We start from the raw sequence: 132,740 nt of genomic DNA, 5'->3' as shown, positions 1-132,740 counted from the left end.
GACCCTTAATAAGTATTTATTGAATTGATGTATGTATAGACTTTTTTTTTTAACCAAGAAATTATCATACCCTTTGTAATGAATATCCCTAGCATTTGCAGCTTTGCTGATATTCTCACAAGTTACTAAGATTCCTGCTGCCATTGTACTGTTTTGTTTTTTTAACTAGCATGTGGATGGCCCAGATATATATGTCTTGACCACATGTTAAGAAGTCCTATCCCCTCTATGCATTAAAGTCGCTTCAGTCGTGTCTGACTTTTTGCCACCCCCATGGACTGTAGCCCATCAGGCTCCTCTGTCCAAGGGATTCTCCAGGCAAGAATACTGGGGTGGGTTGCCATGCCCTCCTCCAGGGGATCTTCCTGAGTTAGAGATAGAACCCATGTCTCTTTACACGCCCATGGCAGGCTGGTTTCTTTACCACTAGCGTCATCTGGGAAGGGATTTTGTTTCATTCCACAGGTCCATATACCTGAAAAGATGCATAAGAAACTGGAAAGAGAGGCTGTTTTTAGGAAGAGAGGGAGTATGATGGCTTGAGCACAGCAGTGAGAAGGAGACTTCCTTTTCACCATATACTCTTGTACCACTTACATTTTCTGTCATATATATATGGAGCCCTATACCAAAGTCAGTTCAGTTCAGTTCAGTTGCTCAGTCACATCCGATTCTCTGTGACCCCATGGACTGCAACATGCCAGGGTCACAGAACAAAAATCTCTGGAAGTGACCAAGCCCCATAGCAGCTGTTGCCATGAGCCTTAGTATCTAAACCAGCCGGTTCCCTAACCCCATAGTAGGTAAAATTCCCACCCTCTAGCATCCTAGCCAATCACCTAATGTCTCCCTTCCAGTAGGAATTTTCTGTCTTGAGGCTATAAAAATGACCTGTGAAAGGGGTGGGCTTTCCCTTGAGCCAGCCTGCTGTCCTAACAGTGTCTCTCACTCGTACATTTGGTTTTCCTCTCATTCTGCCTCATGACTGCAAATTCTTTTCCAACCCCCACACAGACCCCGACAACAGACATTAAGATTCAAAATACAAATCATAAAAAATGCTGAATTACTCCCCTCTTAATAAGTATTCATACTAATAGATGGTTAATAAAATATATCATTTTCTTTAGGTTCTAAGGTTTGTAAACAGTATAACGTGGGACTAAAGGAAGAAATATTTAACCAACTGTCATGTTTTTTATTTATTTTTTATTATTTTTTGGTCACACCATGCAGCATACAGATCTTAGTTCCCTGACTAGGGATAGAACCTGCCCCCACTGCTGTGGAAGCATAGAGTCTTAACCATTGGACAGCCCGGGAAGTTCCCCAGTTGTCATGTTTTTTATCTTAAAATTTATGTTTTTTACAAATTATGCTTATTAGCTTGAAATTCATTTTACCTGGCTAGAAAATAGCAGTAGAACTTAATTTTTAAAGTTCATTCCCATTTCTATAATTGCATGAAGACTCTAGAATCAATATTAGAAGTTTTCAATATTTCTTGTCACCCTTAACCAAAAGTCCCCCAAAAAATTAAAGCAAAAGTGGAAATTCCCTGGTGGTCCACTAGTTAGGACTGAACTGAGTGCTTTCACTGCGGGTCCCAGCTCAGTCCCTGGTCAGGGAACTAAGATCCCATAAGCTGAGTGGCAAGGCAAAAGCAAAAATAAAAATAATGTATCACTGAAGGGCATTAACAATGGAAAACAATGTCCAATTCCAGGCAACCCTGATGATAACAAAGTATTCTTGGTAAAAATTTGGAAATTTCAACAACCTGCATATGAGCTCTTAGAGTAGACACTATGTACTTGCAGCAATAGCCAGATTCAGCAGAATTCTGGAGAGAGCACTGTAAATGAGAGCAAGGCAGTAATTCTTAATAGCTCTCTTAGGAGGTTGGGGTAAATAATTCTTACCCCTGGCTGAAAATTACTATTTGACATGTTATTATGTTAAAAACAACTTTCCAATTTAGATCATAGGGTCACCTCTCTAGTTGCCTCTATAAGTGGGAAAGGTATCAATTGGGTTCTAATTAATAGTTACCTACTAATAGATTCTGCTAGCTTTAGAAAACCAAGTAATTTTTTTTTACAAATGAATCCTCACTTGAATTTTCAGTTGAATCCTCACTTATTATTTTTTCTATAAAACTGCTCCAGCCCCTTTCACTGCAGAGAAATAAAACAGACAAATGGAAGGGCCAAGTCCTCTCCAAACATCTCTCAAAGAATTCTAGTACTCATTATCCCCACTGCCAACAACTCAATTGGACTCAATTTAATTCACCTGTACTGTAACAGACTTTTAGTTGGCCTTCCAGATGTTAATGTCACTATCAATTCCCCTTCCACATCATTTGCCAGTGATCTTTCTAAGATGAAAATCTGATCATGCAAATTCAAGTGTTTAAAAAAAAAACCTTTAATAGCACCAAATTTGTTTAAGAACTGTCTAGTTTCCTTAATGTGGTTTTCTAGTCCCTGTTCCTAACTCCCCTATGCCATGTGCCCAGTCATGTCCAACTCTTTGTGACTCCATGGACTGTAGCCTGCCAGACTCTTGTCCACAAGATTTTCCAGGCAAGAATACTGGAGTGAGTATTTCTCAGTATTTCTCCCTCCAGGGGATCTTTTCAACCCAGGAATCAAATCCGTCTCTCCTGTGTCTCCTGTATTGCAGGCAGATTGCTTACCCTCTGAGACATCTGGAAGCCCCCTTTCTAACTTAATTTCCCATTATTTTCCTCTCCTTCATTCCTGCCCCTTACACTCTTCCTAAGAAGCTCTTCTGTGCACAGGCCCACAGTTCACACTCAGCCATCCCCTACATACCCTTCAAATGTCAGTTTAGGTGTCACTGGAATGGAAAGAGATAAATGTGGAAAGAACAAATACTATTCCTTTACAGAGTTCCGTTACAAAAGGAAGGAGAGAAACGGGTCAAGAAATAAGTTTGGAATGGGAGTAGGGTATTGACAAGGGGAGAAATATCAGCATTTTTGAATGTTGATGTTCAATTCAGTCGTGTCTGACTCTCTGCGACCCCATGAACCGCAGCATGCCAGGCCTCCCTGTCCATCACCAACTCCTGGAGTCCACCCAAATCCATGTCTATTGAGTCGGTGATGCCATCCAGCCATCTCATCCTCCGTCATCCTCATCTCCTCCTGCCTTCGATCTTTCCCAGCATCAGGGTCTTTTCAAATGAGTCAGATCTTCACATCAGGTGACCAAAGTATTGGAGTTTCAGCTTCAACATCAGTCCTTCCAACAAACACCAGGACTGATCTCCTTTAGGATGGACTGGTTGGATCTCCTTGCAGTCCAAGGGACTCTCAAGAGTCTTCTCCAACACTACAGTTCAAAAGCATCAATTCTTCAGCGCTCAGCCTTCTTCACAGTCCAACTCTCACATCCATACATGACCACAGGAAAAACCATAGCCTTGACGGACCTTTGTTGACAAAGTAATGTCTCTGCTTTTTAATATGCTGTCTAGGTGGGTCATAACTTTCCTTCCAAGGAGCAAGCATCTTTTAACTTCATGGCTGCAATCACCATCTGCAGTGATTTTGGAGCCCCCAAAAATAAAGTCAGCCACTGTTTCCACTGTTTCCCCATCTATTTGCCATGAAGTGATGGGACCAGATGCCATCATCTTAGTTTTCTGTATGTTGAGCTTTAAGCTAACTTTTCACTCTCCTCTTTCATTTTCATCAAGAGGCTCTTTAGTTCTTCACTTTCTGCCATAAGGGTGGTTTCATCAGCATATCTGAGGTTATTGATATTTCTCCTGGCAATCTTGATTCCAGCTTGTGCTGCTTTCAGCCCAGCGTTTCTCATGATGTACTCTGCATAGAAGTTAAATAAGCAGGGTGACAATATACAGCCTTGACGCACTCCTTTTCCTATTTGGAACCAGTCTGTTGTTCCATGTCCCATTCTAACTGTTGCTTCCTGACCTGCATGCAGATTTCTCTAAGAGGCAGATCAGGTGGTCTGGTATTCCCATCTCTTTCAGAATTTCCCACAGTTTATTGTGATCCACTCAGTCAAAGGCTTTGGCATAGTCAATAAAGCAGAAATAGATGTTTTTCTGGAACTCTCTTGCTTTTTCAATGATCCGGTGGATGTTGGCAATTTGATCTCTGGTTCCTCTGCCTTTTCTAAATCCAGCTTGAACATCTGGAAGTTCATGGTTCACATATTGCTGAAGCCTGGCTTGGAGAATTTTAAGCATTACTTTACTAGCATGTTCTATTGCTAAGTCACTTCAGTTGTGTCCAACTCTTTGTGACCCCACAGACAGCAGCCCACCAGGCTCCCCCGTCCCTGGGATTCTCCAGGCAAGAACACTGGAGTGGGTTGCCATTTCCTTCTCCAATGCATGAAAGTAAAAAGTGAAAGTGAAGTCGCTCAGTTGTGTCCAACCCTCAGTGACCCCATGGACTGCAGCCTACCAGGCTCCTCCATCCATGGGATTTTCCAGGCAAGAGTAGTGGAGTGGGGTGCCATTGCCTTCTCTGACTAGCATGTGAGATGAGTGCAATCGTGCGGTAGTTTGAGCATTCTTTGGCATTGCCTTTTCTTTGGGAGAATGTTGATGGGGATCCAATAAAAGGAGATATTTTGATGATGTTGGAAAGAGATTGGAGAATTAACTAAGTTTATATACGTAAGTAGGCCAGAGGTGATGGAACCTAGTGTCCAAGTAGAAGGGCTTGCATTAAATAAGATTATGGAGGGTTCGTCCCCAGTAACTGAAGATAAGGTGTAACATTGAATAGAACCAGGGCTGTGATTTAGTCAAGCAAATTCCTGAAAGCAAAAGAGGAACAAGGAATGAATTTAGGATGTGTGTTAAGGAGTGAATATAACTTATTAACCATGAATTTTAACTGGGTAAAGAAGAACATGAAGATTTGAGGCACAGTGCAGGTGGTGGGGTGGTGGTAATGGTTGTAAATGATAGTGCAAAGGTGTTAGGTTAAATGCAGGTCCCTATAATAATCGTACGTCCCTATAGTGTTGAATGATTGTTGAGTTTGAGATAGCAGAAAAAGTTGAATAGATGGCAGTGGTAGTCCAGGTAAATTGATAGAAATGGAAATTATGGTAATGGTAAGGTCAATATTGGTAATGGTAACGTCAATGTAGATTTCCCAGATAAAATACTGGGTGCCCATTTAAATTTAAATTTTAGATAAAAAGTAGATGCTTTAATGGCACCTCACTCCAGTACTCTTGCCTGGAAAATCCCATGGACAGAGGAGCCTGGTAGGCTGCAGTCCATGGGGTCACTAAGAGTAGGACACGACTGAGCGGCTTCACTTTCACTTTTCATTTTCATGGATTGGAGAAGGAAATGGCAACCCACTCCAGTGTTCTTGCCTGGAGAATCCCAGGGACGGTGGAGCCTGGTGGGCTGCCGTCTATGGGGTCGCACAGAGTCGGACACGACTGAAGCGACTTAGCAGCAGCATGTTCCAAAGTATGCTTAGAATGGGTTTATTTTCATCCATTATGCTGATCTTGCCATGGGTCCCTTCAGCCTAGTAACCTCTGTTTTTCAATTGGGGGATATTTTCTTAAATTAGTTGGTTATTCCTTCCCTTCATTTTCTCTGCTTTTTTCTTTCTGGAATCCATAATTATATTGATTTTGTACCTCCTGTCTTACTTTTCTTCTCAAATATTCTACCTTTTGTCTTTTTGCCCTGTTATCTGAAAGATTTCCTTAACATCTAATCCTTTTATTGAATTTATTTCTGCTATCAGGTTAAAATTTCCAAGAGATCATTATTTGTTTTTTGCTCTCTGACATTTTATTTTTTATTGTATCTTACTGCTGTTTCATTAGTGCTGTATATTCTGTTAATGCTCTGAAAATATTAATAGGGTTTTTGTTTGTTTGTTTTTGAAATTGTCCCTTGTATAAATAAAAACACCATTTATTTTTTTCCAATTCCATTTTTGTGTGTTATATCTTAGAAGCTTTCTTCAAAGAGAAGATAATCATTAGTTTTCTGCTCATGTTTAATAGTATGATACTAAAAATACAGTTGGACACTCTGAGCACATAACTGGATTTATTAAATGACAGTTGCATTGTAGGATAATCTGGCTCTGCTATCAGGAAACCCCAACACCAGTATATTTGAATGTTTTCTCTTGGGGCTGATCAGATTGCTCAGAAAAGTGTCTTCCAGTCTCCTGGAATCATGTGGTAGGGAAAGTGTTGACAGTCTCAGCATTTTACTTGCAAACATTCACTCAAACACCATTTTCAGTGTGTTACTGATACACATCCTCTATTTTAACGGGTATCATCCAAGTCAGAGACCTCTGTTTTACTCTCTCCAAAGAATACATCTTGTTTTTCTTCCAGAGCCAGGGAAAAAAAAATTGCCCAGCTACATGAAATAGAGGAGATGTGTGACTCTTCATGAATGATAGGATTAGAAAATAACAATTTTGTAATTCCAAATGAAATAATTGGTTTAGGCAATGATTATCAGTGTATAAAACCATTAGATGAGAGGAGGGCTTAAGGTGTCAGCACCTGAAATCATTGATAAATGTTAGCATTACTAAAAGGGCTTCCCTGTCGGTAAAGAATTTGCCTGCCAATGCAGAAGACACAGGTTTGATCCCTGGATTGCCAAAATCCCTGGAGAAGGAAATGGTAACCCACTCCAGTATTCTTGCCTGGAGAATCCCATGGACGGAGGAGCCTGGTGGGCTACAGTCCGTGGGGTCACAGAGTCAGACACGACTGAGTGCAGCATGGCAGCAGTAAGCAGCAGCATTACTAAAAGTGCGACAACGAGACATCACAGGCCTTTCAACATGGTGCAGTGTGAAGCACAAAGCACCATGAAGTGTTCTTGAAAAAAAGATTACCTGAAATCTCATCAAATCTAGAGTATGAACTTCTTACAATGGGAAATATGAAGGATGAAGAACTTCAATGATGCTCGAGGGAGGAAACTTACAGAATATGCAACATTCTCAAGGACAATTGAATTGCTCTTGTAATAAATCAATAGCATAGGGGAGAAAAGTGTGAAACAAAGAGCTGCTCTAAATTAGAAGAAACTTCTGTAATGTGACACCCAAATCTCACATTTATTGAATTGGGATCCAACTTATTTGGATCCCAATTCGATAAACCAACTAAATAGGACATTTGTGAGTCAGTTGTGAACCAGATATAAAATGATATCAAATAATTATTGTGTTTTTTTCAATGTGATAATGGCATTATGTCCATAGCATATATGCACATGCTCTAATTGAAGAAGCCTGATTTTCACCATCTCAATTATTCAAGAACTATTTATTAAATACCTATGATATGCCAGGCACTGTAATAAGCTATTGGGGTTAAAGATTAATATTTGAAACATTCCCGGTATTTTTGGTGCCATTTTATAAGCTTTCCTCTTACAAAACAAGTTAATTATTTTGAAAGAATGTCTAAGAAAGAAAATCCATTAATCCTCAATTCAAAGTACAACAAAATTTCTTGGAACTGGTTTAATCACTCTGCTTATACAAACAAAGGATTTGCCAAACATTTATGAGGGTCTAATTTAAATGACAGGGAAATTGTACATAAAGTAAACATTTCATGTATTGGCTCTCTTTTTAATTGTTTTAATACTTTAATCAATGTTAATTGTTTTAATTCATATGTTGCCCATGTTCTTCAACTTTGAGTCACACTGTTCCCTTCTCAGTTGCCCAGGGACTTAAAGCTGGTGGCAAAACCGTTCAGGGAGAAGTCAGAGTGTGGTTAATGTGAGAACAATTACGTAAGCCAAATATTCGGACCTAGTGAAGTAAACAAAGAATCTTGATTAGCTGATTAATTAGTTTGAGGAAGAGATTTTGTGAAAGACTGAATCATATATAACTGATCTCTATTATTAGTGACAGATTTCTCAGTTGTGTTTTACTGCCACAAGAGGTAATACAGCATAAGGGTTAAAGACATAAACTCTGGAATTAGACTGCCTTGGTTGGAACCCTTACTCTGCCTTGTGCCTCAGTTTCCTCCTCTGTACAGTAAGGATGAAAATAACAGTATCCAGTTCATAGAGTTCAGAGGACTTAATACACATTGAGTGAATAGAGCAATACCTGAGAGATAGAAACCACCCAACAAATGCTCACTATTCAATGTTCAGAAGTAAGGACTCCTGATGCTTTCCAATTGTTTTACTATGGAGCTTACTTTTACTTATCTGCATATAAACCTCTATACTTATTTGTGTCGATGTCAAGGTGAAACATGTTTAAAATAATTGTAGGAAATCATAAAACCTGGTTAGTGTCAGAGATAGTCGTCATTTATAAACTGTACTACTTATTGGTCGCTTTAGATGTAACTTACAGTAAACTTACAGCATTCCAAAAATATATTTTTCTAGGTTAAAATTAAGCCTCTTTACTATTAAATACCCAAAAGCCACAAAGAATTTGCTAATGTTTAAATAGTTGCTTTACAATTGCCACATCCCTACTGTAGCTGTTGATGAGTTTAAATCAACAAAATGTGCTTCTGAAAATTTCCAAATGTAAATGGAACACCAAATATTGTATATATTTGTTAACAAATTTAAATTACAAAACAAATAAGAAATTGTGGGCTAATCATTGACATTATTTTGATTGACTGAGCTTTTGTTTTTGTTTTAATCCATTTCTCCTCTTCACAGTTTGGGAGCTATATAATCTATTTTTTTTCTCTCGGTTCTTAATTTTTTTAATGTACTTATGAAACTGGAAGTCTAAAAACAGAATGGCTGTCTCTATTTCCTTCCAAAACAATGAAAGAGCTTTGAAATAATGGTCTTCAGATACTTTTGTTTGCGTATCACTTAAAATAAATTTGAAAAGCTACTAGGGATGAATGGGTTAACTATACTTATTGCAGTAAACATTCTGTAACATATACATATATTAAATCATTATGTTGTACTCCTGAAACTAATAAAACCTTACACGTCAATTATATCTCAATAAAATATGTTTCAGTGTAAAAAAGCACTATGTAACTCACGCATTTTATCATAATTTAAAATATTTGCAATAAATGTAATTAACAAAAGAAAATTTAGAAACTTTTAAATATAAACTTTATCACTTGGATTTTAAATATTATTTGATACTCATCGCCATTCACTTAAAAAAAGTAAACTCTTCTTCAAAATTAGAAAAAAAAATTTTTTTTGGCCTTGCATGCAGCATGTGGAATCTTATTTGCCCGACCAGAAATTGCACCCATGCCTCTTGCATTGGAAGTATGGAGCTTACACACTGGACTGTCAGGGAAGTCTCCCAAGTAGGAAATTTTATGTTATTCTTTTTCTGTCCTTGACTTGTGTTTCTATTCTACTTTCCCCATATGATTTTTTAAAAAATTAATATATTTTATCTTTAGTTTTACATTTATAGAAAAATTGAGTGAGAAAGTATAGAGAGTTCTCCTACACCCCTTTCAGAACCCTCCCCCTCTCCCGAGTCTCCCCTACTATTAACATCTTGCATTAGTGTTGTACATTAGTCACAATTGATAAGCCAACGTTGATACCTTATTATTAATTAAAGCTCATTATTTACATTGAGATTCACTCTGTGCTGTATATTCTACGGTTTTGACAAATGTATAATGACATGTATCCACATTACTCTATCATACAGACTAGTTTATTGCTTAAACATGCCCTATCCTCCATCTATACATCCCTCCCTCTCTCCTTTCAAACCTCTGGCAATCACTAACTTTTAAACATTTCCCTAATTTTGCCTTTTCCAGAATGACACGGAATTGGAATCATACAGTTTTTAGCCTTTCAGACTGGCTTCTTTCTCTTAAAAAATATTTGTTTCCTCTATGTCTTTTCATGGCATGATAATTCATTTATCACAGAATAATATTCTACTGTGTGGATGTACCACAGTTAGTTTCTCTATCCGTTTAATGAAACACATCTCGATTTCTTTGATTATTTGGCAATCATGAATAAGGCTGTTGTTAAAACTATTTGCATGTTTTTACGTGGACAAAAGTTTTTACCTCATTTGGGTAAATACCAAAGATCACAATTGCTGGATCCTATCAAAAGAGTATGTTTAGTTTTTGTCATACTATCTTCCAAAGTGTCAGTACTATTTTCCATTCCTGCAGCTACACATTTTTTGCCAGTAAGTGGTATTGGTTGTTGGGAGGTCTCAGTCCCTTGTCACATGTTCCACTTCAGAGGCTGCTTGAGTGTCTTCATGACATGGCAGCTGGTTTTCCCCAGAATTAGTGATCTAAAAGAGTCAGGGGGAAGCCAAAAATGTCTCTTATGGCCAAGCTTAGAAGTCACACATTGCCATTTTCACAGTATCCCATTGATTACACTGATGAGCCCTATTCATTGTGGGAGGAAACTACACAAGAGTGAGAATACCAGGAAATGAGGAACATTGAGGGTCCTACGGGAGGTTGACTAACACAGCTACTAAGACATTTATCTTTAGTATGAGTTAGGCTTGTATCCATCTCTAGTCCCACTAGACCAGCGTTTCTCGTCCTTTTTTTCATGATCACTCCACTATAGAGTCTTTTTAGAGATGTTTTTCCTAATTCCATGCTCCCTTCATGAAATGTTAATGTTTCTTTATGTACTGTGTGTATATCTGTGCTAGATATATGTGTGTGTATATGTGTGTACACATATATAAAGTAATATTTTTCCCCACTCCCCCAAGAAGCAATTTTCATTACCTTGAAGGAGGTGATGTCATCCCCTCTGAGGTGGAGAATGTATACACTAGACTGAAAGCGAGAAATCCAAGAGTTGGTACAATACCAAACCTTTACATCTTTTTATATTTCATGAACTTCACTTGATGTTTTAAATAGAGTATAGTAGTAAATGTTTAATTGTTGCAAATAACTGGGCAAAGGTAGGGAGGAGAATGAGTATGGGATCCAGTGAGAGTGGAAAATAAAGATGCCATTGACCAAAATGGAAACAGAGCCTCTATGAGAAAGAAGTGAGAGAAGAGAGCATTTAATGAACTTTTTCTGAAATATTGCATTTCTCCATCTTGTTCAGCATTGAATATTGAATAGGACTGTTCTTGATATATTCTTAGGAATTCAACACTTTTTTTTGGAATGAATAAATTCATCCAGCAGAACTGACAGCTCATTGAAGGTCAGCATATGTGAACTTCAGGGCTGTCTGGTCACCTGTAAACTACAGAATTTATTTTCAGTAGTTCAATTAAGGTATTGGCTGGAAAAAAAAAGCACAACATAAAAGTTGAGAATCGGGTTTAATTTGAGGACATTACTGAGTACTATAGCCTGGAAACAGCCTCTTTGACAGTTCTGAGAAACTGTTCCAAAAAGGTAAGGGAGGAGTCAGGTTATATTGGAGTTTTGCTGAAAAAAAAAATAAGTAACTGAACATCAAAATATTACTGCTAATTACAAAAAACAGACATCTTAAGTTAAGGATCCTATGTATGGGAATATGCAAGAGTCTGGGCTCATTGAAATAATTCCTTTGATCTGCATCTTAGCTATCTGGAGCCAACATCCTGTCCTTCTCTGTCCTGAATTCCCCTCAGACCACAAGGTGGTAGTGGCTGATGGCCTGATCATGGGCAATATTTGTTGTTTACTGATATGGAAGGCAAAATTTCTAACTCTAGACTAAATGTTCCAATTTTCCAAAAAGTTTTGGATATCAAGTATCATGGGGCGATTCTTATTTCCTTTCTTAAAAAATTCTTATTTATTTGGCTGAGCCAGGTCTTAGTTGTGGTGTGCAGGGTCTTTGATCTTCATTGTGGCACTCAGGATCTTTAGTGGTGGCATGGTCAGCATGTGGGATCTAGCTCCCTGATCAGGATTGAACCTGGGCCCCCTGTATCGGGAGCACAGTCTTAGCCCAACTTTCTACACCAGCCAAGCAAGGGGACCTTGGTGTACAAAAAGGCCAGAGACACAAAGACCATGGAGAACAAAGCATTCTTTTCTGGGTTTTTTTTTTTTTTTGATCTTCTGCTTTGTTTCTACTTTTCAGATTATAAACTCCCGAAAGGCAGGAAGTATATAGGCCCTGCTGAGATCTAGATGATAAACATTTAGATCCCTTCCCCAAGAGGCTGACAATCTAGTAGCAAGGATATGACACATTTTAAAACATTTTTTTACCTTTGGTCCCACTCAATAAGGTATCTCAGATGGTTAAGAGAGGGATGGTATGGGGAGGGAGGAGGGAGGAGGGTCCAGGATGGGGAACACATGTATACCCGTGGCGGATTCATTTTGATATTTGGCAAAACTAATACAATTTTGTAAAGTTTAAAAATAAAATAAAATTAAAAAAATAAATAAATAAAAGAAAATGAAAAAAAAAAAAAAAAGAATCTGCCTATAATGCAGGAGACCTCGATCTGATTCGATCCCTAGGTCAGAAAGATCCCCTGGAGAAGGGAATGGCAACCTCTCCAGTATTCTTGCCTAGAGAATCCCATGGACAGACCATGGGGTCACAAAGAGTCAGATACAACTGAGCAACTAACACTTTGTACTTTATTTTTCTACTTGATGAGGCATACCTTGTTTTATTGCATTTAAAAATACTTTTCTTTTTTAACAAATCAAAGGTTTGTGGCAACACTGTGTTGTCAGATTGTCAGATGCTTAATATTTTTTAAGGAATAAAGTATTTTTAAATTAAAGTATTTGCTTTTTAAAGACATAATGCTATTGTATACTTAACAGATCATCAGATCAGATCAGTCGCTCAGTCGTGTTCAACTCTTTGCGACCCCATGAATCGCAGCACACCAGGCCTCCCTGTTCATCACCAACTCCTGGAGTTCACTCAGACTCATGTCCATCGAGTCAGTGATACCATCCAGCCATCTCATCCTCTGGCGTCCCCTTCTCCTCCTGCCCCCAATCCCTCCCAGCATCAGAGTCTTTTCCAATGAGTCAACTCTTCACATGAGGTGGCCAAAGTACTGGAGTTTCAGCTTTAGCATCATTCCTTCCAAAGAAATCCCAGGGCTGATCTCCTTCAGAATGGGCTGGTTGGATCTCCTTGCAGGCCAAGGGACTCTCAAGAGTCTTCTCCAACACCACAGTTCAAAAGCATCAATTCTTCAGTGCTCAGCCTTCTTCACAGTCCAACTCTCACATCCATACATGACCACTGGAAAAACCATAGCCTTGACTAGACGGACCTTTGTTGGCAAAGTAATGTCTCTGCTTTTGAATATGCTATCTAGGTTGGTCATAACTTTTCTTCCAAGGAGTAAGCGTCTTTTAATTTCATGGCTGCGGTCACCATCTGCAGTGATTTTGGAGCCCCAAAAAATAAAGTCTGACACTGCTTCCACTATTTCCCCATCTATTTCCCATGAAGTGGTGGGACCGGATGCCATGATCTTCGTTTTCTGAATGTTGAGCTTTAAGCCAACTTTTTCCCTCTCCACTTTCACTTTCATCAAGAGGCTTTTGAGTTCCTCTTCACTTTCTGCCATAAGGGTGGTGTCATCTGCATATCTGACGTTATTGATATTTCTCCTGGCAATCTTGATTCCAGCTTGTGTTTCTTCCAGTCCACCGTTTCTCATGATGTACTCTGCATATAAGTTAAATAAACAGGGTGACAATATACAGCCTTGACGAACTCCTTTTCCTATTTGGAACCAGACTGTTGTTCCATGTCCAGTTCTAACTGTTGCTTCAGATCATAGTATAGGGTAAATACATCTTTTATATGCTCTGGATAACAAAAAAATTGTTTGACACAGATTATTGCAATATTCACTTTATTGCAGCAATCTGGAATGGAACTTGAAATATCTCCAGGGTACATTTGTACTTAAAGCTTGTTCACAAGTATAGTGAAAGCCTGTTAGGAAAAACAATGGGTGGATCAATTTTGTTGACGAGAAATGCCTACTTCAGGGACTTCCCTGGTGGTCCAGCGGCTAAGACTCCAAGGTCCCAATGCAGGGGTGCCCACGTTCCAGTCTTCTTTGGGGAACTAGATCTCATGTGCTGCAACTAACAGATCACACGTTGCAACTAACAGTTCACATGCAGCAACTAAAGATCCTGCATACTGCAACTTAAGTTTCCATATGCCACACTAAGACCTGGTACAGTCAAAGAAATAAATTTTTAAAAATATTTAAGAAAATAATATTCTACTTCAGTGAATTGAAAGTTATAGCTATGCTGGCTGAAAGAAGCCAGATTCCCCTTGTCCCTCAAAAGTATATAGCGCATAATTTCATTACATAAAACTCTATGCTGGAGAAGGGCTTCCCAGGTGGCGCTAGCAGTAAAGAAGTGAAAGTCACTCAGTCGTGTCCGGCCCTTTGAGACCCAATGCACTATACAGTTCATGGAATTCTCCAGGCCAGAATACTGGAGTGTGTAGCCTTCCCCTTCTCCAGGGGATCTTCCCAACCCAGGGATCAAACCCCCGTCTCCCGTATTGCAGGCGGATTCTTTACCAGCTGAGCCACAAGGGAAGCCCAAGTGGTAAAGAACCTGCATGTTAACACCAGTGATACAAAAGATGCAAGGTTCGATCTCTGAGTGAGGAAGATCCCCTGGACAAGGGCACGGCAACCCACCTCAGTATTATTGCCTGGAGAATCCCATGGGCAAAAGAGCCTGGTGAGCTACCGTCCTTCATGGGCTCACAAATAGTCGGACATGATTTAGTGACTGAGCACTAGAATGTGCAAACTGATCTATAGTGACTGAAAGCACATTAGTGGTTGTTAAGAGGGCTTCCCCAGTGGCTCAGGTGGTAAAGAATCAGCCTGCAATGCAGGAGACCCTGGTTCCATTTCTGGTTCGGGAAGATCCCCTGCAGAAAGGGAAAGGCTACCCATTCCAGTATTCTGGCCCGGAGAATTCCATGGTCTGTATAGTTCATGGGGTCGCAAACACACAAACGACTGACTGCCTTTCACTTAAGAGGTGGTGATGGGGAGGGACAAGATGGAGGAATTAAAGAGTGGAAGGAAATTTGGGGGTAATGAATACGTTCACAATCTTGAGTGTGATGATATCCTGGATATATCAATATGTCAACACTCGTCAAATTGTATATTTAACTACGCATAGGTTATTGGAGGTCAATTATTCCTCAAGAAAGCAGTTTTTAAAAGATTTAACAAAGAAGCACATCACACAGGATCAGACAGAGGAACTCCTGACGCTTTTCTGGAGTATGAAAAGCAACATTTAATAAATTATCCCTAATTGTCAAACCTGGGCTGGTGCAAGAGCAAAAGACAGACAGAAAACCTGCACTCTGGTTTAGGTGTGTGGTGTATACGTGCCTGTGGGTGATTTCTGAGGAAGGCAAGGCTAGTGCCCACAGTTAAAGACAGAAGAATTTTTGCTAGCAGAAACAGAGGAAGCTAGAGGAAGAACATGATTTGGGGTAAGACAATTTTGCATTTTGGACGAGGAGAGAATAACTTCTAAGGCCTCCACCCTCGCTGAGGCACAGCCAAAGGCTAGGGAAAGCTGCTCAGAATGCAGACAGAGGCCAGGCCGAGTAAGCAGAGATGAGACCATATCGCAACTCCCGCCAGGGTCCCAGAGGTCTGGAACCTTAACCCTCAGCTATCGCTTCCTTAAGTTCCACTCCCCAAGCTGAGACAGACGTTTGTAGAAGATCGGCCTACGTAGTCCACGCAGACCTGGGGAGAACAACCTACCCAACTCGGCTAACACGGGGCGGTGCGGGTAGGGCGCTCGTGCCCGGCGCGTGCGCGCGCGGCGCGCTGAGACGCGGCCTGGAAACGAGGGAGCGCGCGCCCTCCACGTGACCCGGCCCGCGGGCGGTGACGCACACGACGCGCCCCTCACGTGGTCTGTCTCCAGCCCCGTCGCCGGCGGAGGCGGGCGCGGGCGCGTCCCTGTGGCCAGTCACCCGGAGGAGTTGGTCGCACAATTATGAAAGACTCGGTTTCTGCTGCTAGCGCCGGAGCTGAGTTAGTTCTGAGAAGGTTTCCCTGGGCTGTCCTTGTCCGGCGGCCTCTGCTGCCGCCTCCGGAGACGCTTCCCGATAGATGGCTACAGGCCGCGGAGGAGGAGGAGGTGGAGTTGCTGCCCTTCCGGAGTCCGCCCCGTGAGGAGAATGGTACTTGACCCACTCAGGCCCCGGTGGGGGAATGGCCCGGGGGTTGCGATCAGGGAAGCGGGAGGACTCAGCTGGCAAGTGTGTGAGCGGGGCCGCTCTTCCTGGGGCGAAGGATCTCGGATTTGCGTTGAGGCTTCCGGGCTTGCCGTGACGGGACAGGAGTGCGGATCTTTTCGCGCGTGAGGGGCAGGAAGCAGGTAGCAAATCTGGCGCCACAGCTTGTTGCGGGAATCCCCTGAGCGGAGCCTGGGCTCCGGGGAGGGCCCCTCGAGGCGGCAGAGGCGCGAGCCGGGGAGGACCTGGCGGAGCTGAGCGGCCGCAGCGCGCCAGACGCAGCGCTCAGCCTCCAAGCTCCGCATCTCCCGGGAACGTGTTCCTCCTGGCGCTTGTTGCTGGCTGATAAGGGAGCCAAATGCTCTGTTCAAGTTCCGCAAGGAAGGGGAGGGAGGGCTGAGAAGGGAACAAAAAAGGGATAGAGGATACGGGTTTGGAACTGTGCCTTGTTTGCTGCGCAACGTGTACTCCACAGGTACATTTTCTTTTAGAGCCAAAGAGGAGGGATTTGACGATATTGACGCTAGCTCTGATTTGGAATTTTCTTTAGCAAGAATTAAGGGTTTTTATTGGGCTTCCCAGGTGGCTCAGTAGTAAAAAAAAATCCGCTTGCCAACGCAGGAGACGCGGGTTCGATTCTTGGGGTCGGGAAGATTCCCTGGAGGAGGAAATGGCAACCCACTCAAGTAGTCTTGCCTGGGAAATGCTATGGACCGAGGAGCTTGGCGGGCTACAGTTTATAGGATCGCAAAGAGTGCGACACGACTGACCGACTAAAACAATAATAAGGGTTTTATTGGGGCGCTGCTGTAGGTACGCGAGACGATGCGTTGTCTGGGTTTGTGTCGAACCACCTCATCCGTTGCCGTAGAGAAGGGTTGGTCGTGTTTTAAACCAAAGGTGCGGAGACGGATGCGGCGCATTGCAGCTTTTTGATAGAAGTTTTTGTTAAGGCCAGGAATAAATTAGAAAATTTCTTACAAAAAAAGTCATTTAGATCAGGGACTTGAAAGAGCGGGTAGGTGTTCCTGGTCTAGATAGGCTTCAGGCGAACAACTCTCCCTCTGCTGGAATCTGGCAGGTATACTTTTCTCTAGAAACTAATTCAAATGCCATACAAAACTGAAACTACGAATATAGTTACACTTTGACTAAATAGTACATCTTTCCATTATTTTCCACCTTTTTGGGTAAATGTAAAGTCAATAAAAATGCCATTTTACCTTTTTTCATGAATTTTAAAAAGGATATAAGTTCATCTACCAACACTAAACTTTAACATTTATTAGTTTAGTGGATTTTAAGGGAAGCTTTTTTTTTTTTTTTGGTGGTGGTGAGGGGTTGAATCAAAGTGGTTTTTATTAAAAAAAAAAAAAAAAAAACAGCAAAGCATTAATAATGACTCTTCAGTGATGTCTCATTTTCTTAGATGGTAAATAGCATACATTGAACATACTATTTAAGTATTTAGAAAAAATTTAGATACATTAGAAAATGGAAATGGAGGTGATTCATCATCTTCAAAACCATTGCTTCCTACTGTTTTGTTAAAGCAACCAGATGAATTTATTTCTAGTGACTTTCTAGTGAAAGTCAATTGCTTAGTCTTACCTCAGGTGCTGTTCTTAAGTCCAGTCTCTTAATGTCTTGCTGTTTACATACGTTGAAATGCAGCTTTCAAAATTTAAGATGTGTTTTTCTTGTGTTTGCTGTGTTCCCACTTTGTCCTGTCTTTTATATATGTGTATATAGCAAATGCACTCTCCCAGACAACATGTTTGTATACAACATTGTTGTTTCTACAGGGAGAAATTCTCACTGTAAAATTTGACAAGAAGAATCTGGTTTTATTTTTTATGTTTCTTGAGTCCTGACTGCTGTTGAGTCTTGTGATTTTCCCTACAATTTACAATTATAGTGAAACCTTAGGATAACCTAAGACTGAGGTTCTCCGATAATGATAATTTGTTGAGCCTCCTGCACTTTAAAGTCAACATTGTGACCTGAAAGTTTTCCGAAGTATGCTGTAGTTATAATTCCTACTGTAAAATCTTCTGTTTCTGGTAGTCATTTTCTTCTTTGACACTAAAAGAAAGTGTACAAGAATGTTCTGTACTGCTTTGAAACTAATCAGCCAAATGACCAAAAAAAAACAAAACCAAGAAATACAAGTTAATCTGGCATGGAATAAAATTTCTTACAAAATTAAAAACTATGGCTATTAGAAGTATTTGTTTTATTCATTTGGTTAACACTTAGTATTTACTAAGGAGAAGGAAATGGCAACTCACTCCAGTATTGCCTGGAGAATCCCATGGACGGAGGAGTTTGGTGGGCTACAGTCCACGGGTCGCAAAGAGTTGGACACGACTGAGCAACTTCACTTCACTTTAGTATTTACTATATTCTAAGTACAAAGAGTAGGACATGACTTGAAATGACTTAGCATGCAGCACGCACAAGCACTGGAGTGGCAGAGATGTGATAGACAAGTTTCCTACTTTCAAACCACTTACATTCTGGTTATTTATATAAGAACTAACTATCTGTCTGTTGTCAAAGGAAGATGCCTACCTTACTTCACAAAACAAATACTTAAGTGTCTACTGTGTTGCAGATTCTATGATACTCTGTCTTGAAGGGCAGTATTGATATGCAGAAAAGCAAGAGAGTTCAGTTGCTCAACCATGTCTGACCCTTTGCTATCCCATGGACTGTGACACACCAGGCTTCCCTGTCCATCACCAACTCTCAGCACGTGCTCAAACGCATGTCCATTGAGTCGGCGATGCCATCCAGCCATCTCATCCTGTCCTCCCTTTCTCCTCCTGCCTTCAGTCTTTCCCACCATCGGGGTCTTTTCCAGTGAGTCAGTTCTTCGCATCAGGAGGCCAAAGTATTCAAGGTTCAGCTTCAGCATCAGTCCTTCCAATGAATATTCAGGACTGATTTCCCTTAGAATTGACTGGTTTGATTATTGCATAGATTACTGTGAAAGGGTTTAGGGTAATAGATTGCATAGATTACTGTTTAGGGTAATCAGACAGAAAAGAAAGTCTGGGTAGGCTTGCAAAGGAGCTGATATTAAAGGTGAGTCTTGTACCGTGTGTGCTTGCTTCAGTCGTGTCCAACTTTTTGTAACCCCTCGGACTGTAACCTGCCAGACTCCTCTTTCCATGGGATTCTCCAGGCAAGAATACTGGAGTGGATCGTCATGCCCTCATCCAGGGGATCTTCCTTACCCAGCGATCGAACCAGTGTCTCTTATATCTGCATTGACTGACAGGTTCTTTACCAGTAGGGCCACCAGAGAAAAGGCAATACTAATTAATTAACCTGGAAGTAGAAGAGATGTAGAATTGGTGGTTTTAGTTTGAGGGAACTGAGCTTTAGAAGAGGAGCATGCATAGTTCATCTGAGATCTATTATACAAGTACTGTACATAGTTTAGAATGAATAGAGTATGAGATGATATAGTGTACTAGTGCGAGTGTTATAAAGATAGGCAGGGACCAGTTTTCTGAGGGCAATGTATGTCAGAAAGAGAAGTCTTGATTTTGTTCTGGAGATTAAGGATCCACTGAAGGAACAGTATGGAAGGTGAATTGCTGTGTGTTTAAACTAAAAATGGAGATCATAAGAAGTCTTGAGCAAGACTGAGCAAAATATTTAGGACTTGAAATAAAGAAGATGGAAAGAAGGAACCAACTGAGGTGTTTAGTAGAAGTTAGAATATTTAGTACTTGGCTCCTTCGGGGAAGGGTGTTTGTGTGTGTGTCGGCAAATGTCAGTAGTAAGAACCAGATGTAAAATGAAAACATGAAATAGTTGAAGCCATTACTTTAATACGTGCACAATGTAGTGTTTAAAGGCAGTACTTAAAATATGTATTTTCAATTTTGATTTTTAAATGAAGATCTATTGATGCAAAAACCTCTTAAGAGTTAATTTTGAGAATTTTGCCAGTCATAGATATTTTTGATACAGTGCTCTGACATTCTCTTTCTTTAACATTCTAATGTGGGAAATTTGAAACATAAAGGTGTAATAGTAAAATGAATCACCATATACCCATGACCCGTTTCAACAGTTTGAAACATGTGAATATTGTTTCTTCTATTAACTCTCTCATTCTCCATCAACTGGATAATTTAAAAACAAATCCCAGACATGTTCCATCTATAAATACTTCATTATGTCTATCTGTAAATCCACAGTATTGTTGTGCTCAGTCGTGTTCCATTCTTAGCTTCCCCATGGACTGTATCCCACTAGGCTCCTTGTCCATGGGTTTTTGCAGGCAAGAACACTGGAGTGGGTTGCCATTTCCTATTTGCAGGGATCCTCCCAACCCAGGGATCAAACCTGAGTCTCTTGCGTCTCCTGCATTGGCAGGCGGGTTCTTTACCACTGTACTTCCTGGGAATCTCTTACAGTACTATTAGCACACTCAAAATTAATAATTCTTTAATATCATTAAATATTCAGGATAATGCCTTAATTCTTTTTTTTTTTCCCAATTGATTTGTTTGAATCAGGATCCAAAGAAGTCTACATAGCATTTGGTTTGATAAATAATTCTCAGTCTTTGTACCCCCCTGCCCACTGCTTTTTTTCCAGTCTTGTGATTTACCATTTCATGGGGAAATGCATTCCCTTTGCCCTGCAGAATTTCTCACAGTTGGGACTTCGTTGCATGTGTCCGTGTGGCGTCGTGTAGCATGTTCCTTTCTCTGTATTTCCTGTGAAGTTGTGGTCGATCTTAAGACGCTTAGATTCTTGTTTGATTTTTGGTAAGACTACTTGACAGGTAATGAAGTACTTTGTATTGAATTACATTAATAGGCACATACCGTGTGGCGGTTTTTCTCTTTTAGGTGTTAAAGATTATCTAGTGGGTTGCTTGAAGAAGGCAATGGCACCCCACTCCAGTACTCTTGCCTGGAGAATCCCATGGACAGAGGAGCCTGGTAGGCTACAGTCCATGGGGTCACTAAGAGTCAGACATGACTGAGCGACTTAACTTTCACTTTTCACTTTCATGCATTGGAGAAGGAAATGGCAACCCACTCCAGTGTTCTTGCCTGGAGAATCCCAGGGACAGAGGAGCCTGTTGGGCTGCCGTCTAGGGGGTCGCACAGAGTCGGACACGACTGACGCGACTTAGCAGCAGCAGCAGTGGGTTGCTGTTGTCAGCTGCCTGATCTTTTAATCGTGAAGTTTCCCATCATATGTTCACATAATAGTAGCAATTGGTGATTATTGCCATTGCTTAGTTATTTCATTCTAGATATCTCTTTCTCCTTTTTGGCAGGGGTGATGGGGGGAGCCTTTCAGCATGTGATTAAATTGTACAGTTTTTTGGGGGGTGGGTAACAGCTTTTTAAATGCCTGTTTTAAGTTTGGTGCCTGGAGACAAACTTCAGAGTAGTTGAGATTTGTTTAGAATATGAGCAACATTTGGCTGTCTATGGGAATTTGAACTGAGTCATTTATGTGAGTTAGTATTAAAAAAAACTTAGATGTGTGTCACTTTTATAGCATACTTTGCAAATTATTAGATTAGTTTGAATATGAGTAAAAAGTGTGACTTGGAGAATTGGACCTCTTCTAGTTTATCTTTATAAAAACAATTGGTTTAAAAAAACAACAACAACAATTGGTTTAATTTGGTTTAAGTTCATACATTTAGATATTTTGTTCACCCTTTGGTTTGGTTCACCTTGGATTTAGAAAATTATTCTGAATCTTTTGGGGGAACATGTATTTAGTTTCCTGACCATTTAAAGGTTTTAGAACCCTGTTAAAGAAATTTTAGATATGGAGGTAAGCAGTTCTTTGAAACTGATAGACATGCCTATTCACTGAAGCATTTTTTGCCAAGTCACACTCTTTTACGAGCATCACTGTTACTGTGTCTGTGAAAGGCAGATGATAATCTTTTTTCTACTTGACCCCAGGAGCAGTACTCGGATTAAAGTCTGTGAAACACTGTCCTTCCTTGCGTCATGAAAACATGTTCGTAACACCTCAACTATCCCAGCTACCACACTTCTGGAAACCTCAACCTTTGGAAACCCAACTCCTCATAGAAGGGAAAAAAAGATTTTGAGCCAAGCCATTATCAGAAATATGGCAACCTTGAGCCCAGAGTTCACTGGTGGAAAAATATGTGCAAAGTGAAATTTAATAGGCTTACTTACCTACTTTGCTCTGACAGTTTGGTAGTTCACTAGAAACGATAGAAGTTATTTGGGAAGCAGACTGCTTCTGCAAGGAGGAGACTGGAGAAACATTCACTAGAATAGAAAAATAGGACTGTAAATTACCCTTTAGTATGTGAACCAGTTCTTCCTTGTTTTTGAGTATTTTACCATACCCAATACCTGGAAGGGCTTCCCTGTAGCTCAGGTAGTAAAGAATCTGCCTGCAGTGCAGGAGACCCCGGTTTGATTTCTGGGTTGGAAAGATCCTCTGAAAAAGAGATAGGCTTCCCACTCCAGTATTCCTGGGCTTCCCTTGTGGCTTAGCTGGTAAAGAATCTGCCTGCAATGTGGGAGACCTAGGATTGATCCCTGGGTTGGGAAGATCCCTTGGAGAAGGGAAAGGCTACCCACTCCAGTATTCTGGCCTGGAATATTCCATGGACTGTATAGTCCATGGGATTGCAAGGAGTTGGACATGAATGAGCCACTTTCACTGTCTTTCACATTTTCAGTACCTGGAAGATACTCTACCCAGAAGGTATTCCTGACTAAAAAAACTGTGATAGGCTTTAGACAAATTTTCACAATATTAGCTAACGTGTATTAGCATATAGCATTTTGGAGAAGGAAATGGCAACCCACTCCAGTATTCTTGGCTAGAGAATCCCATGGACAGAAATTCTGGCGGGCTATAGTCCATGGTGTCACAAAGAGTTGGACACAACTAAGGGACTAATATTAGCATTTAGCTGTCATTGTTCTAAGTGCTTTGAAAAAGTAAAAGTATTAAAGTTGTACCTGACTCTTTGTGACCTCATGGACTGTCGCCCACCGGGCTCCTCTGTCCATGGAGTTGTCCAGGCAAGCAAACTGGAGTATGCCTTTGGTTGCTTTTGTAGTGTTGCTACATAGAGTATATATACTATGTTGTGGTCCTTTGGTGTTCCTAAGTTTGATATATATAGAATTATGTACATCTTTTTATGGATCTTGGTTTTTTATTGAAGTATAGTTGATTTAAAATACTGTACTAGTTTCAGGTGTACAACATAGTGATGCAATATTTTTATAGATTATACTCCATTTAAAGTTATTATAAAATACAGGATATAGTCCCTATGCGCCACAATATATCCTTATAGCTTACTGTTTTTGTTTTTTTTTTCATTTTAATGAAATTAGATTTTGGAGATTGTCATGTTGATACATGTAAGGTTTAGTTTATCCCTTTGAGCTGCTATATATTATTCCATTGTAGGAATAAAAATAAATAAATATAAAATGTTATCCATTTTACTGTTATTGGGCATTTAGGTTGTTTCCAGTTTTTTATTAATGATGTAACATTCTTGTGTATATCATGAGAATTTTTCTAGGAAGTATATAAATAGAATTGCTGGGTCACAGGGTAGGTGCATCTTGAACTTTGTAGGTATTGCTGGAGTGTTGAGTAAAGTAGTTCTGCAGTTTCCACTCCCTCTAGAACTGTGTAAAAATTCCCTTTCTTTTTTCCAACATCTTTGCCAACATTTAATTGCTTAGGTTCTTCTGTTTTGCCCGACCCATGAATGTAAAGTAGTTCCTCATTGTTCTAATTTGCATGTCCCTGGCCATGAATAATGTTGTGTGTCATTTCAGGTTAAAAGTTTTTGGCTATGGTTACTTTCCTTCTGGTGAATTCCCTTTGCTCAGTTTTCTAATGAATTACATTTTTCTTCTTTACTTACTTGTAGAAGTTCTGTATGTAGTCTGGACAGTATTTTTTGTTGTTTGTTTTTTGTTTTATGAGCTACAAATATCTTCTCCAGTCTCTAATTTGTTAAGTTTTTATTTTGTTAATGGTGGACTATTTACTTATTTTTAGATTGTTGATGTATATTGGTTTTTAGTGTAATAAGTTATCAGTATTTGAGCGACTGATCTGATCTGATCTGATCTGATCTGATTTTCTTTATAGCCTGAACTTTCTCTTATCTTGAAGTCATAAAGCTATTTATTTATTTTTGGTTTTGCTTTTTCACATTATGACTTAACCCATCTAGTATTCATTTTGGATTCTAGTGTAGTGGTTCGTATACATATAATAATCATACTGTCTCCTGATTTGTACTGCTCTCTCTGAAATCGCTGGGTCGTGTCCAACTATTTGCAACCCCATAGGCTGTAGCCTACCAGGGTCCTCTGTCCATGGGATTGGCCAGGCAAGAATACTGGACTGGATTGCCATTTCTTCCTCCAGGGGATCTTCCCACCCAGGGATCAAACCCAGGTCTCCTGAATTGCAGGCAGATGCTTTACCCTCCGAGCCATCAGGGAAGCCCATTGCTCTCTCTAGCACTCACCAACTTTTCTTAAGTGCAAGTTCCTGTTTCCAAGTGATTTATTCCATTGTTCTGTTTGTCTTTTTTGTCAATGTATTTATTTGGATTTTTTAGTAATCTTTAGGTGTCTACATAAAATTTCTTGACTTTGTATAAGAAATTAAATTTTTTGCCAACATATGTATCATCCTTTTTCTCATAAAACAATAAGTTTTGATCCCTTTTCATTTTAATAAAACTTCTTTATGGTAAAATGATAAATTATTCTGAGTTAGACTTTATTTAGAATACCTGAGAAATAAATTACTGCTGTTTGAGCTAAATTAAAGTTGGTCACTTTTTAGACTCAGTGTCTGAGCTTCAGTTATTTAATATGTTGGACTCCATGGAATGACACAGTGGCAACTGCTCATACTTAGCTTTATCAGACATTTTCTATCTTTTAAATTGGAGCAGTACTGTAGTGGTAAGCAGGCAGGGTAGCAATCTCCCATGAGGTCAGCAGGGCAGCAAAACCAACAGAAAATAAGATTAAATGTAGAAGTTGGACTCTCTTTGCAGACATAGTCATGGTGTGAATCTGATTCTTTTTATTTATTTTTGGCAAAAGTCTAACAGTTTATTGGAGCAGACTAGAAAAGTAGTCACTAAAATGACAAAAACAATTTTTTAAAAAACTTTTAATTTTATATTGAAAACAATTAACCAAGTTTTATTTTTTAATGTGTAAAACTTTGCCAACTATTTATTACTCCACAGAAGCTTTTCAGCAGTGTCTTTAAAACCTGTTCGGAGAGTTCACATCTGAATTATCAGTAATATCTAATTAGTTAAGTGATTGGCAGCCTTTTAAGCATAAGAGCAGAACTCTATAGAGTAGGGGCCTGAGTGCCAGGTCTCCTACAGAGGAAATCAAAGAATGCCAGCCATTTTCAACATTTGCTTCAAGCTAGCCTTAAGTTTTCTTTGTCATTATGCCTTTGCTGACGGACATGTTGTCCAATGTACAAAATTACCACAGAACTCAGAATTTCTAGATCTGTAGTTTCACTTAACTTTTGTAAGCTATTGCAGTTTATTAGTAGGCAAGCTTCCTTTTAATTTGATTGGCTTTTCTTTTGAATATGGTCACATTTTCCTGTTTCTTCTTATATCTAGTAATTTTTTATTATATCATAGATGTTGTGAATGTTATCTTGGAGAGACTGTGAGTTCTGTTTTAGTCCTCTGAAGATTATTGATTTTCTCTTTTAAAATAGTTGCTACCGATTGAATGTTTGTGTCTTCCCAAAATTCAGTGTTGATGTTATTTAAAGACAGGGCTTTGGGAAAGTAGTTAGAATTAGAGGAGGTCATGAAGGTGGGGTCATTATACAGAGACCAGAGAGCTTGCTCCCTATTCCCACCTTGTGAGGACACAGTGAAAAGACAGCTGTCTGCAATCCAGGGAGGGGGCTCTCAGATGCAGACCTTACTGGCCCCTTAATCTTGGATTCCAGTTTCTAGAACTTGGAGAAAATGAGTTTTGGTTGTTGAAACCAAAGTTGTCTTACGGTATTTGTATGGCAGTCAGGCTTCCCCACTGCAGTACTCTTGCCTGGATGGAGGAGCCTGGTAGGCTACAGTCCATGGGGTCGCTTAAGAGTCGGACACGACTGAGCGACTTCACATTCACTCTTCACTTTCATGCATTGGAGAAGGAAATGGCAACCCACTCCAGTGTTCTTGCCTTGAGAATCCCAGGGACGGGGAAGCCTGGTTGGGCTGCTGTCTATGGGGTCGCACAGAGTCGGACATGACTGATGCGACGCAGCAGCAGCAACAGGCTTCCCTGGTGGCTGAGGTTAAAGCGTCTGCCTCCAGTGTGGGAGACCCAGGTTCAATCCCTGGGTCGGGAAGATCCCCTGGAGAAGGAAATGTTAACCCACTCCAGTGTTCTTGCTTGGAGAATCCCATGGACGGAGGATCCTGGTAGGCTACAGTCCACGGGATCTCAAAGAGTCAGACACGACTGAGCGACTTCACTTCACTTCACTTTTCACTTCATTGCAGTCAGAGCACATTAGGATAGTAGTTGATTAACCTGACTGTACTCAAATTCCAAACTCTGACTCCTTCAATGGGCAGTAAAAATATCTGTTCAGTTAGTTACTCTATTCTTAACTGACCTGCTTGGAATCTGCCCCATGTATGCATGCTTCATGGGTCAGCTAGATTTCAGCAGTGTTAATATGCAGCATTTAGGGTTCCCTTTTTTTGTGACTCTGTCCTGTGCAGGACTTTTCCCATCACTTTCCAGCTGCTGTTGTCACCTTGAAGTTTGTATTCTGGTTCTTCAAGCCAGTAAAACTATGGAATTTCTATTGGAGTTTTAGCTACTTAGTAGGTATGCAGTGGTGCCTCTCTTAGCCATAAAATAGGAAACTCACTCAGTACTGTTCCTTTATCCTGAGTACAAACTTCATCTGATTCCTTCCTGCTTTTTGTTGCCTGTTCAGTGCTGCTAAGTAGTTTTCTTTTTTTTAATTTTTATTTTATCCTGAGTTTATGGTTATTACCTTTGGAGCTTTAGTCCAATAAAAGCTCCATAGCTGGAGGCTCCTTTCTAATATTAATATATAGAATTGTTGGGTGTATTTAGTTGTAAAAATAGATTGATTTTCAATGTTACCTTGAAGTAGAACTTTTAAAGCAGTCCTTTTTTTCCCCCCTCAATTTTCACTATCAGTATCTAGTCAAGAAGGATGTGCTGGTACTGATTTGTTTGAAGAGTAGAATGTGGTTAGTAGACTTCTTTGTAGCATATATGCCCCTTATTGCTAGGAGACAGATAGGAGGAATTTATAATTGAATTTTGAAGCATTGTTGAGATATGACTGTGTGGGGGGCATTTTGCTAAAAACATGGATCATAATCTTCAGAGCAACTTTGTGAGTTAGGTATGTTATTCTGTTTTATGGGTGAGGAAACAGAAGTTCAGACACTTAAGGTTGCATTAATAGAATAACCAACAATGAACAGGTTATTTTGAACTCCAGAATCTGATCTCTTTTACCGCTGAAGATCACGTTTCCCTCTTTTGCTAACATTCTGTGGTTATAGTTTTTACTTTACCTAGAACATTTAAGTTTAGGAATTTTCAGATTTGTGTCTGTAGTGTGCCATCTTTTGGTATAATACAGTAATGCAGTCTAGCAAAAGGAGTATAAAATTAGGAATTTTTATATGTATTTATAATCCAGGGCACATTTTATTGGATTCTTGATCGTAGACCAGAAGCTCAGAATTTCAAAAATTGTAGAAACCTATTATTGGGAATGATTTGCCATTATCAGCTGGGGTATGTCACTGTCAGGCATAGGAAGCCAATCCCTAATGTAATCAATGAATGCCATAAATGACAAAACTGCTGTGTATGGGGAGAATACATTTATATTTGGTGTTTACACAAACAGGAGAGGTGGTAAACCCTTGAAATAAACTTGGTGAATAATGAAGATAGGGGAAACTGTGATAGTCTTGAAGCGTGGTAATGTTTTTGTATGTTTCTGTAGGCACAAAATTTGATAAAAATTTGTGAGCATCAGAGTGACACTATTTAAGTGACTTACCCAGTTCAGTTCAGTCGCTCAGTCGTGTCCGACTCTGCGTGCGACCCCATGAATTGCAACACGCCAGGCCTCCCTGTCCATCACCATCTCCCGGAGTTCACTTAAACTCACGTCCATCGAGTCGGTGATGCCATCCAGCCATCTCATCCTCTGTCGTCCCCTTCTCCTCCTGCCCCCAATCCCTCCCAGCATCAGAGTCTTTTCCAATGAGTCAACTCTTCGCATGAGGTGCCCAAAGTACTGGAGTTTCAGCTTTAGCATCATTCCTTCCCAAGAAATCCCAGGGCTGGTCTCCTTCAGAATGGACTGGTTGGATCTCCTCGCAGTCCAAGGGACTCTCAAGAGTCTTCTCCAACACCACAGTTCAAAAGCATCAATTCTTCGGCGCTCAGCTTTCTTCACAGTCCAACTCTCACATCCATACATGACCACTGGAAAAACCATAGCCTTGACTAGACAGACCTTTGTTGGCAAGGGTTTACTAAAGTTTTGGATGGATTTGTCAGTTAGAGACTACTATGAAAGATTTGAAGTTGTGAAGAGATAGTACTGGCTGTTTATTATTTTTAATAAGAATGATAAAATGAAACTAATTATGAGTACATTTGTACCAGGTCCTGCAATTTAACAATGTACCTGTTTGGGTAGTTTTATATTTTATCATAACAGACAAATGAGTACCGAAAGAAAGTGAAAGTGTTAGCCGCTCAGTTGTGTCCCACTCATTGCCACCTCATGGACTGTTGCCCGCCAGGCTCCTCTGTCCATGGAATTCTCCAGACAAGAATACTGGAGTAGTTAGCCATTCTCTTCTCCAGGGGATCTTCCTAACACAGGCATTGAACCCATGTCTCTGCATTGCAGACAGATCCTTTACCGTCTGAGCCACCAGGGAAGCCCCAAATGAGTACTAGAAGGGACTCAAGTGTTTCAAGTTGTTGGTGATTGAAAGTGACCATTTCTGGGGAAAGAAGCTAGGTATATGTACTCGAACGCTAGATATTTTTATCCTCAGTAATGTTTACATTTCATGTTTACATCTATTTAATGCCTTTTCTATTGAAATTCCTGTGGAAAAAAATAACTTTGTTCATGTACATCTAAGACTCTTTAGCCTCATCTTGTTTTTCCTGTCTTTAGAAAGCAACTCTTAATACAAGGGTCTACTGGGATTGTAGGCCTGGTAGAAGGGACACTAATAATATCCAAGAAACAGTGCAGGGGAAGACTCTGAAGGACGTGGCATAGACTTGTTAGATGGAATTGGCTCAGTGGAATTGTGAGATTTTTTGTGGGACGCTTTTGTGAGATTTAGAGCATGGGTTGGCAAACTATGCCATGTATACCAACTCTGGCCAAGGCCTGTTCTGGCCAGGGCCTGAGCTCAGAATGGTTCCTATATTTTTTAGTGGTTGAAAAACAAAACAGTAGGTGATAGAGGCAGTAAGTGGTCCAAAAAGCCTAAAATATTTACCGTTTGGCTCTTAATAGAAAAAATTTGTTTATTGCCCATATAGAGTATAGCCATAGTTCTCTAAGTGCAAGTCGCTCAGTCGTGTCCGACTCTTTGCGACCCTATGCCTAAATACTGGGGTGGGTGGCTATGTCCTCTTCCAGGGGATCTTCCTGAACCAGCATCTCTTACTTCTACTGCGTTGGCAGGGAGGTTTTTTACCACTAGTGTGCCACTTGGAAACCCCACTGTTGTGAATGGAGTATTCCATGAGTTCCATCAGGTAAAACTGACTGATAGTGTTTAAGTCTACTCTGTTCTTTCTAGTTTTCTGCCTAGTTATCCAATCAAGAAAAAGAGGAGGGGGGAAAACGGGGCTGTGAATTGTACAAGATTGCATTTCTTAACCCTTATCTAAGCCGTGTATTTTCAAGTTCTCCCTAAGATGTTTTCCTCTTGACAAAACTCCTTAAAAAGGTCCACTGTATTGTTAATTAATAAATTTGCTCATGTTGTGTTCACTTTTCACCCATCTTTCATTCATGCTGTAGGCTTTAGGCCTATGCTCATGAATTGCAAATAATTTAGTTTTTAAAAAATCGTATAGTTCATACTGAAGCAATCTGAGTACGTCTCATGCTTGTATATTGCCACTGTTTTAGTGTGTTATTTGCATATGTTAAATGTTTAGTTCTAGAATCTGATTTTGATGGACTTCATTACTGTATCATGGGACTGAGCTGCCTTTTTGTTTGCAAATAAGCTCACAGAGAGAAATTCCAAACAAATCTTTTGTCTTGCTTTAACAACCAGTAAAAATATAGCAGTAAGTACAATCACTGAGCTGTTCTCCCCCACCCCAGCACAGTTCCAGTTTTTCTAAAAGAGAGAAGCAACCCTTTAAAAGATAAATCACAGTATAATTTTTGTTATTATAAACCCATTTTTATAATTTAAAATTTTATTTATTAATTTGGCCATGCCAGGTCTTAGTTGCAGCACTCAGAATCTTTAGGTGCAACGTGTGAAGAAATCTAGTTTTCTTGGCCAGGGGTTAAACCCAGGCCCCCTACATTGGGACATGGAGTCTTTAGCCACTGGACCACCAGGGAAGTCCCTGCATTTAAAAAAAATATATTTATTTATTTTTGGCTCTGGTGCATCTTTGTTGCTGAGAGGGCTTTTCTTGAGTTGTGGCGAGCAGGGGCTACTCTCTAGTTGCGGCTTCTCATTGTGGCTGCCTCTCTTGTTGAGGGCACAGGCTCTAGGGCACATGGGCTTTAGTAGTGGCAGCACGCGGGCTCATCCTCTGTGGCACCCGGGCTCTCGCGCACTGGCTCAGTAGTTGTGGCGCACCGGCTTAGTTGCTCTGTGGCATATGGGATCTTCCCAGACCATGGAGAGAACCTGTGTCTTTGGCACTGGCAGGCAGATTCTTTACCACTGAGCCACCAGGGAAGCCCCCTGTGATTTTTAATAATAGAAGAGGAGCATAATAAAAATTTCATGAGTTTAAAGTGTAAGTTAGTTTTAGTAAAAATTCAACCTCACATCATCATGTATTAGAATAGCCTACCAAATGATTATTTTTAAAGTTACAAACAGAAGTCACATGAATAAATGTCTCCCAGTCCAGATGTGCTGCCTGCCTTCAGTGTACTATGGTTCTGGAGTGGGAGGAGGGTGTAGGATAGCAGTAATATCAGCAATCTGACTGACATGGCCAGATCTTTTGGTTGTCAGGACAGTGCTCTCACTGTGATCCTGGGCATGGTTCCATTGTTCTGTAGTTGCATAAGCAGTAGAGGGAATCGTGATTGCATATCCTAAATAGTGTAAGCCTCTTTGGTGGGCAGATTTGCTTCAATTTTCTGACTGAAATGAGAAGTAGGTCATCAGTTGAGAATAAGAATGGTGAATGAGGGTTGGAGGTTTGAGAAGAGGAGGAGATAGTGTGAAATCGTATAGGAGAATGAGAAAATGGACCAGGGAAATGCGGTGTGACTATTGGACATCATTAAGGGATGTTTGCGGTTTTAAAGTGAAATCAAAAGGTGTTGTTTTGTTTGTTTTTTCCTGTAGTCATATTAACATAGGCAGTTATGGAATGGATGAGGAATTGGATTGAATCAGGATTGGGTTTGCTGGGTGTATTCCTACTACAGTAAAAATGAAGAGAGTCCTATTTTTTTTTTTTTTCCCCATGAGAGGTATGTAGGTAAAGCAGATTCTTCAAAGGAATACCAGATTTTAGTTAGAATAAGAAGGTGGTGGAGGGACTGTGTTAATTGAGCTTTAGGGTGTAGGACATTTTCCTGATGAAGGGTCATGGGTTCTAGAGGGCATTCTGTGAGTTTTAAAAAATTTGTTTATTTACTTTTGACTGTACTGGGTCTTCAGTCACTGTGTGCAGGGTTTCTTTAGTTGTGGCAAGTGGGGGCTACTCTTCTTTGAATTGCATGACTTCTCATTGCACAATGGGCTCTAGGCACATGGGCTTCAGTAGTTGGAGCTGCCAAGCTCTAGAGCATAGGCTCAATAGTTGTGGCACACTGGCTTAATTGCTCTATAGCATGTGGGATCTTCCCAGATCAGGAATCAGACGTGTGTCCCCTGCATTGGCAGATGGATTCTTAACCATTGGACCACCAGGGAAGTCCCATCCTGTGATTTTTGTAACTAGGGGATCATGGTACACTGCTTAAGTGTACCATTCACTTAAGCATGGATCACTGCTTTAGTGAATGTATTTAAAGGAGAACCACTGACCTAGAAAATGGACATTTTGAATGAAGAGACAGAATTTTGAAACCAGAATTAGATTAAAGGATATACTAAGGTTTATGATTAGAATATCTAAAGGATTTGAGAGGAACCTGCAAACTTCACCATCATAATTCTGTTTAGAATATCTCTTCTCCTAGGGGCTTCTTTTTTTGTTGTTTTTGATTTGGCCCCCCGGTTGGCTTATGGGATCTAATTTTTCCAACTAGGCTTGTACCCTTTGCAGTGGAAACTCCCCTGCCTAACCACTGAACTGTAGAGGTTTCATTAAGGAATATAGGCTCTTCCTTTTTGTATTGTCCTGGTAAGAAAGAGGCAGGTAGAGAAGGGAAAAGAGATTCTGATAGAGAGCATGCTAATATCTATATTTAATATATAGTAATATCTATAGACATATTAGATATACAATATTTAATATTTTCTATATATCTAACATATATGTTATATGGAGGATGAAGCTCAAGATCTTTAATCTACTCAGTCCTAATTTGTGGAGTTTCACCTTTTTCAATATATAATGCCCCATCTCTTTCTAATCAGTCACCAGTAGTAGGGTACAGAGGCTAGGGATCCAAGCAAAAACTTAAGTAGTGGTATAAACAGTAATTTTTAAAAACCTTTTAAACTTGAAATTGTTTCAGATTTACAGTAATTGAAGGAAATGTGTTAATCTTCCACTGTGATCCTAGATTTGTCTTATTCTCCCTATTAATTTTTGTTCTGTATTCATTTTAGGACTGTCATATATAAGATTGTTCTAACAATCTGGTGAATCATACATTTGAAATCATGTAGTAACCTATTGATGTCTAGCATCTCTTTTTTTCTAGTATTGTTTTTCTTTTGATTAGAATTTGCTTGATGCATTTTTGGGTGCCTGTGCCATTAGCCATTCCATGCCCCTGTACTTTAGGTATTTATCTTAGAAATAGAACAGAATATATCTAGGGGTTTTTTTTGGCTGTGTCATGCGGCCTGTGGGATCTTAGTTCCCAGACCAGGGCTCAGGGGACCCAACTTGCGCCCCCTTCAGTGGAAGCACAAAGTCTTAGCTACGGCTTTGTAGTAGAGCCATACACCATACACAAAAATAAACTCAAAATGGATTAAAGATCTCAACGTAAGACCAGAAACTATAAAACTCCTAGAGGAGAACATAGGCAAAACACTCTGACATACATCACAGCAGGATCCTCTATGACCCACCTCCCAGAATATTGGAAATAAAAGCAAAAATAAACAAGTGGGACCTAATTAACCTTAAAAGCTTCTGCACATCAAAGGAAACTATTAGCAAGGTGAAAAGACAGCCTTCAGAATGGGAGAAGATAATAGCAAATGAAGCAACTGACAAACAACTAATCTCGAGAATATACAAGCAACTCCTACAGCTCAACTCCAGAAAAATAAATGACCCAATCAAAAAATGGGCCAAAGAACTAAATAGACATTTCTCCAAAGAAGACATACAGATGGCTCACAAACACATGAAAAGATGCTCAACATCACTCATTATCAGAGAAATGCAAATCAAAACCACTATGAGGTACCATTTCACACCAGTCAGAATGGCTGCGATCCAAAAGTCTACAAGTAATAAATGCTGGAGAGGGTGTGGAGAAAAGGGAACCCTCTTACACTGTTGGTGGGAATGCAAACTAGTACAGCCACTATGGAGAACACTGTGGAGATTCCTTAAAAAACTGGAAATAGACCTGCCTTATGATCCAGCAATCCCACTGCTGGGCATACACACTGAGGAATCCAGAAGGGAAAGAGACACGAGTACCCCAATGTTCATCGCAGCACTGTTTATAATAGCCAGGACATGGAAGCAACCTAGATGTCCATCAGCAGATGAATGGATAAGAAAGCTGTGGTACATATACACAATGGAGTATTACTCAGCCATTAAAAATAATACATTTGAATCAGTTCTAATGAGGTGGATGAAACTGGAGCCTATTATACAGAGTGAAGTAAGCCAGAAAGAAAAACACCAATACAGTATACTAACGCATATATATGGAATTTAGAAAGATGGTAACAATAACCCTGTGTACGAGACAGCAAAAGAGACACTGATGTATAGAACAGTCTTATGGACTCTGTGGGAGAGGGCGAGGGTGGGATGATTTGGGAGAATGGCATTGAAACATGTAAAATATCATGTATGAAATGAGTTGCCAGTCCAGGTTCGATGCACGATACTGGATGCTTGGGGCTGATGCACTGGGACGACCCAGAGGGATGGAATGGGGAGGGAGGAGGGAGGAGGGTTCAGGATGGGGAACACATGTATACCTGTGGCGGATTCATTTTGATATTTGGCAAAACTAATACAGTTATGTAAAGTTTAAAAATAAAATAAAATTTAAATTTAAAAAAAAAAAAAAAAAAGTCTTAGCTACGGGAATGCTTGGCAGGTCTCGGACAGTCACTTCTAATTGGCTGTAAAATGATCCACTTCCCAGGCTCGTACCAGCCCCTCTTGAGGTTTTTGGCTCTGCATAGCACTGTTGATTTAGTATCTGCATAGTACTATTGATTAGTAGTCTCAAACTCAGTGGATTTAAATGGAGTGATTCTCATATTTTAGGTGTGCTGTCATCAATAAACATGTTATATGTAATAAACAGTGAACTAAAAATGGAATTTTTTATGTATTTTTTATTAAATTTTTCTTTGTAATATTAATTGGTTAATTTATAAACAGTCTTTTTAAACTTTCTGTTTTAGTCCCAGAAATCCTGGATAGAAAGCACTTTGACCAAGAGGGAATGTGTATATATCATACCAAGTTCCAAAGACCCTCACAGGTACGTATACTTCTCTTTATTCTGAATTCTTATAGAAATTTAGATGTAAATTACATTGCTATTTATTTATTAAAAACTAAAGTTATTAATTATTTGTAGTTACTGTTGGGTGAAGGAAATGGCAACCCACTTCAGTATCCTTGCCTAGAGAATCCCGTGGACAGAGGAGCTTGGTGGGCTTCTGTCCATAGAGTCGCAAAGAGTCGGACACAACTGAAGCAACTTAGCATGCCTGCATGCATTGGAGAAGGAAATGGCGACCCACTCCAGTATTCTTGCCTGGAAAATCCCAGGAACAGAGGGGCCTGGTGGGCTGCTGTCTGTGGGGTTGCACAGAGTTGGATATGACTGAAGCAACTTAGCAGCAGCAGCAGTTACTGTTAATTTTTGTGTTTACTGTTAATCTTTTAGGATTAGGAGGAGATAGTAGTAGCAAGATATCAGCATTCTGCAGTTCTTAATTGGAGAAGGCAATGGCACCCCACTCCAGTACTCTTGCCTGGAAAACCCCATGGACAGAGGAGCCTGGCATGCTGCAGTCCATGGGGTCGCTAAGAGTCGGGAACTACTGAGCGACTTCACTTTCACTTTTCACTTCCATGCATTGGAGAGGGAAATGGCAACCCACTCCAGTGTTCTTGCCTGGAGAATCCCATGGACAGGGGAGCCTGATGGGCTGCCGTCTATGGGCTCGCACAGAGTCGGACACGACTGAAGTGACTTAGCAGTAGCAGCAGTTCTTAATGACATTTCACAACATGAAACCTCTCATTCAGAGTATTCTTCCTTCCCTGATCTTCCCCCATATCATACTAGTGTATTACAAAAGATCAGACAGTTAAGTCTCTTTTTTAAAAATTTGATTTATTGATACTGAGAACTTAAAATGTTTATGTATCTGTTTAAGGGGCGTCTATTGAGTACCTAACACTATAGTTACGCTGAAGAAACCAGTATGAACCTAATGGTTGCTGTTTTTGTTTGCCAATATGTAGCTGCAGATGAGCACCTATTGGAAAACCCATCACCAGAAATTTGTTGGCATCTCTGATTGTCCTTTGGTCTTAAAAATGGCATTGATAATAGAAAAAAAAAATTTAAGTAAAGGACATGAGTTAGAATTCAAGAAAAAGATCTCTTGAGGTATTTATTGAAGAAACATTTTTCCTAATTTTTTTCTTTTTTCTGAGACCTAAAAATAGCAAAAAGCTTAAAAGGGTACCTCAAAGATGTACTTACTTTCTGGACTACAAAGCACTTTTCTTCACAGGCACTTAGGACAAATTAATTGAAAAAGGTGTTTACTGGAGTTTTTAGTCATCTTACCGTTCCTGTCTCCTGTTAAACCTTGTCTTCTATGCAGTTATCTTCTCTACAGCTTTTACTTCCATTTGATATATGGTTCTTATGCCAAGTAAGCAATCTTTTATTAACTATTTTAAGTTACAGTATGTGTGTGTTCAGTCGCTCAGTCGTGTCTGACTCTTTGCTGCCCTATGGACTGTAGCCCGCCAGGCTCCTCTGTCCATGGGATTCTCCAGGCCAGGAGTACTAGAGTGGGTTGCCATTTCCTTCTTTAGGGGATCTTCTCGACCCAGGGATCAAACTGGTGTTTCCTGCGTTGGCAGGCAGGTTCTTTTACCACTGAGCCACCTGGGAAGCCCAGTCTTTTATTAATTGATATATTAAGTTATAGTACCTGTCCCTATTATTGTGACATCATAGTGAATTCTTGGTAAATATTTATTGAATAGAATTTCTAAATATTTTGTTTGTATATTACATAAACCTTCTGTTTGAAATTCAACATTTCTTTTTATATTAATGGCAAAAAATTTTTAGTATCTGTCTCATTTATACAAATTTTCATTATAAGAGAAATGTGCATGATTTTGCAAACTTGAGATGTAGAAAGTTGGCTCAATATTCAGAGTATCAAAACATGAAGACAGTCATTAATAACATTTATTGCACCTATTTTTAATCTTTATTCAGTGCATAGCTTTTGTTTTTAAAATATTGCTAAATTCAGTCTATATGTAAAACATTGTATCTGTTTTTTTTTTAACAAAATGTTATAGTAACTTTATTTTTCCATAATATCCCTTTAAGAGTAGTAGTTAATACTCTGTTGGTATATATACAGTTCATGTACATATCCTGCTATTGGGCACTTGAGTTGTTTTCAATTTTGAGCCTATTTTAAATTAAAATTAGGTCGTAATGGAGGTTTTAGTGGATAAAAACTATTTTTGTGTTTCAAGTTTTATTCCCCCTTAATATATGTAATGTCAAAAAACTTTCTAAAAGATTAAAGAATATGATGTACATTGTCACCAGTAGTGACGAGAATGCCTGAATATTGATTAATGTTAGCCCTCATCTTCAAGAAAGTGATTAACAGAAAATTATGTATTAAATTTGCATTTATTTGATCACCATTAAGAAAACATTTTTTGTATTCTTTAATATTCCCCCAATTTTTAGTAATTTCTGTAAATGTCTTTTTAGATCATTAAAATAGATAACCTTAGTGTCTCTTTCAATCATTACTCTGTGATTTATCTGAATTTCATACTAGTTATTAAAGATGGGTTTTGTTATAAGATCATGTTTTTTAATCAGAGAGCACCAATGACATTTCCCAGGTCACATTGTTCTTTGTTCTTAATTGTTGCATCCTTACTAATTATATATCTGGATCATAATTTTAATATTCCCTGATTGATGGACGTTTTAGCTAACCTGTTTTCTTTTTTGCTATTAGACAAAAGTATTCTGTAGTGAATAACTTTATTTTACACATATTCTATAGATATTTTTAACCTTTACTCTTAAGTACTGGAATTAAAGTTTGAGAGTACATTTTTCGTTTTGATGAGTATTGCCAAATTGCCCTCCATTTGTACTCCTACCAGCAGATATAAGACTACTTTCTTCTATATTCATACCAAGATATTGTCTTAAAGGATTAAATAATTTTCTTCCAATCAAATATCTTTTCATATTTATGTTTTTACTGTGAATTATCTGTTCATATGGACTTCCTAGGTGGCTCTGTGGTAAAGAGTCCACCTGCCAATGCAGGAGATGCAGGGGACATTGGTTCGATTCCTGGGTCAGGAAGATCCCCTGGAACAGGAAATGACAGCCCACTCCAGTATTCTTGCCTGAGAAATACCATGGACAGAGAAGCCTGGTGGGCCACAGTCCAGGGGTTGCAGAGTGTACACGACTGAGTGACTGAGCACACATGCATACATCTGTTCATATATTTTCCCATTTTATATTGATTTGATAAATATATTAGGGAAGTGAATACACTTTTTATATTATATATTCAGTTCAGTCGCTCAGTTGTGTCCAACTCTTTGTGACCCCATGAACTGGAGCACGCCAGGCCTCCCTGTCCATCACCAACTCAACGGAGTTCACTCAAACTCCTGTCCATCGAGTCGGTGATGCCATCCAGCCATCTCATCCTCTGTCGTCCCCTTCTCCTGCTGCCCCCAATCCCTCCCAGCATCAGAGTCTTTTCCAATGAGTCAACTCTTTGCATGAGGTGGCCAAAGTGCTGGAGTTTCAGCTTTAGCATCATTCCTTCCAAAGAACACCCAGGACTGATCTCCTTTAGAATGGACTGGTTGGATCTCCTTGCAGTCCAAAGGACTCTCAGGAGTCTTCTCCAACGCCATAGTTCAAAAGCATCAATTCTTTGGCGCTCAGCTTTCTTCACAGTCCAACTCTCACGTCCATACATGACCACTGGAAAAACCATAGCCATTAGGGAAACTTTATATATTATATTTATATTTAATATATTATATTATTAGGGAAGCTAAACTTTTTTCTATAAATATTTTTTCTCAGTTTATCTTTGGACTTTTATTAGTGATGTGTTTTTGCCATATAAATTTTTTTTTTTTTTAATGTAGTTAAATCTGTCTTTTGTGGTTTCTGGGTTTTATGACACAACTAATTGTATTTAAAAAATGAAAACTGAGTTTTTAAAAAAGGTACAAATGACCTAAGATATCTCTTGAAAAATATATAATATTCCTTTGTTTTGTACTTTTTTTTAATGGATTATTATAGTTTAGTTCAAATAAGAAGAAAAATGATTTTCCCTTTAAGTAATAGATTTACCTTGTTTTATAGATGCCTTCCAGGATGTCAGATTTGTCAGCAACTTGTCAGGTAAGTATCATAACAATAACAGTATCGCACACATTTTGGAAAATAAAACTAGTATATGAAAAAAGTCAGAATACACTGGGATAAAATTCACAGGCCATTATGTTTAAGCATTACTTAACTCACACTTGGGAGGTAAAGGATTAGGCAGAGTTCCTTGAAACTCAAGTGCAGGTGCCTGAGCAGAGAGCTAAAGTTGAATATGAATTAGCTGGTTAAAGATTGAGGAAAGGGATTTGAAGCAGAGAGAACAGTTTGTGGGAAGGCCTGGCAGTGAAAGAGATTATGGTTATGTCAGGAAACTGCAAGCTGTAGAAGGAATTAATATGATGGATATTGAAAAGATCTGAGTCTTGAGAAATAAATAGGGCCAGATCATTTTAACTTTTTGTATACTATGCCACACAGTTTTGATTTCATGTTAAAAAGATACTATATAGGGAAGTAGATTTTCTTTTTTTTCCCCTCAATAAAAGCAGTTGGCATTTTGAGGAGATTGGATTGAGAGGAAAAAATAGTTTGGAAGTTTTTAGAGTAATTCTGGCAAAAAATAAGAGCCTGAATTAAGATACTACCTATGGTAATGAAGAGAAATAGGCATATTTGAAAAGGGTGATCAATCAGATAAACTCAGTAGGATTGGTGGTGTGTGGGGAAAGGGAACATTTGAGGATGGCACCTAAGTTTCTTACTCGGGCAACTAATTAAAGAGTAATGTTGTTCTTTAAGATGTGATGAAGGAATGTAAGAGAAAGAAGAGAAGGTCTCCGGTTGGCAGGCTAAAAACAGAAGTGTATAGAATGAGTTCATTTACATATATTGAATTGTTGTACCATTTCCAGGCCTATTCATTCCTTCCTCTAGATGGGTAGTTCGATCTGGTGGCTGTCTTCAGGCTGAAGAGCTTCCTTTAGCTTTTGGTATAATGCTGGTATACTCGATGGACATGGGTTTGGGTGGACTCTGGGAGTTGGTGACGGACAGGGATGCCTGGCATGCTGCGGTTCATGGGGTTGCAAAGAGTCGGACACGACTGAGTGACTGAACTGAACTGGTATACTGGAGATGAGTTTTCTCAGCTTGGTTTATCTGAAAATATATTTATTTTACTCATTTTTGAAGGATGTTTTCCATGACTATGGAATTTTGAGTTTCCTCATTCCAATGATTTGAAGATACCATTCTGTTGTCTTCTGGCTCTTGTTTCTAGTGGGAAGTCAGCTGTCATTAGTGCAGTGGTTCGTCTGTGTGTAATGGGTCTTTTTTCCCTCTGGCTGTTTTAAGGATTTTTCCCCCTATAATTTTGGTTTTTAACAGCAGGCCTGTGATGTGCCTGAGAATGGTTCTCTTTTTCCTTCTTTTTGAATAAATCTTGAATCAATTCAGTTCAGTTCAGTCGCTCAGTTGTGTCCGACTCTTTGCGACCCCATGAATCACAGCATGCCAGGCCTCCCTGTCCATCACCAACTCACGGAGTTCACTCAAACTCCTGTCCATCCAGTCAGTGATGCCATCCAGCCATCTCATCCTCTGTCATCCCCTTCTCCTCCTGCCCCCAATCCCTCCCAGCATCAGGGTCTTTTCCAATGAGTCAGCTCTTCGCATGAGGTGGCCAAAGTGCTGGAGTTTCAGCTTTAGCCTCATTCCTTCCAAAGAACACCCAGGACTGATCTCCTTTAGAATGGACTGGTTGGATCTCCTTGCAGTCCAAGGGACTCTCAAGAGTCTTCTCCAACACCACAGTTCAAAAGCATCAATTCTTCGGCGCTCAGCTTTCTTCACAGTCCAACTGTCACATCCATACATGACCACTGGAAAAACCATATGGACCTTTGTTGGCGAAGTAATGTCTCTGCTTTTCAATATGCTATCTAGTTTGGTCATAACTTTCCTTCCAAGGAGTAAGCGTCTTTTAATTTCATGGCTGCAATCACCATCTGCAGTGATTTTGGAGCCCAGAAAAATAAAGCCTGACACTGTTTCCACTGTTTCCCCATCTATTTCCCATGAAGTGATGGGACCGGATGCCATGATCTTAGTTTTCTGAATGTTGAGCTGTAAGCCAACTTTTTCACTCTCCTCTTTCACTTTCATCAAGAGGCTTTCTAGTTCCTCTTCACTTTCTGCCATAAGGGTGGTGTCATCTACATATCTGAGGTTATTGATATTTCTCCCGGAAAACTTGATTCCAGCTTGTGCTTCTTCCAGCCCAGCATTTCTTATGATGTACTCTGCATATAAGTTAACCAAGCAGGGTGACAGTATACAGCCTTGACGTACTCCTTTTCCTATTTGGAACCAGTCTGTTGTTCCGTGTCCAGTTCTAACTGTTGCTTCCTGACCTGCATATAGGTTTCTCAAGAGCCGGATAAAGTGGTCTGGTATTCCCATCTCTTTCAGAATTTTCCACAGTTAATTGTGATCCACACAGCCAAAGGCTTTGGCATAGTCAGTAAAGCAGAAATCTTGAATAAATATCTGCAAGTTCATGTTTTTCACCAAATTTTAGCCACTGTTTCTTAAGATCCTTTTCTGCCCCTTCTCTGACTCCAATACTCTTCCCTGGAAAATCCCATGGATGAAGGAGCCTGATAGGCTGCAGTCCATGGGGTTGCTAAGAGTTGGACACGACTGAGCGACTGCACTTTCACTTCTCACTTTCATGCACTGGAGAAGGAAATAGCAACCCACTCCAGTGTTCTTGCCTGTAGAATCCCAGGGATGGGGGAGCTTGGTGGCTGGCGTCTGTGGGGTCGTACAGAGTCGGACACGACTGAAGCGACTTAGCAGCAGCAGCAGCAGCCCCTTCTCTGTCTCTCCTCCCTCTGGAACTCTGGGTATATTACGTTGCTTGATATTTCCTGCAGGTCACTGAGGCCCTGTTTTATTTTTGTTTAATTAAAATAATTTTTTCCCATTTATCAAATTATATCATTTGTATTGATCTGTCTTCAGGTTCACTAACATTTATACATTCTCCAAAGCTGTAGATGGGGAAACAGTGGAAACAGTGTCAGACTTTATTTTTTTGGGTTCTAAAATCACTGCAGATGGTGACTGCAGCCATGAAATTTAAAGATGCTTACTCCTTGGAAGAAAAGTTATGACCAACCTAGATAGCATATTGAAAAGCAGAGACATTACTTTGCCAACAAAGGTCCGTCTAGTCAAGGCTATGGTTTTTCCAGTGGTCATGTATGGATGTGAGAGTTGAACTGTGAAGAAAGCTGAGCACCGAAGAATTGATGCTTTTGAGCTGTGGTGTTGGAGAAGACTCTTGAGAGTCCCTTGGACTGCAAGGAGATCCAACCAGTCCATTCTGAAGGAGATCAGCCCTGGGATTTCTTTGGAAGGAATGATGCTAAAGCTGAAACTCCAGTACTTTGGCCACCTCATGGAAGAGTTGACTCATTGGAAAAGTCTTTGATGCTGGGAGGGATTGGGGGCAGGAGGAGAAGGGGACGAGAGAGGGTGAGATGGCTGGATGGCATCACTGACTCAATGGACGTGAGTCGGAGTGAACTCTGGGAGTTGGTGATGGACAGGGAGGCCTGGCGTGCTGCGATTCGTGGAGTCACAAAGAGTCGTACACGACTGAGCGACTGAACTGAACTGAAGTAGATGCCTCAAACTAAGTTTATTAATAGAAGCCTGTATCATCAAATATTAATGTATTTATAGTATTTTAATGCTATGGTTAACAGATTAACTTACTGATATCCTAAAATCAAAAAGTCAGAGTATTTTCATATTCTTCAAAAGTTCCTTTATTTTCAAACAGTTTTTCATTGACTGACTTTTTTAAAAGGTCTTTTAAAAGTTTTATTATTTTTTTCCCTTAGGTGTTTTTGTGGTCGCTTGGTCAAGCAACATGCTTGTTTTACTGCAAGTCTTGCCATGAAATACTCAGATGTGAAATTGGGTGACCATTTTAATCAGACATTAGAAGAGTGGTCTGTGGAAAAACATACAGAACAGAGCCCAACGGATGCTTATGGAGTCATAAATTTTCAAGGGGGTTCTCATTCCTACAGAGCTAAGGTATATTGTGTATTAGAGTGTCTTACTTCATTTACCTTTTAATTAATTCCAGCTCTTTGCAACTCCATGGACTGGAGCCCAACAGGCTCCTCTGTCTGTGGAATTCTCCAGGTAAGAATACTAGAGTGGGTTGCCGTGCCCTTCTCCAAGGGATCTTCCCGACCCAGGGATCAAACCCAGGTGTCCCGCATTGCAGGAAGATTCTTTACCATTTGAGCTACCCAGGAAGCCAGTTAATTAAATAATGTATGTTTATTATCTGACAGCTTATATAATAGTGTGTCAGAAAATCAGTTTTAGTCATTTCTTTATTTTGAAGTTCTTGTATTGGTACACACAAATACAGAATTACTGTGTTTTGGTGCATTGAACCTTTTTTAGTTTCATTTACTATTTCACTTTCTCTTTGTTCCCTTTTTTTATCTTTTTGGTTAACGTATTTTTAATTATTGCTTTTCTTTATAGCATCTTATTTATATATTTTTCTGTTCTGCAGGTTAATTTTATAAATACTATAAAATACATCTTTAACTGGTTACTGTTACAGATTAGTACTTTTACTACTTCCTGGTCAATGCAAGAACCTTTAGAATACTTGTGACTGCATTTATTTCCCTCATGACTTACGTGCTTTTGTTGGCATAAATTTTGTGTGTGTGTGTGTGTGTGTGTTTTGAAAACTCCCAAATTGATCCTCCTTGGTGGATCAGTGGTAAAGAATCTGCCCGCCAATGCAGGAGACACAGATTCGATTCCTGTTCCTGGAAGATCCCACATGCCACGGAGCAGCTAAGCCCATGTGCCACAACTATTGAGCTTGTGCTTCAGTGCCCAGGAACCACAAGCGCTGCACCCACATGCTGCAGCTACTGAAGCCTACATGCCCTAGAGCCAGTGCTCAGCAACAAAAGAAGGTACCACAGTGAGAAGCCCAGAGCACTGCAGGGAAGAGTAGCCCCCGCTCGCTTCAACTAGAGAAAGCCTACGCAGAACAAAGACCTGGCACAGCCAAATATAAATAAATAAAAATGTTTAAATCCCCAAATAATAATTTATGATTCATTTAGACTTGTCTACATTTTACCTTTTAAGTTGCTGTCCCTGGCTCCCTCCCTGTCTTGATTTGCTAAGCAGTGTCATATGATGGGCCTGTCTCTCCGGGTTTTTCTGTTCTCTTGGATCCTGACACCACAAGTTGTCACAACTTTGGTAGCTTACTGATGTCTTAATAACAGGGGTCGTTAATCTAGTTTGTCTAGTTCCTAGGGGCAGAGTTGGTCCAAAACAACATAGTCCATCATTGTTGAAAATGGAATTCCTCATTTATTACTAACATAATCTGTTTTTTTTTTTAATTTTATTTATTCATTTATGACTGTGATGGGTCTTCATTGCTGCATGAGGGCTTTCTCTAGTTCCTGCAAGCAGGGGCTACTCTTTTTTGCAGAGTGTGGCCTCAGTAGATGTGGCACACAGGCTCAGTTGCCTCACAGCATGTGAAATCCTCTTGGACCAAGAATCAAACCCGTGTCCCTGCATTGGCAGGTGGACTCCCAACCTCTGGACCACCAGGGAAGTCCCATAATCTGTTTTTTAAATTTATTAACTTTAGATTATTTTCCAAGCACCACTTAATGTACCCAAGTATAGTGATAAGTTAAACAAAGCTAATGCTTAAGATTTATAGAAGAAATCTCATTACAAATCATTCTTAAGGGAATCTGGAGTCTTCTCAGTTTTATATAACTTATGATATTTTGGGATATTTTTCCTTGGTGTTTGATCTCTGTAAAGGAATGGCTAATATATTGTTTTGGAAAGAACCTTTATTAGAGAAGATTAAAAGTGTTTTTTCCCCCCAACATCTGAGTATTATAAGATTTGATATGAATATTTTTGATTTCTTCTTACAAGGCAAGAAATACTGTGGACAAATCTGTAAACCAGGTGAATGGTAATTTGGTTTATAAAATCAGAAGGTGTAACAAATTTACATCTTAAAGTTTGAAAATTAGAGTGCCACTATTTCTCTAGCTCTTACAGAATGATTTTCCAACCTTAAAATTGTTTGTTTGTTATTGCTTATTCTTAGGAGTGTAAATATATTACAAGTAGCCTATGAAATCTATTTTATAATAATCTTATGCAAATAAAGTTTTTCTTAAGTCATGTGATGCTGCATTATGAAACTTATGAATTATTATTTTTAAAAAATCTTTCTTGTTAGTATGTGAGGCTATCCTATGACACCAAACCTGAAATCATTCTACAACTTCTGCTTAAAGAATGGCAAATGGAATTACCCAAACTTGTTATCTCTGTGCATGGTGGCATGCAGAAGTTTGAGCTTCACCCACGAATCAAGCAGTTGCTTGGAAAGGGTCTTATTAAAGCTGCAGTTACAACCGGAGCCTGGATTTTAACTGGAGGAGTGAACACAGGTAAACAGTAATAAAATTGGTATAATTTTTATTTGATGTGTTTGTAAATTTTTCATATCAGATATTTGAAAAGTCAACACAGTATAAATGTATACTAGTCTTCTGTTAAGTAATCTATAGTTCTTAAGTATAAATGCTAACTGAAAAATGAACTTGGTTTTTGTTTGTTCTTTTAAAAGAATAGTATGCTTTATCATTTACTTTCTTTTTATTAAGACTTCGTTTCTGGCTGTGCCTGTGGCTTGCAGGATCTTAGCTCCCCAGCCTGGGCCGTTGTGATGACAGTGCCAAACCCTAAGCGTTGGACCGTCAGGGAATTCCCAAGAATGGTGTGCTTTGGAGCAGGGGTCTGCAAACTATGGTTCCCTGCACCAAATCCAGCCTACTCCTTGTTTTTGTAGATAAAGGTTTATTGGAACACAGCCACATTTGTTTTTGTATGGTTTTGTATCACACTTCTGTGCTATAAGAGCAGAGGTGGATAGTTCTTAGATTGTGTGTCTTGCAAAGCCTAAAATGCTTAAAATTTGGTCCTTTATAAAAAGTTTGCTGACCTACTACTGTATAGCAAAGTGTTATTCTTGTCACTTTGTAACTGCTGGTAAATTGAGAAAAGAATGGCAATTCATTGCCTGCTGCTAAGTCGCTTCAGTCGTGTCTGACTCTGTGTGATCCCATAGACAGCAGCCCACCAGGCTTCCCCGTCCCTGGGATTCTCCAGGCAAGAACACTGGAGTGGGTTGCCATTTCCTTCTCCAATGCATGAAAGTGAAAAGTGAAAGTGAAGTCGCTCAGTCGTTCCTGACTCTTAGTGACCCCATGGACTGCAGCCTATCAGGCTCCTCTGTCCATGGATTTTCCAGGCAAGAGTACTGGAGTGGGGTGCCATTGCCTTCTCCAATTCATTGCCTAGACAGTGGTAAAAAATAGCTTTTGAAATTAATTTTTAATATAATCTTATATTCTAAGTCTTTCCTATCACATACACAGTTTGGATAGAAGGAAGGCAAATTAATTTTAATATCCGAAGTAAAACATAGTTATTATTTAAATTAGTTTGCAAAAATATATTTCATTAACAGCAACTGTTTTTTGAACCTTATTGTGGCACTCTTCTAGCCACTGAAAATATATCATTACACAAAATATTTGCCTTCATGGAGCTTATATTCTAGTGGGAAAGATGTAGAAAACAAACAGATAACTAAATGTATAATAAATTAAATAATAAGTGCTTTGGGAGACACATAAAGTGTAGAGAAGGGATAGTGAGGGATGGTCAAGGAAGCTTTGTTCATAAGGTAACTTTGAGTAGAAGTGGAAGGAAATGAAGCAAATGAGATGAAGAATAATGTGGGACAGAGCATTTAAAGGAGAAGAAATGGAAAGTATTGGAAAAATAGTAAGAAAGGTCCAATGTAGCTTGAGTAGAATGAGCAAGGACTGCTGGGTGATGAGATAAGAAAGTTACAGGTGAGTGGTGATGGTGGGGTTGACATAGGGTTTGTGGTGAATATCAGGAGCAACAGACAGATCATCATATAAGGCCTTGCAGGCCATTATAAGCACTTTGACTTTTAATCTGAATTAGAAGGGGAGGTTTTAAACAGAGTTGACAGGAGCAAAGATATCTTGAATGATGGTTTAAAAATAGACTATAAACAGGCAAAGCAGCAATTGGAAGAACAGTGAAGATGCTATTTCAATAATCCCTGTGAGATATGAGATCTAATGTGTTATAAAAATCTAATTGAGTGATGCATTGATTTGCTGGGGCTATTAAAATACCACAGACTGGGAGGCTTAAACAAAAGAAATTTATTTTCTAATAGTTCTGGAGACCCAAGATCAAGATGATAGCAAGTTTGGTACCTCCTGATGCAGCTCTCCTTGACTTACAGATGGCCATCTTTTCACTGTGTCCTCTTGTGGCCTTTCCCATTGCATGTGCATCTCTGGTGTCTCTTTTTGTGTCCAAATTTCCCCTTCTTATAAGGACACCAGCCAGATTGGATTAGGGCCTACCCTAACATCCTCATTTTCACATGATATCCTAAAGGATCTATTTCCAAATACCTTCACATTCTAAGGTACTGGGGTTAGAGTATCAACATAGGAATTTTGGGGAGGATACTGTTCAGTCCATAACAAGTGGTAATGAGAAGTTATGTGCTCTTTTGAATTATTTTTTCTGTATACTTTCCTCCCAGTTTTTGACTCAGTTAGAAAACTGTTGTAGTTTTTTCTGGGTTTGTGTGTTTTGCTTATAGTCCTGAGCCATACTCTTCTTTTTTTTTAGATGATGTATAGAGCAGTAACAAAAACTACAGTTAACATGAGGAATCTAAGAGAGGAGACTAGGCCTAACAACATGGTAAAAGTTAGTTTTACGTGTGTTTCAGGCAGTTGTAGTGGTTTGACATTGTGGGTTGTTGTTTTTTTTCTTTTTCGTCCTTGTGTTTTCTTTTGAAAGTTTGTCTTTTGGACTTCGTTGCTTTTTATCTTGTATATGTGAAAAAAAACTAGCACCAGTTGTAACGTTACTGAGAATAGGATTGTTCTGAACACAATAAAGACTTTCAAATAAAGTGAATTTGATTTTGTATGAACAGGTGTGGCAAAACATGTTGGTGATGCCCTTAAAGAACATGCTTCCAGATCATCTCGAAAGATTTGCACTATTGGAATAGCTCCATGGGGAGTGATTGAAAACAGAAATGATCTTGTTGGGAGAGATGTAAGAGTGTTTTTAAAAATTTCTTTTATTTAAGCTTATGTCAGAACAAAATTAGAGTAAGAATAGTGCAAAGTCAACCTAAAATATTCATGATCGTACTACAGTCCTTTTGAAAACACCATCATAGATTTAAACAGTTGTAATTATAGTGTTAGTACATTTGGTTTCTGCCTTTTTTTGTATAACTATTTCACACTTTTTCCATATCATGCCAGTCTGTGTAATTAAGTTTTTGATGATTGCATGATGTTAAGAATTAATTGTATTGTCTGTGAAAGTAGTAATCAAATGCTGGTGTTTTATTCAAGTAGGTTAAAGACATGCAAATTGGTTGTAGATATTTTTTCAAGAGATTATTAAAAAGGAATTAATTATAATGATCATTTTCAAATGCAATTGAATTTCTAACATCAACTTTAAAGATTCTACTTATGACTGGAAAAGTAGCAATATGACATTAAACTGCTTTTATTCAGTGTCCTTTATATATTGCACGTTATTCCCTAATAACCTGAGAGTTTCTTAACATTGTTTATTTATTTGCTTATTTGCTGCTGTTTCCTTTGCATGGGATGATGAAATATGATATATTCTGGAGTGAGAGCCAAAATATAATTGTTTGGTTTAGCCCATTATTGAATAATCTTCAGTTGCTTAAAAGCTCATGCTTTTTGATACATTCTTTTATATTCTGTATTTTTGCCTTTACAGATTATTTCAAAATTTGTTTTTACTTTATGTTATATTTAATCCTACCCACTAACTCTCATGTTTGCTATTGTTTAGGTGGTTGCTCCTTACCAAACTTTGTTGAACCCTCTGAGCAAATTGAATGTTCTGAATAATCTGCATTCCCATTTCATATTGGTGGATGATGGCACTGTTGGAAAGTATGGAGCAGAAGTCAGACTTAGAAGAGAACTTGAAAAAACTGTTAATCAGCAAAGAATTCATGCTAGTAAGGGCATTTATAAATTTGTTGTTAAAATTATTCTGGGCTGTATTAATTGCCAGCAGCATTCTATGAAAGGTAGAATGTTCTTTTAAGTCCTCATTTCCTTAGTAGCAGGATGACATTAAACAACAAAGAGTAACTGACCCTACACAAAATGAGACCTAGGAAAGGAAGTTTGAGATTAAACAGGATACTCAAATATCAAGGCCAAAGCCACAAAAGTTCATTGGAAGCTTTGTTGCTACTGTAATCCCATTGCATCTCAAGGAATTCAGAAATATTCTTAATGTATGATATATTCCAGTACATGACTTTGAAGTTCAGGATTGAAGAGGAAAAACATACTTTATTGTGAAGTAAGAAATCACTTTACTTAAAGTTGATAACATAAGTAGGTATCACTCTTTGGTAGATATGTCTTAAAAATTGGTATTCTAGAAACACATCTTTTCCAACCATGGTTAAACTTTCTAGTTCAACATCTAGATTTTTATTTCAGAAAGAAGAAATTTTGTAATTTTAGGACACCAAGAAGGTGAGCTCTATGATGAAGTGAAATATAAGTACAAAAATTACAGGATAGTATTTTCAGATTACGGTGGAGTCATAGCATCTCCTAAAACTTAGGAATGTTTTAGAACTTTGCAAATACCTATATTTTGGATTTTTTCACTAGGTATTCAGTAGACAAGGTATTCACTAAATTTCTTTTCTGTTACTCTTATAGAGGTCTTGATTTTATTGATCTGTTCTGTTTATGTAATCCTGATTCTGTCATTAATTTCTATACTAATGTCTCATTGCATTTGGAATAAAAAAGTGATTAAAAATAGAAACATTGGAAGTTCAACTCATGCCATATTAAAAAGCAAACTGAAAACCAACTTGGTGTTTTAATTTCTAATCAAGAGTTAAAGTAGTGAAATATGCAAAATAGTTACTGCTTTCCAGTGAATATATGTTCTAGTATGTGCCTTGTTATATATTGAATTTTCTAATTTTGTTACTTAGAACAGACTTAAAAGTCAGTATAAAAGTAATTGTTTTAGTATTTTATTTATATCAGACTAGTATCATGTTGAGTACTTTAATTCAATACAGTCTTTTAAGAAATTTTATTTTGGCTTTTGTTTTTGATTGAGATAAAAATAAGATTAAATTATTGAATTTTGCCTAATATCATAATTAATCTTTTTACTTTTTTAAGGAATTGGTCAAGGTGTTCCTGTGGTGGCACTTATATTTGAGGGTGGGCCAAATGTTATCCTCACTGTTTTAGAATACCTCCAGGAAAGTCCTCCTGTTCCAGTCGTCGTATGTGAAGGAACAGGCAGAGCTGCAGATCTACTAGCATATATTCATAAGCAAACAGAAGAAGGAGGGTAAGTGTATGATTACAATACATTTTTAATAATTTCACGTAAAGAGGGCTGAGGGGGCTTCCTAGGTAGTGGAGTGGTAAAAAATCTGCCTGCCAGTTCAGGAGATGAACGACATGCAGGTTTGATCCCTGGGTCTGGAGTAGGAAATGGCAACCCACTCCAGTGTTCTTGCCTGGAAAAATTCCATGGACAGAGGATCCTGATGGGCTACAGTCCATGGGGTCGCAAAGAGTAGGACACAACTGCGCACCCTTGCATAAAGAGGCTTGTGGCTTCTAGAATATTAAATTCATTTCGGTGTTTTATGAACATGAAAATACCTTCCTAAGTGTTGAGGAAAAGGCCTGTCTGACACATTATTAGAAGGAGTTAAAATATAACTGTCTTTGTTATGGACAATTTTGCAAGATCTGTTAAATATACAGAGGCACATATCTTTTGACTTGATAGTTTTATTTCTGGTAATTTTCCTACAAATGTACACATATGAAGTAACTTACATAAAGTTATGCATTACAGTATGGTTTGTCATAATAAAAGATTGGAACAATATAGAGCATATATCAAGGGGACTAGATAAATAACATGGTACATCTGCACAGTGGAATAGTTTGCAATAGTTTATGTATGGTTTTAATCTGGTTAGTAGACTTGAGAAGATTAACAATATATATGTAGAAAAAGGAAAATGTACAGTAACATATTTATTATGGTGCCTTTCATGTGGGAGAAAAGCAGAATTGTATGTATGGAAAGAGATCCTGGAAAGTTACACAAAGTAATAGTGTTTCTTGAGAGCAGTTGAGATGGAATGGACTGATAGAAGACAGTGAAAAGGACACCTTCACTATGAATTTTCACATCTTTATATTTTATATCAAATTTTTGAGCCATGTAAATATATTCCACTTTGAGAAAAAGAAATAAAAATGCAAATGTGCTGATATTTAACACATTTTGGTGAAATACTGGTTTACACATCATAATATCTTAAGATTATACAAAATCTTATAGAATGTGAGTACTGATAATGTACTCACATGCCTTATAAAAAAATGTTGGAAATAATTCAAAGAGAAAAATCACTCCATTTTCCATTTTTCACCCTTGTGATTTGTAGTGGAAGTCTAATGAAGCAGATCTCACTCACGGTTGAGTATTTAATTTTTTCCCAAGTACTTAATACAGTATCTTTAAATGCCTTGCCTGTCCAACAGTACTTGATGATACTAAATTCTTCAAATTGCAGAATTTGAAATCAGTGGATTAAGTTGTATTTCCTCTTACTTCAGGAATCTTCCTGATGCAGCAGAGCCCGATATTATTTCAACTATCAAAAAAACATTTAACTTTGGCCAGAGTGAAGCAGTTCATTTATTTCAAACACTAATGGAATGTATGAAAAGAAAGGAGCTCGTAAGTAGATTTCATCAGAATAAGCCTTTTTATTTAATTCAAAGCACATTCTAAACTAGAGAAATACTTTTAAAAAATTAATTTTTGGCCACCCCTGTGGCTTGTGGGATCTTAGTTTCCCAACCAGAAATTGAACCCAAGCCCTTGGCCATAAAAGCACGGAGTCTTAACCACTAGACTGCAGGGAGAATTCTCAGTTAGAAAAATACTAAAGGTTTGAATATACTTGAATTTTATTTGGTAAATGATACAGATTCTTAATTTTGGGGGTTTTTTTATTATAATGAAATTATTTCTGACCTCCGAAAATTGTATATGCCATGTACTTTGAAATTACTTTGTGATTTATTTGCTTTATGCCTTAGCTTTTAAAATGTAAATGCATAATATTATGGATTAATCTTTAAATAGATCACTGTTTTCCACATTGGATCAGATGAACATCAAGATATAGATGTAGCAATTCTTACTGCACTGCTGAAAGGTAAGGTTTCAAATTTATTTGTTAGGTCTTTCATTTACAGTCTTTTTATATAAGTTAGTGTTTGTTAATTTGAGAATTAAATTTTTCAATAATTTTTATTTGTAAAAGACATAGCATTCACTTTCTGTGACAGCAAATTCACTTTTGTCTTTATAGTATATAATTTTTTTAAAAGTTCAAACTAGGATTTATGCCATTAGGCCTGTTATCTTGTTAAGGATGTATAAAATGTGTCACATTTTTAATTGGCTGAAAAATAAGTGTTTAAAAGTAATAAGGTATTAGTTGATAGAAATTAAAGATAGTATTCTTAAATGTGCTATTTTTATTAGGAAGGAAAGTTTGGAAAGAAAACTTGTATCTTCTAGGACTGAGGGGTTATTATACTTTCACTTGAATTGTTTTTCTCTCATTATCTTTCCAAAGGCATCCAACTGATAAACAGTATTATAGTGAGAAATCTTTTCAAAAATTATAAACTAAAATGTTGTTCCATCTAAATACCTGACAGTGTGGAATGAGGTAGCAGAAGCAGAGCAAGAGGGTGTTGTCTTATCATTCACAAAAATTTTGCAAATGTTAAGCCATAATAAATTGCCAATAGATCAAACATTTTAAAAATACTATAGTAAATATAGCATGTTTACATCATCTAAGAATAAAGATCATAAATAATAGGAAGCCTAGAAACCATAAAGGGAAAGGTCAATAAGTATGATTTCATAAGTATAAAAAATAAAAAGAGAGCACTAATATTTGCTATATTCTTTCTGTGAACTAGCTACTATGCTTTAGTAGTTTATGTTGTTTACTCTTGCAGCAGCCCTAAGAGTTAGATTTCCTATTTTCTTCATTTTATAGATGAGATAACTAAGAACAGGAATGTGGAAAGATCACTAGAAGGTGTTAAAAATTAGTGATAAGCAGATGAATAATCCATGGAAAAATGAGTCAGAATTTATGTGATAGATATTAGCAGAAATGCGGAAATTTGGAAATGATAGAAAGATGTTAAAACAAAGAAACCCTATAAATTGGGGGTGGGGGGAAGCTTTTTATCCTCCTACTGGGTATTTGTATACTCCTGAAGGATGGTATAACATTTCCGGAATTTATTTTGGCAGTGTATCAAAAACTTTATATATCTTTCTACACAGCAGTTTGACTTCTATAAATTCATCCTATTAAACGTGTACAAAAATGTACTTGCCAAAAAATTCAAATAAGTTAAATGAACTTGTCAACTGTTTTCTTTTTTTTTTTTAATTTTATTTTATTTTTAAACTTTACATAACTGTATTAGTTTTGCCAAATATCAAAATGAATCCGCCACTCAGCTGTTTTCTTTATTCAATTAGGCACTAATGCATCTGCATTTGACCAGCTCATCCTTACATTGGCTTGGGATAGAGTTGACATCGCCAAAAATCATGTATTTGTTTATGGACAGCAGTGGCTGGTATGTAAATAATGTATACAAGCAATGTATACATTTAGCTTAGTAATTAAGCTGAATTATAAAACAATATTTGCTGAAACTGTGTCCTAACTTGACATTTTACCTGTCAGTCAAAAGTGCAAAATTACTGTAACTAAACATTTCTGCAGCATCCAGATCCATTTAGAATTTAGTAAGTTCCGTTTGCCTCTTGATTAAAAACTGTGTTTTTTTAATAAGGTATAGATCTCTAAAAATTCTATAACTTGCATTTATGTTTGTCCGGAATGTTTTCCTGTAATTGCCTTTTCTGGTGGCGTCCCTGTTTGATTTGGGGCTCAGAGTAACCTTGGGTTCATAAGATAAATTTGGAAGAGTTTGAGAAGGATTGGTATTAATTCTTCTTTGAATGTTTGGTAAAATTTACCAGTGAAGCTGTCTGGTCCTTATTCCTAATTAATCTGTTCACAATTTCTATTTCATCATGATTCAGTTTTGGTAAGTTTATGTTTCTAGGAATTTAACTGTTTCTTCTAGGTTGTCCAGTTTTTTGGCATATAATTTTTATGTTAACCTCTTAACGTTCCTTTATATCTCTGGTATCATTTGTAACATCTCTTTCATTTTTTATTTATTTGAGTCCTCTCTGTTTTTCTTCTTGAGTCTAGCTAAAGGCTTGTCAGTTTCTTTTTTTTATTGGAATTATAATAACTTTACACTGTTGTGTCAGTGGAAGCTGTACAACAGAGAATTAGCCATATGCACACATGTATCCCCTCCTCCTTGAGCTTCTCTCCCACTGCCCCGATCCCATCCCTCCAGGTCATTACAGAGCACCGAGCTGAGCTCCCTGTGTTATACAGCAGCTTCCCACTAGCTATCTGTTTTACACATGGTAATGTATATTTTTCAGTGCCACACTCCTAATTCGTCCCACCTTCTCTTCCCCCTCTGTGTTCACACATGTCTATTTTCTACATTTGTGCCTCTACTCCTGCCCTGCAAATAGGTTCATCTGTACCAGTTTTCTAGATTCCTCATATATACGTTAATATACAGCATTTGTTTTTCTGACTGACTTCACTCTGTATGACAGACTCTAGGTTGATTCACATTACTACAGATGACTCAATTTCATCCCATTTTATGGCTGAGTAATATTTCACCATATATATGTAGCACATCTTCTTTATCCATGTCTTGGCTGTTTCATATAATGTCTTGGCTGTTTCATACAATGCTGCAATGAACATTGGGGTACAAATGTCTATTTGAATTATTATTTTTCTCTAAGTATATGTCCAGTAGTGGTATTGCTGAGTCATATGGTAGTTCTGTTTTCAGTTTTTTAAGGAACCTCCATGCTATTCTCCATCATGGCTGTATCAGTTTACATTACCACCAATAGTGCAAGAGGGTTCCCTTTTCTTCATACTGTCTCCAGCATTTGTTGTTGGCAGATTTCTTGATGATGGCCATTCTGACTGGTTGAGGGGATACTTCATTGTAGTTTTGATGCTCATTTCCCTAATAATTGGCTTTTCAGGTGACACAGTGGTAAAAAATCTTCCTGCCAATGCAGGAGATGCAGGTTCAATCCCTGGGTTGAGAAGATCTCCTGAAGGAGAAAATGGCAACCCCAGACAGAGGAGCTTGGCAGTCTGTAGGGTCACAGAGTCAGAGACAATGGAGCATGCATGCACAGTTGCTTTGTTTGCAGGTATTTTCCTCCATTCTAAGGGTTGTCTTTTTGTTTTGTTTATGGTTTCCTTTGCTCTACAAAAGCTTTTAAGTTCCAAATGTTTGGGCTTTCAGTTTTATCTTTTCGAAGAACTAGCTCTAGTTTCATTATAGTTGTCTTTTCAATCTGTTTGATTTATATCTGTCTAATCTTTGTTACTTTCTTCCATCTGCTGACTTTGAGTATCATTAATTCTTTTCTGTTCTGGTCTCTTGAAGTATAAAGTTATGTTACTTGAGACATTTTTTGTTCTTCTGTGAACTTCCGTTTTAGAACTGCTTTTGCTGTATACCATAAATTTTTGGTATGTCATATTTTCATTTTTGTTTGTCTCAAGATATTTTTTTATTTCTATTTTGATTTCTTCTTTGACCCATTTGTTGTTGAGTAGCATGTTGTTTGATCTTTACACATTTTTAAATTTTCCAGTTTTCTTTGTATGATTAATTTCTAGTTTCATATCACTGTGGCCAGAAAAGATGCTTGATATGATTTCAGTTTTCTTAAACTTATTAAGACATGTTTTGTGGCTTAACATTGTCCTATAAAATTTTCTGTGTACACTGTAGAAGAATGTGTATTTGTTGCTTTTAGGAAGGAACTTTCTGTATATCTGTATTAAATCCTAGGGTCTATTTTGTCATTTAAGGCTTATGATTTCATACTGATTTTCTATCTGAATGATCTATTCATATATGTAAGTGGCTATAATTTTGAATTGCTGTCTGTTTCTTCCTTTAAGTCTATTACTGTTTGCTTTATGCATTTAGGTGCTCCCATGTTAGGTACAAAAATATTTACAAATGTTGTATCTTCTTGTTGAATTGACCACTTTAACATTATGTACCATCCATCTTTGTTTCTTATGACAGTTTTTTATTAAACTCTCCTCTATCTGATATAGGTAAGCTTTTGTTTGGTTTCCATTTGCATGGAATATCCTTTTCTTTACTTTCAGTCTGTTTGCGTGTCTTTACATCTAAAGTGAGTCTGTTATAGACAGCATGTAGATAGGTTCTTACATTTTTATTCATTTAGCTACTCTTTGTCTTTGAATTATTGAATTTAGTCCATACTCCACTCCAGTACTCTTGCCTGGAAAATCCCATGGACGGAGGAGCCTGGTAGGCTGCAGTCCATGGGGTCACTAGGAGTCGGACACAACTGAGCGACTTCACTTTCACTTTTCACTTTCATGCATTGGAGAAGGAAATGGCAACCCACTCCAGTGTTCTTGCCTGGAGAATCCCAGGGACAGGGGAACCTGGTGGGCTGCTGTCTCTGGGGTCGCACAGAGTCGGACACGACTGAAGCGACTTAGCAGCAGCAGCAGCAGCACATTTAAAATAATTATTATAAGTATGTACTTACTGACATTTAGTTAACTGATTTCTGGCTGTTTTTGTAATTCCTCTCTGTTCTTTTCTTTTTTTTCCCCTTGCTCTCCTTTTATAGTTTGATGACTTTCTTTAATGATATGTTTATATTCCTTTCTGTTTATCTTTTGCATATTTACTGTAGCTTTTTGCTTTGTGGTTACCATGAGATAATAACTTATATCTCTTAACAGTCTGTTTTATGTTAATAACCACTTCTTTGATCCCATTCTAAATCTTAACATTTTCATATTACCCTTCCTGTTTTGTTTTTGATGTCAATTTTACGTCTTTTTACTGTGAGTTTCTCTTAACTAATTACTGTAATCATGGCTGTTTTTACTACTTTTGTCTTTTAACCTTTATTCTAACTTCATAAGTGATTAATTTACTACTTTTACTGTATGTTTACCTTTCCATTGAGATTTACTCTTTCATATGTTTTCTTATTACTAAGTACCACCTTTTCTTTTCAGCTTAAAAGAAGCTCCTTTAACATTTCTTGAAAGGCTGGTTTAGTGGTGATAGACCCCTTTATTTTTTGCTAGTTTGGAAAAGTCTCTCTCTCCTTCAATTCAGATTAAGAATTTTTGCCAAGTTTAGAGTATTCTTCATTGGAAGTTTTTTCTTTCAGTTCTTTGAATATATCATGCTACTCCCATCTAGCCTGCAGAGTTTCTGCTGAAAAATCTTCTGATAGTCTTATGGAGGTTCCCTTGTGTGTTACAAGTTGTTTTTCTCTTACTGCTTATAATATCCTCTCCTTGTCTTTAACTTTTGGCATTTTCAGTTATGTATCTCTGTGAAGGTCTCTATTAGTTTCAGTTCAGTCACTCGGTCGTGTCTGACTCTTTGCAACCCCATGAACCACAGCACACCAGGCCTCCCTTTTCATCACCAACTCCTGGAGTCCACTCAAACCCATGTCCATTGAGTCGGTGATGCCATCCAACCATCTCATTCTCTGTCGTCCCCTTCTCCTCCTGCCCTCAATCTTTCCCAGCATCAGGGTCTTTTCAAATAAGTCAGCTCTTCGCATCAGGTGGCCAAAGTATTGGAGTTTCAGCTTCAACATCAGTCCCTCCAATGAACACCCAGGACTGATCTCCTTTAGGATGGACTGGTTGGATCTCCTTGCAGTTCACCTTATTTGGAACTCTCTGAACTTCCTGTATCTGGATATCTGTTTTCTTCCTGAGATTAGAGACATTTCAGTCATTATTTCTTCAAATATGATTTCTACCCTTTTGTCTCACTCTTTTTCTGGGAAACCTAAAATGTGTTAGTCCATTTGATATTGTCTCGTAAAGTTTCTTAAGCTAACTTAACTTTTTGAAAAATTCTTTTTGCTACTCTGATTGGGTGAATTCTACTGCTTTATCTTCAAGTTGACTGATCCTTTCTTCTGCTTCATCTAGTCTGCTGTTGAACCCTGTTAGTGTATTTTTCGTTTAGTCTTTTATTCTTCAGTTCTGTGACTTCTGGTTGATACAGTCCTAGATTTTCCATCTCTTCATTGAAGTTCTTGCTGTGTTCATTCTTCTCTACAGTTTGGTAAGCATCTTTATAATAATTACTTTGAACTCTTTCTCAGGTAAATTACTTACCTCCATTTCATTGTTTTTTCTTACTCTTTCATTTGGAACATATTTCTCTATTTTACTTGACTCTGTACTGGTTTCTATACAGTAGATGAAATAACCAACTCTTCCAATTGTGTGGGGTTTTTTTAGTCATGTGGTGTGTGCAGAATCTTAGTTCCTTACCCAGGAAGCAAACCCACACCACTGGAAGCATGGCATCTTAATCACTGGACTGCCAGGGAAATACCCCAGCTCTTCTAGTGTTGAAGAGGTAGTCTTGTGTAGGGGATGAACCTTGTCAGTCAATTTTGCCCCAGCTTTTTGTTCTCTCTCAAACCTTTCTGCTTCTTCAAGCAGCATATTATATTTTTACTAGCTCCCAGTAGTTGAGAATGTGCCAGTACCTTTTAGTGTCCCTAAGGGGAGTGTTTTAGCATCCAGATTCAGACAGATGGAACCCAGTTGCTCAGACAACAGCTTTTGAGAGAAGATCTTAGAAAAGTGAATTCAACAATATACCATAATCAGGTGGGATTTATTCTGGAGATCTGCAAATCAGTCAGCGTGATACATCACAAAAAATGAGTGATAAGGGCTTCCCTGGTGGCTCAGTGGTAAAGAATCCACCTGCCAATGCAAGAGACACAGGCTTGATATGTGATCTGGGAAGATCCCACATGCTCTAGACCAACTAAACACATGCATCATGACTATTGAGTTTGTACCCTCAAGCTCGGAAGCATAACTGCTGAGCCCATTGGCCACAACTACTGAAGCCCCATGTTCCCTAGAGCCTGTGCTCTTCAGCAAGAGAAGTCACCACAATGAGAAGCCTACAAACTACAACTAGAGAGTAGCCCTCACTCGCCACAACTAAAGAAAAGCCCATGCAACAGTGATGACCCAGCACAGCCAAAAATAAATAAAATTATTAAAAAAGAAAGTGAATGATAAAAATTGTGTAGTCAATTCAATAGATGCAGAAAAAGTATTTCACATAATTCTATATCTGTTTATGATAAAGACTCAACAGAGCAGGTATAGAGAGAATATCCTTCAATATAATAAAGACACATATGACAAACCTACAGCTAATGTCATACTTGATGATGAAAAGTTGAAAGCTTTTCCTCTAAGATAAGGAATAAAACACCCTTGCTGCTTTTATTGCACATAGTGTTGGAAGCCCTCACTATAGCAGTTAGGCAAGAAAAAGTAATAAAAGGCATATACGTTGGAAAAGAAGTAAAATTGTCACTCTTTGCTGATGACGTGATACCGTATGTAAAAAACCCTAAAGACTTCACCAAAAAACTGTTAGAACTAGTGTGTTCAGCAAAGTTGCAGGATACAGAATCAATATGCATAAATCTATTGTGTGAAATGCTGGACTGGATGAAGCACAAGCTGGAATCAAGATTGCCAGGAGAAATAACCAGTAACCTCAGATATGCAGGTGACACCACACTTAACGGCAGAAAGCAAAGAGGAACTAATGATCCTCTTGATGAAAGTGAAAGAGGAGACTGAAAAAGTTGGCTTAAAACTCAACATTCAGAAAACTAAGATCATGGCATCCTGTCCCATCACTTCACGACAAATAGCTAGTGAAATAATGAAAACAGGGAGAGACTTTATTTTTGGGGGCTCCAAAATCACTGCAGATGGTGGCTATAGCCATGAAATTAAAAGACGCTTGCTCCTTGGAAAAAAAGTTATGACCAACCTAAACAGCATTAAAAGCAGAGACATTACTTTGCCAACAAAGGTCTGTCTAGTCAAAGCTATGGTTTTTCCATTAGTCATGTATGGATGTGAGAGTTGGACTATAAAGAAAGCTGAGTGCCGAAGAATTGATGCTTTTGAGCTGTGGTGTTGGAGAAGACTCGTGAGAGTCCCTTGGACTGCAAGGAGATCCAACCAGTCCATTCTAAAGGAGATCAGTCCTGGGTGTTCATTGGAAGGACTGATGTTGAAGCTGAAACTCCAATACTTTGGCCACCTGATATGAAGAACTGACTCACTGGAAAAGACCCTGATGCTGGGAAAGATTGAAGATGGGAGGAGAAGGGGATGACAGGATGAGATGGTTGGATGGCATCACTGACTCAAATGGACATGAGTTTGAGTAAGCTCTGGGAGTTGGTGATGGACAGGTAAGTTGGCATGCTGCAGTCCATGGGGTCACAAAGAGTCAGACATGACTGAGCGACTGAACTGACTGAACTGATTGTGTGAAAATCTCATTCACAGTTGCATCAAATAGAATAAATTACCTAGAAATGAATTCAGCCAAGGAAGTGAAAGATATATGTGCCAAAAACTATAATATGTTGATGAAAGAAATTGAAGAATGTATACAGAAATGGAAAGATATTTCATGCTAATTGATAGAAATCAATATTGCTAAAATGTCTGCAGTACTTAAAGCAATCTGTAGATTCTGTGCAGTCCCTATCGAAGTTCCGGTGGCTTCACAGAAATAGAAGAAGCAATTCTAAAATTTGTATAGAACCCCTGAGGATCCTAAGTAGCTGAAAGAGTCTTGAGAAAGAAGAATAAAACTGAAGGCATTATGCTGCCTGACTTCAAACTTTTCACAAAGCTGTAGTAATTTAAACATGATGGTGGCATAAAAATAGATACATAGATCAATGGAGCAGAATAGAGAGCCCGGATATAAACTTATGCACATATTATGTCAATTAATTTATGATAGTAGTCAAGACTATACAAAGGGGAAAGGACAGTGTTTTTTTCAATTATTTGTGTTAGAAAAACTAGACTGTTGCATGAAAAGACTGAAACTTGACCACTCTCTTATACCCCACACAAAAATCAATTCAAAATGGATCAAAGACTTAAACATAAAACTTGTAGAAGAATACATAGGTGGTAAGCTCCTTGACATAGATTTTAGTGATGATTTTTTTAATCACACCAAAAACACAACCTAAAAGTGCAAACAGGTAAGACTACCTCAAACTAAAAATCTTCTGCACAACAAAAGAAGCCATCAACAAAATGAAAAGGCAGCCTACTCACTGGAAGAACATATTTACAAATCATAAATCTGATAAGTGACTAATATCCATAATACATAAGGGAAAGCAAAAACAAACAAAAGATAAAAATCAAACAAAACCAAAAAACCCAACTGAAAAATGGACAGAAAATCTGAATAGATATTTTTCCAAAGAAGGCATGCAAATAGCCAATATGTTCATGAAAAGATGCTCAGCATTATTAATCATTAGGGAACTACAGTGAACTATCACTTCACACCTGTTCAGTTCAGTTGCTCAGTCATGTCCAACTCTTTGCAACCCCATGAATCTCAGCACGGCAGGCCTCCCTGTCCATCACCAAGTCCTGGACTTGACTCAAACTCATGTCCATTGAGTCGGTGATGCCATCCAGCCATCTCATACTCTGTTGTCTCCTTCTCCTCCTGCCCTCAATCTTTCCCAGCATCTGGGTCTTTTCAAATGAGTCAGCTCTTCGCATTGGAGTTTCAGCTTTAACATCCGTCCTTCCAATGAACACCCAGGACTGATCTCCTTTAGGATGGACTGGTTGGATCTCCTTGCAGTCCAAGGGACTCTCAGGAGTCTTTGTTTTATCTCAGATTTGTTCTACATAGTATTATCTATTTGATTTTATGCTTGTGCTGTGTGCTTAATCACTAAGTCATGTCTGATTCTTTGTAACCTCATGGACTTATAACCCTCCAGGTTCCTTTATCCATGGAATTTCCCAGGCAAGAATACAGGTGTGAATTCTTTGAATACAGATGTAATTCTTCTCCAAAGGATCTTCCAGACTTAGGGATCAAACCCATGTCTCCCTTATCTGCTGCAATACCACTGAACCACCTGGGAAGCCTGATTTTATGCTTCTTCACCCTGAACCTAGTCTGCAGGACAGTTGTTTTACATTTTTTACTTTTGTTTTTGTTAGGAGATCAGTACGCATTGAGTATGTAAACAAATTCTGTTTTACAAACAGACTTTTTTTTTAACTAAGCCTTTTTTCCTCAGGTGTGAAAAATTTGGTAGGCTTTGTTACTGTTCTAGGTCAATGATTATAAACCCAGTTGGCTAGAATACTTCTTTTTTACAACAAAAACTTTGTTATACCTTTTTTTATTATGTGGAAAAGAAATTCGGTAAATACCTACTACACAAATTGTTTTGAAAAATACTATAATGCCCTAATTATATTGAAGATAGGGAAATGAAAATGATTTATAGTAGAAACATATTTCAATAGAGCAAATGTTGTTAATGTTAGAATAAGTTAATAGCAAATCAGATTTGTATGTGATAAGAGAAAGTAGGATGTAGTCTTAAACTAAAATAGGAATAACATGCTATGATAAGTTACAGACTGCTAATATTTAAGAAAATAAGTGTTACATTCTTATAAGTTGTGCCTTGTTTTTAAGTGCAATGTCAAAATATATTCCTTCTTACGAGGTAGAACTGAATAGTGAAAAAAATCACAGAAAATATCTTCCATCCATCCATCATGTGTTAGGCATGCATTAATACTTAGTCTGTATACTTAAAAAGATTTTGGAGACCATACCCTTTGCGAAATAATAGAAATTGATGATGGACTGATGAAGAAATAGTACTAGAAACTGCTGTAAAAAGGTTATATAGTTGTAAACTTTTCTTAAAATTTATTTTTAATTGGAGGATAATTGCTTTACAATGTTGTTGATTTCTGTTCTATAGTAGTGTGAATCAGCTACAAATATACATATACTCCCTCCCTCTAAAGCCTCCCTCCCACCTTCTCCCTCATATAGTAAATTTCTGAAGATAGAATTGGAATAAGATTAAAAAACAACAGGTGAAAAAAGCTGATGATTTGCTATTGATTTTCATCAGAGTTTTTTTTATTATATGATACCAAAATATTTTAAAATATGCAAAAGCAATGGGATATTATTAAGATGTTAATATAACAATAGTATTAAATATACTAATATTGTTTTTAATGGATTTTAGATTCTTGGTGAAATTTCTCTATTTGCGTCTCTATTAATTTTAGGGTATTTGATTTAGAGTCTGTTAAAGTCTCTAAAAGAGTCTGTAAACAATTACAAGTGTTGAAAAGTTGTTAGTCACTCAGACATATCTGATTGTTTGCAACCCCATGGACCTTAGCCCACCAGGCTCCTCTGTCCATGGAATTCTCCAGGCAAGAATACTGGAGTGGGTAGCCATTCTCGTCTCCAGACTCAGGGATCAAACTTGGATATCCTGCATTGCAGGCAGATTCTCTACCATCTGAGCCATCAGGGGAGTGCCACAAATACTGATACATGTGTTCTATTAAACTACAGTGCTGCATGTTATGTTGCTGTTAGAGATGTGACTTTTCTCTAATGGTGAATGGTTTCTTTTAAAATTCTAAAGAAAACTAAATATAATCTTGTCTGACTTATTCAGTAGTTGTATTTTTAGAAAGTCTGTGACAATTCTTTGTGTTTATATGTAAAGCAAAATTATTGGATTTTCATTTGTTAGAGTCTAACAGGATAATAAAAAGTGGTATAAGTGAAATTATCTGGCATGCTGCATGATTTCTGTTGTCTTTTGACCCTGTCCACTAAATGTAGTTGTGGCCCCTAACTATTAAAATGATTCCTCTAAAAAAACCTTTCCTAAACACTAAAAATCATTGCTCTAAGGTATTTTCCCCCAAATTTACTTGATGATGGATTTTTTCTTATACCTCCACCCCCTTGTAACCCTTGATCTGCAGAATGTTCTTTTGGGAATACTACTCTAGATAGGTCTGTTTATCTATTCGCTATATAGTTTAAGTCCTAGCCTTCTAGATTTTGCATCTTTTAAATTTTAAGTCTGTTCAGGAATAAATATGTGTAAATCCTAAGGACGTGCACTTAGAACTGTTTGTATAATCAGAATGTGTGAAACATATTTATTAATTTTGATGCTGTTTTAGGTTGGATCCTTGGAACAAGCTATGCTTGATGCTCTTGTAATGGATAGAGTTGCATTTGTAAAACTTCTTATTGAAAATGGAGTAAGCATGCATAAATTCCTTACCATTCCTAGACTGGAAGAACTTTACAACACTGTAAGTATATGTTAAATTTCTTTGTGGACTAAGTTTTATCGTCTTTGAAAAGTGTCATTTTACTTGAATATATTCATTCCTATTGGTAAAACCTTTAATATTTTGCTAGATTACCTGAAAAAATTATATCCAGTCTTTGTATAGATTGTTTATGACAGTCTGAGACCCTTTCCCTGTTTCTGGAGACCTCCTCTGTTACCATAGCTACATAGGAAAGAGATGTAGTGTTAACAACACTTTTTTCACCTCACCCCCCCTTTTAAAACTTGTAAGATCAGCTTCTTAGTCATAGAGCCATTGTATTTCTTCTATTTCTTGGTGGTCATTTGTTACACCAAATTTGTTTTCCTTTAACGAATGGAGAAATTACACATTGCTTTTTTCATGTCTCCTTTTTGTTGTTTCTATTTATGATTTTGACCTTGTGGTATCTACTGTTAGCTTACATACTGTTTTCCATTTTTTTCTTTTAAAGAGCTCCTGAAAACTAATTATTCCCTTTACAAAGCTTTTCTCATTATGTTTGAAATTTCATGTCACTAACATTCAGAGGTAAATAACTACTACTCTTACAAATTTTCGTTACCAATAGCACTATACCTTGAGGAGTACTATGACCTAATCCTAGCTGTCTAACTTTGACTTCTCTGCTAAGCTGTTTCCCTTTATTCATCATTTTCTACCTCTTTATCTCTACCTTTGCATTCTTAATGTCTTTGTACTATTCAATCATTTTTTGCCTTTACTACTTCAATAATCTAATCTCCTTGTCTATCTTCAAATCTTTAACCCATATATTCTTTTTTTTTTTTTTTTTTTCAGGATAAGGATTTTTTTTTTTTTTTTAAATTTTATTTTATTTTTAAACTTTACATAACTGTATTAGATTTGCCAAATATCAAAATGAATCCGCCACAGGTTTACATGTGTTCCCCATCCTGAACCCTCCTCCCTCCTCCCTCCCCATTCCATCCCTCTGGGTCGTCCCAGTGCACCAGCCCCAAGCATCCAGTATCGTGCATCGAACCTGGACTGGCAACTCGTTTCATACATGATATTTTACATGTTTCAATGCCATTCTCCCAAATCTTCCCACCCTCTCCCTCTCCCACAGAGTCCATAAGATTGTTCTATACATCAGTGTCTCTTTTGCTGTCTCGTACACAGGGTTATTGTTACCATCTTTCTAAATTCCATATATATTGCGTTAGTATACTGTATTGGTGTTTTTCTTTCTGGCTTACTTCACTCTGTATAATAGGCTCCAGTTTCATCCACCTCATTAGAACTGCTTCAAATGTATTCTTTTTAATGGCTGAATAATACTCCATTGTGTATATGTACCACAGCTTTCTTATCCATTCATCTGCTGATGGGCATCTAGGTTGCTTCCATGTCCTGGCTATTATAAACAGTGCTGCGATGAACATTGGGGTACTCGTGTCTCTTTCCCTTCTGGTTTTCTCAGTGTGTATGCCCAGCAGTGGGATTGCTGGATCATAAGGCATGTCTATTTCCAGTTTTTTAAGGAATCTCCACACTGTTCTCCATAGTGGCTGTACTAGTTTGCATTCCCACCAACAGTGTAAGAGTAACCCATATATTCTTATAGTCACATATTTTATCATAGCTTTCCCAGTTTAAAATTTTTTGATGGCTCCTTGATATGTATACAATAATACTCAGGCCTTTAGACTAATTTTCAAAGCTCTCTGGCTTTTGAAATTTTGCCTCAGCTATTTCTGTCTCTCAGCCTTTCAATTCCTAACTCACATCTTCCTATAGAATGGCTGTTTCAGCTATATCATCTACCTACTATTTCCCTTAAATATAAGCTTTTTTAGAAAGCATTTGCTATTTACACAGTGCTGGTCTGCATTTTTCTTCCAAACTACTTACCCAGTTACTGGATTTTATTCTTTGTTTAAACTTATTTCACATGCCAAGGCATTGGTACAGTAAACCCCAATGTCATAGTTTGTTAAGTACAATTTTATTTACTACAGTGGACCGTAAATTTCCTTTGAGTAGGGATTATATCTTTTTCCCCCCATTTTTTTTCCTTTAATAGTGTCTAACACAGTCAAATTGAACTTTGTTGGCATTCTACTGTCTCTAGCGAACAGATATAATATTAAACGGATTATTCATTGTGCTGAAGTAAGGTTTATTCCTGAAATGTAAAGCAAGTATAAAACAGTAAAAATAAAAAATGATCCCATTAGCAAGGCAAGTAATGTTTTAATAGTATAACTCAAAATTATTAAGATAATAGTTAACTTTCAGCATCAATTATTGATAAAATTATTTAAAGTTTAAGGGATTATATGTACCATGATAAAGCAGTGGTTCTCAAACTTTTTGGTATCAGGTATCCTATTATATAAAAATGGAAAAGTAGATTGAATTGATTACTAATAATACCTCATAAAAAATTAACTATAACACAGAGAAAATTTTTGTTTGAAAATTTTGGTGGGAGGAAATTTTCATTTGATATTTCTTTTAAACATCAGATTTAAAATACTGACAGAAAGTCTCTTGATTTATGCTGCATGGAATTAATTGCAGTAAATTTTATATAGATGAGGGCATTTCTAAAAAGTTTAGAAGAATATATATTTTTGACTCTTTTATCTCAGTCTTGATGAGAGAGATAATAGTGGGTATTTTTTCAAAATATAGGATACCCTCAAAATGAGATTACGTAAAAACGAAACTTGTTTAGTCTACTGTAATATTTCATTTACATAGAATTAAGATAATAGGGAAAAGACAGCATATAGAAATGCTAAAGGTTTCTTACCCAAAATATTTAATATATTGCTGAAACTTGATTAATAACAGAAACAGAGATGGATATTTTAACAAGAGGAAAGAGAATGTGTGCTTCTACTATCAGTAAAATATAAATTAAATTTAACATATAATTGTGAAGCTTGCAGTGTTTGCATGACTGTTAGAAAACAAAAGCTTTTGTGTTTTTGCATAAATAAATGTAAGAACATAAGAAACTATACATCCTGTTTAAGGTAAATATGACATTGTGAAATGGGTATATCTTTTTCTTTGTTCCATTTTATGAACAGATTTTCTGTAACTCAGAAACAGTGTAATTTGTGTAAGAACAAAAGTCCTATAAGTAACAAAAAAGTTATTTTAGAAGAAAAATAATAGTTTGCTCTAATTTTTTTCTCTTTAAAGAAACAAGGCCCAACTAATCCAATGCTATTTCATCTTGTTCGAGATGTCAAGCAGGTAAGAGATTATTTTTGTTTCTGAAAAGTGTTGTTTTAAAATCATTTATACTTCATGTGTTTCTAAAAACATTTCTATACATCTTAAAATCAGCAATAAGATCACTTTTTTTTAAGATCAAAATAAAATGAGATAAATTTGTGATAATATAGGTGTAGAGAACATAATATATTAGAAATCAAGAAAAATAAAGTGTATGAAATTAAGACCTGAGCTTCTGGTAATCCAGGATAGAGTATGATGAACTTCATGATGCTCATTTGTCCATAAAGGATGATCATTGATAGGATGGATCTTCTTTCTCTGTGTTCAGAAGAAATTTGTTCCCTGGACATTTAAAGGACATTGAATAAAAGACATTGAGAGAAACACTGATTGATGATCTTCAGTGGCACATTTGCCAATAAAAAGGCTGAAAATGCTCTCTTTCTCCCTATGTCTATCATCGTCCATCCCCCAATTCCACCCCACCCCCGCCTGTTGCCGCCATCTCTCCTCCTTTCCCCCTCTCCCCCTTTTATATTCAGTATTGGTAGTAATTGCATATGTAAAGCTGTCATATGATCTAAAGCCATTCTGTGGTGACTAAATTTGATACACTGATGTTTCTCTTCTCTTCTACTGGATTCTCTGTGAGTTAATAGTTTTAAACATTTATTTTTAAAATTTATAACAATGTAAACTATTGATGTCCAACAGTTTTATTTTACTTGATGAAAAAGTACTTGTATTTAGTTAATTGAATTATTTTTAAAGCTTCTGCATGAAAATGCTTACTTTCCAAAATTCTTTACTTTTTACTTGCTAGTAAGTGTGAGTGTGCTGTTAAATGCTTGAAAACTGGATAGAAGTGTCATTTTCTGTGTTGTATAGCATATCTAATAAAACTGACATTTCATAGAAAGAACTTTTAACTTCACTTAAAATGTCTTACTTTAATTCATTTTTCCCCACATGCTTATCTTTTTAGTTTTATTGAAATGTGTTTCACATACCATAAAATTCATCCACTTAAAGTACATAGTTCAGTGACGTTTCTGTATTCAGGATAGTGGCTACCTTTACCACAGTTTTAGAGTATTTGCAGTAGTCCCCTAAAGTAACTTCATATCTATTAGCAGTCTCTCTTCATTCCTGTTCCTTTTTTACTCCTTACTTCTGACTTCACCCTCAGTTCAGTTCAGTTCAGTTGTGTCCGACTCTTTGCGACCCCATAAATTGCAGCATGCCACGCCTCCCTGTCCATTACCAACTCCCAGAGTTCACTCAAACTCATGTCCATCGAGTCAGTGACGCCATCCAGCCATCTCATCCTCTGTCGTCCGCCTCTCCTCCTGCCCCCAATCCCTCCCAGCATCAGAGTCTTTTCCAATGAGTCAGCTCTTTGCATGAGGTGGCCAAAGTATTGGAGTTTCAGCTTCAGCATCAGTCCTTCCAAAGAACACCCAGGGCTGATCTCCTTTAGAATGGACTGGTTGGACTCTCAAGAGTCTTCTCCAGTACCACAGTTCAGAAGCATCAATTCTTTGGCGCTCAGCTTTCTTCACAGTCCAACTTTCATATCCATACATGACCACTGGAAAAACCATAGCTTTGACTAGATGGACCTTTGTTGGCAGAGTAATGTCTCTGCTTTTGAATATGCTATCTAGGTTGGTCATAACTTTCCTTCCAAGGAGTAAGCGTCTTTTAATTTCATGGCTGCAGTCACCATCTACAGTGATTTTGGAGCCCCCAAAAATAAAGTCTGACACTGTTTGCACTGTTTCCCCATGTATTTCCCATGAAGTGATGGGACCAGATGCCATGATCTTAGTTTTCTGAATGTTGAGCTTTAAGCCAACTTTTTCACTCTCCTCTTTCACTTTTATCAAGAGGCTTTTTAGTTCCTCTTCACTTTCTGCCATAAGGGTTAATCTCCTTGCCCTCTCTATGGATTTTCCTATTCTGGACATTTCACACTAATTTTTGTTTGTTTAAGTCATTAAAGCTTCTTTTTTATTCTCCCCTTAGAAAGCCTGAGTAATTGGGGAGACTTTCAATACAGGAATTTCTTAAACACATTTGCATTGTGATTTACTTAGGTGGTTTAGCAGAGCTATAGTTAATTCTGGAAATCTCACATATGAGATTTGTTATATTAACTACTTTTACATTGATGACTGTAGTAATTAGCCTAATTTTTCTACTTCCATAAGTGAAAAATCCTAAAGTACAAGCAGTAACTGAGTATATTCTGATTCAAAAAAAGTTTTATAAGAGCCGTATGTATAGTTTGAAAAATTGATTATCTTTTTTTTAGGTAATTCACATTATTTTCCTTAATTTATTGAAAATATTTATTTTATTTGTTTGGCTGTGTTGGGTCTTAGTTGTAGCATGTGGCATCTTCATTGCATTGTGAGGGATATTTCACTGTGGCAGATAGACTCTAATTGTGGCACGTGGACTTAGTTGCTCTGTGGCGTGAAGGATCTTAATAGCCTGACGAGGGATTGAACTGCATCCCCTGCACTGCAAGGCAGATTCTTAACCCTGAACCACCAGGGAAATCCCTGTTTTTCTTAATGTAAATATTTCCTGTTCAAGTGAATTCACAACATAAGGGTATTTGTCAGATTTTAAAAAAACAAACTAAAGTATCTATCATACATGACATCTTCAGTCATAAAACATATTTTGAGATTGCTTAAGATAAAATAAAAACAAAAATCTTGTATTTAAGGTGAAAATATGTTTTTATTAGTTTTTAAATCGGTGACCTAAAGAACATAGATGTCTAATTAGAAACTTCACAGGTGTAGCTAAAATATAAAAAGTATAAGCATTTTAAAAAGTACTAAGTTCATAAAATTACAATTAGGGGGATGAAAGAATGTTGACTATAGTAGGGCAGAATTGGTTAATATATATAAATTAACTGATGATTAAACTCTTTTATGATTATTTAATGAAATTTAACAGTACTTCTTTCTGAGACAGTCTTTCCAAACTCAAAAATGGCTTATGTTCCAATTCATAAATTGATGCCCTAAAAAGATGTCTTAGCTCTGAACAGTGTTGTAAGTGGTAGTTGAATTTTAGTCAAGGCTATACAAATTTGTGTAATCTATAATATAGCCAATATAATTTTGATTTAAAAATAGTAATAAGTATTAATGGTCCCAACTGAAAACATTTATAGCATTATTTTTGCAGGAAAATACAACTTATGTGCCATGGTGAGATGGAACACTTGGCTCTTAGAGCTTTCTTTGCCTCTGTGTGAAGTATTAGTACAGTGGAGAGATCAAATTATCTTCCTACTGTAAGTCATACTCTTGTCCTGAGCCACACTGTTGGGACCTCAAACTTCAGAATCCCTGTTCTTACAAAAGGAAACAGGAGCAAGTTACTCTTTTCTGTAAAGGTAGCTGCTGGCAACTCCAGCTTTCTGTAGCAAGTGAACATTTGTTATTTTGGAGAATAATAGACATGTTGCTAGGCATGGCTTGGAAACATTGAGAAATACAATTTTGCCTTTTTAAAATTAATGTTTTGTTTCCAGGGGAATCTTCCTCCAGGATATAAGATCACTCTAATTGATATAGGACTTGTTATTGAATATCTTATGGGAGGAACCTATAGATGCACCTACACTCGGAAACGTTTTCGATTAATATATAATAGTCTTAGTGGAAATAATCGGGTATGTAATATTTGGGGGAAGTGCTATAGATGTTCTTTAAAATGAGCTTTTAAAAAGTAACTTAGAATGGTAGAAGTATTGCCAGAATTGTCTTAAAAACAAGATTTTCAACTAAGAGTACTTAGAAATATTTTCTAATTGAAATTCTAAAGAAATCATGTTGGGTTTTGTTTTTTTTTTTGGTGTGTGTATATGCACATTTATATATACATGTATATGTAAAAATAGATTTTTAATTTTTATAGCATAACAGTGTATTTAAAATAGATTTTTAATTTTTATAGCATAACAGTGTATTTAAATCTGTAAAAACTAATAAACTTTTGCTTTTAGAGGTCTGGCCGAAATACCTCCAGCAGCACTCCTCAGTTGCGAAAGAGTCAGGAATCTTTTGGCAATAGAGCAGATAAAAAGGAAAAAACGAGGCATAATCATTTCATTAAAACAGCACAGCCCTACCGACCAAAGGTATTTTTGTTTAAATATTACCTGTTCTGGCTTTTGGATTTTATTCTTTTTAAGTTACTTGGTATTATGAAACAAAAAAGTCACTTGTTTTAGTAAGAATTATCTTTTGTTTTTAGATATAGTATATCCTCAATTTTTCATTTTCCTATATACCAAAAAATAATATGAGGTAATAATTCTATTAAGTTTTTCATATTTAGCTATGATAATCAAAATTTTTAGATATTTTGGTCAGTGTTTAACTGCCTTCTTTTATTCCATATTTACTTGATTAACAGCATGCAAGAAAAAGGTGGTACCAAACTTTTCCTTCGTTAGAACTGTGTTTTATCAGATGTTAGTGGAAATATTGAGGCCCCTTCTCTCATCTTGGAAAACTTTTACAAAGACATTTTTGTGGAATAACATTTCTATAAAATGAATTTGAATTGTAATAAAAATCAAATATATAAAATTTATTTTCATTTGTACATTTATATGAAAAATAAAATAAAGGACATTTTATTAAAATTCTTACATGAGTGTCATATGGCCTTATTTTAATGAGCCTTATAATTATTTCCTCTTGAAGATTGATACAGCTGTGGAAGAAGGAAAGAAGAAAAGAACCAAAGATGAAATTGTAGATATTGATGATCCAGAAACCAAGCGCTTTCCTTATCCACTTAATGAACTATTAATTTGGGCTTGCCTCATGAAGAGGCAGGTTATGGCCCGTTTTTTATGGCAGCATGGTGAAGAATCAATGGCTAAAGCATTAGTTGCCTGTAAGATCTATCGTTCAATGGCATATGAAGCAAAGCAGAGTGACCTTGTAGATGATACTTCAGAGGAATTGAAACAATATTCCAAGTAAGTTATATTTTATCATTTGAAACATTTTAAAAATACAAAATAGATGGGGTTTAAGTGGAGATTATAGTGCCATGCACTAATTGGGTATGTGTATATATAATTTTATTGGTAAAATTAGGAGAAATCCACTTTCTAAATGTTTAAGTCTTTTTTTAAAAAATTCAACAGTATACTAACGCATATATATGGAATTTAGAAAGATGGTAACAATAACCCTGTATACGAGACAGCAAAAGAGACACTGATGTATAGAACAGTTTTTTGGATTCTGTGGGAGAGGGAGAGGGTGGGATGATATGGGAGAATGGCATTGAAACATGTATAATATCATATATGAAACGAGTCGCCAGTCCAGGTTTGATGCACGATGCTGGATGCTTGGGGCTGGTGCACTGGGATGACCCAGACAGATGGTATGGGGAGGGAGGAAGGAGGGGTGTTCAGGATGGGGAACACATGTATACCTGTGGCAGATTCATTTTAATGTATGGCAAAACTAATACAATATTGTAAAGTTAAAAAATAAAATAAAATTTTAAAAAATAAATAAAAATTAAAAAAATAAAAAATTCAGAGACCTAGGCATGTAATAAAGAGGTTATTATATCATTTACAATTCAAGAGTTAAATATTTCAGCAAGAAGAAATGCCAGACGTCAATTTATTAATTAGTTGCACATAATAGCAATTAGGTTAGGTAAACTTCCATTTGAAGTGGGAGGGTAAGGAAGGAAGGGAAGCTTAAGCTATTTTCTAAGGAAATAAATCTAGTTCAACTGGAAAGGCATTGCATATGGTGGAGCTACATGTGTAGAAGACTGAAACAATTCCGGGAAGTTTTACAGTTTACCTAGGGGAGTAATGGAATATTAAGTTAGAACGGTAGTTTGTATTGATAGAAAGCTTTATAATAGAGAATAGGACCTCCCTCCCCGCAAATGGCCTCTCTTTGGAAGAGAATAGGAGTTATTAGGAAAATAGCTAAAACAGAGATCCTATGATCAACTCACCAGGGATTGAAGATTAGGATATTTTTCATACTAGGTTAGTCCATATTGACATTCTTTTTCTCTATTAGGTACCAACCTTTTCTACTCTTTGAAATATATAGAGACTTTTTGAACAGATCATCTGAACATTGTCAGTTTTAGTTTCCTGTGAGTCTGTAGGTTTATTTCTATGACCAGGGGAAAGTGCTCTGGAGTCACATTTTCAGTCTTGTTCCTAATGTGACATATTTTAATACTTTGTAATTTCCATAGAGTAGTGGATATCTGAAAACATAGGGCTATTCTGATGCCTCACAATTCCCCAAGTGTGTATGAAGATATTAAAAAATTGGAACATGTTATGAATGACCCTAAAGATAATGGTTTAAAACTGCAATATGGTAATTTGAATATGTTTTGGCTTTTATCTTTTGATAGTGATTTTGGTCAACTGGCAGTTGAATTACTGGAACAATCCTTCAGACAAGATGAAACCATGGCTATGAAATTGCTCACTTATGAACTGAAAAATTGGAGTAATTCTACCTGTCTTAAGTTAGCAGTTTCTTCAAGACTTAGACCTTTTGTAGCTCACACATGTACGCAGATGTTGTTATCTGATATGTGGATGGGAAGGCTGAATATGAGGAAAAATTCCTGGTACAAGGTATACTTTGGAAATAATTTAATATTAAGTATATGATTAGATAAAAAGAACAGAGGAATTAGCCCACCAGTACAGTAGAATGTAAGGGCAGTAAGAGTTGTTGTATTGGCATTTTATTTTAAGTGGCATTAAATGGCCTCCTTTTTCCCCCTTCACTCTGAATTCTTTTCAGATGTGGTGTATAATGATTATTTTCCCAGTTTGAGCCAGATGCATGATTGCAACAAATGGGAATGGGAGTGTTGGCATTTATATAGCCCTGTGCAGCCATGAAAAAAAGTTGGTGTTTTATGAAAAGATTATTCCTAGATTCTAAAATTCTAGATCCTGGCCCATATCTACTAACTTAATAATCTGTTACTTTTAATTTTTACTTCACACATATTAGATCTGCTTGGTTTTTATGGTTAAAATTTTGTGTAAAATATTAACTGGTACTCTCAGTTTCATTATAGTGAGAGATTTTGCTTTAAACTTTCCTTTTTGTTGTGTCTTAAATAAGGCACAGAAATATGGAAGGCAGAGATCATGCAAGAAGTTTAATCACAGACCATTATAAGTGGATAATAAATACTAATCATACATTAAAAATAATGGTGAAAGATTAACCTTGATATACAGTTACCATAGAAACCCTGATACACAATTATAATTTCTTTGTGCTTTTAAGATTTTGCAAATAATACGTACAAATTTAGAAATAAGCCTTTTTGTTTATAGGATACAACTTGAGTAATCACATTACGACATGGAACACTTGCAGAGAGATTTAGGGTAACATTAAGCACATAGCAATTTCATAAGGCTTGAATTTTATTTATAACAAAAATGTATTCTCTGAACAAATTGTAATCTGATTCTTTAATGGGACAAGTCTATATTAATTATTAATTTTTTTCTATACCCTTCTAATACTAAAATGTTCTGTTATTGCTTAAAGCAGTTCAACTTGGGCCTCTTTATATATAAGTGAAAAGTGAAGGTTTTTTTTTTCCCCTATACTACCAGGGGCAAAATGGCTAACTAATAACCAGGATTTTTATACCTTTTTATTGCTTTTATTATATCTTGAAAGTCATTAGTTTTAAAATGTGAACTTATCTGTTTCTAAAATTTTTAGGTCATACTAAGCATTTTAGTTCCACCTGCCATATTAATGTTAGAATATAAAACTAAGGCTGAAATGTCTCATATTCCACAATCTCAAGATGCTCATCAAATGACAATGGAAGATAGTGAAAACAACTTTCAAAACATAGCAGAAGAGATTCCCATGGTAAGGAGGGAAAAAAATTTAAAGTAAATGTAAATTTATTGTGAGAAAATGTACCATAATGTTATTTTTATTTTAGGAAGTATTTAAAGAAGTAAGACTATTGGACAAGAATGAAGGGAAGAATGAAATGGAGATACAAATAAAATCAAAAAAGCTTCCAATCACACGAAAGTTTTATGCCTTTTATCATGCACCAATTGTAAAATTCTGGTTTAACACGGTATGGTTTCTTTTTATTGAAGTATAATTGATATACAGTAATATATAAATTATAAATGTATAATATAGCAATTCACAATATGATCCATTTATAGTTATAAAATACTGGCTGTATGTCCCATGTTGTACAGTATATGCTTGTAGCATATTTCATTTTTTGTAGCTTATCTCATACCTAATAGTTTGTATCTCTTGGTCTCCTACCTTTATGTTGCCCCTCCTCCCTTTTCTCTCTGCCCACTGGTAACCACTAGTTTGTTCTCTACAGCTGTGAGTCTGCTGCTTTATTGTTACATTCACTGGTTTGTTGTATTTTTTGGATCCCACATATAAGTAATATCATGCAATTTTTGTTTTTCTGTGTCTGACTTATTTCATTTAAAATAATACTAAGTCCATCCATGTTGCTGCAGATGGCAAAATTTTCATTCTTTTTTACGGCTGAATAGTATTCCATTGTAAATATTTACTACATCTTTGACCATTCATCTGTTGATGGACACTTAGGTTGATACTATATCTTTGCAGTTGTAAATATGCTGCTGTGAACATGGGGTGTATGGGGTGTATGTATCTTTTTGAATTAGTAACGTGGTATGGTTCAAATAGTATGAGCAAAATTGATTTTTTTTAACCACATTAAAAATCATTGTTTTATTAATACATATTAAATTCACACATGGTCTCAGCAAACCTTTATTCACCTATGATCCTCTTATCAAAATATAGATTATAGAAATTCAGAAGAATTCTTCTAATAGACTGATGTGAGAATTGTGATTTTTATGGTTTATAGAAAAAAGGCTAGTTATTTGATAAACGTGGGTATACAGTAATTTTATAACTTCTTATGGAAGGGTTACCTATATTTTTCTTAGTTTTTGATGAAGATGTATTGTTTCAAACATGCCAACTAATATTCTTGACTTCTGTTGATTTAGTGAATGTTTATCAGGATTTTAATGAACTACCATCTTTTTATCCTTAAAAGCAAATGGACACAGCTACTTAAATTTAGAGTGATTCTCTTTCTTTAGTACAAAGAGTAAGTCCCTGAGCACTTAACTAATAGTCATCATAAGAATGATTTAAATAAACAACACATGTCATCTCCATTTAGATTTTCATTATACATTTTACCTTATAGTCTTTAAACATACATGGAGTAGTGAAAATAAATGATTGCCCCCTAATATAGAACTTCTTTTATCTCTGAGGCATCAATAGTCAAACACATGAATTTACATTCACACTAGAAAGAAAGGCATATCATGTAATTTGGGAGTTATATTACTTTCAAATAACCTCAAATAATACTAGTATAACAAAGATACTGATAATAGTTATACCTGGCTCAACATCAATACCAACAATAAATTGGATCAATATCTGTGATCAGTACAACAAATAAGTTTTACAGGTGCTTCAACTTTAGATTATTTTCTAAATAATAGAAAATATTTCCAGAGTAGTGCTGAAAAGTTATTGATTTTAATGCTTTCTACTGTGTTTGCTGATATTTATTTAGATTTGATTTTTGATTGAGTGCTTTTACATTTTTTTCATCTTTCAAGTTTCTTTCCACTATGAACTCTTTGGCTATTTTCTGAAGTATATACTTGGGACTAATGTCTTTCACCACTTACTATGTTTGTAGGGTTTCTACGATTTTGAGTGAGGTAACAGCTTTGATTAAAGTCTTTGTCACATTCTCTGCATTTGTACAGTTTTTTCCTACTATGTTTTTTTTCCTACTTTTCTATGAATTTTGTTATTCTTTGTGAGCCAGTTAAAGGCTTTGTGACATTCTATACATTGGTGAGGTTTCTTCCAGTATGAATTCTTTGATGCTGAGTAAGATATGGATTTAAGTCTGAATTTGGTAATAAGGAGTTCATGATCTGAGCCACAGTCAGCTCCTGGTCTTGTTTTTGTTGACTGTATAGAGCTTCTCCATCTTTGGCTGCAAAGAATATAATCAATCTGATTTTGATGTTGACCATCTGGTGATGTCCATGTGTAGAGTCTTCTCTTGTGTTATTGGAAGAGGGTGTTTGCTATGACCAGTGCATTTTCTTGGCAAAACTCTATTAGTCTTTGCCCTGCTTCATTCCGTATTCCAAGGCCACAATTGCCTGTTACTCCAGGTGTTTCTTGACTTCCTACTTTTGCATTCCAGTCTCCTATAAAGAAAAGGACATCTTTTTTGGGTGTTAGTTCTAAAAGGTCTTGTAGGTCTTCATAGAACCGTTCAACTTCAGCTTCTTCAGCATTACTGGTTGGGGCATAGACTTGGATTACTGTGATAATGAATGGTTTGCCTTGGAAACGAACAGAGATCATTCTGTCGTTTTTTAGATTGCATCCAAGTACTGCATTTCGGACTCTTTTGTTGACCATGATGGCTACTCCATTTCCTCTGAGGGATTCCTGCCCACAGTAGTAGATATAATGGTCATCTGAGTTAAATTCACCCATTCCAGTCCATTTTAGTTTGCTGATTCCTCGAATGTCAACATTCATTCTTGTCATCTCTTGCTTGACCACTTCCAATTTGCCTTGAATCATGGACCTGACATTCCGGGTTCCTATGCATTATTGCTCTTTACAGCATCGAGTAGGGAAAACCACTAGACCATTCAGGTATGACCTAAGTCAAATCCCTTATGATTATTTAGATTTGATTTTTTATGATTATACGATGGAAGTGAGAAATAGATTTAAGGGCCTAGATCTGATAGATAGAGTGCCTGATGAACTATGGAGTGAGGTTCGTGACATTGTACAGGAGACAGGGATCAAGACCATCCCCATGGAAAAGAAATGCAAAAAAGCAAAATGGCTGTCTGGGGAGGCCTTAAAATAGCTGTGAAAGGAAGAGAAGCAAAAAGCAAAGGACAAAAGGAAAGATACAAGCATCTAAATGCAGAGTTCCAAAGAAAAGCAAGAAGAAATAAGAAAGCCTTCCTCAACAATCAATGCAAAGAAATAGAGGAAAACAACAGAATGGGAAAGACTAGAGATCTCTTCAAGAAAATTAGAGATACCAAGGGAACATTTCATGCAAAGATGGGCTTGATAAAGGACAGAAATGGTATGGACCTAACAGAAGCAGAAGATATTAAGAAGAGATGGCAAGAATACACAGAAGAACTGTACAAAAAAGATCTTCATGATCCAGGTAATCACGATGGTGTGATCACTGACCTAGAGCCAGACATCCTAGAATGTGAAGTCAAGTGGGCCTTAGAAAGCATCACTACAAACAAAGCTAGTGGAGGTGATAGAATTCCAGTTGAGCTATTCCAAATCCTGAAAGATGATGCTGTGAAAGTGCCGCACTCAGTATGCCAGCAAATTTGGAAAACTCAGCAGTGGCCACAGGACTGGAAAAGGTCAGTTTTCATTCCAATCCCAAAGAAAGGCAGTGCCAAAGGATGCTCAAACTACCGCACAATTGGACTCATCTCACATGCTAGTAAAGTAATGCTCAAAATTTCTCCAAACCAGGCTTCAGCAGTACGTGAACTGTGAACTTCCTGATGTTCAAGCTGGTTTTAGAAATGGCAGAGGAACCAGAGATCAAATTGCCAGCATCTGCTGGATCATGAAAAAAGCAAGAGAGTTCCAGAAAAACGTCTATTTCTGCTTTATTGACTATGCTAAAGCCTTTGACTGTGTGGATCACAATAAACTGTGGAAAATTCTGAAAGAGATGGGAATACCAGACCACCTGATCTGCCTCTTAAGAAACCTATATGCAGGTCAGGAAGCAACAGTTAGAACTGGACATGGAACAACAGACTGGTTCCAAATAGGAAAAGGAGTACGTCGAGGCTGTATATTGTCACCCTGCATTTTTAACTTACATGCAGAGTAGTACATCATGAGAAACACTGGACTGGCAGAAAGACAAGCTGGAATCAAGATTGCCGGGAGAAATATCAATGACCTCAGATATGCAGATGAGACACCACCCTTATGGCAGAAAGTGAAGAGGAATTCAAAAGCCTCTTGATGAAAGTGAAAGAGGAGAGTGAAAAAGTTGGCTTAAAGCTCAACATTCAGAAAACTAAGATCATGACATCCGGTCCCATCACTTCATGGGAAATAGATGGGGAAACAGTAGAAACAGTGTCAGACTTTATTTTTGGGGGCTCCAAAATCACTGCAGATGGTGACCACAGCCATGAAATTAAAAGACGCTTACTCCTTGGAAGCAAAGTTAGATAGCATATTCCCAACCTAGATAGCATATTCAAAAGCAGAGACATTACTTTGCCAACAAAGGTCCGTCTAGTCAAGGCTATGGTTTTTCCCGTGGTCATGTATGGATGTGAGAGTTGGACTGTGAAGAATGCTGAGCGCTGAAGAATTGATGCTTTTGAACTGTGGTGTTGGAGAAGACTCTTGAGAGTCCCTTGGACTGCAAAGAGATCCAACCAGTCCATTCTGAAGGAGATCAGCCCTGGGATTTCTTTGGAAGGAATGATGCTAAAGCTGAAACTCCAGTACTTTGGCCACGTCATGTGAAGTGTTGACTCATTGGAAAAGACTCTGATGCTGGGAGGGATTGGGGGCAGGAGGAGAAGGGGACGCCAGAGGATGAGATGGCTGGATGGCATAACTGACTCGATGGACGTGAGTCTGAGTGAACTCCGGGAGTTGGTGATGGACAGGGAGGCCTGGCGTGCTGCGATTCATGGGGTCGCAAAGAGTCGGACACGACTGAGCGACTGAACTGAACTGAAGATATGGATGCTGATCAAAGACTCTGCAACATTCTGTACTTTCATAAAGCTTCTCTGCAATATGAATTATTTGATGATGCTTAAGATTTGAGCACTGTGTAGAGGCTTTGCGAAATTCTTTACATGTGTATGGTTTCTCCCCAGTGTGAATTATCTGATGTCTGGTAAGTTTTGAGCACCATATAAGGGCTTTACCACATTCTTTACATTTATAAAGTTTTCCTCTAGTGTGAATTTTCCTATGTCTACTTAGATTTTTTTTAAAGACTTTCCCAGATTTATTACACTTGTAATGTTCCTCTGTAGTATGAACGATTGATTAAAATCTTTATCACATTCACTACATTTGTAAGTCTTCTCTCCATATGAATCCTCTTATATGTAGTAATATTGAGCTTTGATAAAAGACATTTTTATATTTATTACTTTTAGAATGGTTTTCTGAAAACTCAGTGCCCTGATTCATAAGATTTGAGTCTTGGTCAAAGTTATTGTCTGATTTATTGCAAGGATTGCTTGTCATTCCATTATAAATGCTGTTGTAGTTATTGAATAACAGAGCTCTTGCTTAAGCTCTTACACAATTTATTGCAGTTTAAATTTACAAGGTGACAGCTTTCATGTTTTCCCAGCAGCATTTTTTTGAAACAAATCTTCCACGCCTACTTTTTTGGTCATCAGAACCTGGGTGTCATCATAAGACAAAGCTTGGTATGTGGGCTGTTGTCTCTATTCTCTTCACATCCTAGAGATCCTTATTTTGTGCACAAAAAGTGACCACATGTCTGGCTGACAGTAAGACCCAAGGAGACCAGGTCCCAGTAGTTCTCTAACATCACATTCCTGTGTAATTCCCAGTGATCAAACTCAAGGCATTGCCACTCCTCTTGAGAGAAATCAGTGGCCACATCCTAAACATCCGCAGTCCCTGAGAGGCTGCCATTTCCTCCTCTTCTTCCTGCTGCTGTGTGCTGTGTTCTCGTCGGTATCATGGTGAAGAATCACACCAGCATCTTAGAGCACACCTTCCCAGGGGTGTGCACTTCTCCCTCTCTGGCTCCTGTCACACCCACAAGCCAGGCTGTCAAAGCTGACTTTGAAATGCTGAAAGGGCCAGCCTCTCCGAGTGTCCTTTGTCTCAGGAGAGATTCAGGAGTTTGGGTTTTAGGGGGGTATGAACCAAGCATGGCCCTGCAATAAACCTTTCTCTGCTCCAGATTCTCCTGTTTAGGTACTGTTTGGCTGGGAATGTGGCTGCAGTGGATACCACTCTACTCAGTTGGGGGCACCTTCTCCAGGACTCCTACCTGCCTTGGGGTGAGGCAGTGCATTCTACTCCCAGCTGTTCCCTCCAAGGAGGGCCCCCCACCACCGAGTGACTGAGAGTGGAGCAGCCCTGCCCCTACCACCCAGAATGGAGCCCAGGTCTCCTTGGAGCCAACAAAATGTTTTAAAGGATAGGCTTTAAGGGTACTTTTGATTTAGAGTCCATACTAATCTTGATACAACTTAGATCACTGGAAAGCCATTTTCCAGTTGAGAACTTATGATACACAAATATAATTTCCTTGTGCTTTGGGACTTTGTAGATAATATTATAATTTTAGAAGTAAACCTTTTTACAGTGTTAGTTGATGGTGATACAAGTAATCTAGATCATTCATACAGTTTTATTTTTCAGTGGTATAATAGCTTATTTCTTTAACTGTAGTACACGTTTGGTTATCTGTCACATAATTGGTTTTTTCCTTGCCAGTGGAAAGACAGATTTTACTACCAGCTTAAAGAGCATACATGTCAATAGATTAATGGATTCTATCTGAGAAACATGAGATTGGTTACTTTTATCCAGGGGCTGAGTGACTAAGTTTTTACTCCTCTTACCAAGAAAAATTTTCAGTTGTTTTTAATTTTGTTGTCATGTTTGTTGTGTTTCATTTTCATCGTTGTCAGGCTTTTCTTGAGTTGCCAAAGTAGGCAAATGGTTTTATGCTGAGATGAACATTTGAGAATTTGTTTCTTTGATCATTGCTTTCTCACCCACACACAGGCCCATTAATCTAAGAATAATTCTGTACATTTCCTTCTCAGTATGAAAATTTTCTTGCTTGATCTTGTTCTGGTATTAAAATTACAAATCTGGATTATCTAATATAATCCCCTAATTCTTTCTCCACTAATGGAAATAACATAGGTTTCATATGTTTGCATTTGTATGAATGACTAAAAGTGGGCAATTCATGGGACTATAGGAATTTCTTTTTTTCTTTCTTATTGCATTTTACTTCCCTTCCCTGCCATAGCTTAAATCAAAGATATGACTTATTTTAAGACTTGTAGAGGCAAGGAAAGTGATGAGCTACGGTTGTTCAGGGGTCAAAGAATTTGGGTTTTTCTCTGAAATGAATTGATTCTTCAGAAGTTATTTTACATTGTTCCTTATTATCTCCTTATAATTTTTCTTGTTAAGAGTCTGAAAGGTGGGATGTTCTTTTACCTAGGAAGAATGTTTTTCATTTTTGTTTCCATTTCTTGGGATTCAGCCTCAGTGACCAGGAGCTAAGAAAATACCAGTTGTCTTTCTTAGGAGTACTACTTGGTTGGAAGAAGGAGGAGCTAGGTAGTATGCATTTCTGAATGATGGTGATGAAATTCTATAGTAAGTTTAAAATGTTATGGTACTTTAGGTATAAGTGAAATTATGTGGACTATACTGAGAACATAAAGCTGGTATTATAAAATTCTTCCTGTGGGAAGTACTAAAAAGTTAACTAAAATCTAGAATAATACATTTATACCTTGGGGGCCATTTATAAATGACTGGTTGATAAATGGAAAAGGAGTTACCTCTGAAACTTTTCTGATGATTAAAGCTGGGAGATACTTCACAGGGACTAGTTTAGTTTCTTTTTGTGTGTATAGAAATTTTCATAGTAAATTACATTTTATAATCAATTTTATTCATATCTTGTTTTTTTGTTTTGTTTTTTACTAGTTGGCATACTTAGGATTTCTGATGCTTTATACATTTGTGGTTCTTGTACAAATGGAACGATTACCTTCAGTTCAAGAATGGATTGTTATTGCTTATATTTTTACCTATGCTATTGAGAAAGTCCGTGAGGTATGTCTTTAGTTTTTCCTACCAGTAACTTAGTTTGTAATTAGAGGGTGTTTTGTTTGTTTCGGTTATGTGTATGGGTATGTGTAGGTGTTATTCATAATTTCAGTAGGTGATGATATTATTAAAGTGTAGAATGTTTGGTTTTGCTATTCTAAAAGTGATGACCAAAGAATAGAGATTAGTGTGTTGTTAACTTTGTCCTAATTACAAAGATAGTGATTGTCTCAAAAAGTAGATTAGATTTTTATTTCCTCAACATTCATATTTATGATCTTTGCCACTCTCAAAGAATTTTAAATATACTAGCTAATCAGTTAGGTAAATTATAAGTAGTTTCTTATTGTACACTCCTCTAAAGTATCTTGTGGACTTCCCAGGTGGCTTAGTGGTAAAGAATTCTCCTGCCAGTGTGGAGTTGGGAAGATTCCCTGGAGTAGGAAATGGTAGCCTACTCGAGTATTCTTGCCTGGAAAATTCCATGGACAGAGGAGACTGGTGGGCTACACAGCCCATGGAGTCACAAAGAGTCAGTCTGAGTGACTGAGCAAAGTGTACTCTATTGCCCATTGAATTGTCATTTAGATTTAGATCCCTGTGTCTATCAGAGTTTTCAATGTAAAATTGTAAATTTTCTAATACCCTGACTTCAGGGGAAAAAAAGTTTTAAAAATCTTTTTACAATTTTCTGTTTAAAATGATACCTACATATATGTTGTTCTATAACATACTTATTTAAATACATCAGAATTATTTCATGTCTCTGGGCTTTACATTTAGAGAATACATGAAATTGCAAAAATAGAAGGCATTGTACTTCTCTCCCACTTAAGTATTGTAGGACTTTATCTTACTAAATAACTTACTATGCATTTTAAATTCCTTTGAGTGCCATGGCCACTATATTTATGAAATCTATTGTTTCACTAATATGTTTAAAGAAATTAAGTTGTTAAATGGTAAAAGCAAGTTGCAAACAATTCTTTTAAATGTATATTCATAAAACAGCTCTGCAAGAATTCATTAGATAATAATAAAAGTGGTTGCCTCTAGTGGGAAGGGGAATCAGTTGACTAGTGGAGAAGAATGGGAGACTTTTCAATATTTATGATTCACTATGATTTTGAAGCTGTAAATGTATTACCATTTCCCACATAAAATTTTTTTTAAATTTTATATTAAAGAAAAGAGCTAAGTATAGCAATTTAAACCATTGAGTTGTTTACTTTCTGCAAATAAGGCACTTTTAGAAGATCCTACTTGAATGTCCTGGTGTTGTTTCAGTGAAAAATAAAACAACTTTTCAGAAGTATCTCACATTCCAAGCCTAGGGATCTTTGTTTTAATCCAGAATTTACAGTGTCTTAATTGGATGATCTTGGTTGAACAGGTTATTTATTTGTGGGTCTTTTTCCCCCCCACACACAGAAAATGAGGATAAGAACTGTGTCTCTGATACCTTACTGAATTGTTTTGGTGATCAAATACTAAGACAGTCAAAAATACTTTGAAATATTAAAAGATAAATAAAATTTTATTGTACTGTTATAACTGAATTCTGTTTTAATAGGAAGAAATTGATTATTATTATTTTTTAACCTTTAGATTTTTATGTCTGAAGCTGGAAAAATAAGCCAGAAGATTAAAGTGTGGTTTAGTGATTACTTCAATATCAGTGATACAATTGCCATAATTTCTTTCTTCATTGGATTTGGACTAAGATTTGGAGCAAAATGGAACTTTGAGAATGCATATGATAATCATGTTTTTGTGGCTGGAAGATTAATTTACTGTCTTAACATAATATTTTGGTATGTGCGTTTGCTAGATTTTCTAGCTGTAAATCAACAGGCAGGACCTTATGTAATGATGATTGGAAAAATGGTAAGTTGAGAGGTGTCGGATAATACTTGTGGGTTTATTGGTATTTTTTCTTAGAATCATAAAAATGTTACTGATACAATTTTACTTGAATCAGAGAATAGATAGTTCATGTTTATTTGCCTCATATTCAAAATAAACCATTTCTTAGGATGTTAACTTTTGAAGAAACTGTTTAACAGGATAAGGTTACGAAATCTTATTTGTTTTATCTTGAAATACTTTGCTACTTTTAAATGTTAGGACTGTTTGAAAAAAATAGACATTTGCCAGGTCTAATCTCTGAATTTCTTTTCATCTTTACTGCCACCACACTAATCCAATCTGTCATCATCTGGTAGCAGCAATAGTCTAGTAATCTGTTTACTCATAAGCAGTCTGGCCAGTCTTCAATCTATATAATAGCTAGAGTAATATTTCAAAATGCCAATCTGAACATGTTACTTCTCATTCTTAAAAAAATGTTTTTTTGATGGTTTTCCATTACTCCTAGAATCAGTGTACTTAATGAAACGCATAAGCCCTGCCCAGTTTGACTATTGGTTTCCTTCCTTTCCTTCCTATCTCTCTCCCTTCCTTTCCTCCCTTTAAATTTTGAAATAATTACAGATTTACATGCAGTTGTAAGAAATAAGAGCAATTCTCTGTACTCTTTACTTAGTTTCCACCAGTAGTAACATCTCCTTGCTTTCTTTCTGAACCTTACTTACCCTTACCATTTTTGACCTCTTTCCTGTGCTCTAGTCACACATGCCTTTGTCATTTTTCTTTAACAGAGCCCCTACCAGAGAACCAAGAATAGCTCTTTTTTTTTTTCCTGTGTAAAATGGTCATACTCATCTACACTCATATCCTTAGGTTTTTTGAGTAATTAGTTTTATTCTTCAGATCTTGACTCTTAACATGATTTTTTTTCAGGAAGAATTTTTTGTCTTTTTCAACTGGATGAAGTTTATTATCTGTATAATTTTATGGCACCCATGTTCTTCCTTTCAGAATATTTATCTGTGTCTAACTTTATTTTAAACTACATTTTTATTGGGTTATTTACATTCTCCTCTAGACTCTAAATTCATTGGAGTAGGAACTTTGGTGTTGGTCACCTTTTTATCTATAGTGCTTATCACAGTCCCTGTCACATAGACTCTCCTTATTAAATATTTGTTGTTTGGATGGATAAAGCCATTTCAAATAGTAAAAAAAACAATGTAAAAATAGTGAACATTAATTGTACTTTAAAAGGTTGGTTCTTAAGATTTTTTTCTCTGATTTTTATATCCTTAACAGATTATGCATTTAAAAAACAGTAAAAATTCAACAAGTAGTTTTTAATGTTCATTATATTCTCACTGCTATGCAAGACAGTGCAAAGGTATTAGGGATATTGTCCCTGAACTTTGTGAAATCACATTTTTCTTTTTTGACTTTATGAGTCCTGTCATTATTTTTAACAGTTACATAATCTAGCTTGAGGAGCCTGTCCTACATAAGGGATTTTAGGAAATATGAGATATTAGTAAACTATCAATGTGGTTGATTGATTAAGTTAATGAGTAGGGGATATAGGGCTTCATGGAAAGAGAAAAGTCTGTAGAGGTTTTTCTTATAAAGCAATGAAATGTGAACTAATCTTCGAAAGCTTGAGATAGATGGGAATAAGAAGGAGCAGCCTGTCTGGAACTTCTTTTATGATAAGGTACAGTTTGTTAGCACATTGGATAGAAGAGAGGGCATAGCTTCGAGTATATAGAACGTTGAAAAGTAGGACTTTAGAGAAGAAAAATACAGGGAAACCATTGAAGATTTTTCCTCCTAAATTTTGATTTTTCTTTACCATAAAAGAAGTATGGTGACACTTTTCTGTCTTTCCTTGTCATTTTGGAGTTACTTTTCAGTGTGTGGATGTTGAAAGCAGGTAAGTCAGGTTGTTTGTTATGATGATTTTTAACCAGAGGGTCAGTCTGAAAAAGTCTTACAAGGATTATGTGCAACTCCAACTCACCACACTAATCTTGTCCCTTTAAGCAAATACCATCATGGTTTATATCGTTAGATAACTCTTTCTTCCTCTCTTTACTGATCCAGACTATTTTTAAAATTATAACCAGAACGTCTAATCTTTTCCTGATATAATATGCCCACTATTTTGCTCTTTCTCATAGGCTTAACCACCTGGCAGATTCTGTTTTTTAAATATAGATGTCAGATTTAATGTGCAATTTTTATGCATTGAACTGAAAAAATCTAAAATGTATTGGGCCTACTCCTGCCATAAATAGCTTTCAGATTTTAGTGGTGTAAAAGACAAACTTTGTTATGCTTCTGTTGCTTTTGTGAAAGTAACTTCTTTCCTTGTTCTAAAATTACTATTCAAAATTTTAGCAAGAGCAGACAGACTACCCTCCAGAGATACTCAGTGTTAACAGTTTGAAGTAAACCTTTCCATTCTTCAAGAGATATATAGGGAAAAAAGACATGTATATGAATACATGTGTTTATTTGTGTTAAATTTCACAAATGGGCTTATATATTATGCTTTTTCTCACTTCTTTTAAAATATTTACCCCTTTATAAAAATCTGTTCCTAGAATTTTTGAAACCTTTTTCCTTAATCTTGGAAGATTGGTTTTCTAGATTAAATTTATCTTCTAAGTAACCCTTCTAAGTAATCCAATATAGGATTACCTGCATTGCTTTAAATTATGAAAACAAAATTTTTACAGTTTTTGAATATAGTTTTATTATTATATTTGCTTTTTCACAGTATACTTTTTCCCTCTAGGAGAGTGTATCCAGCTCTCCCCAGTTAAAAATTACTAGTTTACTATTTGTTACGTTAAAGGAGTACTTACTATTCATCATTTTGCATTATTTCATGAAGTAGTGGTATTTCCAGGAAAAGTAGGGGAATTAAGATTGTCAAATAGGCTTTACATGAACAGGTATGAAGTCCTGAGACCTCTGAATCATCAGCCAATACACCTTGTATAATTTTAGGATATTTCAGGTTTGGGTTTTGATCTGGGCATTTTCTTTAATTACAGATATATATTTGGATTTCAAATTATAGCAACTGCCATGAATAATGTTTTGATGAATTATTTGCCTTTTAAAATCTTTTATCCCAAGATTTTGTTTATTGAATGCATACATTCTCTTAGTAGTGCTCTTAAATGGTCAACTAAGATATTATTTAACTATTTTATAAGTAAAAAAACTGAATCATTGGAGAGTGTATTAGGATTCTTTGATTGCAAGTTACAGAGACTCTGACTTAATTTTAAAAGGAAATGTATTAGCAGATCTAACAATTTTAAAGCTAAAGGATCAAGACTAAATGATTATATTTAAGTAAATGTTTTATAATTTCTCCATCTATTCTAGATTTACTGTCCTCTTTACTTTTCATAGTCTCACCTTCCATTTCTACTTTCACTGTATACTTGTTCAAAACATATATGAAAATGTTATAATAACTTACTTTAGGTTGATTTATTACTGCAATTATTGTTAGTTCATAGTAGATTAAAATACAGATTTATTATACATGTAGTCTCTTGAATGGGATTTTCCCCTTATTTTCTGTGCATGAATACTACTACATATTGCTAGAGTGAGACTACATTCACTTTTTTATATGTAAGTGCTGAATACATGTATATATAATAAGTGGATAGAAATTAAAGTTTTCTTATTACATTTCACTTAATTATTTGAATTCCTGAGTAATGATGTCAAAATTCACATTGTGATTTAGCAGTAAAAATTGTTTTTTAATGATTTATTGTGTAATAGCTCAGTTAGGCTCTTTTTAATTTTGTTGAAATTAAATAGTTGCAAACCATCTGACTTGCAAAAGGGTTTGTTAACCAGATATGGGGATCAGTTCTTTTTTAGACACACATACTGATAATTTAGTTTGTTGTATTTACCTCTTAGAAGGTTTCACAGCCCAGGAGACAAAGCACCATGATAGAGTTCAGGATGGAAGAACATTCATGGAAATTGATTCCTTGCATCTGCCCATTATGTCTATACTTCTTTAAAAGGCTTCATGGACATGAGATAGGCAGACTCCGGTTTGAGCCTGTGTTATGGTTCAGTATATAGAAGATGCCTATGAGTTGCCTGATGTCACAGATCAGTTTTTATATAATTTCCTTTATGTTCAGGCTTATATAGTGATGAGATTTCCTGAATGTTACTGCTAGGAATAAAAAGAAACTCAAAGATTCAAACTATCTATTGGAATGTTAGAAACTTTTTTAAGATGAAGAATTATCTGTGTGTATAAATCCCCATGTATTTTAACAGTGTTCATTTTTTAACAGGTGGCCAATATGTTCTACATTGTAGTGATTATGGCTCTTGTATTACTTAGTTTTGGTGTTCCCAGAAAGGCAATACTTTATCCTCGTGAAGCACCATCTTGGACTCTTGCTAAAGATATAGTTTTTCATCCATACTGGATGATTTTTGGTGAAGTTTATGCCTATGAAATTGATGGTAAGGATTTAATGTGTACGAGTTTATCTTATGTTAAAGTCAGAATTGCATTTTAGTAATACTGTGTATTTTCACAAATTAAGGTGTTATAACCTTAGCCTTCCCACAATATATTAATCTCAGAAGAAACATAAACATTAATTGAAAAAAGTATTTCAGTTTTTTTTTTTGTTGCAAATAATGAAATTTAGCCTAAACTGGCTTACACAGTAAGGACATATATTAACTCACATAACAGAAAGTGCTAGAGTGTCTTTGTGATGGGTTACCTGATAGCTAAGGACACCTGTTCTTTCATCCCAGTGCTCAGTAATCAGTGTCTGATTCAAAAAGGGTTTCCTTTACAATTTTAAGACTCTCTAATTAGCGGTGGGAGGAAAGAGACACTGTTTTCCATAGTTCTCTCCAGAGGGAAATGTCTCATATCCAAGATGCTCCCTATTGAACCTGTATTTTTATCTCATTAGCTCAAATTGACTTCAGGTTACCTATGTCTAAACAAGGCAAGCATAATGGAATTGATTAGTTGATTGTATCAATCAATATATACTATTGAATTTTAAAATTCACCTTTCAATACATTCTCTGCATAAGGTTATTCTGTTCTTTTAAAGAGGCAAGTGGGCCTTAGGAAGCATTACTATGAACAAAGCTAGTGAAGGTGATGAAATTCCAGTTGAGCTATTTCAAATCCTAAAAGATGATGCTCTTAAAGTGCTGCACTCAATATGCCAGCAAATTTGGAAAACTCAGCAGTGGCCACAAGACTGGAAAAGATCAGTTTTCATTCCAGTCCCAAAGATGGGCAAGGCCAAAGAAAGTTCAAAATACCACACAGTTGCATTTATGTCATGCTTGCAAGGTAATGCTCAAATCCTTCAAGCTAGGCTTCAACAGTATGTGAACCAAGAACTTGCAGATGTACAAGCTGCATTTAGAAAAGGCAGAGAAACTAGAAATCAAATTGCCAACATCTGTTGGGTCATAGAAAAAGCAACAGAATTCCAGAAAAACATCTTGTAAAGCCTTTGACTCTGTGGATCACAACAAAGTGAAAAATTCTTAAAGAGATGGGAATACCAGACCACTTTACCTGCTTCCTGAGAAATCTGTATGCAGGTCAAGAAGCAACAGTTAGAACTGGACATGGAGCAATGGACTGGTTCAAGATTGGGAAAGGAATACATCAAGGCTGTATATTGTCACCCAGCTTATTTAACCTATATGCAGAGTACATCATGCAAAATTCTGGGCTGGATGAAGCACAAGCTGTAATCAAGATTGCTGGGAGAAATATCAATAACCTCAGATATGCAGATGACACCACCCTAATGACAGAAAGCTAAAAGGAACTAAAGAACTTCTTGATGAGGGTGAAAGAGAAGAATGAAAAAGCTGGCTTAATACTCAACACTCAAAAAACTAAGATCAGGGTATCTGGTCCCATCACTTCATGGCAAATATATGGGGAAACAATGGAGACAGTGACAGACTTTATTTTCTTGGGCTCCAAAATCTCTGCAGATGGTGACTTGCAGCCATGAAATTAAAAGATGCTTGCTTCTTGAAGGAAAAGCTATAATGAACCTAGACAGCAAATTGAAAAGCAGAAACATCACTTTGCAGACAAAGGTTAAAGGTCCGTGTAGTTAAAGCTCTCGTTTTTCCAGTACTGATGTACAGGTATGAGAGTTGGACCCTAAGAAAGGCTGAGCGCTGAAGAATTGATGCTTTCAAATTGTGGTGTTGGGGAAGACTCTTGAGAGTCCCTTGGTCAGCAAGGAGATGAAACCAATCAATTCTAAAGGAAGTCAACCATGAATATTCATTGAAAGGAGTGGTGCCGAAGCTGATGCTCCAATACTTTGGCCACCTGATGTGAAATGCTGACTCATTGTAAAAGACCCTGATACTGGGAAAGTTTAAGGGCAGGAGGAAAAAGGGTTACAGGATGAGATGGTTGGATGGCATCACTGACTCAGTGGGCTTGAGTTTGAGCAACTCCAGGAGGTAGTGAAGGTCAGGGAAGCCTGGCATGCTGCAGTCCCTGGTTTTGCAAAGAGTCGGACACAACTGAGCTGAATGAGAAGACAACTTGAGAACATAGATGATAATGCAAACTTTCAGGGATGTTCTTCTGACCTCCACATTGAGTTACAGAATCGTATTTTTGTTAGTTTGCTTGTGTTCTGTCTTGCTCTTTCTCTTCCATCTTACTTTACTCCTCCCTCTCCCTATTCCTGTGTTGCTCTTTACCCACCTATTTATAGGTGTTGGAACAGGGGATGGTAACATAGTGGTCACCAGTTGTTACCAGATGTTGATTAAAACAGATTTTACCAGCCTGGTAAAATTTTGTGTTTAATGGTTTCCTTTTTGATTTCTTTTCCAGGTTTTTATTGTCTGTTCTTTTTCTGATGTGGTTCTAGTTTAGTTATAAAGCATTAGATAAAGTTTTTTAGTCTCCTGCATTCTCTTTCTTGGGTATTTGCTTCATCAAACTAATCCAAATAGAATAGAAATAGATTGGAAAATTTTTTTAAGAGTGAAAGGACTATATGCATCAGTTTGCCCATAAAACCATTTATTTGAAAGGAATGATACAGCCATGATGAGAATTTCAGTGGTGTATATTTTTAAAATGCATACAAGCACTTCCCTGGCAGTCCAGTTAAGACAGCCCTTCCACTGCAGAAGGGATAGGTTCGATCCTTGGTCGGGAAGCTAAGATCCCGCATGCTGCAAGATGAGGCCAAATTAAGTAAAATGCTTAGACAATACCAGGTGCTAAGTGTATTAGAAATATTTGTATAAAACTTGTCACTGATGATTATTTAATTTTAATCCTTGCCATACTTGAATTTATTTTATCTTATTCCTCATAACTCTGTGGTGGGTATTAAAGCTCTTCCCTTCCTTAATCCAGGTATGTTATAGCTTCAGAAACATTCCAGGTGGAGGCAATAAAAAGCAAGGAATTAAAATCTAATCATTGTGTATTTGGGAGACACTTTAACCATTTCTTCAACCCTGTCTTGTGGCATTATAAACTAAACTCAGTAGTCTACATGTTTGTAAATGTACTATGAGTTTATCATACTCTTTTATGGTTCAGTTATTTTTCTTATAGAATGTGTGGCTGAATCTCAGAGTTTTATTCTCCTTAGTGTTCCTCTGGCTAAACCCTACCTTGAAGGGTAGACATAATATGGAAATACACTTCCTTGTGTGGAATAGAGTGGTAAAATTGTACCTGCGTCCCTCACAAAATTCTTCTGTGTTTATATGGCTGCCTGCCCAGAAACTTTTGCTAGAATCTGTGAAACAGATTTATACATAATCAAAACTTCCTTCAAACAAATGTAATCTAATACTGACTAGAAGCAGTTAACTGCTAAATTACTGTGTTTTAATTCTTTTTTCTCTCTCTCTAAAGTTTGTGCAAATGATTCCAGTATCTCTCATATCTGTGGTCCTGGGACATGGTTGACTCCATTTCTTCAAGCAGTCTACCTCTTTGTACAGTATATCATTATGGTCAATCTTCTCATTGCATTTTTCAAGTAAGAATTTTACTCAGCTGCTTATTGTAATGAGATCATTTAATATACAGTTTTCTTTTTGAAGGAACTATACAAAATTTTAAATATGATTATATTGAGGCTTAAGCTACTAAGAATTATTTCTGACAAATGTAAATAAAGCATGCTTTTTCAAAATCATATCAGCTCTAAGTTTGAAACTCTATCTTTCAGCATTCCATTCTTTTATAAATTTAATATTTATATGGGATTTATTACTCAATGGTCAGAGAACACATGTACAATATACAAAACAGAAAGGCAAATAGAAAAATTCTTAAGTAATCCCATTCTTAATATTTTGATGTACATCTTTATCTTTTATGAACATATATGAACCGTTTTTTTCCTTTCAAAAACAATGTTCTTACAGTTTTGTGTACTGTTTTTAAGTACACAGAACATGAATTTTTCCTACATTAATATATACTCCTCTCCAGTTTTTTAATGGCTGGCTAGTTAGTATTCCATGATATAGATCATGAGTTTTAAGCTAGTATGTTTTATTGCTCCATTTGATTATTTATAATTTTTTCTTCCCCAAGACCACATTGTGGTTAAATTTTTGATCAGTCCTTATGTATTTCCTTAGAGTGTTTTCCTGAAAGTAGAACTATTCAGTATATTTATATTTTGGGCTTCATGCACGTAAGTCAAAATCTGCCTGTTTCCCCAAATCTGTGCTCATAGGAGGTGTTATCTTTTTGATGGTTGCTTATTTTTTATAGCACATAAGAGTCTTATTTTTATTTGCAGTTAGTGTGTTACTTCAGATTGAATATTTTCTTTTGTTTTTGTCATTTATATACCATTTTAAAAGCTTAAAATCATATTTTCTGCCTATTTTTTGTTGGTTTGTAATTAAGACCCTCAACAATATCAATATGTTTATGTTTTTGCTGCATATGTTTTTTCCAGTTTCTCGTTTGCCTTTTAGTCTTTTTTATATTGGGATACTTCTTTGAATCCTTGTTTAGAACATAATTACAGTAAAATTTTAGTACTTCAAACTTTAAAATGTGCTTACTTAAGTTTGTTTATTCTTTGTTATTTAAGCAATGTGTATTTGCAAGTGAAGGCAATTTCCAATATTGTATGGAAGTACCAACGTTATCATTTCATTATGGCTTATCATGAGAAACCAGTTCTGCCTCCACCACTTATCATTCTCAGCCATATAGTTTCTCTTTTTTGCTGCATATGTAAAAGAAGAAAAAAAGATAAGACTTCGGATGGACCAAGTAAGTAAAGTATATTAAGGCAAATGTTTTTATCACATGCCAGTATTATACTGAAAGATAAATATTAATTTTAATCAGAAGACTTAATTGGTTAATGTTATTGTAAAGGCTTTTGGATTTGCCTAAGCATAAAGTATTTTTAAGTGCAGTATGGTTATCTTCAAAAGTAAATTTAGTATTAAACTTTCTTTTTGATATGGCATCTCAATTTAGTTTTCTTAAAATGCTAATATAAACCATAACACTTGCTGTTCTACAAACCATTTTGACTGCTACATAAAGAATTAACACTTTTAGTATATTTTGTACACTGCATGATATGAAGTCAAACTCTGCCTAAAATTTTACAGTGACTTTTTATTCTACCAATTCAGTGTTTAAATTCTTCTACCTGAGTATGTGAGGGACAGGTGAGAGAGACAGATGAGAAAGGGTGTTTCACAGGAAAAGGAAATTAGAAAAGGGGGAAATACCATTTTCTGCTGATATCACACTGTGAGTGAAGAAAGAAGTAGAAATGACTTATCTATGGCTTCAGAAACAGTAAGTTTTTTAATAAGAAAACAGTTGCAGATGATTTACATAATCTTACGAGCTCTTGTGGACTTCCCTGGTGGCTCAGACGGTAAAGCGTCGGTCTACAATGCGGGAGACCCAGGTTCAATCCCTGGGTTGGGAAGATCCCCTGGAGAAGGAAATGGCAATACACTCCAGTACTATTGCCTGGAAAATCCCATGAAGAGAGGAGCCTGGTAGGCTACAGTCCATGGGGTCACAAAGAGTTGGACACGACTGAGCGACTTCACTTTCACTTTCATGAACTCTTGAGCTAAAGTTTATCTCGATGTCTTTGTTTATGTTTTTTTTTTCCTTTTCCTGCCATAGAACTTTTTTTAACAGAAGAAGATCAAAAGAAACTTCATGATTTTGAAGAGCAGTGTGTTGAGATGTATTTTAATGAAAAAGATGACAAATTTCATTCTGGGAGTGAAGAGAGAATTCGTGTCACTTTTGAAAGGTTCAGAAACTCTTTAATTATAACTGATTTTATGTCAGAGTGGGTTCTGTTAGTTATGTCTCTCTTACATGGTCATTGTGCGATTTGTGTTTGTCAAACAAGTAAGTTTAGTAATGATTTTACATTAGATATTGGGAGACAGATCAGTTGTTTACTTCATGTAAGTCAGTCAGTCTCTTAATGTTTTTGGACCCTTGTTACAGGGGGCAGAAAAGAGTTAATATTCTTTACTGGTTGGTGGAGAAAAATTACTGTTTAATTATTTTAAATAATTATGTCTTAATTATTATATCTTTAATTATTTAAAACATGTGTTTCTTTCCATTAGCTTTGCTACATTCTAAAAGTATATGGTGTTTGTGTAGTTACAGTAGTGGTAATAATAGTTCTATATTATATGTAGAATATAGAATATGTATATTCAATATATGTAGTTGAATACTCTTGTGTTACTCTGAGGTGGGAATAAATAGCCTGTGGCACAAAAGCATGTTTTGAAATCATGTATTTTTATTGCAATAGGATTTTTCTTAAACATAAGGTATGCCTTGTTATAAATGAATAATTATAAAAGATTTTATATTTTACCTTGTTTGAGTGCATGTAAAATTTCTTTTTACCAACATCATTTATTAAGATTACAGAAATAATTTCTAAACTAATTTTTAGCATTTGTAAAATGCCTGTGTTTCCATTACAGAGTGGAACAGATGTGCATTCAGGTTAAAGAAGTTGGAGATCGTGTCAACTATATCAAAAGATCGTTACAATCATTAGATTCTCAAATTGGCCATTTGCAAGATCTTTCAGCCCTGACTGTAGATACATTAAAAACACTCACTGCCCAGAAAGCTTCAGAAGCTAGCAAAGTTCACAATGAAATCACACGCGAATTGAGCATTTCCAAACACTTAGCTCAAAACCTTATTGATGACGGTCCTGTAAGACCTTCTGTATGGAAAAAGCACAGTGTTGTAAATACACTTAGTTCCTCTCTTCCTCAAGGTGGTCTTGAAAGTAATAATCCTTTTCTTTGTAATATTTTTATGAAAGATGAAAAAGATTCCCAGTGTAACATATTTGGTCAGGATTTACCTGTAATACCCCAGAAAAAAGAATTCAATTTTCCAGAGGCTGGTTCCTCTTGCAGTGCCTTATTCCCAAGTGCTGTCTCTCCTCCAGAACTGCGACAGAGAATACATGGAGTAGAAACCTTAAAAATGTTTAGTAAAAATCAAAAACCAGGCAATTCATCTAACAGTATACCACATCTATCATCCCCACCAACCAAATTTTTTGTTAGTACACCATCTCAGCCAAGTTGTAAAGGCCACTTGGAAACTGTAACCAAAGATCAAGAAACTGTTTGTTCCAAAGCTGCAGAGGGAGATAACATAGAATTTGGAGCGTTTGTAGGTAAGTTTGGAAAAACTGACATTTGTCATCAACAGTTTTTTTTTAAAATTATGATTATCACCATAGAAATAAAAATAAATTGCCAATTAATAAAATTACGTAATTGTGTGAAAAGTGCACTATCTTTTCATAGAGTATAGTCCTGAAGTTTTTAAAGGAATCAGAAGTGGGGGAAATAGGTTGAATTGGGCTGTAATAGTTATGTTAGCACATAACCTCTTTGGTGCAACTTACTATGATAGTGGTTGTGTGGAAAACTTATTTGTACTCTGTCTTTTCTTTTCAACTTGAGGATAGTCTCTTAATAATCAACTTTCATTGAAAGAACTTGAGTGATGTGTAAGCTTCAAATACAGAGGGAAAGAGGAGGCTAAAAGTAACTGGCAAAGAACAGTGTTTTATAAATAGGATGACCATATAGTTTTTCATTCAAACTAGTACACCTTTGAGAATGAAAGGTTATATTACTTATATTTACATTGGGACTATAGGGAAAACTAAGATTCTGCTTGAAAAATGAGTATTTATGGCCAACCCATTTATGTACCCAGAGGAGAGCATTTCAGAAAGGAATGATTCAGTCTTATACCTCACCTCAAATAAAATGAGGACTCAAGATATATATCTTTTGGCAATGATAACATATCAATGACCTTTGTGAAAACTGTTTTGGTGAAGGAAGTGATGGAGGGAGAAGCCAGATTATAGTGAAAAATAGTGTGAATGGGAGGAGAGAAAGTAAAGTACCAGTGGAAAGGGGGCTGCTCAAAAATTTGGCAGTTAAGGCAAGAAGAAAGAAATAACTAATATTTTGGTTTGTATGTTTAAGGCTTTATTTGTTTTGTTTTTGATAATAGCTTGTTATTTAAATGTTGACATTATGCCACATGAAAGGAAAAGGTGAAGAGAGGATGCTTTATAGAGCTAACCAGATCCCAGATATGTGTAGAATAACATATCTAACAGCCTTCCTCTTAGATTATTAAAAATAAAAGTATTTAAGAAAGAATTCTTAGAAAACAACTTGAGTTGTTTGTGGACATAACCAGAGTGTTCCAAGGATTGAAGGAGGCCATCTGTCTCTTTGGGTTTGAATTTTTCCATGAGGTGGCTTCTTAGCCTTGTTTTTAACACTGTGTAGCTTCCCAGCCTAGGAATTTACCTAGTCATGGAACATGTATAGAGATTGTTCAGAGAATATGTTACATCTATGTGAAGTCTCCACATTAGGGCCAACCCCATGATTTATCTAGGTACTGAGCATGCTGGTCTTTATTGCTAGACTGTGGTTTATAGAGATGATTTTTCCTACATTAAATATATCCCATTTCATTTTTAAAACACATTTTAGTCTCTTTGTTAATATATTGCCACTGGGATGGATACAGATATCCTTAGGTTTGATGTCTGTATATGTAATATGCATGTGTCATATGTATAATAAACATCTTAATATATAATGCTTTTTTATTGATAATAAAAGCTTCCCTGATGACTTAGACAGTAAATCTGCCTGCAGTGTGGGAGACCCGTGTTTGATCCCTGGGTCAGGAAGATCCCCTGGAGGAGGGAATGCAACCCACTTCAATGTTCTTGCCTGGAAATTCCGTGGACAGAGGAGCCTGGCAGACTATAGTCGCAAAGAGTCAGACATGACTGAGCGACTGACACACACACACACAGACACACACTCTCTCTCTCTGATAATATAATGATTGTTCTCTTCTTCTTTTAAATTTTAAGCAATTCACTTCATATCACTTGTAGGACTCTTAGGATCCTGTTACTATAAACTGAACAGCTCATGTTCTCCAACTTTTAACAAGTATTTTCACTCTCAGGGAAGCTACAGAAAATGGCAGAGCCATCAAAACTACTTACAACACAACGTAAATCATGTGTTTGAATAGACTAGGCAATCAGATTATTTTGATAGATCAAAATAAACAAGTACTTTTTGTTGTATCTTTCTCCCTCCTCCTTTTAAGGACACAGAGATAGCATGGATTTACAGAGGTTTAAAGAAACATCAAACAAGATAAAAGAAATGTTATCTGTAAGTAAATCCTTACAGCAGTGCAATTTATTTGGTTGTTTTGGGGTTTAGTTCAAAATAAAATTAAACATGTTTTTCAGTAAAAACAGTTTTAGCAGAGACCATCCATCATCATCATCATCTGAAATATGTTAAGCTCAGCAGACATATTTCTTTTCCTCCTGTATTTCCTGCCTCTGTTAATAATGTCAGCATTCTAGTTTACGAGGACAAACTTATACTCTTCCTCCTCCCTTCCAGTCAACAGCCAAGTCTAACTGGTTTTGCTTCCTAAATGTTTTTTTAGTACTTCTGCTTCTCTCGATTGTTAGTAGTAGTTACCCTGACTTAGGCTGTTATTCTCTAACTTATACTTCATTGAGCTCTTAATATATCTTCAACAAGGTGTTACAGCAACAGTTGAAAGAATTTATCATTGCACTTTGATGGCATCATTTTGCTGTTATGAAGTACTTGTTATATATGGGAAATCATTTAGGATAAATGGACATTTCCTAGTGGAAAACGGTAAATGTTAGGGTTTCCCCACAGATTGCACCTTTTAACAGTGACCCTATTAAATGAGCTTAAAGCCAAAGTAGACTGAAAAATTTTAAGTGTGCAGATAGCTTCCTGCTAAAAACAAAAAGAAATAAGTTTCTCTGAGTGGCAAGAAAAGTGGTGGCTATGTTTTCAGTTTAACAATTTTGAGTAACCTACTTAGAGAAAAAGAACTATGCTAATAGAATAATGAGTTCTAGCTCATGTTGGTCAGAGACTTTGAGTTCTTAAACATTTGTGGGTTACATCCCTTTGAAAATCTAATAAAAACTTTAGATCCACTCCAGGAAAAAATGCACATATGTTTCTGCTTTTAAGGTTTAAGGTTTGTTTTTTTTAAGGTTTAAGTTTACAGATACCTGAAGTTCACTCTTCAGTCCCATACTGGAATTTCTGTCAGACATGGTTCTATAAAATTGATGTGTCACTGCATCCAAGAGTATGTCAAGGAAAGTATTTAAGCAAAACAGAAACAAAAAATAACTAGAACTGGTTCCAAAAGAAGCAACTAAAATCAGAAAGGAAATTAGAGTTGCTTTGTGATAAAAGGAAGATTAACACTTTTTGTTGGCTAAGTAAATCAGCTGTAATGTGAAGAATGTGAAGCATCAAAGGTAGAAAAGTTTAATTTTCTTGAGATATGTTAAATTTGTTAATGAAAGTAATAGTTTATTTTGGTAGTAATATTTTAAAACCCATTGTTTCTGAGGGGTGGTAGACGTTTGGAAATATTTTAAAGTCATAATAGTGTGACCTGTTTATAGTTAAAAAGAAACAAAATGAATTTATCAGCTTACCCTCATTAGTTTAATGAAATTCATTAGTTCATCTGGAAAAATGAATAGGTAAAAAGAAAATGAGGGGGAATTAGTTGTTAGATACTAAAATATCTATACAGGTGGTACAGTTGAAACATGAATATTTAGTAAAACATTTTAGTGACTCTGAAATAACTCTTCTACAAATTAGAATTTAGTAAGGGTAAAATTAGAAATCAATGAGAAAAGGAATGCTTCGTCAGTAAACACACAAATTGGACAAGTGGGTAGAAATTTGGAAATATCTGTTTCATATCACTTTATAAGCTCAATGAATTCCAGATTTAATGTAAAAATTCAAATCATAAAAAACCTAAGAAAATAGAAATATTAAGTCAGTAAGTCAGGAATGCTTTTTAAACAAATATTAAGGGAAAGATGTAGAGAGATGAGAACTTAAAAATATGAAGCACAGATAAATCTTAAAAAAATAGAAATCTGACAAATAATGATCAGATAAATCTTTGGTATACAAATCGCTTATACAGATCAATAAGAAAGCTACTGAAAATCCCCCAAATAAATTTCCCCTCCACTCCTTTACCCTCCAAATTGTTGTTATCACTTTTAATTTTAGTGTAAAATAGTAGTTTTTTTCTTTTTTAGGTTAACTGATAATGTTTTATTATTTTCCAAATTGTTTCCTATTTTTTCCCCAACTTTTTTATGAACTTGTATTACTATGGAAAAGGATTCATTCAGGTGGATTTATGAACAATAAGCAAGTAGGTTATTTTGATGGCAGTTTTTGAGATTGATATTGAAGAAATAATTGTAACTTGTAATATACTCTTTGGAGTCCAGGTAGATTAAAACATATTGAGCTAAATACATCCAGAGACTCTTATACTACTTAGAACAGTGATTTGAAATTTAGTTAAATTGTTTTAAAATTGTGTATATGTACCCTGTGCAGAATGATATTCCTTCTGAAAACACTTTGAAACATGTGAGTTCTCACACTGGATTTACTGAGCGTCACAAAACTTCTATTCCTCTTCATTCAGAACAAGGTGAGTGTTTTGACTACGTGAGTTATATTAAATAAAAGGTATTTTATGTATGTCACACACCTGAGCAGTGAATGTTTCAGGAGTCAGAAAATGAAGATTCTGGTCCATCATTGTTGCTCTCAACCTTGAATAGAACATAATCTTAACATTCTAATAGTTTTTCTTTTTTAACCAATTGTTTAGTCCTAAAAGAAATGCAGACTTACTTTTTACAAATCTGCTGATTTTAACTTTTACAAATGCATCTGCTCTGTTTTAATCTGTATAGTCAGTCAACTTGTTTTTCTGATTTAATCTTTAAAAATAGCTAATACATTTATTGATTCAAAATTAAAATACACACAAGCACTTGGAAAATCGTTGTCAGTTTCTCACTTTAGCCCCATATGTAACTACTGTTATTTTTGCTTTTCCTCTAGAGTTTCATGCTTATATAATCATATATGACAATAAGTCTTTTCTGCCTCTCATTTTTAATACAAAATGTAGCATACTATACATGCCCTGCACCTTTAATTTTTTATCTAAAAATCAAGTGGCCTGGAGATGTTTCCATACAGTTAGGTACATATAATCTTTTTAAGATTTCTTAAGAAAAGCAGTACTACTATATTGCCCTCACCATCATTTCTCCTTTCTCTTCAAGTTAGGTTTACTCTAGGAGTGCAAATGGGTTTAACATTGAAATATAATTAAGGCATGATAATAACAAATTAAAGGAAAAAAATTATCTGATCATCTTAATAGATGCAAAAAGGCTGACTTTGATGAAATTCAACATCCGTTCATGATTAAAAACTCCTAGCAGATTAAAAATAGAATGGAGTTCCTTAATCTAAATAAAAGGTATCTTAACAAAAATTTACCACAGATACCATACTTCATAATGAAATATTAAAAGCCCCAGAAGGGAAACAAGGATTCTGGCTTTTATCATTTCTATTTAACATTTTAGCCAAAGGAAGAAAAGGAAGAAAAATTGGTAGAAGGATTGAGAGGGAAGAAATAAAACTCTTATTTTCAGATAACTTGGATATTATTACTAACATTAGAATGCCTGTAGTTTCACATCCTCGTGTTTCATTTTTGGCAGTATCTATTGACCTCCCAGTAAAGAAGACAAGGGCTAGGATTATAGCAAGAATTTGAAATCAGGCCAAATGTCCATTAATTGTAGTTTGGTTAAACAAATTATTGTAAGTCCTTTGTATGAAGTTCAATGTAGCATCCAAGTAGAATAGAAGAATCTTCTGTGTATTGATACTGAAAGATCTCCAAGCTTAAAGTTCAAAATCCAACAACAGGGACTTCCCTGGTGATTCAGTGGTTAAGACTCCATGCTCCTGATTGAGGGGGCCTGGGTTTGATCCCTGATCAGGGAGCTAGATCACACATGTCACAAGTAAGAGTTTGCATGCTTCAACTAAGACCTGGCACAGCCAAATAAATATTTTTAAAAACCACCAACAAAAAAAAGTCTGTAAATTAATTTAAAAAAAAGTCTGAAGATACATGATTAACATTTATGTTTAAATAAAAAAAAGGAAAGGCAGGGGTATATATACAAACACAAAGTAGCTGGAAGGATACACAAGAAATTTGGAAACAGAAAGAGCAGGGGTTTTTTTTTTTCATACTCTTTTGTTTCATGTTGCCTATTCACAGAAAAACTGAATAATTTGGATATCCTCTCAAGAGACCCATGGGCCTCGTGTAATTCTTATGTTTAGCAGTGTTAGGGAAAGGATACTTAGCCTTGGAAAATTTTATATTATGCCTTGAAATGCTTGTGTTTCGTTCAGTTCAGTTCAGTCGCTCAGTCGTGTCTGACTCTTTGCGACCCCATGAATTGCAGCATGCCAGGCCTCCCTGTCCATCACCAAGTCCTGAAGTTCACTCAGACTCAACGTCCATCGAGTCAGTGATGCCATCCAGCCATCTCATCCTCTGTCATCCCCTTCTCCTCCTGCCCCCAGTCCCTCCCAGCATCAAAGACTTTTCCAATCAGTCAACTCTTCCATGAGGTGGCCAAAGTACTGGAGTTTCAGCTTTAGCATCATTCCTTCCAAAGAAATCCCAGGGCTGATCTCCTTCAGAATGGACTGGTTGGATCTCCGTGCAGTCCAAGGGACTCTCACGAGTCTTCTCCAACACCAAAGTTCAAAGGCATCAATTCTTCCGCGCTCAGCCTTCTTCACAGTCCAACTCACATCCATACATGACCACAGGAAAAACCATAGCCTTGACTGCTGCTGCTGCTGCTCCTAAGTCGCTTCAGTCGTGTCCGACTCTGTGCAACCCCATAGACGGCAGCTCACTAGTCTCCTCTATCCCTGGGATTCTCCAGGCAAGAATACTGGAGTGAGTTGCCATTTCCTTCTCCATTGCATAAAAGTGAAAAGTGAAAGTGAACGGACCTTAGTTGGCAAAGTAATGTCTCTGCTTTTGAATATGCTATCTAGGTTGGTCATAACGCAAGGAGTAAGCGTCTTTTAATTTTGTTAATTGGTATTAAAAGTTTGTTTTAGTTGTAAAACTTTTTTTTTTTTTTTTTTTTTTTAATTTTCTCTTAGTGGAAAGTGGCAGTAGAAGGTCATCTACAGAAGAAACTCATGAAGTAGATTCCAAAGCAGCTTTGCTACCGGTTTGTACATTTCAATTAAACATATGCATAGTATAAAATCATATTTATTAGAGAAGAGCTAAAACATGGTGATATTTTATTTGAGATAATGTGTAGCTTTAAAAAGTTTTTTTTAATTGAAGGATAATTGCTCTACAGTGTTACGGTGGTCTCTCTCATGCATCAACATGAATCAGTCATAATTACTTTTTTATATATCTATATCTATATCTGTATCTATATCTATCTATCTCTCCCCTGCCTCTTGAGCCTCCCTCCCTGAGCCACATCCCACCCTTGTAAGTTACACAGTACCAGGCTGGCTGCTTGTGTATAGCACCTTCTTGCTAGTTATCTGTTTTACACATTATAGTGTATATATGTCAATGCTCCTTTCTCAAGTCATCCCACCCTCTTATTCCCTCACTGTGTCCACAAGTCTGTTCTCTACATCTGCACCTCCATTTCTTCAATACTGTTTTTCTAGATTCCATATATATGCGTTAGTATACGATACTTGTCTTTCTCTCACTGACTTACTTCACTCTGTATACAATGAAATAATACTCAGCCACAGTGTAACATAGCTTATAATTAGATGGAAAATGTGTTTAACATTAAAAATATGGAAAATACCTCTGAATTGACCTTGGGAGACTAGATAGAATTTGAAGAGATTATAAACAACTTACAATTTTCCAAAATGATGAAATGTATGGTGATTCAAATTCAGGAAACATGAGTCCCAAACTGGGGGAGTAACAATAAATTGACGCTTAGAAACGTAAAACAGCTGAATAAAACCCACAACGTACACACATAATATGCCTGTTACTAGTGATTTCTTTGTCACAGTTTGCATGATTTTAATTTTTTTTCTTTATACTTTGATGCGTTTTTCTTTTGGCAGCAAACACATTTTTTTTCAGAGTCATAGAAACAAATGTGTATTTTAAGAAGAGAAAATTGTTAACCGACAACTATAATTATATTATAGAAAATAACACTTGTAAAATTCTTTATTTTACTTTGTGGAATGGCCTTATGGTAGCTTTTATAGCTATTTTTTATTCTGTTGGCTCAGTTGTATAAACAAAATTCATATTAACTTCTCAGCCCTTTATTCATAAAATGTATTATAGGATACAAAGCAGAGATAAACAGTTACGCTTTGTCTAGAGACTTTTTCTTTTAACTTTTCATTTGTGTTTGTTTCTGTCAAAGGACTGGTTACAAGATAGACCATTGAATAGAGAAATGTAAGTAAGCCTTGTCTCACCTTTAGTGTGAAAAGTACTCCAGTTACTGAATGTTGTCTTTTTTCTGCTCTTTGCATAATAACCTCTTTAATACTTCTTGCAAGTGTTGATGATTATTTATTTTGGGATCTCCTGTTTTTACATTGAAAAGATTGGGGAATCATTTATTCAGAGTCAATGTATATATTTTATGATTTTATATAATTATACTGTAATTATGGGCATATTGTAGTCACGGCGCAACTAAAATTTTCCTTATAATGGTAGAATTATGATTTTATTATTTAGTCCTGTTTCCAGGTTGCTTGCAAAGACCTAGTTTGACGCCTTAGTTAATTTCTCTGCCCATTGTTCCAGTCAACAAGTCTTTCTTCTGCCTTTGGAAAGCTTAGGTGATTAGAGCAGTAATACACAGTGTACCTTAGAAAGCCTGCATGCAGAGAAATGCCCTAGAAAGCTGATGTGGTAGAAACAGAAGACCATCTGACAAGTAGTCATCCCCAGAAAGTAAAAAATTTCAGTACAGATTAAACATAAGAATCAAAGATAATCTGTGTGTTTCCTAGCCTAGAAATTAGTATTTTAGGATTCCAAAGGACATTAAAGTAATCTTGTTTTGATACCTATTTGATATAGGAAGCATGCTTAAGAAGGGAAGCCAGTTTGAGGGAAATTATTATATATTATACAGTGTTTAGCCTATTTCCTTCTCTATATCAGACATAGATGCGAGAGTATAGAGAAGAAAATAAACCAGATGTTACATATGTATGCAGCTGGTCAGATTTTGGCGATATCCTGGTCCTGACTGGTACTTGAAAGACCTGTTTATAATGAAACCGCTTCAGAGAGTAAATGTCTTTTGTAACTAGAACTGTAGGGTGTAAGTACAGATTTGGTATTTAAAGTTGATATTAATTCAGCAAATGAGAGAACATTGAATTACAGAATCTTGACCCAGAGAAGTACCCACAGAGGTAGAGTTGGCAGTACTCTTTGGGTGGTAAGAAAAGAGTGCTTTATCAATAGTAAAGAAAGGGCTAATGCTCGGTCAGAGTATTTCCTGTAAGAAAATATTTGTGTTATTAAGGTGAAAACCAAACATCAGAATCAGATTGTAAAAGCTAGAAAGAGATTACCAAGGTCTTCTACTCTATAGGTCCTTTCAGGATCTAGTCCTTTAGTCCTGAGCAAAGCCACATAACTGTATAATGGGAGAACGAAGCTTCTAATCCATTTTCTTTATTCCATTCCACTCTCTTTTCCACTATACCTGTCTCTCTAATCTGTACTGTAATCTGTGGGATTAATAGACCCTCCACTTGGTACCAATATATGTTATAAATAAATTATGTTCAACATTGGAAAGAAATTTTTTTCAACTTTAGCAGTTGAGTTTTGCAAAATGATACCTAATTACTGTTCTTTCAGTTCTTTGCCTATCAATTCTGTTGAATTTTTATAGTCTTGCAAAGTCATTTCAAGGCATTGTATAAAAGTACTGGAGTGAACCTCTATAATAGAGGAGTCATGGAATATATTACTCTATTAGTACTCAACCTTTAGTTTGGCTCCAAACTACTACTGATATTTATGTAGGCTTGAATTGGAGGTATGAGTTATTGATAATGGGTTTATACATATCTGTGTGTGAATTTGATGCTAACTTAAGGGAAATGGCAAATATTCAAACAAAAATGAATCTGAATCTCAGAATTATTTTAATAATGTTATATTAAGAATTTATAATAACTTCATAAAATAAAGTTTTATGGTAGCCAAAACTAAAGCTGTAACTTAACTTATTATATTTTTTGGTGTTTTCCTTAAGGCCGCCTGAAGAAGGAACCTTAAATGGTGAGTGTGCAGTAAATATAATGTGAAAAGCTAAGGATTGTATATAATGTATTTTATTTTAGCAAATACTAACATTGTCCTAGATAAGAAATATTAGGCTTCATATTTGAAAAAAGCCAAGGAAGTAGAAAGTTGTTCCCTCAGTTCATTTCTCTTTGTTATATGTGTTTCATAAATATGGTAACTCACCATGTGAATGATGATCTTTTTGCAGTCTTCCGACTTCCCTTCATCCATGCTGCCCAAACTGTTTCTTCCTTATATTCCCTGTGTTACTGAATGGTACTCTTTCATTCAGCTAGGTGAAACCTGAGAGGAAGGTATTCTTGACCCCCTTGACCTTGCACTCACAAAGTCCTATTATATTTACCTCTTAAAACATTTCTGGAATCCATCTTCCACTCTGCATCCTGCTGCTGCTTTCAGTTCAGACTGTCATCATTTTTAAATCCTTTTATTGATGCATATACAGAAAATATGTAGTAAGTGAGCAGTCCCATGTAATCGGCACCCAGATCACAAAATACATGTTGTCAGTATCTGAGCTACTGTATCCTCTTATAACCTCTGCCCCTTAAACAACACAGATTGATTTTATCTGTGTGTATGTACATTTTTATCTATTTTTCTTTATTTTATGTATATATATTTATGTGTATTTATATAAAATATATAAATGGAATCTTAACAGTGTGTACTCTTCTTTTGTGTCTGACTTTTGTCCTTACACAGGCTTATGAGATTCATAAACATTGTTGTATGTAGTGATGGTTTGTGCATTCTCACTACTATATAGTATTTTCTTATATGAATATATTTAGTTTATATATCAATTCTACCATTTGGTGGGTATTTCAGTAGCTTCCAGTATATGGCTCATATTGATAGTGCTGCATGAGCATTCTTGTTCGTGTTGTTTGGTAAACGGGATGTATTTATTTTCATTGGGTTATGTACACAGGAGTAGAATTGCTGGTGGTAGGGTGCATGTGTTCATATTCAGTAGTTACTGCCAAATAGGGTTTCAAAGTGATTGTGCCAGTTTGGGCTCCTTTCCAGTCTCTTTTCTGTTCTACCACGAAAACGATTCTTTTAAAAAGATCTGATCTTGTCACTACTCTACTTTCCATTTTTCTACTGTTTTTGGATAAAATCAGCATCTTTTCATTTTTAAAGTATTTTAAAAGTTTTATTTATTTTATTTTTGGCAGTGCTGGGTCTTTGTTGCTGTGCAGGCTTTTCTCTAGTTGTAGAAAGCAGGGGCTAATCTCTAATTGTGTTGCATGAGCTTCTCATCGTGGTGGCTTCTCTTGTTGTGGAGCACAGGCTTTAGGGTGCGTGGGCTTCAGTGGTTGCAGCATGTAGGCTCAGTAGTTGCAGTTTCTGGGTGCTAGAGCTCAGCTCAGTAGTTGCAGCATACTGACTGAATTGCGCCGTGGCATATGGGATCTTCCTGTATCAGGGTACCCATGTCTCCTGCATTGGCAAGCAGATTCTTTACCACTGAGCCACTAGGGAAGCCCCCAGTGTCTTTTCTTAACATTGCATATTTGGCTTTTAACAATTTGGTATTCCCTGCTTCTGTAGCTTTACTTCCTACTGGTATGCCTGTACTTTTGCTCATTAATGTAAGATCTTGGTTGCATATCCAGATACATGGTTATAAATCCAAATCAGTTATATGACGACACAACCTGAAGAGTTAGAATATTTTGGAGTGAGATCTGGGTAAGCCTATGTTTGAAAAGCCAGACAGGTGATTCTGATATATGGATAGGTAAATAGATTGGTGAGTAGGTAGGTAGATAAATAAATAGATAGATGGTGTTGAAAACCACTGTTCTATTCATATTAAACAGGTTTCTGTTTCTCAAGTATAGCGAATGTTACCCTGACCGTGCCACACCTTCCAAACTACTTGCTTTTCCCTTCCTCTTTTCTCTGAGACATTCTTCAGCCTTTTCTTCAACCAGGAGACATTTGGTACCTCTCCTCTACAGTCCTATACTCTGTGTGTATGAGAATATGCATACACACACTGTATTTTATATAATTTATCACACAGTGTTATAACTGTTAACTGACTTCCTTCTCCTGTAAGAATGTAAATAAAAAAGAACCTATTCTTGCACTTATATTCTAGAAATTTCTAGAAGCTTAACATGTAGCAGGTTCAATGTATTCTCCATCTTTCTCACTATAGTTAAGTGAAGTCCTCACAGAAATTAACATATCATTGTAAATCAACTATACTTCAATAAAGAAAATTTTTTAAAAAGTGAAGTCCTCAAATATATCTAGAAATGGAGGAAGGGTTTTTTTTGTTACATTTCATATTTGCTCATGGTCAACCTGCTAAAATGGTTACAGGGCTATGTCTCCACACTCTGAAGATATGACACTTCTCTGACACTTTGAGTAGGGAATAAGGGAAGAATGTAGTTTATGACAGGAGAGTGTAAACTATCATATGCTTTTTGAGTGCACAGTTACCACTAATCTGCCTTATCTGGCATAATAAAATATGGTAATAAAGCACATGAAGGACATAATTTATCACTTTTTTTATTGCAGAGAGCTTACCTGCAGACAGCTTGGAATGATTAAATGAGAATGCCTGAGCAAAAATTTATGCTGTATTATTATTTTTAAAAGGGTCTCATTTGCTTATTTGCTGTTTTAGGTCTTGCTTCTCCATTTAAGCCAGTTATGGATACAAATTACTATTACTCAGGTTAGTAATAGTATATATTAAAAACAATTTAGTAATGCTTTGAGCTTTGGGGGATTTCATTATTTCTCTCTCATTTTTTTATGCAGCTGTGGAAAGAAATAACTTGATGAGATTATCCCAGAGTATTCCATTTACACCTGTGCCTCCAAGAGGTAAAACCAAGAAGTAAAAATAAAAGGAGAAATAAACCCTTAATTAGTATGTGGGTTTAAACTGTGATATAGAACATAGGTGGTGACAGAAAGAGGAGAAATTGCATTAAGAAGTGTTAACTTCATATAAGTTTTAATTAGCCTGATTACAGGAGTCAGGTATATTTAAATAGACGAAGGCATCAGAAGTATTGATTTTTCTTTAATCTGACATATCCAGAAGCAGTGGTGTATTTTAATTCAGAAAAGCTCTTGATCATAGTTTAGTAATGAAAGCACTGATAAATTGATATCACAGGATTTGTGGAACAGATCTAACCTCCTGTCTGAAAGTTTAGCTTACAAATACTTAGAAGTCTAGTTGCTTTCTAAAAATTTTTCTCCAAAATGTTCATGATTTCAAAAATGCTTGTCATTACCAAATACATGTGAACTTAGAGATATTAGATCTTGGTTTCTGAATATTTCTTGTCCTTAAACTTCTTTTATAAAACTACAACCTGGTCCATCTCATTTTCTATTCCTTAACTTAATCTTAACCAAAGATACTTGCCAATTTTTGCTCCATGCTTTTTAGAGTCATATTTTGACCTTAAAATGTGTCCATTCATCTTGCAGGTGAGCCTGTCACAGTGTATCGCTTGGAAGAGAGTTCTCCCAACATACTGAATAACAGCATGTCTTCTTGGTCACAGCTGGGCCTCTGTGCCAAAATAGAATTTTTAAGTAAAGAGGAGATGGGAGGAGGTTTACGAAGAGCTGTCAAAGTACAGTGTACTTGGTCAGAACATGATATCCTCAAATCAGGACATCTTTATATTATCAAATCTTTTCTTCCTGAAGTGATTAACACATGGTCAAGTATTTATAAAGAAGATACAGTTCTGCATCTCTGTCTTAGAGTAAGTGCTAGTGAATGTATACAGTGAAGCATTGTTTGAGCTTCTTGTTTTCACTGCTAAAGTATAATTAATAAAGTCTTAATGTCAATGTTGAACAAGGGTTTCTTTTTTTCTGTTCTGTAGGAAATTCAACAACAGAGAGCAGCACAAAAACTCACATTTGCCTTCAACCAAATGAAACCCAAATCCATACCATATTCTCCAAGGTAAATCTTTACAAACTTCTGAGATCTTTTAGTGGATAGCATTCTCTTTTGACCTTCCTTATGGATGCTGAATTTCATTATTTACCCATTTTACAGATTGATTAGAATTTTATTAACAAACCTGCTAGTAATATCTCTTAACTTTCTCATAAGGTTCCTTGAAGTTTTCCTGCTGTATTGCCATTCAGCGGGACAGTGGTTTGCTGTGGAAGAATGTATGACTGGAGAATTTAGAAAATACAACAACAATAATGGTGATGAGATTATTCCAACTAATACACTGGAAGAAATTATGCTGGCCTTTAGCCACTGGACTTACGAATATACAAGAGGGGAGTTACTGGTACTTGATTTACAAGGTAAATTTATTAAAATATTGCTGAAAGGAAATTATGCATCAGGTTCTCATCTATTCAATGTACAGAAATCTGCTTATCTGTAGATATGCAAAATCTTAGGTCAGTAAAAGCTGTTAAAACAGCAAATCAGTAATGGCCATAGTATATAGCTATCAGGGCCCTGAAGAATAGGGTCTGGCTATTTTAATTGTTATCTAGGCAGTGCAGATGTTTTAATAAGCAAAAACATGTGAAATCCCCTATTTTACTCATAGATCTATAGCCTTAGTTTTTTAAAAGTATAAAGATTATTTCTTTAAAACAATAAGTAATCTTTATTGTTTCTGGAGTACCTGCTATTATTGTCAACTGAACTACCTAAATATTTAGTGGATTTAAAAAAAAAACTTGCTTTCACTTTTTTGGTTCAAGAATTTGGGGCTGGGTTATCTCTGCTGTACCCTTGGAGAATTTGAATGGCTGGATACTAGTTTGGACAGCTTGACTGGAGCCAAATGTTTTAAGTCTCTGTTTAAGACAGCTGAATTCCTCAGTTCTCTACCCAGTGATCTCTCTACATGGCTCGCTAGCTTGGATTTTTCTTATAGCATGGTAGTTTGGGGTAATTAGACTTTTTAGGTGACAGCTGGCTTCTCCAGAGAGAAAGCAGGAATTCTTACATTAGGCCCAGAATGGGCCCAGATCCCTTCTGCCACATTTTACTCATCAAGGTAAGCTGTAAGGACAGATCAGATTTAAGAGGTAAGGAATAGATTCCAGCACTTGGTTGGTGGAGCAGCATGTATACTAGGAGGGAAAAACTGATCGTAGCCTCTGTAGACAGATTGTTTTGTATCTGTAAAAAAAAAAAAAAGAAGAAACTATGGCTGGGAAAGAGCAGTGATTGCTTTTTTCCTAAAGAGTAGCTTTAATTTCAACTGTTAACATAGATCAGAATTCAAGTCACCTAAGAACAATTGTTCAGAATGTTTATCACTTGATGACTTCTTTCATTATATAGATATAAAAGATTTATTGACAAGCCAACATTGGTTATTTCAATACCAACTCAAGAAAATTGTATAAAAATAGCTATTGTTTTTTCAGTAATTCATTTTACATAAATGATTAAGTGGTGTATTATATAGTGAAAACTCTGATATATTTTATTAGATGGGCCAATCCGTTTCAAGTGTGCCTAGGAAGTAAGGCCAAACTATGAATATTGATTAAGAGATGGCAGTTACTTTTAATAATCAGGGTAATTTTGATGTTCTCTATAAAATTAATGTTATGGAGCCATTTTTAAATAAAAATATTTTAAGATAATTACTACAAACAAACAACATAGAAATGTATAAAGAACAGAATGCTCCCATCTTTACTGTTTCTGTATTTTGTGAAGACAGATTCACAATTTTTTTTTTCTTTAATCATTTTGTGTTGTGATTTTTCTCCAACTGGAATCATGCTATATGTGTGTGTGTGTGTATGAGTAGGTGTTTGTGTTTCACTTGTTTTTTTCCCTACCTAACAGTATATGATAAACATCTTCTGGGTTATTACTGATAAATTTGAGTCATTCCTTTCAACAGTTGTAGTATGAAAGCATAGCATGATTTAAATCCTCTGTTGTCACACAGTCACCCTGTTTTTTAGGTTTAGAGAGAGCAATTTTAAGAGTGCCTGCCATATTAACTTTTCCAAAAGGTTGTAGGGATTCATAGCAGCACTGTGCGAGCCCTCATCACTGTGCCCATCTCTTCATCTGTTCAGTATGGGGTATCTTTGCCAGTCTGAGAAGAAATTAGTATCATATTTTAATTCTAGATTTTTCTGTTGTGAAATTCTAACCAGTTTATTAGATTTCATTCTAATGGGTAAAATATTTTATGATTGTTCAAGTATCAGTAGTTGTTCTTTCTTTATGTGAATGAATAGGTAAGACTGAAGAGATTTAATCTCACTTTTAACACCTCTGGAGAGGACTGGAGGTGAAAAAAAATGTTCACAATCTTATTCTTTATGTAGTCTGAATCTTTTTTGAGCCAGGTGTATTCATATGTTAGTTTGTGATTTTTAAAACTCCAGGATACTTTTTAAATGGCTTATAGATCATGCCTTCATGTACTTAGTTGTTTTTTGCTAACTAAGGTGAAACAAGGGCAAATTGTAAATAAGGAAATATTTACTTGCAACCTTGGCCTTGTTGCATCAGAAACGGGTGCAGTCAGGAACTTTTGTTGTCTGCCTGCCAACTCTGACATTTAACTGTTGTTCATATTGCAGGAACTGTTGCTAGTGCAATGTTGAGGTCAAAAGAGAAAAACTATACTCTTTTTGAATAGCTTAAAATTGTGTAATGATTGATGATACTGTAGAATCTCCTGTGACCTTTTTATTATGTATATATCAGTATTTTATATCAATTACATAATATGAATTGTCTTCTTTGTATATACATATAAAGGTGTGGGTGAAAGTTTGACTGACCCATCTGTGATAAAGGCAGAAGAAAAGAGGTAATAAGTTTTAATAATTTCATGAAAATGTTTTTATAATTTCAAACTCTACATTTCTGTTTGCATCAACTGACTTTTCTTTTTACTACCATTTCCACAGATCCTGTGATATGGTTTTTGGCCCAGCAAATCTAGGAGAAGATGCGATAAAAAACTTCAGAGCAAAACATCACTGTAATTCTTGCTGTAGAAAACTTAAACTTCCAGGTAAGCATTTTCTTAATCAGTATAAAGTATATAAATTGTTAGCATTTAGTTGCTGCAGAACTTCATAAGGCCAGAAACATAAATGAATCTGTGCTTTCTTTCATTACTTACAGAAATACAGAGTTCATTCTCTTGATATATATTTATTATGTGTCTGGTGGATGCTAGAAATTGTGTTAGATTTTGACGATATGATAGTGAATGAGGCAAACCATGGTCCCTGCTCTCAGTGGAGTTTAGTCAAATCTTACATACTAAAAGATTAACAGAGAATTATAGGACTATCATAAATATCAAGCAGAAAAAATAGACCAGGTAAACAGATCACTTAACACAAAGTTAAAGGTCAGGGAATGTTACCTATGGAACTAACAGATTTGCCTAAAACTGAAGGAGAAGGCAATGGCACCCCACTCCAGTACTCTTGCCTGGAAAATCCCATGGACGGAGGAACCTGGTAGGCTGCAGTCCATGGGGTCGCACAGTTGGACACGACTGAAGCGACTTAGCAGCAGCAGCAGAAGGATGCACAGACTTTCAAGTTGGCCTGGAAAAGAGTATTTCATGAAACAGAAACAAGGAATTGCAGATACAGTTTCTCATGATAGTAATTTCATCTTTATATTTGAGAATTACAAGTTATTATTGAATTGTAAGTTGTTTCACAGACCAGTGGTTCTCACTCTTTGGTGTGCATCATCATCCTCTGTGGAACTTTTCCAAAATTACAGGTGCTTGGCACTTTCCCTGGACCTGTATTTCTGAAAGTTCCTCTCATTATGACCAGTAATGTCGTAATGAAGAACTTGGGCCTGGGAGCCAGACTCCAGGTCCTCAGAGAATATCTGCATCATAGAGGTTTGTAGTTTTTTGTTTGTTTGAGGTTTAAACGAGTGGGTATTTGTGAAGTACTTCCGGAACAGTGCCAGGGACATAGTAAGTATGTTACTACTACTTTCCGTAATTTTTTTTAATCGTTCATGTTAACAGATTCAGAAATTATTTATTTTTGTATATTGACCTTGTATCCTGCATTCTTGCTAAACTCGCTTAGTTCTACAAGGCTTTTTGATTTGGTTTAGTTTTGTTTTTTGTTTGTAAATTCTGTGTAGACAGTAGAGACAGTTTTGTTACTTCCTTTGCAATTTGTATCCCTTTTATTTATTTTTCTTGACTTTTTTCACTGGCCAGGAATTCTAGTACAGTGTTCAATATGAATAGTGAGAGTAGACATCCTCCCTCTTTCACACCTTATTCCTTGAAGATGCTTATCCTAAATGGACCTTGAATTAGTCAGATGTTTTTTCTGCATCTATATTTTTGGTTTGATCATTTGGTTTTTCTTCTTTAATTGGTTACTGTTACACTGAATTACACTAATTGTCTTTTTAAAATGTTGAGCCTGTCTTGTATTCCCAGGAAAAACTCCACTTCATCTTGATATATTATCTTTTTTTGTGTTCATTTGTGAGTTCAAATTGTATATGGATTCAATTTTCTAATGTTTTGTTGATGATTTTTATATCTATGTTCTTGAAGAATGTTGATCTATGAGATTTTTTTCCCCCCTTGTACTGTCATTCTTGTTTTGTTTTTGGATAATACCTTAAAAATAAGTTGGAATTATTTACACCTCTTCTGTTTTGGGGAATAGATGGTATAGAATTGATACTATCCCCACTTCAAATGTTTGATGGAATTATCTAGCAAAACCATCTGTCTGAAGTTTTCTTCATCAGATACTTTTTAACTTAGAGTTTATTTTTTTAGATAGATACTGGTTTTTTGAGTGAGTTTTAATAGTTTGTGTCTTTCAGGGGGTTGGTCCATTTTATCTGTTTTGAGAAATAGTTAATAATACACCTGTGTAAGTTTAAGGCATACAGACAGCATGATGGTTTGATTTACACAAACTGTGAAGTGATTTTACCACAATAGATTCAGCTAGCATTCATCTTTTCATGTACATAGAATAGAAATAAAAGAAAGAAAATATTTTTCCTCATGGTGACTCTTGGTATTTATTTACTCTCTTAACAACTTTCCTATGTATCATATATCAGTGTTAGTATAGTCATGGTATTCTACATTATATCCCTAGTGCTTACTTATTGTGTAACTGAAAGTTTGTACCTTATGACCGCCTGCTTCCAGTTCTTCCTCACCTCACCCTCCACCTCTGGTAACCACAAGTCATCTCTTCCTGTCAGTTTGTTTTCTTAGGTTCCATGTACAAATGAGATTGTATAGTATTTGACTTTATTTTATTTAAATTGGCAAATTTATGGACATAGTTCTTTTTGTGATACTATTTTTTAAAATGTCTGGGATTCTGGTGAATCCTCTCGTTTATGGTATCATATGCTTTTTTTTTTTCAATCTGGCTAAAGTGTATCTGTGTTATTGGTACTTTAAAAGAACCAGTTTTTGTTTTCATTGTTTTATTCTATTATCTGTTGTCAGTTTCTTTGATTTTTTTTTTCTCTATTATTTCCATTTTTCTGCTTGCTTGCTCTGGGTTTAGTTTGTTTTTCTCTAGTTAGGGTAAAAATTTAGATTATTGAGACTAGTGCTATAGATTTTCCTGTAAGCATTGTGTTAGCTGCATTCCATAAATTTTGTGTTAAAAAATATAGAGGGATATGTATTATTTTTGTTTTTAATTTTTTAAATATAGCTTATTTCCCTTGAGATTTCTTCTTTGACCTATAAATTATTTACAAATGTCTTTTTTAGTTCTCAAATGTTTGTAATTTTTCCTGGTAAACTGATTTCTTGCTTAATTCCATTATGATAAGAGAACATTCTTTGTATGAATTCGATTTAAAGAAAAATTGTAAACCTTATAAAGATACTGTCTCTAGTGAATGAATGTTATATTTCAAGAGAATATTCTCTTCCTGGATAAAGTATTTGATTAATGTTAATGACAGAAAGTTTTTTGATAGTGTTGTGCTTTTTTATATCCTTGCTGATTTTCTGTGTACCTACTCTGTTTATTACTTAGAAAGGAGGTCTTTAACTGTGAATTTGTCTGCTTTGCTTTCAGTTTTCTCAGTTTTTCCTGCATATATTTTGAAGCTTTGCTACACTGATTTACAGTATATATAAAGATTTTTATATATATACAAAGATTTATACCAAGATGTTAAGGCTTCTTGATTTAATGATTTAATTTTTATCATTATGTAATGCTATGGTAATTTCCCTTGTTCTAAAGTCTGCTTTGTCTGATATTAGCATAGCTTTTGATTGGTGGTTCCATCAGATATCTTTTCCTATTATTTTTACCTGTATATATTAACTATTTTTAAAGTGATTTTCTTATAGACAGCATAAAGTAGTTAGTTCCTAGGTTTAATCTGTTTTTCTTAAATCTAACAATTTCTGTCTTTTAATTGCTGTTTTAGACCCTTTATGTTGAATGTAATTATTGGTATGGTTAGGTTTTTATCTGCTGTTTTATTGTTTTCTGATTGACGTCTCTGGTGTGTTTTGCTGTTGTTCCCCCTCCTTTTTCTCTTAGTATTCTGTTTTATCTTTATGTTGTTTCTTTTTTAGTGCTTGGTCATAGGTTCCCTTACCTAAGAACATATTTTGCTTTCATTCCTGAAGGGTATTTTCACTGGATCTGGAATTTTAGGTTGATGCTTTTTCTGTCAGCGCTTAAAAAATGTTTTGCTGTCTTCTGGCCTCTCTAATTTCTGATGAAAACTCCACAGTCATTTGAGTTATTCTTCCTTTTTACATGATGTATCATTACAATGTATCTCCTTTCAAGATTTATTGCTTATTTTTGGTTTTGAGCAGTTTGACAGTTTGATTTTATGTCTAGTTGTAACTTTCTCTGAGTTTATCTTGTTTCAGCTTTACTAAGCTTAAATTTGCAAATAGATGACTTCTGTCAAATTTGGGGACTTTTTAGTTACTAGTTCATCAAATATGTGTTCTGCATCAACCTTTTCATCTGTTCCTGGACTCTCATAAAAAGAATGTTGATCTTTTGATAATTGTCACCCAGGAACTTGAGACTCTGGGGACTAACTTAAAAATTAATTTTTCTCTTTTGTTCAGATTAATTTCTACTGATCAATATCCACATTCACTGACTCCTTATTCTTTCTTTATTCTGCTATTAAGCTTTGCACTGAATTTTTTATTTCACTTAAATTTTTCAGAACTATAATTTCCTTTTGGTTCTTTTTGTGCTGACTCTTTCTCTTCTGAAAACTTGTTTTCCTTTCATTTCAGGTCTTTTGTCCTATATCATGGAGTATGGTTATAACAGTAGCTAACGTCTTTAATTCTTCCATCTGGGTTATCTTGGGATTGGCATCTCTTCGTTGTCTTTTTCTTTGAGAATCTTTTAAATGTTCCTGTTTTTTGCATCTCTAGTAATTTTAGAATATGTCCAGGATATCTAGAATATTATGAGATTTGAGATCTTATTAAAAATCCTCTAGAGAATTTTGAATTGTTGAATCCTCTTGAGATTTTTGATGTTATTATGCAACCATTTCAGTTAAATTCAAATCACAGTCTGTCTTTTGTGTGACTGTGAGTCCAATGTCGGTTTGGTTTTTAAAACCTTTGCATTATCATTCAAGTTTCTCTAATGTGTGTCCAACAGGGTCAAGTCTGGAACATGAACAAAGGTCTGCACCATAGTTTAATTCTCAAAGCCTATGCTGTGCTATCTTTCTACATACGTGCCACTCAGGGGGTATCATGCACAAATTGAGGGTGTCTCTCCATATTCCTCTTCTCCATGATTTCTTCGATACTTTGTGATTCCCAAGGGCCTCTTTTTTTCTTTTTTTGGTACACTGACTAGAAAACCAGGATTTTGGCCTCCCTGTGCTATCATATACTTTCTGTAATGTAGTCCATTTCTAGTGCTGACAGTAATACTTTTTAGATCATCAGATCAGATCAGATCAGTCGCTCGGTCGTGTCCGACTCTTTGCGACCCCATGAATCGCAGCACGCCAGGCCTCCCTGTCCATCACCAACTCCCAGAGTTCACTCAGACTCACGTCCATCGAGTCAGTGACGCCATCCAGCCATCTCATCCTCTGTCATCCCCTTCTCCTCTTGCCCCCAATCCCTTCCAGCATCAGAGTCTTTTCCGATGAGTCAACTCTTTGCATGAGGTGTCCAAAGTACTGGAGTTTCAGCTTTAGCATCATTACTTCCCAAGAAATCCCAGGGCTGATCTCCTTCAGAATGGACTGATTGGATCTCCTTGCAGTCCAAGGGACTCTCAAGAGTCTTCTCCAACACCACAGTTCAAAAGCATCAATGCTTTGGCGCTCAGCCTTCTTCACAGTCCAACTCTCACATCCATACATGACCACAGGAAAAACCATAGCCTTGACTAGGCAGACCTTTGTTGGCAAAGTAATGTCTCTGCTTTTGAATATGCTGTCTAGGTTGGTCATAACTTTCCTTCCAAGGAGTAAGTGTCTTTTAATTTCATGGCTGCAGTCACCATGTGCAGTGATTTTGGAGCCCAGAAAAATAAAGTCTGACACTGTTTCCACTGTTTCCCCATCTATTTCCCATGAAGTGATGGGACTGGATGCCATGATCTTCGTTTTCTGAATGTTGAGCTTTAAGCCAACTTTTTCACTCTCCACTTTCACCTTCATCAAGAGGCTTTTTAGTTCCTCTTCACTTTCTGCCATAAGGGTGGTGTCATCTGCATATCTGAGGTTATTGATATTTCTCCCGGCAATCTTGATTCCAGATTGTCTTTCTTCCAGTCCAGCGTTTCTTATGATATACTCTGCATATAGGTTAAATAAACAGAATGACAATATACAGCCTTGACGAACTCCTTTTCCTATTTGGAACCAGTCTGTTGTTCCATGTCCAGTTCTAACTGTTACTTCCTGACCTGCATACAGATTTCTCAAGAGGCAGATCAGGTGGTCTGGTATTCCCATCTCTTTCAGAATTTTCCACAGTTTATTGTGATCCACACAGTCAAAGGCTTTGGCATAGTCAATAAAGCAGAAATAGATGTTTTTCTGGAACTCTCTTGCTTTTTCGATGATCCAGCGGATGTTGGCAATTTGATCTCTGGTTCCTCTGCCTTTTCTAAAACCAGCTTGAACATCAGGAAGTTCACGGTTCACATATTGCTGAAGCCTGGCTTGCAGAATTTGGAGCATTACTTTACTAGCGTTTGAGATGAGTGCAATTGTGTGGTAGTTTGAGCATTCTTTGGCATTGCCTTTCTTTGGGATTGGAATGAAAACTGACCTTTTCCAGTCCTGTGGCCACTGCTGAGTTTTCCAAGTTTGCTGGCATATTGAGTGCAGCACTTTCACAGCATCATCTTTCAGGATTTGGAATAGCTCAACTGGAATTCTATCACCTCCACTAGCTTTGTTGGTAGTGATGCTTCCCAAGGCCCACTTGACTTCACATTCCAGGATGTCTGGCTTTAGGTGAGTGATCACACCATCATGATTATCTGGATCATGAAGATCTTTTTTGTACAGTTCTTCTGTGTATTCTTGCCATCTCTTCTTAATATCTTCTGCTTCTGTTAGGTCCATACCATTTCTGTCCTTTATCGAGCCCATGTTTGCATGAAATGTTCCTTTGGTATCTCTGATTTTCTTGATTTTTTTTTTTTTGGATCATAGAGGTATCTATTCTCAGTTCTTCTGGTCAGAGAGATTTTTCTCTTGGAGTTGTGGGTGCTTTCCCTGCTTCCACCACTGTAGTAATGCCTCTTCTTGACTAGGGCTTGTCTTAGGTAAAGGGCAGAAGAGCAAAAAGAAAAATTAAAAAGAGCATTCCCCTCAACATTTTCCATCACAGGACCTCCTTCCTTATCCTCAAGCTGGGAACTCTTGGAGCTTTTTTGTCCACATTCATTCTGTGATTGAGCTATCTTCAAGTCTAAGCCTAAAATAAGAGATGAAAAAAAAAAAAAAACAAAACAGGAAATTCACCACCATATAGCTCATTCTTCAAGTTCAGATTTTCCTTCCTATATATCTGCTGTTACTTTTCAGAAATCTCAGGTAGTTGCTTTATATATCGTGTAAAAGGTTGTAATCAGTGAAAAAGAGAGAAGATGGAATATTCTTGTCTATTTTAGCTAGAAGTGGAACATACAGTGGTGAATTTAACAGGCAGCCCAAATACAGTTTTTATTTGGTTTTTGATACAATGCAATTTTTAATAGCATATCTGTTTTTTAAATTATCGTTATAAGCAGGATTTCACAGCTTAATAGGGACATTAAAAGCAATTCAGTCCAAATCCATTGTTTTGCAGAATATAAAATAAGAGTTTACATGATTTGCACGTGGTTACACCATTAGTTAACGCTGCAGTTGTGAATTGAATTATAATTATGTTTCTGTCCATTGTTCTTTGTGTACAGTTCATCTGCAAATTAATTTGCATTCCTTAGGCCTAATGCAAAGTCTTAAATTTAAAGTTTATCAAAAATTGTTCATACCTGTAGTAAGTATGTATTTGGATCATTGAACATAGACTATTGCTGAAATTAAAATTAGCAGTTTATATTCTGAGTGTTAGTTACCTCTTGTTTTGTTTTTTTTTTGTTTTTTTTTTTTTAATTTTATTTTATTTTTAAACTTTAAAAATATGGAACGCTCACGAATTTGCGTATCATCCTTGCGCAGGGGCCATGCTAATCTTCTCTGTATCGTTCCAGTTTTAGTATATGTGCTGCCGAAGCGAGCACACCTCTTGTTTTTTAATTGGAGTATATTTGCCTAACTGTGAGCATAAGTTCGGTTTTATATGGAAATAAAAGTAGAAGGGTTTATGGACAACTCTGGTTTAAAATATAAATTTGATTCTACTCCCTTAAGCTTTTCAATTCTGCAACCATTGTCATATATGTCTGTAATGTCAAGTTCATCCTATCCCATAACTATATATGCAGTTCCCATGCTATTAGTACCAAATTTAATTGAAGACTAACTTTTTTGCTGAGCTCCTGTTTCTATATTCCCTTTCTTTCATTGCTACTTGAATTACCTTTTTTTTTTAATTGGAGGATAATTGCTTAACAATGTTGTGTTGTTTTCTACCATACAACAATGTGAATTAGCGAGAAGTATATATATATATCCCTTCCCTTTTGAGCCTTCCTCCCACCTCTCCCCAATCCCACCCTTCTTGGTTGCCACAGAGCACTGAGCTGAGCTCCCTGTATAGCAGCTTCCCACTAGCTATCTGTTTTATACACGGTAGTGTATATATGCCAGTGCTGCTTTCTCAATTCATCCCACCCTCTCCTTCCCCTGCTGTGTCCACAAATCTGTTGTCTGTCTGTGTCTCTGTTCCTGCCTTGCAAATAAGTTCATCAGGGTCATTTTTCTAGATTCCATATGTATCCACTATTTGTTTTTCTCTTTCTGATATACTTCACTCTGTATAACAGGCTCCAGATTCAAGTAACATTTTCACTTCAGAATTCTTGACTTTCATTTCCCTTCCCACAAAACTCTACTTCCCTGTCTCATCAATGGTTACCAAGTTGCTCAGGCTCAAAACCTAAAAGCTAGCCAGTTCCTTTTTTCTCTAACTTTTCATAACCAATCTGTCAAATTCTGTCTGCTCAAATTCTGAAATCTCCCTAGAATTTATCAATTTCTTTTCATCGTCATTGCCACTATTTTGTTTCCTAGATTCTTACCATGTGACAATCGGAATGGTCATTTTAAATAAATTTGATTGTGTTACATTCCTCCCTTAAGACTGCTTAATACCTTCCAGTGGATTTTATTGTAATGTGTACTTACCTTTGCTTGTGTCCCCTGAATCAGAGGTCAGCAGAGTTTTCTTTAAAAGGCAAAAGAAATAGGGACTTCCCTGGTGGTCCAGTGGTGAAGACTCCACACTTCCAATGCAAGGGGTATGGATTCAATCCCTGTTGAGGAACTAGGATCCTGCATGCTGCATGGTGCAGCCAGGAAAAAAAAAAGCAGAGTATGTATTTTAGGCTTTGTGGGCCATGTGACTTATGCCACAGCTACCCAGCTCTCCCATTGTAGTACAGAAATGGCCATAGACAATCTATAAACAAATTTGTATGGCTGCATTCCAATAAAACTATTTACAAAAACAGGACAGACCAGATTTGGCCCACAGGCTGTAGTTTGACAACTATTGGTCATTAACTGTTGCTTGACCTCATTTTTTCCTAGTCTTTCCCTACTTGTAAGCCAAACTGCTTCTTGTCATTCTTGGAACACACCAAGTCTATTTCCTTTTTATAATCTGTAATCAACTTTCTCTCTGCATAGAGTACTCTTCTTCCTGGGATTTTGATAGGTCATTTCTCAATTGATGTTATTGTTCAGTTGCCAAGTCGTCTGACTCTTTGCAACCGCATGTACTGCAGCACTCTAGGCTTCCCTGTCTCTCACTGTCTCCCAGAGTTTGCCCAAGTTCACATCCATTGCATTGGTGATGCCATCCAACCATCTCATCCTCTCTTGCCCACTTCTCCTTCTGCCTTCAGTCTTTCCCAGAATCAGGGTCTTTTTCCAGTGAGTTGGCTGTTTATATCAGTTGGCCAAAGTATTGGAGCTTCAGCTTGAGCATCAGTCCTTCCAACGAATATTCTCAGTATTTCTCAATATTCAAGTCTTTACTCATATGTTATTTCCTGCAGCTCTTCTGCCCAGCCCTGTCTAAAAGAATCACCATATACCATCTCCCACTTGACCCTCTTCACACTGTTTTCTTCAAAGCACTTGTTACTGCTTATAATTCTGTTATTTTTCTGTTTGTTTTTCTTCACCCTTAAGAACATAAGCTCCATTAGAACAGGGACCTTATCTGCCTTGTTCAGTGCTGCATTTCTTCTATACTTACATGAGTTATTAACTCATAGTCAGAACATAATTATTTGTTGAATGATTTCATTTTTATGCATATAAATTTTGTGACTTTTGAATTTATAACAATATTATAAAAAATAGATCTGGCATGTTTAGAGGGAAATTGGTTTAGGAAATGTTCTTAATTTTCTTTTTCTAAGCAATACTGACTCTTTTTTTCTTTTTTTGTTGGGATTGTGAATATAGATCTGAAGAGGAATGACTATACACCTGATAAAATAATATTTCCTCAGGATGAGCCTTCTGATTTGACTCTTCAGCCTGGAAATTCCACCAAAGAATCAGAATCAACTAATTCTATTCGTCTGATGTTATAATATTACTGAATCATTGGTTTTGATTACACCTCACAAAAATGTTACTGTGTCACTTTTCATTAGGAGGAAATTGTTTGATAATACAGAAAAGTGTGTGCTGAATCTAGCACAGTTAAAAGGTCAATATTCTTTTGGCCCAATTAAACTAGTCAGTCAAGAACTCCCTATATGATACAGCTGGCAGCTGTTAAATTTTAAAGGTAAAGAAAAATTAGTATTTATACCTTTTTAAAGGGCTCTTTTTAACAGAGAATTTCATTTGACTTTGTTCTGATGAGGGTAATAACCCTCTCTTTGTGTGGTGCAATACCATTAACCAAAGTTAGGTATCTGTGCAGATTTTCTTGGCAGCTGGTTTACTGCCATTCAGCGAGTGAAATGAAGTCACCCAGTCTTTTGGTTAAATGGCAGTCAGATGTCTTCCTCAGTGTGTTTTAGTGTGTTCAGTGATAATGTCACTAGTGCCCAACTAGATGCTTGTTGGCCATGGGAAAGGAGAAGGCTTGTTATATAATTCTAGATCTACAGGGATATAGGAAGCCCAGGCTGAAAACCATTTTCTAAGAGGGACTTTATGAATCAGGGTTAGGCTCCTGTTTAAAAGATAGAGCCAGTTTTTTGTTAAATAGAGCCCAAATTGTGCAAAAGTATAATTTTTTTTAAAAACATTGTTTTCTCAAGACATTGTTAAATAGAAGAAAGCCATGTTAGATTGCTATAACCTAAATATATCAAAGAAAAAACTTAACTCACTGTTCAAGAGAAGTTCCCTTGTGAGAAAAGTTAAAGTGCTTTTTTCCTATCATATATATAGTGACAACTTGGAAGTTACATACTTCTCAAAAGATTTTATTGACCAGTATATCAAATCAGAATGTAAACATGAATTCTTGCATATATTTAAAATTGTGTAGGATCATTTGAACATGAATATTGTTTGTGGTACTTAAGAAATTGAATTGGATTATCATTATCTGATGTTGGGAGATTGCAATGCAACTTTATGCCAATAAAATGTAATTTAACTGCCCCAGATATTGTTGAATGCTCAACAATAAGAAAAGCTTTTCATCTGTCTAAAGTTCTGTGCTTTGATTTTTTTTTTTTTTTCTTTCTTTTTTTTCCCCCTAGGTACTAATTTTAATTTTTATTTGGGAGGGAGCAGTGTAAATCTTATTTGTATTCAGTAGTGTATCTCATAGATACAGACAAGGCAAAAAGAGATAAGCTGTTCAAATAGTGTTTAATATTGATGAGGGGGGAGAAAGAAAATGTATTAAAAATATACTATATACATTTTGTATATCATTAAATCTTTAAAAGAAATTAAATAAATTTATTCTTGTTTACAGATGTTTTACTGAGTTTAATCATTCTGAAAAATAGTATTTTCAGTGTTAATTTTTTCAATTTTTTGTTGATTATATCCACATGATAATAACAGTAATAGAACATTTATTTAGTACTTAATATGTATCTGATATTACTCTAAATACTTTACATATACTAACCCATTTAATCCTTAAAACAATCTCATGAAATAGGTGTTATTGTCATCCTCTTATGCTGGTAACAGGATAACAAGGCATTAAGTAAAGTAACTTTTCTCAGATTCTTACATTTACTAAGGAGCAGCACTAGGATTTGAACCCAAACAGGCTTTTGTCTACATTCTTCAGCCCCATGGTATATTGACTTTTAAGTATAATGACTGATGATTTCTGTACCAATTCCTAGTCACTTTTTGGAAACAAATCTATTCATTAACTTTTTTGACTAATTCTAGAAAGTAACAGTTTACCTGAAAACTGCATTTCTCATTCCAAAGAAGTGTTGTTTTTAGATTACTCAAGTTCATCCTTATTACTCCATGGTCTAAAAGTGTCATATGCTTTCATCTCTTTGATACTTCTCTGTCTCATCCTTCTCAAAACAGAACTCCACCTCTTTACCAAATTACTTCATAAAACATCTTCTGCAAGTATTCTCTAATAATATGCCTTCCTCAGTGTGGTGGTATATGTAAGCTACTATTATTTTTAAAGTAATGCATGTTGATTGTTGGGACATATAGAAACAATTTTAAACGTAAACAAAAATATAAAATTACCCTCCTTTTCCACCTTTAAGTTGAAATATGTTGTTTTCATAGTCACCGTCTTTCTTTTTACCCCCATTAGACTGTACAATTCACAAAGGAAAAGAGACCCCTAAAATTTTTCACTCCTTTAACACCCCCTCCCTACTTGTATACTGCATGCTTTGTGATAGACATTCCATAAAATTATGAGTTTTTAAATGTGTTTCTACAATATCAAAATTTCTCTAGGAAGATAGATCAAAATGATAAAATCTTACGTATTTAAGCAGACAGTCAAGGCAAGGGCACCCAATAAATAGCTGTTATCACTTATAGGATATATAACATTATTTATTTGCAGGAAGGAGATGTATCATTGAGCAGGGATTTTTGTGATCCTCCTCAATTATCATATCTGTTCTGATTGTTTCCTAGGTAGTTTTCACACAAAGCATCTGTCTTTGAGGAACCCAGATATTCAGATCTGTCACAATTACCACGTAGTTAAATAAATAACTCAGTAATTATGTATTAGAGTAAAACTATACAACCACTGTGTGTCTCTCTCAAAATTAGATTGTCTGTGTTACCAACTAAGAGATGTCTTATTTTTGTATTTCCCTTAGAGCCTTGCTGGAGCTTGTAGCAAACAAAATATAGGTACTAAATAAGTACGTGTTGAAGAAGTACCACAGAATATTTTCAACATTAGATGATCTGTGAGCTTTTTCTTAGAAAAAAAATCCCAGGTAAGGTTCTAATTCTCTCTAGAATATGTTTTCCTTCTAGGTTTATCGGAATTCCTCAAAGCAGTTTCTTCTTGGGGTCCTTGATTCTACTTTAGTGGATATGAGAGGGGCTGGGAGAAGGTATGGTTATTCTTTAGAAAAGTTACAATACATATACCAGTTTACAATAAACAGCACCTTTTAGTAGGGTACTTTCTTTAGTGCACTGTCCTAACCTACAGTTAGCACTTGCCTGTTTTTTACTTGGAATTTCTGAAGTCCTGGAATTTTATGAAGTCCTGAATTATGGAACTTAACTTTCACTTTAAATGTTTTAGTATGTGTTTCTAAAATACCAGAACTATAGTATCTTCACATCTAACAATTTAACAAGTTAGTTAATATCAGAGAATGTAATCATTCTCAAAACAAATTTTTAAAAATAATTTGCTTGAATCGGAACTTCTTAAGCTTCGTGTATTGCAGTTGCTTGATTTGTCTTTAAAGCCTCTTTTAATATATAGGTTTCTGCTTCCACTTTCTTTTTTTTCCAGTTTATTTTTTGAAGAACCAGCTCTTGTGTTCTAAAAAGTTTCCCACATAAAAGGTTTTGTTGATTACTTCCGTAGTTGTCATTTTATGTTTCCTATTTAGTCCATAAACTAGTTGTTACGTATAGAGACTCGGTCACATTCAAGATTGATTGTCTGACAGGAGTGCTTCACTGGTGGCATTGTGTACTTCCACTAGGAAACACAGGTCGTACTGTCTTTTGGGTGGTCCTTGCCTAGATTTCTTCAATAGATCAGTGGTTCTCAGTGTGGACCACAGTCCCTGACATTCCCCACGACACTTTCTTTGGCCTACAAGGTCAAAACTTCTCATAACTGTAAGTTATTCTTTGTCTTTTTCAATGTGTTCAAAGTTTTACTGTTGTTGGAAAATCATTGATGGGTAAAAATGCTGCTACCTTAGCATGAATCAAGGAAGTAGCACCAAACTGAACTAGTTGGTTGGTACAGTCTTCACCATCATGCCAGTGTTTCTTTTTTTAATCCATTTCATTTCAAATGTCACTGATGAAGGAATAAGTCAATTTTTAATTAATTTTGACCTTAAAACATGCCTTTAATATTCTGTGGGGCAAAATGAAAAATAGGCATAAAGTACTTTGCTTCATAAGGAAGTGTGATGATTGTTTTAGGAAAAGGCAATTATGCAGTTGTGTGAGTTACAAACTGGACTAGTCACTTTTTTCATTGAACATGTCTGCTTGGAAGAATAACAGACAAACCAGGGTTCTTCACACTGGGAGTGTTTGGTAGAAAACTAACAGTACTTACTAAAATTTGAGCTTTCAAGAGAAAGTTGCAGTTTTGGAAAACTTGCCTCTTAACATGGTAGCATGACAACATCCCGATACTTTTCCAATAAAATCAGTGCTGATTTAACAATTTATTTTTTATAGTGTATAAAGAAATGTGTCAACATTTGGATAATCTGCGAAACAATCAATATTCTCCAGATGCTTTCTGCATGGATTACAAAATGGTCCATGAGTGGAAAAGGGAGTAAAACTCTAGCAGGGTAGAAGTTTACAGAATTCCAGATTCTACACTGCAGCTGACCTTTAGGAAACCACCATTTGTCCATTTTGGTACTGTTTCAAATATGAATATCCAGGTGTTCAGTCGTGGCTGACTCTTTGTAACCCCATGGACTGTAGCCTACCAGGCCTCTCTGTCCGTGGAATTTTCCAGGCAAGAATACTGGAGTGGTTTGCCATTTTCTACTCCAGTGAATATCTATGGCTGTCTAAAAAGGCTATTAAAATGTTCCTTCCCATACAAAACTAGACAAATGAAGACAATGTATTGTGGCATATAGATTAATAAAATAGAATTGAGAGCCCAGAAATTTGTGGTTAATTGATTTTCAACAAAGGTGCCAGAGCAGTTTGAAGAGGGAAGAATAGACTTTTCATGAAATTGTTTTGGAACAACTAGATACCCACATGCAAAAGAATGAAGTTGAACCCATACCTCACATCATATACAAAAGTAAACTTAAAATGGATTGCAAACCTAAACTTCAGAGCCTGCATCTTGAAACTCTTAGACGAAAATGTAGGGGTAAATTTTTATAACTTTGTATTAGATGATAGTTTCTTAGATATGACACCAACAGCAAAGGCAATGAAAGAAAAATGGACAAATTGAGATTCATCAAAATTTTTTAAATTTTTGCTTCGAAGTACACAATCTGCAGTGAGAAGACAACTCTTAACGGTGGGAGAGAAATTTTGCAAGTAATGTATCTGGTAAAGGATTTGTGTAAAGAACTTGCAACACAACAATAAAAATACAGCTCATAGGACAAGGCAGTTTTCATCTTTGGTGTATGTTTATACTCAACAGAAGTGGAAATATCTACACAAAGCCTTGTACACAGATATTCGTAGCAATTACTGATAATAGCCAAAAAGTGGAACAACACACATGTCCATTAGATGAATGGATTAATAAAATATGATATATCTAAAAGTAGAATATTCTCTGCCTATAAAAAGGAAGTATGATATATCTTACAACATCCCTTTCAATTCTGGAGCTACTGTGTATGCACGCAAAACAAAGCTGGATAGACTTGGATTCTTGTTCTGTCACTTCATGATTAACCAACTGATTGAGCAAGCCTCTGTGACAGTGTTTGTCCCATACTGTAAAGATTCAGTGAGTTACTGCTGCTGCTGGTCAGTAAGTAAGTCATGTCTGATTCTGCAACCCCAAGGACTATAGCAAACCAGGCTCCATGGGGTTCTCCAGGCAAGAATACTGGAGTGGGTTGCTATTTCTTTCTCCAGGGGATCTTCCCAACGCAGGGACTGAACCTGCATCTCCTGCACTGGCAGGCAGATTCTTTACCTGAGCCACCCAGGAAAGCCATATACTTGGCAAACAAAAGTACTCAAATAATAGGTCTGTTCATGCTACCCTTTTTTCTTAGAAGTTCCAAGAAAGAGAAGAGGGTATGATGGAGAATCAAGAACATTCTGAGAGTGATTTTTTTCTTTATAAAGGAACTTATTATCTTGCAGATTATTTTGTTAGTGTGGTCAAAATAACAGCCCATGCTCAAAAGATATGTGTATGTGTATAATGTGCTCAAAGTGTGTAAATTTTTTCCATATTCATCTCTTAACATTTGACGCATTTTAGGTTACCCTTTAAGATTTTTTAAGAGTGAGAGAAGGAAAAAAAAAGTTGTCAGCAAACAAGTGTAAAACTAAAACAACAAGAAAATTCAAGTAAACTAACCATAAAAGTGCTTGGTCATATACTAGTTCAGTTCAGTTCAGTTCAGTTGCTCAGTCATGTCCGACTCTTTGCGACCCCATGAATCGCAGCACTCCAGGCCTCCCTGTCCATCACCAACTCCCAGAGTTCCATCAGACTCACGTCCATCGAGTCAGTGATGCCATCCAGCCATCTCATCCTCTGTCGTCCCCTTCTCCTCCTGCCCCCAATCCCTCCCAGCATCAGAGTCTTTTCCAATGAGTCAACTCTTCCCATGAGGTGGCCAAAGTACTGGAGTTTCAGCTTTAGCATCATTCCTTCCCAAGAAATCCCAGGGCTGATCTCCTTCAGAATGGACTGGTTGGATCTCCTTGCAGTCCAAGGGACTCTCAAGAGTCTTCTCCAACACCACAGTTCAAAAGCATCGATTCTTCAGCGCTCAGCTTTCTTCACAGTCCAACCCTCACATCCATACATGACCACTGGAAAAACCATAGCCTTGACTAGATGGACCTTTGTTGGCAAAGTAATGTCTCTGCTTTTCCAATATGCTATCTAGGTTGGTCATAACTTTCCTTCCAAGGAGTAAGCGTCTTTTAATTTTATGGCTACAGTCACCATCTGCAGTGATTTTGGACCCCAGAAAAATGAAGTCTGACACTGTTTCCACTGTTTCCCCATCTATTTCCCATGAAGTGATGGGACCAGATGCCATGATCTTCGTTTTCTGAATGTTGAGCTTTAAGCCAACTTTTTCACTCTCCTCTTTCACCTTCATCAAGAGGCTTTTTAGTTCCTCTTCACTTTCTGCCACTTAGGTGGTGTCATCTGCATATCTGAGGTTAAGTACAGAATAACTAGTACAGGTGTACAAAAGTCAGAATAACTGTTCTGTGGGAAGA

The 132,740-nt window shown here is 36.4% G+C and overlaps 1 protein-coding gene and 1 non-coding gene across 6 annotated transcripts; one reads left to right on the top strand and one right to left on the bottom strand.

Moving 5' to 3' along the window:
* Window positions 1–15,926: 15,926 nt before the first annotated feature.
* Window positions 15,927–129,996, top strand: TRPM7 (transient receptor potential cation channel subfamily M member 7). 5 transcript variants are annotated; one of them, XR_003112304.3, is made up of 40 exons: window positions 15,927–16,200; window positions 35,369–35,448; window positions 39,607–39,645; window positions 43,485–43,683; window positions 45,911–46,124; window positions 48,737–48,861; window positions 49,648–49,819; window positions 51,024–51,198; window positions 52,491–52,614; window positions 53,026–53,098; window positions 54,457–54,557; window positions 65,219–65,353; window positions 68,558–68,611; window positions 72,159–72,299; window positions 72,633–72,767; window positions 73,339–73,619; window positions 75,050–75,278; window positions 76,399–76,554; window positions 76,631–76,774; window positions 84,520–84,648; window positions 86,251–86,529; window positions 90,858–91,032; window positions 94,469–94,595; window positions 95,670–95,854; window positions 96,740–96,872; window positions 97,573–98,288; window positions 100,277–100,344; window positions 102,619–102,715; window positions 105,289–105,359; window positions 106,563–106,597; window positions 108,429–108,454; window positions 111,138–111,188; window positions 111,275–111,340; window positions 111,959–112,242; window positions 112,366–112,448; window positions 112,602–112,807; window positions 115,257–115,308; window positions 115,409–115,515; window positions 125,604–125,934; window positions 128,441–129,996. XR_003112304.3 is itself a non-coding variant. In XM_006077782.4 (39 exons), the coding sequence occupies exons 1-39, from the start codon at window positions 16,198–16,200 to the stop codon at window positions 125,732–125,734; spliced, it is 5,601 nt and encodes a 1,866-aa protein (XP_006077844.1). In that variant the 5' UTR covers window positions 15,927–16,197; the 3' UTR covers window positions 125,735–127,085. The 5 variants fall into 5 exon arrangements, 3 of the variants coding, with proteins under 3 accessions (XP_006077844.1, XP_006077845.1, XP_044780941.1); XR_003112305.3 differs by lacking the exon at window positions 128,441–129,996 and adding an exon at window positions 116,247–116,373 and having other exon boundaries at window positions 125,604–125,732; XM_006077782.4 differs by lacking the exon at window positions 128,441–129,996 and having other exon boundaries at window positions 125,604–127,085.
* Window positions 123,142–123,247, bottom strand: LOC112577903. The gene has a single exon (XR_003102102.1). It is a non-coding gene; the product is annotated as a U6 spliceosomal RNA (small nuclear RNA).
* Window positions 129,997–132,740: the final 2,744 nt, after the last annotated feature.

The sequence above is a fragment of the Bubalus bubalis genome, chromosome 11 (assembly GCF_019923935.1).
Source record: "Bubalus bubalis isolate 160015118507 breed Murrah chromosome 11, NDDB_SH_1, whole genome shotgun sequence".
NCBI lineage: Eukaryota > Metazoa > Chordata > Mammalia > Artiodactyla > Bovidae > Bubalus > Bubalus bubalis.
Note: the sequence above shows the minus strand (reverse complement) of the source record. Positions and strands in the feature narration are given on the sequence as shown.

What these genes read in the sequence shown, in the direction of transcription:
- TRPM7 (XM_006077782.4), top strand. An exon ending in AGAATTTGGAGCGTTTGTAG is followed by an intron (nt 98,289 to 100,276) that starts GTAAGTTTGGAA and finishes CCTCCTTTTAAG; the next exon opens with GACACAGAGATAGCATGGAT. An exon ending in TGAAGAAGGAACCTTAAATG is followed by an intron (nt 108,455 to 111,137) that starts GTGAGTGTGCAG and finishes TTGCTGTTTTAG; the next exon opens with GTCTTGCTTCTCCATTTAAG.